At 32.4% G+C, this 144,179-nt stretch overlaps 3 protein-coding genes and 2 long non-coding RNA genes across 6 annotated transcripts; 3 read left to right on the plus strand and 2 right to left on the minus strand.

Annotated features, from left to right (window-relative positions):
* Window positions 1–15,831: 15,831 nt before the first annotated feature.
* On the minus strand, window positions 15,832–16,464 carry LOC139521608 (beta-1,3-galactosyltransferase 5-like). The gene has a single exon (XM_071315086.1). The coding sequence runs from the start codon at window positions 16,462–16,464 to the stop codon at window positions 15,832–15,834; it is 633 nt and encodes a 210-aa protein (XP_071171187.1).
* A 12,619-nt stretch (window positions 16,465–29,083) lies between these two features.
* Window positions 29,084–94,525, plus strand: LOC139521029 (ferric-chelate reductase 1-like). Of its 2 annotated transcripts, none has more exons than XM_071314201.1 (14): window positions 29,084–29,256; window positions 59,285–59,428; window positions 62,801–62,949; window positions 63,993–64,084; window positions 64,438–64,531; window positions 64,844–65,047; window positions 67,032–67,127; window positions 68,009–68,180; window positions 90,020–90,136; window positions 90,774–90,889; window positions 91,201–91,287; window positions 92,110–92,266; window positions 93,565–93,702; window positions 94,185–94,525. In XM_071314201.1, exons 1-14 carry the CDS (start codon window positions 29,196–29,198, stop codon window positions 94,304–94,306), a joined length of 1,749 nt encoding a protein of 582 aa, XP_071170302.1. In that variant the 5' UTR covers window positions 29,084–29,195; the 3' UTR covers window positions 94,307–94,525. The 2 variants fall into 2 exon arrangements, with proteins under 2 accessions (XP_071170302.1, XP_071170303.1); XM_071314202.1 differs by lacking the exon at window positions 29,084–29,256 and adding an exon at window positions 41,176–41,274.
* LOC139521030 (uncharacterized) lies at window positions 69,260–74,067 on the minus strand. Its single transcript, XR_011663986.1, has 3 exons — window positions 73,941–74,067; window positions 71,748–71,946; window positions 69,260–69,792 (listed from the first exon to the last, which is right to left on the minus strand). It is a non-coding gene; the product is annotated as an uncharacterized lncRNA (long non-coding RNA).
* Window positions 83,392–88,362, plus strand: LOC139521031 (uncharacterized). The gene is made up of 3 exons (XR_011663987.1): window positions 83,392–83,550; window positions 86,915–87,002; window positions 87,877–88,362. It is a non-coding gene; the product is annotated as an uncharacterized lncRNA (long non-coding RNA).
* A 13,859-nt stretch (window positions 94,526–108,384) lies between the features above and the next one.
* Window positions 108,385–126,758, plus strand: LOC139521036 (glutaredoxin-3-like). Its single transcript, XM_071314206.1, has 10 exons — window positions 108,385–108,542; window positions 115,768–115,882; window positions 117,294–117,368; window positions 117,733–117,855; window positions 118,599–118,683; window positions 118,993–119,082; window positions 120,291–120,435; window positions 123,153–123,263; window positions 126,054–126,186; window positions 126,660–126,758. The coding sequence occupies exons 1-10, from the start codon at window positions 108,478–108,480 to the stop codon at window positions 126,705–126,707; spliced, it is 990 nt and encodes a 329-aa protein (XP_071170307.1). The 5' UTR covers window positions 108,385–108,477; the 3' UTR covers window positions 126,708–126,758.
* The last annotated feature ends 17,421 nt before the right edge of the window (window positions 126,759–144,179 follow it).

Consider the following 144,179-nt stretch of genomic DNA (forward strand, 5'->3'; position numbering starts at 1 on the left):
GTTACCGAAAGACCATTTTAAGCATTACTAACGATATTGGCATGTGATATGTAAGCAGCAGACTGCATTTTGTAGAATAGTATATTCTTAAATATTATCATAATTTCTCATCATGGATGAGTGTCCAAGTCCTGTGAAATCTGCGTCACCTCCAATGAAGCGCGGTCGCATGTCCGATGATAAATTGGCAACGCTGTTTAATATGTCAAAATATTACACAAGAGACTCTCAGTATGACAACTGATAGAGGTTTTACAACCTTAATGAAGGCTGTAAGGAAAAGACCAGATGATGTGTTTAGGTTGTTTTTGAGTGAGGTCAATACATTAGAGGCATTGTTGGTTTAACAAGGAAGAAGGCTACATTGATAAGAAGGAATCTTACAAGGCATGTGCTTAGTCAGATAACATCGGCAATGAGAGCACGTTCGTGTCTTGTCCAGGTTGATGACCAATGTCACGATGCAGCAAAACCAGCTGCAATGAAAAGGGATGAAAAACATGTACTAGACCTAATTGTTTATATAACAGAAAATATGACAAATCTATTTGACGTTGATACTAGTATCACCCCCGTCAGCTCATTTGCATTTCAACTGGTCTCTTTGCAAGTCACAACATTGAATATTCACTGTTAAAATCAGTTGAAACTGGAAGAACTAAAATGAAGCTATTTGTTGAGTCATCTCTATCAACAGACAATGCAGGTAGCTTTTACCATCCCATCAAAATATCAGGACTGAAGACCTTTGAAGATATAAACCCCAAAGTACAACTAAAATGCAAATCTGGGCAAGTTGTAAAAGGTCATTTGAATCCCAAGCTTGTGTTAAGACGTGCACTATCTATTGTAAATGTAGAGATGACGTATCTGTGGAAACTGACTTGTCCTATCCAATTTGTCCCATTCCCACTGCATTATGTCATGACGTTGGAACTATGAGGAAGACAAATAAGTCTGAGCTTGCCCATGAATTGGAAAATTTAGTAGGATCAGTCCCTTACATTCCTCCATTCGACCACAGTGTTACCGTACTAATAATAGATGGCATGAACTTAGTTCAGTAATTTGATTTTAAAAGGATGTCCACATTCGGAGACTTGATCAAATCTTACATTATGCAGGTACAAACAAGGTTGTTGATTTCTTCGATCGCTATGACACTAAACATTACATTAAATCAGTAGAGCGACATAGACAATCGGCAGCAACAACTACGCCAAAAGTTTATCAAATCGCTGAATGCCGAACTGTTCCAGACTGGACAAAATTTCTATCAGGCAAGAAAATCAATCAAGCTCTGATTACTTTCCTAGGTGATTATCTGAGCAGAAATTTGTCTCATATGTTCAAGGAAGAAAATAATTGGTTCTTGCCGGTGCATTTTTCAATCCAGAAATAGTGCAACAACTCTCTAATGAGCATGTAATCGCTCTCCCAGACTTTTCTGTTCGCACGAAGAAGCAGAAACAAGAATCTTGCTTCATGTTATACACTCTGATAAAATCTTTCAGCAGTTGAATATAAGGGGACGAATCATAATCAAGTGTTCCGATATAGATGTGCTTGTGGTCTGTGTTCATAATTTCAAGGTTCTTGTGTCGACTGAACAAATGTGTTTTTTGACGGGGTCAACTAATTCTCTAAGGGACTGTAGAAGGTACATACCAATCCATGAGTTAAGTAAATCTCCTTCACTTTTACTAGCTAACATTCTCCCTGTAGTTCATGCTTTACCTGGTTGTGAAACCACTACCGCCATATTTATTTTCGGCAAAAAAACTGTATTCAAGTTGATAGGAAAATCTCCGAGTAAGTTTACAAATCTCCAAAACTTTGACACGATTGATTTTTCCTCATCATTGTCAGCAGCCAGAGAGCTTATTTCAAGCATGTTTAACCCAAAAGACAAATTCGCCTCATCATAATTATGTTGACCTAAACAAGTTATGTGTTAAACTTGCAACATGCAAAGACACAAGTTTGTTGCGATTGCCACCAAGCGAACCTGCATTCAAGGAACATGTTTTGCGGTCATGTCTTCAAACGAAAATGTGGATGTCCTCACGTCTCGATCACCCTAATCATTTGTCTCCTTATGAATACGGATGGAAGAAGAGTTCACCTGGCCCGGATCCAGTCTACTTTTTTTGGCATGATGACGTCCGATTTCCTGCAAGATTTACTATTTTCTTGCAATGGGAAATATATATGAAGCACGTCATGTATTTCCCGAGAGCAGCAGATGTCTTCCTCTGAGCTTTGTCCATGTCAGGGTAGTGATACCTGCCAAAATAGATATTGTAAAGAGGACACCGACCTCGAAGATCAAATGAATGACGATGATGAAAATGAAAACGATACCAATGACTAATAGCGAAAGAGCATTTGAGCAATTAAAGGGGCAACATAAAGTTTAATTTGCCTCACTGTTATTCAATGTAAATATGTATATTATTATCAATTTTGTGTTTTTGTAATTACTCTACCAGTTGAAATAAATGGTTGTGTACTTAAATTCCGTATGCGATAAAAATGGTAGTTGAAAATTGTTTTTTAGGAAAGAAAAAAAAAAAAAAAAAAAAAAAAACCTCCCTTGCTTTTGATCTGCGTCCTTGACGTGGTTGGCAAGCTTAAGACAATTAATTCATAATGTATTTATATTTGTCGAACTAACAGGAGACCAAAATAACATAGATTTTTAACTGTCCTGTAAACATAGTAAATGTGCGCAATAAAGCAGTTTTACGTTGTGTTTTAATATAGTTTTATCAATATTTTTTCGGTATAAAATAACATGCTAGGCGAGAAATTATAACTTATAAAACTAGTTATATATGTTATTAATATAAAATCAATAGAATTTGTGTGTTTTCGGTGCAAAATAAATATTACCGAGCGTTTTGCGTCAATACCTGTAAAAATTATGATTTTCACAAAAATCCGCGATTTTTTCATTTTAACCACTTTTTTTTAATTTTTATTTCAGAAACAAAAATTAGATAGACTATAGTTTATTAAATGATATATCATCTTATTTTGCAGATGAATTATTTTTTAAATCTGCATTTTTCGAACAATATCGTCAAATTATGACTTATATTTTCCCCCCTTTTTTTGCCGTTTTTAGAAAATTGTGACCATTTCCCAATTTGACGACCAGGAAATTCTAATAGTACTATTAAAGACCTTTCAAATGATATATCATATAGCCGTGTGTTAGGTAGGTGCATTAAAAACCTCCGAATCCTTGTTTTGGCGCTCGCCTATTAGTAATGTTATGTATTGTTTACTTAAATGTTTGTTGGGTTTTTTTTTAGTACATTTGCGTGTCACTTTAATAACGATCATTTGATTGTTTATATTTTTTTTATAACGATAACAAATATTTTATTCAACTATTTCCTGATATATAAACACCTAAGCAGCCTATGTCGCATATTTAGGTACCCCTGTATTTTTACAGCCTCACTTGACCAGGGGAAAATCAAATGAGTTTAAACTTCCCATAGTTTTACATAACTATATTTAATAACAAATAAATATAGTTATGTAAAACTATTATAAGTTTAAAGTCATTTGAATTTTTTTTTTACATTAATTATTAAAACAAATATAATGACTTTTACAATTAGTTGAAAGCATTGCAATATGATATTCCGCCGGAGACGTAAACCAATAAATAAGGTTAAGGTATTTGTTGTTATTCTGTGGTTAACATGTCGAATTGTACTATTATGTTATCCATTTCAGTATTCTCTGTCCTGAGTGTTCTTAAATTTATTTGTAATGTATTCCTGTCATTTAATGTTGTAATTGTAAATTTATTTTTAATATTACCACTAAGCGCATTGTTAAGCTAGCCATAAAACCTGGTTCATCCCACCGTTTGTTTGGTCAAATAAGGCAGTTGTTATCAAATAGTTGGTTTCTATGCATGTTTCATTGGCGGTTCTTTTTGTTGTTATTCAGTGTGTCTGTTGTTCTGTTGTTTTCCTCTTATAATTGATGTCTTCCCCTCGGTTTTAGTTTGTAGCCCGGATTTGTTTTCTCTCAATCGATTTATCACTTTTGAACAGCGGTATACTACTGTTGCCTTTATTTACGAGATTTGAAATTTGGTAAAACTTCTATAAGATAAAATGCTTCTTAAACCTACGATTCGTGTTTTTAAAAGGGATTGCTTGAATACGGAATTTGAAATAGAATCAAATGTGATATCATTTCAGATTTGATTATTATAATTTCCATCTTTCCAAAATAACTCTATCAAAACAATCTTAATTTTCCTTATTAAAATTTTATATACGATGTCTCTGTATCCTGTTCATGTCCTTTGTTGCATCATTGACGATTCCAATAAGCACACAACATCGAAAAGAAAAGGGAGGCGAAAGATGACGAAGGATCACTCAGACTCGGGAGTCGAAAATAAACTGACAAACACCATGGCTAGAAAAATAAAAAGACAAACAAATCAACAACAGTACTATACAAAACACAATAAAGAAAACTTAAAACTGGGCAACACGAATACCACAAAATACTTCGAATAATCTCAGGTGCTCCAGAATGGGTAAGCAGATCATGCTCCGCACGTGACACTCGTGTTAGTCCGAAACAAGTGATTAGTATAATTCTGTACATCAAGTATAAGTGTGTTGTCTGAACTTGGATATTTCCGAATATTAATATAATCTTACTTCTGTCAAATTTATATGTACCTGTGTGACCAAAATCTAACAGGAATAAACCCTATCCCTGAAATTTCATGGACTACGTTGTATACGATGCTTTTTTTAAATAAGATTCCTCAGTTTATTTACTGATAAGTTCATATAATATTGAAAAAAAGTCAACTGAATGTTATCATACCATTTTTAGGTTAATTTGTTGGTGTTAGAATCAAATTGGCAAGGAAATATTTTTAAAACACGTCCTTCGTGAGTGTATGTTCAAATCTTAAAAAAATAAATGAAAAACCGTTTTTGTATTTGTCTTATAAAATTTAGTTATTACGCAGTATATATCTAAATATAGAGATTCTCTATGGGTACAATTGATAGTATTACATTTACAGTAGCACCCTATATCAAAAGAATAAATTGTTCGTGACAAATATGAATTGCTTTTCTTATTTAACAATCAGCATTCGGTTTAGTCGTAGTGGCTGAAAATGATACGTTTTTTATAATTTGCTATCGCCTAATTTATCACTTGCGTTTTGGGTCGTTGTGTATCTTCTTCCATTCTTTTGTACATCAATTGGATCCGTTGTGTCAATAGGAGAGACATATTGTGCTATTAGATGGTTGTCATTAAGCTATGGATTCGTATGACTATCAGATTTGCTCATTATACTTTTCAACACAAATTAGACAAAAAAACACAAGTTTAGTTTACGGAGAAAACTATAGAACACTAGCGAATATATTCTTTCATTCAACCTTTTAAACATAGATAGTTTTACAACATACTCATTATGGCTAGATTCAACTATCATATTTTGTTTTGCATTGTTAAATGTATAATGGACCAAATGACAAGTTATTTGTCTGGACTTATAATTATCTCTGATTGTTGATGTGTATCCCTTGGTTTTAGTTTGTTGCTCAGATTTGTTATTACTTAATCGAATTATGATTATTGAACAGATATATATATATATATATAATACTGCTGACTTTATATAGCATACCATAAGATCAAATCATACACTAATTCAGAAAGGGTTTTATTTACCAGAATGTTTAGAAATAAATTAATGCTTTTTTCACGATTTAATGTAAAAAACATGTTCACGCATTTGATAAGATTATGCATTGCTAATTTTTTGCTTTTCACGCGTATTTGATATAGCCTTCCAATAGTTTTTGACTCTGTCTCATCGGATGAATCCTTAGTCATTCATAAGCCTGGTATCTTTGATGAGTTTTTGTTTTATTATGTTTGTTTATCTATTTTAATTGGAAACAAGAGGCTAGTTTTATTCAACCTTTTAAACATAGATTGTTTTACAACATACTCATTATGGCTAGATTCAACTATCATATTTTGTTTTGCATTTTTAAATGTATAATGGACCAAATGACAAGTTATTTGTCTTGACTTATAATTATAATTTAATATTTGTCTATTGATTTTTCCTGTTGGATTCTGAAGGCCATTGGACAAAGGACAAAATTTAATGCATGATACTTAGTTTTAGTATAGAATTTTTTTATTTAGTCTTCTCTACGTCAGACGATACTCCTCCTTTGTTTCTTCTTTCAATAAAGAAGAAGTAAATCATTTTTGTATATAATTTAAATACCCAGTATGAAGAAGAACTTTTAGTTTTTCATTTTCGGTTCAATGGATACAATAAAAGAGTATGGAAATAAATAGTTAGATAGACCGATGAGAATCAATGCGTTTAACTGTATTGACTATTTTTGGGGTCATATAGAAAAAGAGGATGTGGTATGATTGTCAATGAGACAACTCTTCACAAGCGACCAAATGACACAGAAATTAACAACTATAAGTCGATGTACGGCATTCACCAATATGCACATGTTGGCATTCTAATTCATTTGTTGAAATCTCAATACCTTTTCAATAAATTACTAGTCGTTAATGTGAAACTATTGTTAAGGGACTCCCGTGAATTTTTTTTTTACCATGGATCTGAGACAGGTAAACAAAAAAATGAAGGTCTTCGAAAACAGATGCTGCAATATGTGTAATTTGTATCCACAATTTCAATGATCGGATCTGTTCTAATTTATATATTCGATAGTGGTTTTTGTTTTGTGTTTAGCCCCACCTACGATAAAAGAGGGGCATTATTTGTTCTGGTCTGTACGTCCGTCTGTTCGTTCGTCCGTTCGTCCGTGTGTCCGTCCGTCTGTCCCGCTTGAGTTTAAATTTGGGTCAAGGTAGTTTTTGGTGAAGCTTAAGTCCAATCAAGTTGAAACTTAGTACATCTGTTGCTTATGATATGATCTTTCGAATGTTGATACCAAATTAGACTTTTGACCCCAAATTTCATGGTCACTGAACATAGAAAATGAAAGTAGGAGTTTCAGGTTAGAGTTTTTGGTAAAAATAGGTTTCTTTTATGAGGTTGATGTCCAATCAACTTGAATTTTTGTACACATGTTCCCTATGTAATTATCTTTCTAATTTTAATGGCAATTAGATTTTTAACCCAATTTCACGGTCCATTGACCATGGAAAATGATAGTGCGAGTGGGGCATCAGTGTACTTTGGACACATTCTTGTTTTAAGTTAACCAAACGAACCAAACACTGTAAAAGATTTTGGAATGACTGGGTTTTAAAAGTATTGATGAACACCAGCTTTAGGTCAACTGTCGTCTGAAAGATGATGGTTTTTTCTACTCACTATAAACATGCCGAAATATTATGGGTGGCACATTGATAATGTTGAAGACGGTCAGATATCAATTTAAAAACGCATTTTGTCAGCAAATGATTTTTTTCCAGGTTTGTGCAATGTATTTGTAGATTATCACAAAACTCATCTGATGTTGAACATTTAAGCAAATTGATGTTTTCGTCGGAACTTACTTAACTTCACAACTAATACATAATGGTTTTGACGTATATATTCTCGGCACTGATTTATATTACTTTATCTTTTGTGGCGATGCTCGGTACTCAAACATCCCGTCAGTATGTTATTGTACTATAGTAATTTTTTGTTTGAATTCTTAACTTTTGTTTTGCTTATGTGCTTTGTCTTTATGCCGTTTTGTTTTAATTTGTTGACTTTTTTGTTCGTTTTTATAGTACTATAACACTATTTTGACCCTATTAGTGACATTTTGGACATTTTTGCCTGTTATGCCTCTTTTTTGATGTGACTGCCATACAAGTGAAATGTTCAACTAACTATAAAACCAGATTTTATTCACCATTTCCTACCTAAGGAAATACTCCTTCAGGAATATGACAGTTGATTTCCATTCGTTTGATGTGTTTGATCATAAGAATTGTTAAAAGCAACATGCCTGTAATGCCTGTAATTGTCAAGTCTCAGTACTTTAGTCAGTTGGTTTAAGAATAGTTGTCTCATTCGCAATCATACGCAACTTATGATTATTATTTTTCTACATGTTTAATAAAATTGCAGAACCTTTAAAAAAATTATTAATGTGTTGTGTTTAAATATGAATAGTAACAAAATATAATGACTGAAAAGGACAAACCAATCATCAGTCTCAAGAAATAAAAAATGTAGAAGAAGACACCTCGAAACAACTCAGGATAATATGTCATTGCAGCTAGTACTATGGAAACGTAGATTTAGATAGTCCTAGTTCAGGGTACAAATTGTACAGATATTTTAAACACAAAAAAAAGTGATTATTTCTGTATTGGCCATCAGACAGCTGAGAACAATATGACGTTTCAGCTAATACTATTGAAACTTAGGTTTTGATATATCCAGTTCAAGGTACAAAATATAGAGATAGTGTAATAAAAAAGTCGACGGAACATATTAGGGTTTGACCTGGTTGTCTTGCTAGCAAGACCTCCCACTTATACTGCTACTCATAAACCCGTGTTCATCCAACCATTTTATCTTAAAATAATCTATACCAAGTCAGGAATATGTCAGTTGTGTTCTACAGTTTTATTCTATAAATATATATTGGCGTTTCCTTTTGTTGTTGGTCAGTGTTTCTGTTGCGTCGTTGTATTTCTCTGATTGTTGATGTGTATCCCTTGGTTTTAGTTTGTTGCTCAGATTTGTTATTACTTAATCGAATTATGATTATTGAACAGTATATTTAATACTGCTGCCTTTATATAGCATACCATAAGATCAATGCTTTTTTCACGATTTAATGTGAAAAACGCATTTGATAAGACTATGCAATTCTAATTGTTTGCTTTTCACGTGTATTTGATTTAGCCTTCCAAACGTTTTGATTCTGTCTCATCGGATGAATCCTTAGTCATTCATAAGCCTGGTATCTTTGATGAGTTTTTTTTTATTATGTTTGTTTATCTATTTCAATTAAAAACAAGAGGCCAGTTTAACTAACATGAATTATATCATGATTTCCCAGACTAATATATCAATCAGTATATATCGAAACCATATATATCATGACCTTGAACAATGCCAATGTATATGTATCAGAAGGCTGTAGGATCATAAGATTTGATAATTGTATGATAATACACAGTGAGTTGTGGTTCAATTGTTGAAAAGCATTATCAATTTATATACCGATATATTATAACGCTGCCTCCCTGGTGTTAGAGTCGGACACCAGAGATAACAGGTTACAAATAAAAGGGATTTCTTTAACTGGTATGGTTTATATTACTATAAGATGTATGGCCCGACGTCTAATTGGAATACCGTCGAACCAACACACTTTACAGATTCGTTAACCTAGAAAAATGTTATATAATTATTATTTATAAATAAAAGACAAAGCATATAAAAGTTGTGATAATTTATTTAACAATCTTAAAATGGCTGTGAAGGCTCTAGCTGTTTCTGGTTTGGAAGTTGGGTTCCTGGTATGGTTGGTCTAACTAATTAAATATATATACACACATATATATAACAATCCAGAGTATAACCACTCTGTAGATTCAGTCGACTAGTTAAAAAAACTACCATTAGCATATAGCTCATTCAGGCTTACAAAGGGTCTCAATAAAAGAACACCTATAAAATTATGTAGCCGGCTTAATTCAACAACATCTATTTAAAATAACCATCTGTATATAAATACTAAAGGTTATTATTGTCACCAAGACATATATCTCTTTGATAATTAAAACTATAGGTATAATTTACCCTCTACATATATTGTCACCAACTATTACCACCCAAACTGAGTCACCGAGATTTACTCCCAGCTTCTCCCAAATTCGTCTCCTTAATTTCCTCCTAATGTCTCCCTAATTGTCTCCTTAATTTCCTCCTAAAGTCTCCTAATTTCCTCCTAATGTCTCCCTAATTGTCTCCTTAATTTCCTCCTAAAGTCTCCTACTTTCCTCCTAATGTCTCCCTAATTGTCTCCTTAATTTCCTCCTAATGTCTCCCTAATTCGTCTCCTAATTTCCTCCTAAATTCTCCGAGATTTCAAGTTTGGTGTTTCATAACATTCAATTCCAAACCACAACAATTACTGCTTTCCGTAGTTGATCATTTTAGTTTTATAAGAATGTCAGCCAATCACAGACTCTCTTACATAAGTCGGACCAATCAGCAACCATCTCTCTGATTAGGGAAATTCCCGAAATGGCAATTCAAAATGTAAACACTGGACATTTTATGTAAATAAAGATGTTTTCCAGCTTAAAATCATTAAGAACTAACATATGTATTCATCATGAAGGTTATTACACCAACAGGATAACTTAGGAACACATGAAAAAGGTTAATATCTCAAATAAACATCAGAACTAAAGGTACCGGCACTCCGGGAACAAACTTGGTCATCGCGAGTAAATTACACTCATAACATCACTTGAAACACAATATAATTAAATCAATTTTAGTGTAATCAGCGTATCGAATACACTCATATGCAAAGCATATCATCTCACAGACATCTCCGTATTATTATTTGTACTTAATAACACAGCATATTCAAAAGGGGGGTTGACGGCATTACATTGCCCCCATCCTTCAGAATTTGGTCCCCAAATAGGTTGACTTGATTTGGTTCCCAGCAATAGGAACTAAAATTGGGTAATATTTGATAATATTCAACAAACATTTAAATAACATTTATCAGGCACATAGTCAGTATATTTACAGTACTTTATGACTTTGATTTTTCAAAACAAAAATCTTATTCCAATTTGGCTGATATTTTACTATATCAGATAAACAGAGTATATAAATACACCACAACTAAATATAGATATAATTTTCTGTAACTAAAACACATAAAGGAGCTTATTCTTGACCAATAATACATGTATTTTACTATCGGGCTGTTTTTGTTTACTTCGTTTCACTCTGGTTTGAGGTTCTTTTCCTTCATTCTCATATTCTGGTTTGTAAGCATAATGAAATGCTTTTCCAACAAAACCATTTTATCATTCAATGCTCCATAAACATTGACCAGTGATTAGGTCACTCGTGAGTCTATCTCTTTTGAGCACTAATGTCGTTCCTGTCTGTTAATGTTTTTTTTTAACCCTTTTTGGTGTTAAATATACTTGTTGCTCTCTTAATACTTTGAACCGGGCTTGCAAACATTGTACAACGTTTCTCTTGCAGACCCGTTCTTGCCAAGCCTTTCTCTATAGACACTGACCAGTAATAAGGTCACTCGTGTGTCTATCTCTTTTGAGCAATCAAACACCACCTCCAGTACTATACGATCTGTGAAATATTTTAGGTGCACGCAGCCTTCTTAGGAAGGTGCTTCGTTGTGTACCTCTCGTTATTTACGGACCAAAATGTACTCTATCTTTTCTGATCAACTCTCCCAAGAAACATACCTTCAGGTTTCATATTTTGACTGGCCAGGCCAAAACATCTACATTTCAGTACTTAACTGAGACAAGTCTTTCTAGCAACATATTTTATTTTAATTTTCTTTATTAAGAGTATAGATAACCATTCTTTTCATAGGGCCTCTCATTAAGATTGCAATCATTTAAAAATCATCCTATCTGTGTGTTGAACAATCGCACAGTACCACATAACCAGAGTTTTAACCAAACTGTCAAATGACTTTCTATGTTTTAATATTAAAATTTCTGAAACTAAAATTACCAATATAGTGCAGTATTTTCACCCAAAATGTTCGTTAGTTTAAAACAAATCCCAACAGAATTTTAGTTAGCGCGACCATAGACTGTGCCGTGAGTAATAGTTTATCTCTGTAGCATTAACTTCTACAATTTCCGCTTCGGAAATTTTACATGAGACATTATCTCTCATTTTAAAACAGGGTATAACCTCATCTTTATAACTAGTAAGCCATCCTTAGTGAAAGGATATCAACATAATATTTATACATAAAACCTATTCCACAAATGGCGACATCTTTTATTTCCGTCCAATAAAAAAAGATCATGTTTAAAATACATGAGTATTTAACTTTATTTCTAAATTTGCTTTTACTTATTAATTCTGAAGAGTTTAACAAAAATCTAATACATTGATTAACTTTATGATTTTTGTTTTGTTTTATATACAATGATCTACAGTGTTTCAGTCTCGACTGTACGAACATTCCGACCTTTCTGTCTATCAGCTATACGTAAAGCTTCAAGTCTAACAGCAATATTCTCTGCTTCATTTATTGAAGTTGGTCCAACCTCTCTCGGATGCGTATATCAGTCTCAGGAATTGCATCGATAAAATAATCGAGGGACAATGTGTCCATAACAAGAGCAGTAGTATCCGGGTAAGCCCTACGTGTAAGTTTCTTTATAGCTTGTGCCAGTTCTGGCAGTGTTTCATTTTTCATTCTTACCCTTGTTTGCAACTCAGCCCTAAAAATTTCTGACCTATTCATCGAACCGAACCGATTTTTCAGAGCATTAACCAAACACTCAAAATCGTGCCGTTCCCGATCAGTGATTTCATTTAATATAGCCCGAGCACTTCCAGATAAACTACTAGCCAAAAGTAAGGCCTTAGTTTTAGGGTCCCAATCATTTATTTCTGCCAATAAATCAAATTGTGTCAAATACTCCTCCAAATCATCCGAACCGTCATAGATTTGTGGTTTTATTTTGCATGAGATATCAGGTTTTGACTGTCTGATATGTGAAATATGACTGTTATTTTTATCAGTCTTATCGTGCCTGACTATGTGTTCCAGACTATTTGCTGTACTTTCAATTCCCCGTCCTAAAATTGGGGTGGACCTACGTTTCATAGCTTGCCCTTCAAATTTTGCAAACATCTGGTTCATATCATTTGAAAAATCGGAAAAACATTTGTCCATCCGGAGTTTCATTTCTGCCCGTGCCTCTGCCATCATTCTCTCCGTTCTTTTAAAAATTTCACAACTTTGTGTCTCTAATAAACTTTCATGCATAGTTGCATCTGCTTCATCAACAATCTCATTGAGATGTGGGCCAAACGTAACAACGTTTGAATCATCCATTCTTATTATAATTTTTGGTTTTATAATTAAATTATGTAATTGTACAAACAATAACAGACTCTATAAATGTATCCCACCGCTGCCACCAAATATAACGCTGCCTCCCTGGTGTTAGAGTCGGACACCAGAGATAACAGGTTACAAATAAAAGGGATTTCTTTAACTGGTATGGTTTATATTACTATAAGATGTATGGCCCGACGTCTAATTGGAATACCGTCGAACCAACACACTTTACAGATTCGTTAACCTAGAAAAATGTTATATAATTATTATTTATAAATAAAAGACAAAGCATATAAAAGTTGTGATAATTTATTTAACAATCTTAAAATGGCTGTGAAGGCTCTAGCTGTTTCTGGTTTGGAAGTTGGGTTCCTGGTATGGTTGGTCTAACTAATTAAATATATATACACACATATATATAACAATCCAGAGTATAACCACTCTGTAGATTCAGTCGACTAGTTAAAAAAACTACCATTAGCATATAGCTCATTCAGGCTTACAAAGGGTCTCAATAAAAGAACACCTATAAAATTATGTAGCCGGCTTAATTCAACAACATCTATTTAAAATAACCATCTGTATATAAATACTAAAGGTTATTATTGTCACCAAGACATATATCTCTTTGATAATTAAAACTATAGGTATAATTTACCCTCTACATATATTGTCACCAACTATTACCACCCAAACTGAGTCACCGAGATTTACTCCCAGCTTCTCCCAAATTCGTCTCCTTAATTTCCTCCTAATGTCTCCCTAATTGTCTCCTTAATTTCCTCCTAAAGTCTCCTAATTTCCTCCTAATGTCTCCCTAATTGTCTCCTTAATTTCCTCCTAAAGTCTCCTAATTTCCTCCTAATGTCTCCCTAATTGTCTCCTTAATTTCCTCCTAATGTCTCCCTAATTCGTCTCCTAATTTCCTCCTAAATTCTCCGAGATTTCAAGTTTGGTGTTTCATAACATTCAATTCCAAACCACAACAATTACTGCTTTCCGTAGTTGATCATTTTAGTTTTATAAGAATGTCAGCCAATCACAGACTCTCTTACATAAGTCGGACCAATCAGCAACCATCTCTCTAATTAGGGAAATTCCCGAAATGGCAATTCAAAATGTAAACACTGGACATTTTATGTAAATAAAGATGTTTTCCAGCTTAAAATCATTAAGAACTAACATATGTATTCATCATGAAGGTTATTACACCAACAGGATAACTTAGGAACACATGAAAAAGGTTAATATCTCAAATAAACATCAGAACTAAAGGTACCGGCACTCCGGGAACAAACTTGGTCATCGCGAGTAAATTACACTCATAACATCACTTGAAACACAATATAATTAAATCAATTTTAGTGTAATCAGCGTATCGAATACACTCATATGCAAAGCATATCATCTCACAGACATCTCCGTATTATTATTTGTACTTAATAACACAGCATATTCAAAAGGGGGGTTGACGGCATTACAATATTATCAGTAACATGGTGTGTTAGGGACATAATACGATACATATGGGGACAGTATATTCCATATGAGCGAGGTGAGATAAATATAAATATATATATGTGGTATGATATGCATAGATAATGATCTCAGCGGTGACGACGATAGCATTGGTGCAATGTCTTCAGTAAGGACTGTCACGGTTTTGACTGAATATTATTCAAGTGTAACCAAAGAGCATGAATTTCATTACAAAGTTGCTTGTCTGTACCGGGACACGAAACCCGGGATCTCTGTGTTACAAGGCAGAGCTAAAGAAGTACTTCTTTAGCTCAACTGCCAACAGCCTACTAAGTATCTACCACATTTACTACATGAAGCAGTCCCGTCAAACAAGTATAACGAGGAGCAATTGTATTTGGCCTATGATAAGTGAAAAACAGTAAATCCTTCCAGGCGAAGATGATTGATAGAGTAATGCATTGATATGATTTAGTCCCTTTCTTAGTATTGTTCTGTCCAATAGGATAATATGTATGCATTTAAATTTTGTTTTAATATTCCCCTTTCTTATGGTCATGATGTTGTCTGTAAGAGTTTTTTTCTTTGGTATGGTTGTTTTATCATCGACTTTAGGGTCCTTATATTTTACCTTTTTTCTTAATTGTCATATTGTCAAAAAGCCAAATTTTATTAGAACTAACATAATGATAGTTAAAGACAAATAAACTTGAAAACTGTCTGGCTCACATAAAACAGGTATATTTGGATAAAACATATATAAATCTTAAATCATAGATATGTATTTAATTGAATATTAGTAATTCCTCCTTTTTCCCTTTCTTCTTCTTTTAATTTTTTCACTCCTTTAATATTTTTTTAATGTATTATTATCTTAAATCTTTTTCTCATCATCCGTTCAATAGAAAAAGTCTAATATTTCCAACTTAAATGTATTCATAATTAAGATAGTTCATATCTTACATGTAGTATATTGTATGCATGTCCTGTGTATGATTTATTTGTTTGAAATAAACAAAAAACAGATTAATGATTAAAAACATTTTTGGCTGAAACCATAAAAATATTTCGTAATTATTCTTGTGGAAGTATGTGGATCGAATATAGTTATTAAAAAGAGAAGAAAGAAACAATTGACATTGATATATAAACAAATATCTAAATATTTAAATTGTTTTGTCGATTAAATTTCTTTTCAACTTTTTCCAAAAATATAATTCTATTTAACCGTAGATCAATTATCAACACTTACTGACATTTTGTAAGTTTTTTGTACATTTTTCCACATAACGTATGAATGATTCGTATTTTTTGAATTATTTATGTAAAACAAATGGCAAGGCTTGTCTTTCAAGCTTGCTCGCAAAGCTTTTATATAATATTTCGGATGGACTATTCTTACACCAGAAATCCACGGTAAAAATCCACCGCCATAAACATCTTCCAGCCAAAAGAAAGGCATTATTGTTGTCGCTTCATACATTTCTTGTATAACGTCAAGGGACATAATGGAAGAAGGTCCGGCACAATAAGGAGGAAACGTTGCAAATGGGTAGTCCGACGGAGATGTATACCATTTATTACGTTTACCACGCCGAGGTCTAGCTTTGGTCAGAAGAAAACATTCTAAAACCTTGGTTTTGTTTTGTTTATTGCTAAGGTAAGGAATAAGAACAGGGATGTTGATGGTAATATCGTCGTCAATTTTGATGACATACGTCACATTGTAACAGAATCTACTCATCCAAAACAAACTAAATACTCGTTTATATGTTAAATTTCTGTAGCTGTCCATAAAATTTCCTTGTATAATGTCTCTGTATTTGACACTTTCCTGTTCAATTTCTTTTTGTTGAGTATCATTCATGGTTTGTCCAAGTACGAAGACATATTTAATAAGTTTATTGTCAAATTTGGAAACAGATCCAAATGTTTTTCTTATAATATGACGTTCGTCGAATTTGTATGTTGCGGAATAAACAAGAACTAACAAAAATACATGTTTTTCAGTACAAGTCGTTCCCGTATTACGTAACGAAGAATATCGATGTTTGTGAATTAGAGGGTCTACCAGTTTGTTGGTTGATACGTTCATATAGAATAATTCAAAATCCGTTGAGATATTTCGTCCGTTGTATGTTATGACCCCCTTGCTTCTGATTAATAACTTCCTCTGTATTGTCAATCTTTTACCAAATTGGGTTTGGATATTTGGTATAATATTTGATGTAATATTCCTTTCCAGTCCTCCTTGAATTCCTGAATAACTGTTAATTAAAATCATTATAAATATTACAAACGAAATTTTCCACAGTACTTTTTTCCTAAATTTCATAACTTTAATTGTTCTCTACGGATTAAAAAATGTAGTAAAATGGGTGAAACCGGACGTCCCAGAATCTACTCATCCAAAACAAACTAAATACTCGTTTATATGTTAAATTTCTGTAGCTGTCCATAAAATTTCCTTGTATAATGTCTCTGTATTTGACACTTTCCTGTTCAATTTCTTTTTGTTGAGTATCATTCATGGTTTGTCCAAGTACGAAGACATATTTAATAAGTTTATTGTCAAATTTGGAAACAGATCCAAATGTTTTTCTTATAATATGACGTTCGTCGAATTTGTATGTTGCGGAATAAACAAGAACTAACAAAAATACATGTTTTTCAGTACAAGTCGTTCCCGTATTACGTAACGAAGAATATCGATGTTTGTGAATTAGAGGGTCTACCAGTTTGTTGGTTGATACGTTCATATAGAATAATTCAAAATCCGTTGAGATATTTCGTCCGTTGTATGTTATGACCCCCTTGCTTCTGATTAATAACTTCCTCTGTATTGTCAATCTTTTACCAAATTGGGTTTGGATATTTGGTATAATATTTGATGTAATATTCCTTTCCAGTCCTCCTTGAATTCCTGAATAACTGTTAATTAAAATCATTATAAATATTACAAACGAAATTTTCCACAGTACTTTTTTCCTAAATTTCATAACTTTAATTGTTCTCTACGGATTAAAAAATGTAGTAAAATGGGTGGAACCGGACGTCCCAGATGTAATGATTGACATGCGTGATCAATATGGTTAAACGTATTATATCAATACCTTTTAATGCATCTCATATTCATAGCTTTGAAAATAAGTTTAAAGATCACTCATCCGGTACCTTGTTGCAACAAAAGGTTTAATTTGTTAATTGCAAATTAGAATGCACTTAAAGAAAGAATTATCTTTGGATGAATGAAGTGGTTATGTATATATATAAATTTTTATATTGTACAGAATGCAAACGGGATAATAAATGTATGGCGCCGATGACATTTCCAGTAACCACAAATTTCACAAACCATTATTAAACACTTCACATCAAATAAATAATACTTATTTATGTCATTTCAAAAAATAAATCTACTTTACGATAAAACTTACCAATTCAGTGTATTAGTTAAACGTTTGGAATCGTGTGGTTAATTCATTGAGTAGTAACGGTAACTTTTTTTTAAAATTATATGCGTTCGCTTCTCAAGTCCATAAATCTCGCAAAGTCTCGTTACAGACAGTTCCCAGTTTATCAGTATCAGTAGTAATCTAAATATGTATTTTTAGGAACAAAATACAAAAACATTACAAAAAAAGTCTGTTATTTCAAGTTTGATCCACTTGTTTTGAAAGTTGTCAGTTTGAAACCGGTGGAAATAAGCATGAGTATAGCAAGCACTCGGTTGTAAATATAGTGTGTGAATTTTTTATTAAAGGTCTTATGTGACTTCAACAAAATAACATAGCCTGTCAAAAACAATCATATAATACTATAAATACTAGTGCAAAGAAACATAACTGCGACAAGTACATTGCACTTTATTAAATTTATAGTAAAATAATATTGTCATTGTCTTTTACATGTAATTTTTTTGTCTTAAAGAATCATATGAAACATGTGTCTTATTAGTTTATATCTCTCAAACTTAACTGCGATAAATATTATGTTACCATGTAAAAAGAAATATACTCTCTATGGATTCATAAAATTTGTAAATGAAGCAAAACTGTAAAGCATCAAAATATCTACATGCAGCAGCTAAGCAAAGCAAAAAAAGCGAAATAAGCAAAATGATTAACTAAATTACAAAACTACATAATACAACTCTTTGCTGACCTCAAGTGATAATTTGAAGGTCACAAGACTTATATGTACATCATATGGCTACATCATCAAATATCAACATGATCAACAACAAGACAAATATGAATTTATATGTTATGTATTCAATGTTTACAATATGATCTCATTAATGAACACATACTAAACATATACAAATCTGTTTCCCTTAGATGCTAAAACTTTTTAAGGTTTTAAAATGAATATGACTGTCATACAAGTGAGAAGTTTAGCTGGAAATAAAACTGGGTTTAATCCACCATTTTACATTAAAAGAAAAGTCAGGAATATGACAGTTGTTATCCATTTGTTTGGTGTGTTTGAGCTTTTGTTTTTTGCCATTTGATTACGGACTTTCCGTTTTGAATTATCATCGGAGTTCAGTATTATTTAACTATTTAACTTCTTATTGTTTAAACACAAGAACACTTTGTCTTTCTACTATTTTCTATTCTCAAAACTACATCTATACATTTATGCTACAAATCTACAACTCTCAGTTTATGGCTACACGTGCTGATCTTATCTATAAAGTCATGAATATGTATTATCTATGTAGGCGTGTCAAAATCGTATCATACGCGATAATGACCAGCCAGTACACACTGTAATGATTTCATTAACCAGTATTAAAAAGATAAACATAACATATGATCAATTATTTGATATATTGATCATTTATCCGACTTTTACTTTTCATTATTTATTAATTGTATTTATCATACATAAAGATCAGTTTCACACTACAGATTCATTTCTCCATTCAATCAGCCAATTAATCAATCAATCAATCAATAAATCCAAATGAATCTTGCCTACAAAGATTTTGTTAAAATTTTTGAAATAATGTGAGAAAAGTGTATTTAACTAAAATGTAAAGTAATAATAAAGATTCTCGAAGATTTAGATACAGCAATATATGTCAAGCAATGCAACAACATCTCAAGAAGTTAGAAATAAGACTGTTCAGTAGGAAACTTTAAAAGAGAATACCAAAAACAATAGAAATTTTCCTCCAAAAAGAAAATGTGACCAATATCACTATCAATAAAGAAATAAAGCCTTAATTAAGATTCTAAATATAGAAAATCTAGGTCACATAGAAAAACAGGCAAACTGGTCAGTATAACAGTACTCAGACTGAACATCGAGTTGACAACCCCATAGTTCTGTTGTAAGAACAATGTGACCTTCTGGCATTGTAAGAAGAAGATTATGCAATTACGTCTGAAATATAGAGCAAAGTATTTTTTAATACGGGGTTCTACTAGTTATAGACATTAAAACTCTTTTTTTTTAGGAATAATCTTTATTCTACTTAACATTTCTGTGTGTACAAGATATGTTTATATTGTGGAATAGTGTGGTTAATTCATTGAGTTGTAACGATAGCTTTTTCTTTTAAAATTGTATGCGTTCGCTTCTTAAGTCCATAAATCTCGAAAAGTCTCGTTACAGACAGTTCCCAGTTTATCAGTATCAGTAGTAATCTAAATATGTATTTTTAAAAACAAAATACAAAAACATTACAAAAAAGTCTGTTATTTCAAGTTTGATCGACTTGTTTTGAAAGTTGTCAGTTTGAAACCAGTGGAAATAAGCATGAGTATAGCAAGCACTCGGTTGTAAATATAGTGTGTGAATTCTTTATTAAGGTCTTATGCGACTTCAACAAAATAACATAGCCTGTCAAAAACAATCATATAATACTATAAATACTAGTGCAAAGAAACATAACTGCGACAAGTACATTGCACTTTATAACATTTATAGTAAAATAATATTGTCATTGTCTTTTACATGTAGTTTTTTTGTCTAAAAGAATCATATGAAAGGTGTGCCTTTTTAGTTTATATCTCTTAAACTTAACTGCAATAAATATGATGTTACCATGTAAAAAGAAATATCCTCTCTATGGATTCATAACATTTGTAAATGAAGCAAAACTGTAAAGCATCAAAATATCTACATGCAGCAGCTAAGCAAAGCAAAAAAAAGCGAAATAAGCAAAATGAATAACTAAATGATAAAACTACATAATACAACTCTTTGCTGACCTCAAGTGATAATTTGAAGGTCACAAGACTTATATATACATCATATGGCTACATCATCAAATATCAACATGATCAACAACAAGACAAATATGACTTTATATGTTATGTATTCAATGTTTACAATATGATCTCACTAATGAACACATACTAAACATACACAAATCTGTTTCCCTTAGATGCTAAAACTTTTAAGGTTTTAAAATGAATATGACTGTCATACAAGTGAGAAGTTTAGCTGGAAATAAAACTGGGTTTAATCCACCATTTTACATTAAAAGAAAAGTCAGGAATATGACAGTTGTTATCCATTTGTTTGGTGTGTTTGAGCTTTTGTTTTTTGCCATTTGATTACGGACTTTCCGTTTTGAATTATCATCGGAGTTCAGTATTATTTAACTATTTAACTTCTTATTGTTTAAACACAAGAACACTTTGTCTTTCTATTTTCTATCATTCTACTGCATTATGATCAATTATTTGATATATTGATCATTTATCCGACTTTTACTTTTCATTATTTATTAATTGTATTTATCATACATAAAGATCAGTTTCACACTACAGATTCATTTCTCCATTCAATCAGCCAATTAATCAATCAATCAATCAATAAATCCAAATAAATCTTGCCTACAAATAATTTGTTAAAATTTTTGACATAATGTGAGAAAAGTGTATATAACTAAAATGTAAAGTAATAATAAAGATTCTCGAAGATTTAGATACAGCAATATATGTCAAACAATGCAACAACATCTCAAGAAGTTAGAAATAAGACTGTTCAGTAGGAAACTTCAAAAGAGAATGCCCAAAACAATAGAAATTTTCCTCCTCAAAGAAAATGTGACCAATATCACTATCAATAAAGAAATAAAGCCTTAATTAAGATTCTAAATATAGAAAATCTAGGTCACATAGAAAAACAGGCAAACTGGTCAGTATAACAGTATTCAGACTGAACATCGAGTTGACAACCCCATGGTTCTGTTGTAAGAACAATGTGACCTTCTGGCATTGTTAGAAGAAGATTATACAATTACCTCTGAAATATAGAGCAAAGTAGTTTTTCAATACGGAGTTCTACTAGTTATTGACATTAAAACTATTTTTTGAGAATAATCTTTATTCTACTAAACATTTCTGTATGTACAAGATATGTTTATCATTTATTTCACGTATTTTATATTTATACAATTTGACTGAAACTGAACAGGCAATTTGTAGACTTTTCATTAGAAATTTCAGGCATTTTATAAAACACCTGTCAACTTCATACATTTTTACAAACTGACAAAGTTTAGAAATTACCTGTAACATAATATATCGAGTGATCTCCCGCGATCCGATTTTTCTTACAGCTATAACATAACGCATATAATGAGTTTTTTTTAAAGCTTGAAGCTTTGCTTCTAAAAATAGTTAAACCGAGCAATACGTATCAAGTTTGAAAACTTATCTGTCTCAGGGTGTTGTTACGATAAGGCTTATTTTGAAATCTTCACCTCTTACCACGGGTGACAAATCTATCAGATTTTTTAATAGATGGAATTATATCATCCACTTAAGTTCCTTGACATTATTGGATCTATTACACACTGAAGTGTCTCATAAACATTTAAATTTACAATCTGATTATAACCATCATTCAACAAATCAAGTGCTCTCCTATCCTGAATTGCTCATCATCAACGACTGCCTCCAAGACATCTTGCGCATTTAATTTATGAAATTGCACGAAAAAACAATTGAATAATATTTTAACGAGACGGCGTACTTTTAGACAGTATGTCAAGAGAGCAGACCGCCTTAATTATAAATCAAACCTGAAAACAAATGCCGGAATCGCATATTCAAAAGAAAAAAACTATACAGAGTGATGCCCCTAACTCAACCCCTCCACTCCACTCTGAAGTAACTATATTATACCAAAGTCAACGTGATATTTTCTTCGAAATAATATTGTATCTGCCCCTGCAGATGCAAAGTTTTATTATAGAATACACAAAGTTGAGCATGGAAGCACATACGTGTATGGTTAAGGACTACTTCTTACACGAATATATTCTCCAAAAGAGCAATTATCTATCAAAATCAAAACCCTGACCACGTTAACACTATCCATATCTTTACAAACATCCAGCAAAGTGAAAACATCCCACCATTCAAACTGTAGGAGATGTTATCCAAAACATGTACAAACAGACAGCAAATTAAAAACATCCTACCATTCAAACTGTTGGAGAAGTTATCCAATACATATTCAAACAGCCAGCAAAGTAAAAACATCCTAGTATTCAAACTGTAGGAGAAGTTATCCGGAAATGATATGCACCTCTTATGCAAGTGTATACTCCAAAAATTACAAAGTTCACCTATCTCCCAAAAGAGCAAATATTAATAAAAATCAAAACCCTGACCACATGCATAACTTCAATATATGTACAAACAGACATCAAAGTGAAAACTTCCTATGACGCAAACTGTAGAAGGAGTTATGCGTAGCAACTATATACCCATAACAGGACGGACGGAAGGACGGACGAAAGGACGGACGGAAGGACAGACGAACGGGGTAATCTTTTAGTTGCGGGGCATCAAAACAGAGTTATAAGAACTCTACAAACCCAGTAGTCAATCTTCCTTCAGTTGCTTTGTCAGAGGCCGACAATAAAGTGTTGTCAAAAGGTCTTAATGTTTGTCCCTCGCCGGTCAAAATTGATACTTTGATATTGGAAGATGACATAGACAAATTAGCAAGATCTCTTAGAATGAAGCAACACTTTTCTAAGGACACCACAACAATGAACACTGATGGGGAAATAAGTAAATTGGTCTAGGGAGGATAGACTTAGGTTGAAAAGTAATGGGGTCAGTAAAGAAATTAAATGCGAATCTACAGATCCATACTTTAGAATCTGATGGCCTGAATGAAAATGACGAGAAAAGATACAAGAAATATAAAGAATAATGCATTATATAGCATAGTCCTGTATATCTCTGTAATATTGACGACGGACGTTGCAAACTTCAACAACATAATTTGGAACTTCCTCCGAATTTTGAATTTATTTATTCGCAGCTAAAGTCAATGTACAATGATTGCCAAAAGTGTCTTATCTGCATCCGATTTCAACTGGATAGTTTTGCGTTTATCATTCTTTTTTCATCGCATTTCTATTTTTTTCAAATCTTGATCAGATGTTACCAAACTAACACAAAAATGACTTAGTATTTTTGTGAATGCATATACTTTCAATGGGTGATTCATTTGTAAAATATATCAAACTAAATTAAAATGACACAAACATATATTTATGGACTAAATATGCAATTCAAATTAAATGCACATAAGTGCTAACATGTTATGTATATCAACAACAGTTAACACATTCTTTCAATGAAGGCTATGATTGGGCAAATTCAATCGGAAGTGAACTTTGATGCTTTTTGTATGCATAACAGTCGTGAATGAAGAACAGCAATGAAAGTGCTGTTCCTTTGATTTCTGTCTTTTTTTTTCAATATTTGCTATACTTGTTATGATTTTTTGTCATGCGTGGATTCCCCAGAGGCGAATTTAGGGACGGGAAATGTCCGGGCCCATTTGTGGAGCATCAATTCATATATGATTAATGCATATACTCTTTACACTTTCCTCTCCAAATGCTGCCTAGTTTAGGGTCTTGTGCCTCCCTTTTCAAAATCCTACATCCACATCAGACCCCATATTCTTTCTTTTCTATAATTCATGGAATCTTACATCTATGGCACAATGGCTTGGCAACTTAGTCTTAATATATATGTTGCAATGTTGAAAATGTGGCTTTAACTTTACAAGGTAGATTGAATAATGTCTTAATGCAACCAGGGTTGTATTTACCTCAGTTTGGTGAATTTTTCAAGTGTTATTCTTATTTAATACTTAGTAGTTTCAATCTACATTATGATTGAGCAACAAAGAAAATATAGTAGAATCAACTAATGCTTCAAAGGAAAGAAGAGAACTCAATTGATAGGAAGTCAGAACATGTGTATCGGGAAAGCGTTATGTCTATTCTTAAATATGACCAGTTCATGTAAGCAAAATGTACCTTAGTATGGAAATCTTGCCTTGCAACAAACCACTTACGAACTTCTCAGAAAGGTGTTGTTGAAATGTTTTTAGATGCAGAAACTTTGGCACTCGTTCAACACGAGTAATCGGATTTAACATCCCACACAGATAAACAGACGCTCCTATTTTTCAAAGGTATTATTGTTTAAACAAGAGAAGTCAATAATCCCTTAGTTCTATAACCCAACCAACTCTCGCTTATTACTTATAATACATATACAATATTAATTTGAACCCACAAAAATAGTATATACCTCTAGTCACTTGGTACAATCCTTAGAGTGTCGGATGTAATACTTCTATTTTTATATCCTAATGTTCAGTTTTCATCTTGAAAGAGGGGCGAAAGATACCAGAAGGACTGTCAAACTCATAAATCTGAAGAGGCAAGATTGTCGTCCGTATATTAGTCTGTTGTGTGTAGCATATCTTTCTGAGTAGTATGGCTGTTTACGGTCTCTATAAAAAAAAATCGAAACATACAGCATGGTATAGTATGTTCTAGTAGGTTCTAGTATAATTTCCAAATAAATTCGAATTTTTCCACTACCTATTTTCTATTGTTTGTGCATCATCACACGAATCCAGACTCTTTTAAAATGTCACAACAAACATTATGATATGTTTAATGCTTCTTTTGTTTGGAACCGCTTCACGCTTTTTTGGCAAACAGACTAACTAAGAATTATTCAAGTCATTACTGACAAAGTCTTATTGTTGCCATGTGCCATGTTATATCAAATTCGTACTCTAGCAGTAACATTTGCTATCTTGTATTATTGAAAGAAAAATATTTGATCAGCTGGATTTTTTTTCATTCGGAATTAACTTATGGAATCATATTGAAACCATTGGTGTTGAATAAATTAAACTGAGTAATCAAATGAATATAATAAGACCATATTGATTATAGATCAGATTTGACCACACGAACATTTATAACTCATCATTTGTTACTCATAAATCGCCGTCCCCAAAGTCACAACCAAATTTTAAAGGAAATTGTAACATTATTAGATTTCTGGTGACAAAACAATAGTCATTGCCACTCGTTAGTTGCAATAGTGAACAGTTTTACAACCTATGTTACACAACATGACCTGTCATAACTCTTACAGACAGAAATCAAGTGAAAGTTTCAAATTTGGAACTCATGATGCATTGCTCGAGTATTCTCCTTTTTCCTGTACAGATAATGTGTTCAAGGGTGGTCCTACGATTACCTCTTGTGTCATACAACAAAGACTCTTTCATCTTGCAATAGTATTAAAACATTTGATTTTTCTACACTTTACACAAGTATTCCCCATTCCAAACTAAAAGACAAATTGAAAGAGTTGGTATTGCTTTGTTTCATAAAAAAGTGGCCAACGTAAATACAAGAATCTTGAATTAGGGAGGGATAAATCCTACTTTGTAAAGAATCACTCTGATTCCAAAACAAGTTCTCTGACATTATCAAGATGATTGATTTTTTTGATTGACAACATATTTGTTACGTTTGGAGAACGTGTTTTTCAACAGACTGTTCCAATGGGAACCAATTTTGCCCTATTCTTTCCGACTTGTTGCTTTATTACATGTATTATGAGGCTGACTTCATACAGGAACGTTTAGGGAGAAAGATAAGAACTTAGTAATATCCTTTAACTTTCAAATTATTTTCCGCTATATAGTTGATGTTCTCTCACTAAATAATTCAAATTTAATTTGTGACTATGTTGAACGCATCTATTCCATCGAACTAGAGATAAAGGATACAACAAATACAGCAAAGTCTGCCTCATATCTTGACTTACATCTAGAAATTGACAATGAGGGTCTGTTGAAAACAAAACTTTACGACAAAAGAAAGGATTCCAGCTTCACAATAGTGAACTTTCCATTTCTATGTAGCAACATTCCAGCAGCGTCTGCATACGGAGTATATATCTACCACTTGATACGATATTTCCGGGCTTGTATTACCTATCATGATTTCCTTGATAAAAGGTTGCTTCTCACAAGGAAGTTATTAAACCAAGAATCAAGAATTACAAATGGTGAAGTTGAAATCATCCCTTCGTAAATTTTACGGACATCATCACGAGTTGGTTGACCGTTATTGAATAACCGTTTCACAGATGATATCAGATACGTTCCTTATGTCGTAATAATCCCGTTTCCTTTTCTTGAATGTGATCTACCGAACTAGACTATTTACCGGTGTTTGTAATAACATGAGCAACACGACGGGTGCCACATGTAGAGCAAGATCTGCTTACCCTTCCGCAGCACCTGATATTATCCCCAGTTTTTTGTGGGGTTCGTGTTGCTTAGTCTTTAGTTTTCTATGTTACTAGAACACACCCGCGAAATCGCGGGCATTCAGAGCGTAGTTTAAAGTATGTAAAGTGTTGTAGGAAGAATTATGTAAAATATTGAATGACTGGAGAATTTCAGCAAAAGTGTCATAGGTTATTGGGGACAGGGAAATGGTTTTTTTTTTATCCCTCCTCCTTTATTTCCAAAATTCCCAATTTTTGGTTTTCTATCAATTTCAATATGAACATACCTTTAGTATATATGTTATGAACATTTAAGAAAGGAGCCTGTAATTCAGTGGTTGTCGTTTGTTTATGTGTTACAAATTAATTTGTTTTTCATTCATTTTTTGTACATAAATAAGGCCGCTAGTTTTCTCGTTTCAATTGTTTTACATCGTCATTTCGGGGCCCTTTAAAGCTGAGTTTACGGTATGGGCTTTGCTTGTTGTTGAAGGCCGTACGGTGACCTATATATATATAGTTGTTAATTTCTGTGTCATTTTGGTCTCTTGTGGAGAGTTGTCTCCACATGGCAATCATACCTCATCTTCTTTCTTTTTGTAATCAATGAATTTTGTAAAAGATTTAATGACTGGAGAATTTCAGTAAAGGTATCAAAAGTTCACATGAATAATTTTAGCGCTTATCTGGATATTATTAACATTCATTGATCTCAGTCTTGTGGACAGTTGTCTCAACATGGCACATCTTCTTTTATTTGTAATCAATGAATTTTGTAAAAGATTTAATGACTGGAGAATTTCAGAATAGGTATCAAAAGTTCACATGAATAATTTTAGCTCTTATCTGGATATTATGAACATTCATTACTATATAAATAAAGTGTATTTACTTTCAATTCTAAGTTTACTAATCGATCCATGGTGGTCATTGATATAGTATACAGACCCTCTATTTAATAAACTCTGTGACCGCCGTGCATAGTAAACTTGAAAATGATAGCAGATAGAATTAAAATACACTTTATTCGTAGCATATGTATGTCCAACGTATACAAAAAAAAAAAACCCGCAAACCGGAAGTATTATCTGACTTATAATTTCGTCCAATGACGGGACAATATCCGGATGCCTTTTTTATCGTTTTTCTCCCAAAATAACTCAATCTGAATAATCATATGAATGGATGACAATTGTTACTATGCACTGTACCTATAAGACACAGGGGCGTATTGATTAATTTATTGTGGAAAGAAGAGAAGCGACACCCAAAATGAGGTCTTCTCGTTTAATAGTATAGATATCTTGTGAACTATTATTTGTCTGCTTGTCTTTTTCTTTTTCAGTCATGGCGTTGTCAGTTGATTTTCGATCTATCAGTTTGACCGATCCTCTGGTGTCATTCGCCCCTCTTTTATATCTGGGCGTTCCATGCAATACTTTTGTATTAAATTAAACGGTCTAATTTCTTTAGATTTTTTACGATTTTTAATGACCTTTCTTATTCAGAAGGACAAGATTTGCCGTCCCTGTGCCTATCATAATAGGCAGTTGACATGATGAAAAATATTTTAATTTCCATGTCTTTTATAAATACATATGGTAAAGTTAATCATGTTAATGCTCTGGTTGATTAAACCATACCTGAAGTAAATTTAGAGATGCATAATTTAATGTTATACATACATGATATATATTATTATATTCTAAAATGTGCAATATAGCTCTTTAAAGTTGGACGAAGAGAGCCTTATTCAATCTTTTTTTAATGAAAACTTTTTCGTTTATATAATAAAAATACTTAAAAATTAGCTTGCAACGTTAAACTACCATGATCAAACAAATATAGATTCCTTGTTATCATCAGTTTACCGTTCACAATTTCTTCTCGTCCAATGATGTTATCTCAAATTTAATACGATAAGAGATATGTGTATATCCCTCAGCTGGCCCTCATCACTACACATACATCCTCGCATACATCAGTTGCTACTATGTCACATATAAAAGAATGTTTAGTAAAATTATATGGAATTATATGCTGTTATCAATTAGGTAAGAAGATTAGTTTATACTGTTTATAAAGAGCAGAATTTAGAACAAAAATAGTGTTTAGAAATACTTCAGTGTTATGAATATGTTGATATTGTTTATGATTACCCTTAGGCTACTTGTAAAACAACGTATTAACGAATTTGTTATTTTTATATTGTCATAATTGTATATATCGCCTACGATCCTCACCGACTCTATGCAGGACCTGCCTATTAACGGTCACTAATGAGTATAGAAATGAACTTTCGGTACACTTCTCAAGTCGTTAACATCCATCTGATTGTTGTTTTTTATAAACCCTGGTATGAATTTTATGTAGAAAACAAGTTTATTGTATAATTAACACCATGGTATTTTAAAAGTTGTAAGCGAGGTTGTAAGCTTACACATAATTATAGAAAAAAACATTAAGAATGTTTCTATAATCGTTCAACTTTTATGAGGGAACAGCCCCCAGATTCCCTGCTTAAAATTTATTTTCACTGGTATAGACCGTTTCAATGCTTCCTAACACCATATCTTACTACTCTGTAGTTCCTTATCATTGATGGAAGAGATAACGGCTACGAAGGCAAATAACTTCAAAGTATTATATATTACCCCTCATATTAAATACTCAATGTAAACTTAATATTTCTAAATTTAATTTAAACTTATATTAATCATGTAGATGGATCATATCAAAAAGGGCGATGTGTCTATCATAAATGTGACATTTTTTATAGAATAAAGCCTGATTAATACTACACATTTAATTTTTTTAGTGGCTATATTGTGTAAATGAATTCCGTTACTTATTACATATTTGTATGATTTTTATTAGTATATTTTATAACTGATATAACTGACGCCACACACATATTGTATTAGTTAAACATGTAACGTATTATTATAACAAGTGAAAAGGAAAATAATATCCTACATGTTTATAATAACTGCAATATATATATATGTTAGGGGCAATCAGTGAAGTTATGCATTACGCTTAAAACCTAGGCAATAAGCTAATGCATGGGCAGTGAGTCTATTGCCTAAATGATGTTAGGCATTAGTCTTAAATCCTAGGATTTACGCTTAAATTCTGAAAGATGTGTTCAGACATTAAGCTTTTAATGCCTAAAATATAAATGCGAGTAAATAACAGACATTTATTCATTTAAATAAAAATACATGCGTTACATAATAACATTATGAGAACTGAAATTTAAAATGTCATTTACCTGATATAGTATCACTAATAAAATATTTTGTTTAAATTAAAACTCATCAAATTATACTTTAGAAAATATGAAAACTTTATAGAAATTTTTGTTAAAATCATTTGTTATCACACGTTCTGGCCACATTAATTTTAACTCGGATATGACTAAAGCTGTGAATTTCCGACCATTGTCACATTCCCTATATGTTTTTGTTTAAGAATTGAATGCTTCTTTTTGTAAATTTATTGGGGTGTAAAAGCGTTGACCGAAGTACATTTTGTATGAAGCGCGGAAGCGCTTCATTCTAAAAATGTGCGCACGGTCAACGCTTTTACAACCCTATGAAGTTACAAAAAGAAGCATTCAATACTTATAATAACATTTTTTTAGCTATGATAAAAAAAAACGAATTTGATATTGTTTTTATTTAATTCACCTGTGCACTTTATTGTGGGACCACGTGCTATCATGAATGAAAAGTATTATTGAGTGATACAATTGCTTACGGAATAACACGTGATGTGCTGTTAGCTAATCAGAATAAAGTATTATAATGAAACATACATCTAATGTAATTATTCCATTATACATTTTTAACATAGTGAAAGAAATATTTTAAAAGCATTACTGGAAATATTAGCATATCCATTATTCAATTATTTAATCATGCGGTTTCCCAAAATACCAAAGAGATCCTTTAAGAAGACATAAATTAAAAAATTTCCCTCATCATTCTCATTGGTTTTAGTTAGTAACCTCTCATAACCTCCAATGTTAAAAATGTCATAAGTTTTTAAATTGTAGTAAACTTTTGTTGCCTTCTTTTCCGATTATTCCAAAATTTAATGTTTGCCAAAAGATTATTGTACTTTTCTCTAGGGTATACGTTCCCCGTTTTCCCTGATTCTAATTTAGACCCCAAAGATTCTAGGAATTTGTCATCATCAATTGACACGTAACCCAGATGAAGAAGTGAAAAAAAAACAAGATGGCCTGGCGGTATTTTAAAAATGTTAACAAAGAAAATTTACTTATCCAATAAAAAAAAAAAATGTAAAAAAAGTGTGAGCAAAAAATTATATTTTAATTTTGTCTAAAAGTGTAAACATTTTCATATAATTATTTTGATTATTGTTTAAAATTAGAATCTCACTCCCTAATTTTTATTTGATACACTTACATTTTTTGAATCTTTTCTTTTTTGTAATACCACAAAATTGTATGAATTGACTCTGTTTTGAATACCAAGGTAAAATAAAAGATCTTTTGTATAATTTGAAAAAAACAAGGGTTGATGTAAATGTTAATATACATGTTGAGAAACTATTTTTATAGAAAGTACAAAAGCTACATTTGTCATTTCTTATAGTAAAAACGGGAAAACACGTCAGAAATCGTTTATACGACGGGTGCCACATGTGGAGCAGGATCTGCTTACCCTTCCGGAGCACCTGAGATCACCCCTAGTTTTTGGTGGGGTTCGTGTTGTTTATTCTTTAGTTTTCTATGTTGTGTCATGTGTACTATTGTTTTTCTGTTTGTCTTTTTCATTTTTAGCCATGGCGTTGTCAGTTTGTTTTAGATTTATGAGTTTGACTGTCCCTTTGGTATCTTTCGTCCCTCTTTTATGAATAAACCCTGGTTTAACCGAGAATGTAAATTTGCGAGACAAAATTATCGTAAATTGAGACGAAAATTAAAAAAAAATCAAACAAAATTTGGAGGGATGGACTTTGGCATAAACTACTGTTAAACAATGTAAATGGGAAAATGTTAAATGTGATTCAAAGTATGTACAAAAATATTAAATCAAATATTATTTTTAATAACAGCAAGTCTGATTATTTTCCGTGTAATAATGGGGTAAGGCAAGGGGAAAATATGTTCCCTTTTTTGTTTGCAGTTTTTTTAAATGACTTGGAAATTTTTTTACAAACAAAAACCTGTAAGGGCCTTTTCGCAGTTACAGAAAAATTAGAACATGAACTTGATGTATTTCTCAATATCATTTTATTATTATATGCTGATGATACTGTTTTGATGTCTGAAACACCACAAGATCTTCAAATACAGTTAGATTTAATTAATGAATACTGTTACTGAACAGTAAAAGTAAATGTATCCAAAACCAAAATATTATGTTTTTCATATGGATGATTACCGGAAAATTTACACTTTGTTTTAGATGATCAAGAAATAGAAATCGTTTTAAAGAGTTTAGTTATTTGGGTATCTTATTGACAAAAACGGGAAATTATGAAACGGCGATTAACTCACAAGTTGAAAAAGGGACAAAAGCGATGTATGAGATACTAAAAAGGGGGAAATTTCCTAGCCTATCAGTTTCTTGCCAGTTAGATCTTTTTGATAGAGTCGTAAAACCTGTTCTTTTATATGGATCTGAAATATGGGGATTCAGCAACTGTGATATTGTCAAAAAGGTTCATCTAAAATTTTGTAAGTTGCTCCTAAATCTGAAATCTTCCACTCCAAACTGTATGATATACGGTGAGCTAGGACGTTTTCCACTCTCTGTTGATGTAAAATGAAGGATGATATCCTACTGGTCTAAATTAATTATGAGAAAGCAGTCAAAGTATTCATGTATTATTTATAAGCAGGGGCGGATGCAGGAATTTTCAAAAGGGGGGTGCTAACCCAGGGCACCCAGGGCAAAGGGGGGGTGCAAAACATATGTCCCGATACAAATGCATTGATCGGCAAAAATAAAGGGGGGTGCGCACCCCCGGAACCCCCCCCCCCTCCCTCCCCTGGATCCGCCACTGATAAGCTACTGTACCACTTGTATTGTACTAAACACATAGATTTTAAATGTTTTATATTAACGTTTAACGTTGCGTCGTTTGTTTTCTCTTATTTTTGAGTGTAAAATGACATTGCGATAAGACGTGTCACGGTACTTGTCTATCCCAAATTCATGTATTTGGTTTTGATGTTATATTTGTTATTCTCGTGGGATTTTGTCTGATGCTTGGTCCGTTTCTGTGTGTGTTAGTTACATTGTAGTGTTGTGTCGTTGTTCTCCTCTTATACTTATGCGTTTCCGTCAGTTTTAGTTTGTTACCCCGATTTTGTTTTTTGTCCATGGATTTATGAGTTTGAACAGCGGTATACTACTGTTGCCTTTATTTATATGTGTTTAAATATATTCGATGAATGTGGATTTTCTTATATCTGGAACACACAGCTCTTTTTAAATGATGTATGGTTGAAATATAATATCAAAGTAAGATTGTGTGACCAATTCAAACAAACATGGAACGAGACTATTCAAAACTGTTTCAAAGCCTTGAATTATCGTATTTTTAAGAATTTATTGTGTTTTGAAGAATATTTTAATATTTTAGACGAAAAAGATTTTTGACATTATGTAAATTTAGAATGTGTAACCATAAACTTCAAGTCGAACTTGGAAGATGGTACATTATAGAAAGGGGAAAAAGAAAGTGTAATTTATGTAAGCTAGATATTGGAGATGAATTTCATTACATTATTAATTGTTCACATTTTAGAGAAGAGAGAAATAAATTTATAAATCGAAATTTTAGTATAACGCCAAATATTATAGTATTTACTGAAATTATGTCGTCTACAAATAGGACAGATCTCATTAATTTATGTAAGTTCATACGAATTATAAATAAGCGAGTGTGTCCTCCTGAATAAGTTCTTTTTGTCTTTGTTGTTGTTGTATATATTGTATAGTTCAAGTTTCAAGTTTATTCCGTAAAACCTTTGTGGATTCAATGGTATAACAGAAAACAATAACAACAAAGTAACCCTCTGTCACAGCGATGGTTAAACAAGAGGCTTTCAAAGAAACATTTATACATGTACCGGATTGTCTTTAACAATGATTAATAGCAAAGCAATAATTTAACGAAGTCATGTTCCCTTTTCTCTTTTAAGTAGAATATCTTGGTTTCTTGTTTATAACACTGTTAATTGTTAGGTATTTCTTCTAGAATCGTCTGCGTTCTTTACTGTTTGGTAGTCAAATCTTGTTTGAATACGTGGAAACCTTTCAAGCTGCGATAATTGAGGTTCATTTGTTGATCTTTCGTATTGTTGTGTTATATTTCTCCGCTGTATAAAACTCAAAACATCATGTACATTTTCGTTTCCAACTCTTTCAGTGTTTGGTTTGTACAAATCACCATCAATGTACAATTTGTTTCTTACCATACGTACTTTTCTTTTTTCTTTTCTTGCCTGTTTTGCAACTGGGTATAAAGGTTTTGTTGTTGTTCGATTTCAAACTGTTCTTTAACTCCGAATTGTGTCTCTTTTAATTTGTGTTCGTGTTTTAGCACAATTCCTTTGTCCTTAATTGATACAAATTTTGCAAATATCAGACGATTACCTCTGTGACCTCTTTTTCCGAATCGATGGACGCATACGAAGTCTACTCTTTTGTCAATTTTCAACTTTTGTTTGATAAAAGAATTAAGTTTATCCTCAGTGTTTTCTTCTGGGTGAAATTGGATGCCAGTAAAGATGAGGTTGGTTTTCATTGAGCGCCACTTTGTATATTTTTTTTTATTGTATATTTATGTTTATGTAGTAAATATATTGTAATATACATGCATGTCTTCTAATTGGTGATGAGAATAAAGATATATATAATAAAAAAAATCTAAAATTTGAAGATCTGTTAAATGAATGTGTATTAATCATGTTAATATTATGAATATAATTAAGAAACTACTTTATTTCAAGAATAAATCACCGAATATACATAAATTCCAGGGTTCACTTATTGCCTAAAATTATGTTCGGCAAAAGGTTGAATAATCATCATCAGCTTCCATGAAATAAGCTTAGGGCCTGAAAATTTCAGGCAATAACTTAATACCTACATTTTAGGCGTTGGCTTATTGCATAGGATTTAAGCTTAGTGCCTAATTTCTCTTTTTGCCGCTAACATATATATATTTATTAAGAAACTACCCCTTTACAACGGGGGCACTTGCAGGCAGGGTACCCACAAATGCGTCTAAGAGCATATACAATGAATAATGTACAACGAAATAAAATACACATAGGACAATATCAAAGTTAAAAAAATAACTCCTTTTTTAAAACAAGTCAACATTCATGTAAAACATAACAACATTATATATTGATATAAAATCTCAACATTAAGAGATCACATCAATTAAGTTGCACACGTAAATCACAGTTAGCTTAATTTTCTAAAATTGAAGATCTGTAACATGTGTAAGTTTACAATACATTTCACTCAACGGTTCATTCAACCTATGGCCACATTTCTAAATTTAGGTATAAAATTGTGTGAAAAAATGTTGGCATAGGTTAAATAATATGTTACAGATTAAGTGTTATTAAAACATAAATTAATTAGGGGCTAATCAATCTACAACCAGTCTAAACCTAGCGTTAAAGTAAACTCACTTTACAATTGCTTTTACAAGTACTAGTGAAAATGTAGGTAATTGTGTGTGTTGATGATCTCTATATCAGAAAGGAATTAGTTTAAAATTAATATAATGAAATAATTGGGGAAAATGGATTTTATATAAAATAGATTCCTTCAAATACAATGACATGAAACTCATGTATTTCATAAATACTGACGCATGTAAAATATATATTTCAAAGGTTCATTATTAATTATAACACATACAGAGAATAAGACACATTTCACTAATATGATTGTCTTAAAAAAGTCACACAATAAGATATGATGCTGCATCTGCATTATCAAATGATGTCATGTTTTTATCCTTGAGTCTCAGGGGCCAGTTTCAGAAGTGGTCCTAAATTTGGATATCTTTAAAAGTTGGTCACAAAGTAATGACTACACGATAGTTTGTTTATATAAATTACACTCAATTTCTATATTAATTTTGCAAATTATCTTATTATTATCTAATAATCAATTCGGATGATGGAGTTCCAAATTAGAGACTTAAAATTTAGCCATAAATCTGGATTGTAATTAAGTATTTGACACCTAATAGGTTTTCTGACTCAGCATAACTGTAAAAAACTTAGAATTGGTATTAAGATTTGAATTTATATTCAGTTTTTGTGCAATACACCATGCTGTTGCCAATTGCCCCCTCCCCCCCCCAAAAAAATAACCCCCTTTTCTTGTTTTTGTGCAATACACTATGCTGTTGAGAATTACCCCTTCCCCCCCCCCAAAAAAAAAAGAAAACCCTCTCAAAATTTTATTTTTCCCTTTTTTGTCCTTAATTCCTCAACAGTTTTAGCCAATCCTAACCATCCCTTTCTGGTATGGAACCTTGTGGTATAATTTCAGAGAGATCAATACACTGTTCCAGTGTGAAGAGTGATATATAAATTACAAGGACTTCAAACTGTGAAGCTAATCAGTTGTTGGTTTTTTTTTCTTTTCTGGTCGTATAATAAATGGTGCACTGTCACACTGAAAAGTTGCTGCCTATAAATGAACCAAAAAAACACTTCTTTTTTTATAATTATTTTAAATTTTATATTGCAAAATGAAATTGATTTTAAAAAAAAGTTTGTGTTGAAGTATATTATATTCGTATATTTTTTTATTTTTTTTTCATATTTTAAATACAACAAAATAATGAAAAAACAATTATCATCAAAATTTGAACAAATGAAATACCTTTTTGTCTCTTTTTTCTCAAGTACTGTAACAGTTATATTTAAGGGTTTAATTTTAGAAATTTAGTCTATTTTTTTCATATTAATTTAATATTTATCTCAACACAATTTTATTAGTATCAAGGGTTTTATTTTACAATTTTTGTCTTTTTAGCTGTTTTTTGGATAATACCATTTTTACTACAACACAATTTTACAAATTATTTATTTTTGTTTCTGAATTTTCAACATGTTCAAAGAGTAATATTTTTAAAATGCTTAAATATACTGAAATACTGACTGTATTTGACCTTTTATTATTGTTATAACAACACCTATTGCATTTTGTTTGTAGGCATAGGTTGAATATATTTTTATCAAATGTTGGCATAGGTTGAAGACACCCACTCAACATCTTTTTACTAAAAGTGTCAACATGTTAACAAACATTTGGATCAACATTATAAAAATATTCACCTAGCAGTATGTTTATTTTTTCGTAGGACGGTAACTCTGTGAAGCAAAAGTCGGGGAAGATACTACTTAGGTACTCATTTATATCGGCAAAATACTTATTTTGTATAGGAGAATATTCAGAACATTCGAGAACGAAATGTTCCACGGACTCCTCAGATTTGCATGAACACATTTGACAAATGGGTCTCGCACATATCCTTCTATACAAAACTTGATTCAAGGGTAAACAATTTGTTCGTGCTAACAATTTTAACCTTGTAGACTTAAAATCGAGCAAATTTGACAAATATTCAATTTTCTATATTGACACTTCTGTACTTGTCTCACCAAGTTTCACATGGTTTCAGAACTAGGTGAGACATGTTTTGCTTCCTAATATGGATTTCAAAGTTGGGTATTTTCCCTCAGTCATTTAAATCACTCGAAACCAGGTGAGACATACACAGAAGTAATAGATATGTATTACATAATAATATATAGAAAATTTAATATTTTAATCAACAACAAAATGATAAAAAATAAAATATCTGTATCATACATAATACCAAAGCGCCTGTGAGTAGAACATGTATAGTGTAGAAGTTTCATGTTTTTCAAATGCTTATTTCAGCGCAGACAAATGACTGAATACACATGTATTTTCTGGTTTATAAATATCTTTATGTTCAAATAAGTCAATCTAAACCGAACATAAACTGTATAAATGTCAATATGTAACGAATAGGGAATAGGGAATAGGTAACGAATAGGTAACGAATAGAGAATAGGGAATAAGTAACGAATAGGGAATAGGGAATAAGTAACCAACTTGACGTCCATTCAATGTCGGATTCACAGCGGTCTGTGTGATTGATTGATTATTCGGTAAGCAACCAACAATTAATCAAACACACTGACCGCTATGGATCAAACTTTTCAACATAGACGATCTACAAAATAAAATAAAAAAACGTATGTAATAACATAATCATTATATATAATAATACGGTTATAATAATTGCAATGAAAAACAAATATGTTTTCAAAAAAGAATAATCAGTGCTCAAATTTATAAATAGATACCTCTTGTTGAAGACCGTACTTTGACCTATTAATGGTTTACAAATAATGACTGGCGGAAAGTTGTCTCATTGGTAGTCATACCACATCTTCTTATGTCTATATACTGTATATTTTTAGTGGTTGCGTACAAAATTATCCTCGCAGTGCTTAAGCCAAGCTTCGAATATAACCTTCACAAGTTTAATAACAAACAACTATATAAACGCTTAAAATTATTAGAAAAATAATCGTGCTATTACTTTAAAAAATCATAAACATTCCTTTGTGTTATAATATTTAACATCCAATGATATTTAAGTAAAAAATAGATAAAACTTGTTTAAAATTAGCAGGCAGACAAAACATGAAAAAGGAATATTGGATTTACTTCAGCGCGGTTAGTAAATGTAGAAATGGACTTGATAAAATAGTGATGCTGCACCAACTCCCTCAGACGAAGTTGACAACAAATGATTCTATGGTTTGTTCAGATCCCATATAGCTCCTCTTGAGTTTATAAATCTATGACTATCACGCTTTCCCTTCTCTTCCTCCTCCTCCTTCGACTCTTAATTCTCCACCGCAGCAGCATCAACATGATCTTAAATTCAGAAATCATTTTTGTCTGACACTTGGACCAATGAGGAATGGTGTAATTTCTCTGTATTTGTTCCGCTTACAGTGTTTTTAAGATATTTTTATAAGATTTGAATTATAGTCAGAGTTACTGTAGGAGCATTTTTTTTATTGAATAACCGTTTCACAGATGATATCAGGTATGTTCCTTATGTCGTAACTACAATCCCGTTTCCTTTTCTTGAATGTGATCTACCGAACTAGACTATTTACCGGTGTTTGTAATAACATGAGCAACACGACGGGTGCCACATGTGGAGCAAGATCTGCTTACCTTTCCGAAGCACCTGATATTATCCCCAGTTTTTTGGTGGGGTTCGTGTTGCTTAGTCTTTAGTTTCCTATGTTATATCTTGTGAGCTATTATTTGTCTGCTTGTCTTTTTCTTTTTTAGTCATGGCGTTGTCAGTTGATTTTCGATCTATAAGTTTGACCGATCCTCTGGTGTCATTCGCTCCTCTTTTATATCTGGGCGTTCCATGCAATACTGTATGAACTTTCGGTACCCTTCTCAAGTCGTTAACATCCATCTGATTGTTGTTTTTTATAAAGCCTGGTATATAAATTTTATGCAGAAAACAAGTTTATTGTATAATTAACACCATGGTATTTTAATGTTGTAAGCTTACACATATTTATAGAAAAAACATTAACTTAAAGAATCTTTCTATAGTCGTTCAACTTTTATGAGGGAACAGCCCCCAGATTCCCTGCTTAAAATTTATTTTCTTTGGTATAGACGTTTCAATGCTTCCTAACACCATATCTTACTACTCTGTAGTTCCTAATTATTGATGGAAGAGATAACGACTACGAGGGCAAATAACTTCAAAGTATTATATATTACCTCTCATATTAAATACTCAATGTAAACTTAATATTATTAAATTTAATTCAAACTTATCTAAATCATGTAGATGGATCAAAAAGTACTGATATAAATGCGAGGAAATAACAGGCATTTAATTTTGTTCATTTAAATAAAAGTACATGTGTTACATAATAACATTATGAGAACTGAAATTTAAACGCATTTGCCTGATATAGTATCACTAATAAAATATTTTGTTTAAATTAAAACTCATCAAATAATACTTTAGAAAATATGAAAACTTTATAGAAATTTTTGTTAAAATCATTTGTTATCACACGTTCTGGCCACATTATTTTAACTCGGATATGACCAAAGCTGTGAATTTCCGACCATTGTCACATTCCCTATATGGTTTTGTTCCATTATACATTTTTAACATAGTGAAATAATTAATCTAAAAGCATTACAGGAAATATCAGCATATGCATTATTCAATTGTTTAATCATGCGGTTTCCCAAAATACCAAAGAGATCCTCTAAGAAGACATAAATTTTAAAATTTCCCTCATCATTCTCATTGGTTTTAGTTAGTAACCTCTCAAAACCTCAAAAAATGGGACTCTTGTAGTTTTGTACTCGAAATTCAATTTTGTACGGACAAAATTGAGTTTTGTTCAACAAAAATGAGTTCAGTTTAGCATACTACAAATTTAAAATTTTGTCATACAAAATTATCTTTCAGTGGACAAAAGTTACTTTGGTCATGACAAAATTCATTTTTGTAACACAGACTTTACTTTTGTTACCTAATTTGAAAATTGGGCGACAAAAGTCAATTTTGTATGCAAATTAGATTAGTTTGGATTCTGTGAACTAATTTGCATACAAAATCAGGGGCATAAGTTTAGTCTTGAAATGCGCATAGATGATTAAAGGGCTACATATCTGACCAGTAGTCAAGTCCCTATGACTGAAATAACAAAATCACACAATATGTACATGTAGGTTAAAAAAAAGAGAGGCGATAAGGGCATTGTATTCTTGTATTAATCGTATATTCATGTATTGTTTTCCGGCCATTTTTTTTCAAATCATTTTCGTATATATTTTTATATTTAAGTCTAGGAGAACATCTGGTAATGCTTTCCCGACGTTAATACCAACTATGTACTTCGGTGTCGGTGAGAAAGGCTTTGTTAAACGAATGATTTTGTCAAGCGTAAGGTAAAGATAAATGTATGCAACTTTCTATGTCTAGTTTCCAGGTTCCCATATCTGTTGTTATTCATACTTGATTGTCCCCTCGGGTTTCTCTAACGCCTTCTTCATTAGACTAGGGAAGATAACAGGATAATCACCATTGCAGAACAACACAAGATACTCTACATCACTAATCCCAATTCAAAGCAATTAAAAAAGAAACAGAGAAAAAAATGATGAAAAACATTCCCCCCAAAAAGTTAGTTTCTTCAAAACCTATCTAGAATCGATGCGAATGTCCATCATTTTAGGCCTTTATAGATTACGTTTTGTTGGTATGTTACTTTCTTATTGATGTTTATTTAACATATCTTTTTCTTTATTTTCTTATCTTTTGGAAAATTAGAAAATGTCAAACGGACTACTGAATCGCATGATCAATAATTTTCATAATACAATACAAACAATGATATATATAAAAAAAATTAAGGAGAACTATTTTTGAAAGTTCTTAAAAAATATGTAGAATAAGAATCTAGTATAATATGTGTTTTAATTAAATACTAATGCATTTTAATGCAAGTGTGGTTGATATAGATAACAAACAAGCAGCCCCAAAAAAGAAAAATAGATATACATGTATGTACATGTATAGTACACAATAAGTATATAAGCTTGCCATTGTTAAAAAAAATTGACTCATCATCTCCTATTATTCATTTCATTTCTTGTAAACATGTGATATAAATACGAAATGACTATGAACAAATATTACCAAAAAAAACAGATGTAAAATTCTTTTTGTTTCCGTATTCCGTTTCCGTTCGGTATTCCGTTCTGTTTTCCGTTTCCGCCGTTTAGCAACACCCGTTTTTAAAAGCGTGTTTATTCATTTAAATGTATTGATAAAAAGGTGAGTCCCGTCCTTTACATGCATTCAGTCATCCTTATTAATAATTTCTTAATATTTCGTTTATCAGTTTATCTAACATGTATGATTTTGTATTTCATTTTGAATACGCATGCATACTACGCGTCACTTTGGCGGATAGTTCAACAATGTTATGCAAATTCTTACGGTATGAAATTAAAAGATTAGTTTTAATCCAATTAAAATCGAAAACAGTACATTTATATTGTTCCTTATAAAATACGATATTTCTCACAAGTATTAATTTATTTTACACATGCAAAAGAAAAAAATCTTCGTCGATGTAACATTTCAATCCGTTTTACACCAACATGCCTTCAATGATCTTCAATGAATTCATTTGAATTTCGTGGTGATCATGATAGTACATTGCAATACTACGTCTTCATTTACGTACACACATGATACGATTTTTTTTTATATATATTTCGCGGACATTTTGCTCCGTTTATGATACGTAACTTCGGAATGACCAAACGCTTGGCTACTGTGTAACGTTCTGTGTGTTCGATTTATAGCATGAAAACACTAAAAGAGGAATGTGCAACCCATTATAAATTATTGTAATTAGTGTAATGGATCAGTATAATGAGATCCTTATTATAAGTAACTACGACATACAATCTACAAAATAAAAATAAAAACTGTATGTATTAACATCATATATAATAATACGGTTATAATTGCAATGAAAAACAAATATGTTTTATAAAAAAATAATCAGTGCTCAAATATAAAAATAGATACTCCTTGTTGAAGACCTTACTTTGACCTATTAATGGTTAACTTTACAAATAGTGACTGGCGGAGAGTTGTATCATTGGTAGTCATACCACATCTTCTTAGATCTATATACTGTATATTTTGATTGGTTGCGTACAAAATTATCCTCGCAGTACTTAAGCCAAGCTTCGAATATAACCTTAACAAAATTCTTATAACAAACAACTATATAAACGCTTAAAATTATTAGAAAAATAATCGTGCTATTACTTTAAAACATCATAAACATTCCTTTGTGTTATAATATTTAACACCCATTGATATTTAAGTAAAAAATAGATAAAACTTGTTTAAAATTAGCAGGCAGACAAAAAATGAAAAGGGAATACTGGATTTACTTCAGCGCGGTTAGCAGACACATCAGATAACTTACTGGTGACACACAAAACAGGTTGTGTATTGGTGTGTTTGCACACAGGATGGTGATATGCGTCTAGTGTGGTGTGGTCATAGACTTAACATCAACCATCAGCTAGTCCACTCTGTGGACGAAAAGAGAGCCGAGTGCGTCAGCCTCTCCTGCTGGTACAAAGCCTCTACACCATCAAGACTCTTGCAATGCCTCCTCGTGGTAATACACGGATACTGGGGTCTAGTATCTCAGGCTAATTTGCAAGGGATCTCAGAGCAGCAAGGGCCTTAGAGATGCAGAGTGCAGGCCCACCGGCGAGTGGACACGCCCATGCTCTCATCAACCTTGCCCCAGCTATGGGTTAAATGCCCCACTGCCTTGTGGGTGACTTGGGAATAGTCAAAGGCTATGGAAGTTAATCCAAACAAAAAATTCGGGTAGATGGAACTCGTTAGCAACAGCAATCGTCTAAGGGATGGAAAACCCCTACAGAACAACCCGACCCTTCACGTAGAAGGTTTAGCTTAGGGCCAACACCCCTAACTTGTAAAAAATATTATGTTACAGAAACGACTACAGAAGAAAACCCTCTTACTCGTCAACGGCTTGAGATAGAGGTAAACACAAAATCAAAACCACAAGGACAACATATGACGCGAAGGCCGATGAAGTTGTTCTCACCTAAGTATCCAACTAAAATTGGGACTTGGAATGTACGAACACTGTTTCAAAGTGGAAAGAGCTTGCAGACAGCCAAAGAAATGGACAGATACAGTATTGAAATTTTAGGACTCAGTGAAGTAAGATGGAATACATCTGGCATGACAACGTTAAACACTGGTCATACCATCATCTACTCTGGTAACAAAAACGCCACTGACACTCATGATAAAGGTGTTGGATTCATGCTTACTAAAAAGGCAAAGCAGTCTCTCTTAGAATGGAACCTTGTGTCTTCTAGAATAATAACTGCCAGGTTTGACACAAAATTTCAGAAAACAACCATAATCCAGGTTTACTCACCAACAAATAATGCAGATGAAGAAGAGAAAGACGACTTTTACAACTCTCTGCAAACCTCTGTGCCAAAACGAGACATCCTCATGATACTAGGAGACCTCAATGCAAAAGTGGGTAAGGACAGGACAGGGAGAGAAAGAGAAATGGGACCAAATGGAATCGGTGAAATGAACGAGAACGGTGAAATCTTTGCTGATTTTTGTGCTGTAAACAGTCTAGTAATAGGCAGTCCACTTTTCCCCCATAAAAACTGCCACAAGGTTACTTGGGTTTCGCCGAATGGAGTGACAGAAAATCAGATAGACCATATTGCTATATCCCAAAGATGGAGGTCATCTCTACAAGATGTGCGAAACAAGAGAGGAGCAGATATAGCATCAGATCACCACCTAATCATTGCAAAGATACAACTAAAACTACTGTCAACAAAAAAAGCAAAATCTAGAAGAAAGAAATTTAATGTTGATCTATTCAAAGACCCTAAAGTTGGTCAAGACTTCCACATTCTGCTGCAAAACAAATTTAGTGTACTTGAAAATCTACATGATGTAGAAACTAGCATCAACACAGCATGGGAAATGACCAGAGATTCTATTGTTCTAGCATGTGAAGAAACTGTCGGCTATCTCCAACAAAACCGCAAGCAATGGATGTCAGAAAATACCTGGAAAATTGTAAACGAAAGAAGACAAGTGAAAGAAAAAGTTCTAACTGCTATAACTAGACAGCAAAAAAAAAACAACAGACACAAGAACAGTATAGCAATAAAGATAAAGAGGTGAAGAAAAGTTGCAAACAAGATAAAAGGAACTTCGTAGAACAACTAGCCAAAGAAGCCGAAGCTGCTTGTAGCAAGGGAGACACCAAAACCCTATACAACATTACAAAGCAATTAAGCGGTAGACCACCAACTTCAAATACACCTATCAAAGATAAGGACAACAATACCCTCACTAAACTGGAAGATCAACTTGAAAGGTGGAAAGAACATTTCGAGCAGGTTCTTAACCGGCCCCCACCTACAGATCCACCTGAATTACAAAATGGTCCAATATTAAACATCAAAACCAGCAAAATAACAAAAACTGAACTTAACAAAGCTATCAAAAGTCTAAAAAATGGAAAAGCAGGCGGCATTGATAACATACCACCAGAAGCTATAAAAGTCTTGGATGATACATATGTCCTTAGCCTGTTACAACTTCTAAATAAGATCTGGGAAGAAGAAGAAATACCAGATGATTGGAGTAAAAAGTAAAAACACAAAAATACTTAACTCCGAGGAAAATTCAAAGAGGAAAATCAAAAATCAAAAGGCAAAATCAAAAGTCCAAACACATCAAACGAATGGATAACAACTGTCATATTCCTGACTTGGTACAGGCATTTTCTAATGTAGAAAATGGTGGATTGAACCTGGTTTTATAGCTAGCTAAACCTCTCACTTGTATGACAGTCGCATCAAATTCCATTACATTGTCAACGATGCATGAACATGAGTAAAGGACTTTTGGTAAAAATCCCTAAGAAAGGTAACAAGTCGCTTTGCAAAAACTGGAGAGGTATCATTTTATTGTCCATACCTAGTAAACTGCTCTGTAGCACACATCCTTAGCAGAATGAAAAATGAAGTCGACAAGATACTTAGAGATGAACAAGCTGACTTTAGACAAGAAAGATCATGTGTAGACCAAATAGCCACATTGAGAATTATTATCGAACAGACAATAGAATGGCAAACGACACTATACCTAAATTTTGTGGATTTCCAGAGAGCTTTTGATAGCATTGACCATCAGTATCTATGGGACATTCTGGCACACTATGGAATCCCGCAAAAGATCATCAAAATGATAAAACTGCTTTACAACCAATTTTCCTGTCAAGTTATACATGGTGGACCTATGACCGAATCATTCCCTGTTACAACTGGGGTACGTCAAGGTTGTCTTTTCTCTCCTCTTCTTTTCCTAATAGTAGTTGACTGGGTTGGTAAATCAGCCTACAAAGATCCAAAAGGCATCGGATGGACCCTCACAACACGTCTTGAAGATCTCGAATTTGCTGATGACATTTGTGCACTATCCCATCGCTTTCAAGATGCACAACATCAGACCAAAAGTCTTGAAACAGTAGCAAAACAAACAGGCCTATACATCAACGCACAGAAAACTAAATCAATGAGGCTAAATACAAACCAGTAAGATTGTCTTAAGATCGACGAATCTACTGTTGAAGATGTTCAACAATTCACCTATCTTGGAAGTATTGTCAGTACATCAGGAGGCACAGATGAAGACATATCGGCAAGAAAAAAGAAAGTTAAACAGGTATTTTCCATGCTTAAACCTGTTTGGAGGAGTAATGCTTTAAGAACTAGCACAAAGTTAAGGATGTTTACCACCAATGTCAAATCTGTACTCTTATACGGATCAGAAACCTGGAGAGAAACAGCTGCATCTATCAAATCTATCCAGACTTTTGTCAATAAATGTTTGAGAAACATCCTCAACATCAGATGGCCAAACAAAATATCCAACAATGAGTTATGGAGAAGAACCAAACAACAGCCAACAACCCAGACAATAAGAGCAAGAAAGTGGAAGTGGATCGGGCATACCCTCAGAAAAAAAGACACACACATTACCAAGCAAGCCCTAGAATGGAACCCCCAAGGACATCGAAAAAGGGGAAGGCCAAAAAAACACCTGGCGCAGGGGACTAACAACCGAGCTGAGTAAAATTGGGATGACCTGGAAAGAAACAAAACGAATAGCCATGGACAAGAAGAAATGGAGAGAAACTGTAGTCGCCCTATGTCCCCCTTGGGACGAAGTGGATTAAGTCAAGTAAGTCACAAAACAGGTTAAACGTTGTTTGTAAACGAAACAACTAAAATTAATAAGTAAATGTAGAAATGGACTTGATAAAAGAGGGATGCTGCACCAACTCCCTCAGACAAAGTTGACAACAAATGATTCGATGGTTTGTTCAGATCCCGCTTTATCCGATAGCTCCTCTAAAGTTTATAGATTTATGACTCTCACGCTTTTCCTTCGCCTCTTAATTCTCCCCTGGAGCAGCATCAACATGATGTTAAATCCAGAAATCACTTTTGTCTGACACTTGGACCAAAGAGGAATGGTGTAATTTCTCTGTATTTGTTCCGCTTACAGTGTTTTTAAGATATTTTTTTTATAAGATTTGAATAATAATCAGAGTTACTGTAGGAGCATTTTTTTTATCCCTTTGAAATAATTATTAGAAGTCTTTTTTTGGACTTATTGGTTTGATTGTGCCCCTCTTTTTTTATTATTCAAAACTGACTTAAACACAAGCTTTGTTGATTTTTTTCTTTCTAAATTATGTCAGTTTAAAAAGTTCATATATAATAAAAGGCGTATTTTAATATATTCTTGCCTTATTTAAGACTTATATAAAATTAAATGCAATTGCAATGTAAAACTTGATGTCACGTAAACATTATAAATTAGATTCGCTGCTACATGTAATACCAGCTTCATGTAAATCTCTTTCGTGTATATACTTTAAATCATAGATCCACCTCGATGTTTTACATATATATATTTTATTTAATTTCATATTTATTAATATTTTAAGTGCTTTCAGTGGTTTTATTTCCCGCGAAGGAGGCAAATCAAGAATTAATGGGTTTGTCTAGTCTAAGATTTTAATGCAAGTCATACTTATCATGTAATTACTTGCGTAATACTTATTATGTAATTACTTATTATGTTGTAATATTAAGAGTCATGTTATGATGACAATGAATTTTTAGATATTGTTTGTAAATATGATATTCTTTTTCTTTGTGAAAGTTGGTTAAAAGACAATAACTTAATAGAAATTGATGGGTTTGCCAAAGTATCATGTGTTAATCGTAAACAAAACATTGGTATTAGATCAGAAGGAGGTGTAGCTATTTTTGTAAAAATTATATAGCTAATGGTATATTTGTAGAAAAAAAGTTTGAATATGGTATAATTATTATTAAACTTGATACATTATTTTTCAATTCATTTGATGATACTTTTATTTGTTTCGCTTATATTCCACATTAGAAATCAAATTTTTACCAAATTTGTGAACATGATTTCCATGATATTATTGAAAACATTGTCCTGGAGTAGAAAAGCAAATTAAAGGTTCAGTTATTGTATGTGGTGATCTTAACAGCTGTACAGGCAAATTATATGATATCTTAGAAACTGATAATTTAGACCGGTTAATATATGGCGTTGAGTCCGATGATATCCCCAGTATTTCTAAAAGGCGCTCTATGGACAACGTTACAAATGTATTTGGACGAAAGTTGCTACAGATATGTTACAATACGGGCCTCACGATTGCGAATGGTCGACTAGGTGACGATTGCGAGTGCAAATTTACGTTTTGTTCATCTAAAAGGTCAAAGTGTTAATGACTATGTTCTTGTGTTTTCAGAAAATTACAATAGTATAGCGGACTTCAATGTTTTGCAATTTAATGCATTTTTCGACCATGCATCGATTTTTTATGATCTTCGGTTTGCGAACAAAAAAATTTCCAAATACACATAACATTATAAAGTGGGACTCGAGTAAAAATCACGAATATAATCAACTTCTTTTAGAACACAGTGAATCACTTTTGACGCTCGTAAATAACTTATACAGCGAAGACGATGTGAACGATGCTGTAAGGCAGATAAGTTGTCTTTTGTATGACAAAGCATTTAAAATATTTGGGAAAACCATGGGTGCATTTCTTTCTATTAAACACAAACGATGCAAACGGCTAAGCGCACACATGTTTTGATCAATCATTTCTTTCAAACATACGTTTGTTAAGTTGACATACACTTTGACAACCCACGGAAAGTTTGGTCAACAGTTAAGCCGCGGAAGAAATCAAAATGTTTGGCTGATAGTGATTTGTTGTTGCGTCACTTTGAACAATTGCTGGGGGAATACCCTCCAGATATATGGGAAGAAGTTTTTGGTCTAATTGAAAATAGCTCGTTTATGGACACTGTTACAATAGACTCTTTAGATAACGAAATCTTGGAAGATGACATTATACGTGCTATAAATAAACTTAAATCTCAAGTCTGCTGGGAATGATTCCATTATCACCGAAATGTTGTCGTCGAATTCAGTTTTCTTCGCTCCTATTTTTAAAGCTCTCTTCAACTATATGTTTGAAAATGGTTTTTTTCCTGACGCGTGGTCTGAAGGCATAGTAATAGTGGTTCCGAAAAGATGTTACTTAACAGACCCGAATTATTATCGACCTATCATTTTAGTGAGTATTTTATCAAAACTGTTTACATCCATATTAACCGAACGATCATTACTTGGCTGGGCTGAGGATGAGGAAAAACTTATAGATAATCAGTTTGGATTTCGACCTGGCCGCTCTACTGTAGACGTTATATTTGTACTTCATGGTATAATGACACATGTTCTACAACATAAATCGAAATTATATTGCGCATTCGTCGATTTTCGGAAAGCATTCGACAAGGTCATCAGAAGAATTCTTTGGTACAAGCTACTAAAGAGTGGAATAAGTACGGAATTTGCTTCAATCATAAAGGCAGTTTATGAAACTGTTCGTTTGAGAATTCGCACTGAGGGTGAATTTTCAGAGGCTTTTGACAATTTTTTGGGAGTGAAACAAGGTGAGCCATTATCACCTCTGTTGTTTCTATTCTTCGTGAATGACATAATTTAAGATATTATTATAGACAAGGATAACGATGTCTTTAATATCAATTGATATCTATTATATTTAATTTTGTTTGCTGTCGATACCGTCCTGTTTGGAATATCCGCCGAAACATTACAAGTCTTACTAGAAAAACTTTCATTTTATTGTAAAAAGTGGAATATATCTGTTAATACCGACAAGACAAAAGTATTCGTTTTTAGAAATGGTTGGCAACCTGTTAATAACCGCTTTTTCTTTGACAACCAGGAGCTGGAAATTGTAAACTCTTATAAATAAATTTGGTGTATTTACTGTATTCTGATTGGTTAAAATTATTAGTTTTATTTTCAATGTTGTCAATTTTTATGGCGACACGCCCACTCTGACGTTGTGTATTCATACGCCAACATGTTAGTACGTTGTCATTGTTAATATAAATAATAGAAAAAGTTCTTTGAGCTCTATTTTTGATAGAAATTTATTTATAATGAATGGCAATAATTTATTTGAATTTATTGAACCATAAAATTAATTTTTGACTCTTCACATTTTACATAATCCGGATTATTCAATGTGAAGAGTCAAAAAATAATTTTATGGTTCAATAAATTCAAAATGAATAATAGCCATTCATTAAATGTATACTTAGGCATGTTACTTCATTTCAATGGAAAGTTCTTGCAATCACAGAAGAGGATTTCTCAGCAAGGAGCAAGGACACTTTCTTCCTTATTCGACACTCTCAAGCGAGTTTATATTGAACATAGTCAAGCATGTTTTTTGGTGGCCTCTATACTTAACAATGCGTCTGAAATTTGGGGATTTCATCGATCCAATTAAATTGAACTCGTTCATAATCGTTTGTGTTGTTTTATATTAAAGCTTGGTAAAAATGTACCAATCGCCTTTTTGTGTGGTGAACTTGGTCATCTACCTATGTTCATTTTAAGAAAACATAGAATTATAAAGTTTTTGTTGCATATACAAGTGTGGACACAGATGAGTGTGGATAGTATGTTTGAATGTTTGACAGTGTTTTATGATAAATGTAGTTCTATGATTTTCCTATATGTGTTAACTGTGTTGCACGATGACAAACAACCGGAGCATTAGGAGTATTGTTTATTTTATATGTAGTTTAGTTTTTATGTTCAAGACAGGCATGGAAGAGACACTAATTGCATTAGTTACCAAATGATTATGATAGAATATGTTCCACATCTTTGATTTTGGATACATTTTATAGCTAGGAGAGCAACACATAATAGGTTCAATTTTTCGTGATTTTTTTAAATTGGGAGATGATATCTGAGAACATGATATAAGGAGCCTGTAATTCAGTGGTTGTCGTTTGTTTATGCGTTACATATTCGTTTTTTCTTTATTTTTTGTACATAAATACGCGTTATTTTTCTCCTTTGAATTGTTTCACATTGTCATTTTGAGACCTTTTATAGCCGACTATGCTGCATTAGCTTTGCTCATTGTTGAAGGGTGTGTGGCGACCTGTAATTGTTAATTTCTATGTCATTTTGGTCTGTTGTGGAGAATTGTCTCATTGGCAATCATATCACATCTTTTTTTATATGTATTTGCTAACTATTTGTATGGTTCTATTTATATATACTGAGTGGCAATGAAAACGCAACACTTGGTTTTTCAAAAATAAAATTTATATTAGAAATCATGATCTTTCAAAATGAATTGTTCTTGAAAATTAACAATTCTAACAATAGATCGATATCAAACAAAAATGTTTCATTGTCATCTTACGGGCGCAATAGATAAACGAAACATTCAATGTTGAATCATCAAATCACAGTCCTAACAAAAAATGTTACAACCCTGTTGTGCAGCGCAATCTCGACAGCGCCGCGGAATTGATCATCCCGGACGTTTAATGTGATCTCGAGGAATGTTATTCCACTTGTCCCGCAAAGCAAACTCAAGCTGACTTTTTGATATTGGTGGTGGTTTTCATCGTCTAAACCATGTCAAATCTGATGCAAAATTTGCTCTATCGGACCTAAATCTGGCGAAACGCATGACTTTTGGCCAAGGCGGGTGCCAAACGTCTATGTAACCACCACTGACGATTTTTGGTACATAATGAATGATTTTTGGTCTACAGAATTCGATGTTTACGCCAGACGGCCATTAAGATGTCGGCTGTGGTGTTCTTTAACTGTTGAATTTCTGCGCAAATGGTGCTTTACTGAAATTGCTTCAGAGGATCTACCTTGACTACCATTGAACTCTCGTGACCTTTGGACATCCATCAGAGTCGATATCGGATATGTTAAAGACCAAATGTATCGGTTTTGCTGAGCGTTTCTTGCTTTTTGAACCCCGGGATGTGGCTTATCATTAACTGATCCATTTTTGTTGAATTTGTGGATGATTTGGGTTATTGTAGAGGCTACAGTCTTCTCGAAATTGTATGCTGTGAAAGGCTTCGTTGGATCATGCCGGAAACTGCATGTCGCTGGTTGTCAGAAAGTCCTGGCATTTACTCAGATGTTTATTGCAGTTTCCTTACAATAAGGGCGGGAAAATTCATGACATTAGCCAAGCTTTAAATGACAAAATCGTGAAAATGGTGCGTATATTGAAAAGCGGTGAACTCGGTTTATGTCCGTTCAAAATAACCCTTACTTCGCATTTGTTCCAAAAATCACCCAACCGTAAAGTTGTCGACAATTGTCTTTAAAGTCATTTTCAACCAACTTTACAAAGTTCTAATATAAAATAAATAAAAATTATCAGACTTTTTTGAAAAACAAAAGTGTTGCGTTTTCATTGGCACTCAGTATATCTTTGTGGTGGCTTGTCAGTATCATTAGTATAACACTTTAAAATGTTGAATTGATCCTCAGATTAGAAGAAATTTATTGGATTTTAGTAATGACAATGCCTAACATGATGCTTGGGCCTGATGAGCTAGAAAGTAAGCTTCTGTGCTGTTTTCTATCAATTCTTTGATAATATCTCCTTCAAAGCTGGTGAAAGCAAAACAAATTTGGTCAATGGACAAATAATGTTTGGTTCAAACAAAAAATAAAATGCTTTTATCTCCCTGTTACTTACATTGTACATAGAAATGATAATACATGGAGACATCCTTGTACATGAGAGTTGTCTGTAAAATCTTTACTTCACAAAGAATGAATTGCATAACAATGAACCGAGCTCAAAGCAAAGCACTTTAATAATACACTTAGACAGAGAGCTCAATCCAGTGATATACTTTGTACTACAGGTCCTTTGTGAACATCCGTCAACCAGAACCATATCTCAATAACATGCCATTCTACATGGTTGGATCAGAAGTCCTGAAAAAGACATGATTTTTTTTTTTATCGTATTTAAAGTATATATGCATAGGTTAAAACTTTCACAAATTTGAGGTATAATCATTCAGTGTCTGGCAACTATCAATCGCTTCATGCACAAACTGATATAGGTTGAGCATGAGTGCCCTCTGTTGGAAATAAAAACATACCTCCACCTAATTTTAGTAAACTGATGAAGAAACATTCAAAACTATAAAATGTAATCCAAGACTTGTCAGTGTCTATATATAGCTATTCACCATCGCCACTGAATCAGTGATATATGTACACATAAATACATGTAAGACTAAAATTAAAGTACATATATAAGACTAAAACTGACATTCAGTCTTTACCTTCATTCCCCAAGTCCTGTTCAAATCTTAATTCATGATAAAATAAAATTACAACCAATGAAATCAAAGGCGAATTAAGAGCCCCCCCCCCTGTCTGGAAAAATATGGTTGATTATTTAGGGGACCACTGGAGCATGATCAGAGTGGAAATATTCCTCTAATAGACTAGCATTTAAATCCCAGTTTTCTAATATGGTAGCTAGGTGGAACCTAAAACTAAAAAATTTGAAAAAAATATTTTAAATATATTTCAAATGCATGTATATGTGATAATATAAATTCTCCAGATTTCACTGTATTTTCCCTTTTGATGTTTTTCAACTACAGCCAGTTTGGTGTGGGTTGATGTTTGATTGTTGTACATGTTATATATCGACATGAGATTTGTTTATATACATACCAGTCTTAGTACCGCCTACTTAACGTTTTTTTTGGTATAATTTTCAATAAGCACTGTTAAAGTGTGTGAATAACGTATAAATGTTAAGTTTAATAAAAGACACAAAAACTGTATTGCTATCAATTCTAAAATGAGTTTTGAGGGTGGTGTGAAGAAGCAAGCTTATTATAATTATATATGCCAATCTCTTATTATATTATTTATTGGCAACCCTTATTACCCTCGTGACACAAGTTCTATTTATTTTTCACTTTTAAGAGGAAAATAAATGACTTAGGGTTAGCGCTAAAATTAGGGTAGGTCATCAGGTAACGGTAAACAAACATATACTATTTTCTTGCCTAAGACTAGTCATTTTGCCACTGAGTTTTGAGGGCAGTGTGAAGAAGAAAGCTTATGCCAATCTCTTATTATATTATGCAAGTGTATTTCAAAAATTTTGAGGAAAATACAGCAAGATTAGAGTTAGTTTAGCATGGGCTTAGTTTATTTATAAACATAATGTAAACTTACCTAAATTTTCACTATTAACTACTGAACAGGATCCGGAACACTAACAATACTATGGTACGAAAATACTTCTAATCTGCAACACCTACTAAGAGACCAAGAAATAAAGAGAAATCAAAAAGTGAAATAAATAAGTTTGATTGCACCTTGAGTGAATAATTCTACATATTCCCAAGAATTCATTTTTTATTGAATCTTGGATTTCTAAATACCTAAATTGACTGGCTGATTAAACATACACATGTATCAATGAACTTTAATAGATCAGGTTTTCAATGATCTTTCACTGTTTTGGTTTCCCTCTTACACCTCAATTGATATCAATAACCCCAAATAAGAGGCCCACAAACCATAAACTGAATACAATTTCATTAAATATCTGGGAATCCACCCCCTTTATAAGTAACGTACCACTCAGAAATATTAATCTTAAATTTATGTAAATGAAAAGTAAGCTCCATAAATAAAATTCAACAATGTGGCTTAAAATTGACCATAGATAGACAAACAATTCACTTACATTCGCATTTGAACTATGTTTTTGTTAATACAAATTAAAAGTAAACGTCATTCAGACAGCTAAGCTAATTTGAGGCGCATTGCAATTCAAATTACAATTGATGGTAGGATGTAAACCTTTTCAAATGTGAATTAAACTAATTCAAATTAGTTAATGTCAATCCAATTCAAATTAGGTGTGAACTCTGTATTATTATCAGGTAGTTTAAAAACTGAAAGATACTTTTAAGGGAAGGGAAAGAAACGGTTGAAACCATGTGTGTTACAAACACTGTTTATTCAAGTCAGAATCCTGGATCTCAAAAGCACTTTCGTAATGTCAAATGAAAACATGAATATGATAGTTATATACAAAACTATTTATTACTAAGTAAACGACATTTATTTTAGTGAAAAATCTGCATTCCAGGTGTAAATTGAGGCAAATAATATCATTGAGTGCATTTTCTTGTCAAGTGACCAGCAGACATTGAAATCTACCTTTTGAATGAAAGGAGAACTCATAAGTTGAAAATGAATGATGTAAATCTAGATTCTAATAATAGCAAAAGGGAGCTCACATTCACAACAGTTAAAGCATTGCTGAGTTAGTGAACAGAGCATTTTTCTCATTAACTTAAATCCACCTATTGGAATGGAAAAAACCCGAATTTTAAGACATAAGTTATAAAATATCTGATAAAAAGCAGTACTAAGCGTGCATGTTACGCTAGAAACATATTCAAAGAATACAGTTTTATAACTTCTTAATGTCATATCCAATATTTATCAAAACCTAAAGGGGAGATACATGTGTACATGCACCTTACTTCCTATTTTTTTCCGTGGATGTCAATACACCTTATCGCTATTTATTCCATACCGGATAAGTTCTAACATTACACAACTTTTTCATCCAGTTGAAGCTATCTGGGGGCCGTTGAAACAATTCACCATGCACAATACTTTTTAATGAAAACCCTTTTAACTTACCGTAAATACTTAAAACAAAATAATTTTTACTTCAATTTAATTTCGAAAAAAGTGGATCATACTATATTAAAGTTTCTTGATAATCGCTTTCTTAAGTTTTTCCTCCCTCAGCTCTCTACTGAAAAACCTCTATTTTCAGCCGCATGACCCAAACAGGAAGTTTTACATGTGACTGGTTTTGCCAGATTGGACTAAATAGCAATAAGGTGTATTTTCTGGGATTGTTGAAAACTTGCATATTCATCACTATCTGATTTTATGGGTATAACAATCCAGACAGACAAATAGCAATAAGGTGTTTAGGAAAACATGACCTACAGCCTCCTTCATATAAGTCAAAAACTTGGGAACTCATACTGAATGGTCAAATATGTTCAATGTAAAAATTGCAGTTAAGATGGTAAAATCACAAATCAGCCGTTAACGAAATGGACTGAAAGTATGACTTTTGCGCAAATTTAAAAGGGAAACAGAGGCGGATTTAGAGGGGGGCCCGGCCCCCCCTTTTTGGGAAAAAATTTGGTTGCTTATATAAGGAATCACTGAAGCGTGACTGGAGCGGGCCCCCTCTTAGGTCAGTCAGTGGGCCCCCACATATGAAAATTCCTGGATCCGTCACTGGGAAATGACGGGGAAGGGGCAAATTAACATTCAAGCAGAGCAAATGCTGTTTAAATTAGTATGCAGGTTTTAAATATAGAGTGAAAGTGGAGTCATCTTTTTAAACTTAAGTTAAATATAACTTATGTAGACTTATCTTCTAATTCAATAAAAAAAAAAACCACACACGACTCAGAACTATGTCTAATTCACTTGGACTACTAATATGCAAACCTAAAAACAAAAAGAAATATATCATAAAATAGTGATTGAAAAATTCACAACACTTTCAAAGGATAATCCAGACACGTGTTACACGGGGAGCATGTTTGTTTACAAATAATAATGTCACGTGATCGCGCACTGACCTCGCATGTTGCATCGCCCTTACAATTCACCAATACATGACCATTTTCATGCAAACATGCAACGTGAATGTGATTGGTTATCAAATAATACAAAAATAATGCATGAACCGTTGAAGAAAAAATTATTTCATCAAATAGATGGATTTTCACTTTCGACACGAATAGGTCGAGTTGACATTTCTGTCATCGGAGATAGTATTGAGATAAATGGGATAAAACGGACCGTCAAAAAGGTCTAGAGAAGCACATCAGTAGAACCTTAACATGAATAAGTAATACTTACAAAAAATTCTCTAATTGATAAACTATATGACTAAAATTTCACGAAAATAACAATAAATAATTTTGTTCTTCGTGCTGAAACTGCTTAAATTGGCGCGAAAAAATATTCTTACTCCTACTGCTTCACGCAAAAAAAAATGTATAGAATTGAATTCGACTACAGTTCAGCATAAAAAAAACGTGAATATGCAAAAGTCTGATAATATGTTAATGAAAAAGTGTGTATAAATTTTCGTAAACGAAGTTACCTGTATACTTCACCAAGAACTACATTTGAGCGCAAAGATCGTATGTGTGATTCGGCTTATGTAACAATCGTCAATCGGAACTACTCGGCTATTCACTTCGTGCAACCAGAAAGGCCGAGTAGTTCCGATTGGTAACAAAGTACAACATGATTAATGGAATTTTTTGCGTTGCTATTAAATCATTGAAACCACGTGATTGAGGCCATCTATTTTTATTGCGGGTTCCACATATCTAAATCGGAATTATAGAAAAAATGGAATTTTGTGAGCAGAATCAAAACAGAAATGATGAACACTGCAACATTTCCATCAAAATAAAAATAGGATGGAGGATCTGTGTATTCACATTATTTGTAAAACTCTCCTTCTTCCTGTGAAGCGTGTGCTTTACATCGAGGCTTATTATGCTAAGCATCGACGCCACAGTACTTCAACCAATCAGACAATGTTTATTTGGGGCATTCTATCTAATTTTACTCAGATTTTGGAATATTTTAATCGAAATTATAGAAAAATGGAACATTGTTAGTACATATAAAATAGAAAAAGATGAATACTTTTAGCTGGAGATAATTTGGATGGGGGTTCTGTGTATTCACATTATTTGCACAACTCTCCTTACTGATGCCATATTTTGGAATTTCCGTGACCTAAATGGTTCGCGAAAATTAATATTTTTATATATAGTATAGTAAATATGTGATAAACCTAATATGGTATATGATATGTACAACCTTCTACGCATTGATGCCTCAAATGGGAAAAGAGGGTTTCACATGTTCGTCATTTATTATTTAGTCTAGGTATGATTTATGTATGGAATGATCAAGATAACACTAATGTTGCATTTGAATATATAAAATGTTGTATAAATGATCAATACTACCAGAACTGGTTTGCTACTTTGAACAATTGTGAAAAATTGTGTTTATATAGAAAATTGAAAAAATGAGTTTTGTTTAGAAGATTACTTAAAGTATGATTTTAATAGTAATATACTGACTAGACTGCGTAGTGGAACATTCAAACTCAATATTGAAGTTGGTCGTTTTGACAATATTGTAAGAGAAAATCGTATATATGTATATGCTGTCATATGAATTGTATTGAAAACGAGTAACATTTTGTTCTTGTATGTCCTGCCTTTAGATCATTGAGACTACAGTTTTTACCAAAACAGTATTGTTCATGGCCAACTAATAAAAAAATGGGACATGGAAATTACGATCACAAATAATCATTGCATAGCAGTTGTAATTATGTGCTTATTATGACCTTGTTGTGTTGTGTTGTTCTGTGTTTGTTTACTGTCATTATTGTAATTGTATATTATGTTATTTTGCTATAGGATTATGTTTGCTTCTGCAATAAAATATATTCATTCATTCATTCATTCAATATTTGATGTGCGTATTTTTTTTTTAATTTTCATTAAATTTTCAAACTTTTCAATGTTAGGTTTAAAGTGTTATCACCAATTTCTATGTTAAGTATTGCAATCTTTTGGAAACTTAAAGCTGTCAAATTTGAATCAGATGAGGTTCTTCAATGTATTGATTAACATTGACTCAGCTATACTGCTATGGGTTTTGTGATTATATTGTAATCACTCTCAATTTTTCTTTTAAAACATTCATTTGATTTGACAGTTTCAGGGTATGCTGCAGGACCACCATTTTCAACATGCCTGACCCTCTTCCCAAAACATGATGGACTAGAAGCACAAACAACAGAACCGCCATATACAATACATATACAGGAAACTTATTACATTCCTGAACAAGATATCCACAGTAAGTCTCTTGGTTTATACTTGATTTTACGGGGAAATAGACACAACAAAACTTACCATGCACGAAAATGTCCATGTGGGTAGCAATCCTGTAAATTTAGAATATAAACCAATAAAACATTCGCATTTGGGCAAGTGGGCAATGATTGTTACAGCAATTAAGAAAGATTGTAAATAGGGTTTACATGTATAAGTATTGGTATTGAAATTTGCGTTAAAAGTAAATATTCGTACATCATGCACATAGATGGGTCATTTTCAAAAAATGTCGAATTTTGAAATTGAAAAATTTATTAAAAGTTACTTATTCAAACAACCCTCTACATAAGCAAATCAAAACAAACAGTACTTTAAGAACAACATATTAAAAGATGCAATCTTAATGATGTCATACAAGAATATCTTGAAACATTTTATGATCGGTGGTACAATATTTTGTCTATCCTGTTACCATTTTCAAAAGAAATTTTGGGTTATTAAGAAAAGGTTTAGATAAAATGTTAAGCTTGTTTTACGTTACCAATTAGATGGTTTTCAAGAGAATAAACTTCTATGTATATTCATTCTGTAAAATAATAGATTATTTGTCAATTTTCTAGGTTGTACTGAAAAATGCATCTAAAAATTGGTTTTCAAAGGTTGTAAAAATTACCATCAGTAATGCAAGTGTAAGATAGCAATTTATATTGTTCGGCCTTTTTTCATCCTTTCAAATAAACCCAACATCAAGTAAATCCCTCGTAAGTTAGTTTACCTTTTCTCTTTATTTCGTTGGTAACAGGAACGTACGTTTCTGATATATCACTATATAAAAGTCTATCCTGTTACCTTTTTGTCTATCCTGTTACCGATATCAGTATTGCACCTGCAAATGCTTAATTGGGAAGATTAAGACGTTATTACCTTGAGATGAGTTCAAACAATGAAATATTTCATTCGTTCTCCTTCTACATGTTTAGATAAAAAAATTAACGACGTTTTTGTCTATAATTGTCTATCCTGTTACTGTAACCATAGCAACCATAGTAACAGGATACAGTGGCGGATCCAAGGGGGGGGGGGGGGGGGGGTTTCCGGGGGTGCGCACCCCCCTTTATTTTTGCCGATCAATGCATTTGTATCGGGACATATGTTTTGCACCCCCCCCCTTTTGCCCTGGGTGCCCTGGGTTAGCACCCCCCCCTTTCGAAAATTCCTGCATCCGCCCCTGGGATAGACATATTAACAGGATAGACAAATTTCTTCGTTTTTGATTGCTGTTGTGAAATAACTACTCCCTTTGGTGAAGTGATTATGGGTTTCTATTGTGAATTTGGTTTCCAACACGTTATTGCACTTTTTACAACCATACAGTTAGTGTGATTAATCAAAATGGTTGGTAACAGCATAGACATGAAAAAAAGTACGCTCTATTTTTTTCACTTAATGTCTTGAAATTTGTTTTCTCTACACTGTCGTTCAAGAATCGAGGCGTTTTAAATGTAAAGATTACTTTGCATTTTTGAAATCAACACTGACTGATTCAATATTCATAGGGAGAATAATTTAACGACTGATTTAAGTAGCGGTAACAGGATAGACATGAACCTCCTGTACGCTGATTGAATTTAGTTTGTAGATAATCTGTTACATACAATGATAAAGAAGCTACGATTTTTCGTTAGAATTATAATTAATGTTCTTAAAAAGTTTCTTTTGCAGATATCAAGGCGATCAGAAAATCGGAAAAAAATCATTTGAAATGTGTTTTTCTGACAATGTACGCACACAAATACCCCCAAAATCGGACTTAAATGCAGTTTAATCTTATCAAAATAGATGTAAGGTGTGTTTATTATTAATGTTCTGAATCACAAATCAGAGAAGCTTTCATTTAAACCATTACAACTGAAATTTCCATTAGAAATTAAAATTTTAGCATGGGTGTACTGAAAATTCGACATTTTTTTTAAATGACCCAGTTGAAGAATTGTTTAATTACCATTGGCAATTAACACATAATGTTTTGCACGAATAATCAAGGTAAACTGTCAAATGTTAAAATAACAAATATGGTAGTTATAACAGGATCTTCAATCACCAAAAAAAATGGAAAACATGCTTTAATGTCATTTTGAAGTAAGACCTTACCACTTACTCATGTAATTCATCAATTAACTACTACATTGCACCGAGGTTTTGTGAGGATTTCATCATTGTGATTGACAGAAAACAATAATGAGGTGTTTTGAAGTCTATATATCATACCAAATTGGTTGTCGTTTATTTTATGCATGGTAGAACTTAAATATGAACTAGTCGCTTGTGTGTTTTTCGCTAATAAAACGCAACATTCTTGCCTGCAGATGATCTACATAGTATACATCGCAAAGCTTCAATAATGCGTAGAATATTGAAACCATAACAAGCAAAGAGCTTTATTTGTTCGTAATTTTCTAGTTTTAGCACTTATATTCAACTTAAAGATGTTAATGTGTTTCATTTGTAACAGTTTAATAGGTTTTTTTTAAATCGCTTGCCGTGATTAACGCATGCTGCAAAACTGCGACAGGCCTATGTGAACGCTTTTCCATCCTAAAAGAAACTGCAGAAAGAAGCATTAATTATTACATATTTTGACAAGATAATGCTACATTGTTGAATAAAACGCACATGTGAAACTTCACTGAAAGATAAGCTCTTACAGTATAGATATCTGGTCACGCTAAGGGCAAATATTGTTATCAGCAACTAGATTATTTTTATAAATAGATATCATGTTTTCTTCAACATCAATCGTATAAATATATATCTTCTAAACACAAAAATAAGTACATAGCAGTAGATTGTGCAAAAATATGGCAAAGGATTTTACTTTTCCTGAAAAAATTAAGATAGAGGGTTCAAATGCAAAGGTTAAGAAAACAGTGAATGTGTCAACACGTCTAAAGTGTATAAAACAGCCAAATAACACCAATGAGGCTTCATTGATTTGTAATTGCCCTAATTTGCTTTAATTCTTTTTTAAACGAAATTGTCTGTCATTTTGGTAATGGTTGATGTTGAAGGACATCGCATGTCAATTTCGTCTCTGTATATTGGCTTTTGTTTTGGCAGGATATAGCTATGATTTTCTGCTCAAAGAATATTATAGATGATCTCAGCTGTATATTTGGGGAAAAAATATTTGGAATTTTGGGTCTTCTATGCTCTCCAACTAAGTAAAAATGTACTTTATTTGATCTTTTTTTTTATTTTTTTGATTCGAGCGTCACTAATGAGTTTTTGTAGACCGTTTTAAAAAGAAATTGCAACCCTGGAACCTAAGACGAGTTTATTATATTTCCATTAAATTTTTGCATTCCAATATTTATACTTTTAACTTTTTATTTAGTAACCGTTAGAGGGAAGAATGATAGAAAGTTTATGGGTTTGCAAATAGCAGTTCATCGTGACAAAGGAGACACAGAGGAACTTATGGGAGAGTTTACCAGTTTTCCATCAGACAAACTGAAAGCGATTAACTGCATAGATGGCAAAAAGGTATTAGAAAATTTATTATAAAATCTATTTATATAGAATAATGATCAAATTTCTTTTGAAAAGATTAATTACTACAGATAATCGTGTTTGTTTGTTGATGTTTAACACTGGTTTCACTTTTCAGTGACTTTGTCTAAATCATCGCGGCAAGGTTGTATTGAGGGATACTTTTGTATACGGTTTGGGTTTTGCTCATTGTTGAAGGCTGTACGGTGCCCTATAGTTAATAACGTCTACGCTATATGGTCTCTGCTAAATAGATGTATCATTGTCAATCAAAGTGCATTTTCTTATTTTTGTTTTTACCTCAGCTGAGTTTTGGGTCTGTATATTTTATATAGCTATACATATACCCAGACTTTCAACGTTCACTCCATAGGCGGATCCAGGGGCGGGCGCTCCCTCCTTCGGTGGGGAAAACTTGTTTGATTATATAGGGAATCACTAAAGTACACAGGCAAAATTTGCTCACATGAATTTCACATCAATCTCACGTGAAATTCACATGAAAAATTTCATGTGAGATTCACCTCGATCGAGCTTAAACATGAAACTCACGTCAAAATTTTCATGTGAATTTCACGTGAATTGAGATTCACATGAATCTGATGTGAAATTTTTCACATGAATTTCACGTGAAAATTTACAACAAAAAAATTTGATATTTTTCATGATTTTAATTAAATTAAAAAATTTAAATGTTATTTGAAATACTCTATTTTAAAAATTCATGTGAATTTCACATGAAAATATTTTACGTGATTTTCATGTGAAATTCACATTAGTTTCACATGAGAATCACATGAAACTCACAAAAATTGTTTTCACGTGAGTTTCACGTATAAGCTCGTTTGAGGTGAAATTGATGTGAATTTCACGTGAGATTCACATGAATTTAAATTCACGTGAAATTGATGTGAGTGAAATTTGCCTGTGTATGCCGGAGGCAGCCAGGCCGCCCAAACCCCTTAGGTCAGTCAGCGGGCCCCCTGTTCACACTAAGACGACATTTTTTTTGTTACTGAATTGCTTCTTATTTACAGAACATGATTGGTCATAAGAACAGCGAGATCGTCAAAGAAACCAATATTACATGGAAAGCGCCATCTGTAAATCAGGGAAATCTAACGATTCAGTAAGTGGAGAGTGTATGAAAAGTTGCTCTCATAGAAACTGTTTAAGAAATTTCCCCCCGACAATTGTTAAACACCGAGTTTTAAAACTTTAACATATAGAAGGAGCATTATAAACTACACTTTCAGCTACGATAAAACACACAGAGATTTTAAAATAGTGCAAAAATACACACCAAACTGATCAAAAATACACTCTTAGAATTAAAAAAAACACACCGAGAAACTAATTTATTAATTTATCATAATATTATTACGCTTCACAAGTCTAATTCTTATATATTATTTCACGTCAAATCAGAAAACGTATACATATATATAGCACCATTCTACATTCTATTTCATATTATTTAAGTTTTTCCATTGTGGAGAATTTTGACAACTTCTGGCAAAATATCCTGAAACCATTGCCATCAAAAGTCGATATTCCTGTTGTTCCTGTAAAGCAGGTAGGCATTTACACGTCGTTAAAGTTTTTATCTATCTTTTCGCAGGGCAACAAACGAAGGTGAACTCAATGACATTTTAGTTTTAGTTTTCATTCCTGTTGTAAACGAATTTGCAAAATATCAATTTATACAAAACTGTATTAATTATATATATTATATGTATACGTGCTCAATAGTTATCTTAGGAAAATCATCATTCTGAATATCTTGTGAACAGTCAAATAAAATTATTTATTTTTAATATTTCAAAGCATTTTATGCTATTCCTCAAATCTCTCTGTAATAAATTGTTTTGTCCCCTTTTCAATTCAGATTAGTAAACACAAGAACATTAATGTGGACTTTGACGAATGTGGTAACAGCTTAGGTTGTATTCTGTATCCTTCCTACTGCACTGGAGATAACTGTTACGCAGGGGCCGCATTTAAAGATGAAGGCAACCGCACAAGGTTCAAAACATTTGTAGGAATTAATGAAGGCTATATATCATTAGGATTTTCGGACGATCGACTAATGGTAAAGCATATTACTTTTGTTTTTATGTTATTGTCAAAGGAAATATTTAGTAAATAAAGGCAACAGTAGAATACCGCTGTTCGAAACTCATAAATCGATAGAGAGAAAAAACAAATCCGGGTTACAAACTAAAACTGAGGGAAACGCATTAAATATAAGAGGAGAACAACGACACAACAGAAACACAACATTAAAACGTAACACACACAGAAACGAACTATAATATAACAATGGCCATTTTCCTGACTTGGTAAAGGACATTTTAAGAAAAAAATGGTGGGTTGAACCTGGTTTTGTGGCATGCCAAACCTCCAGCTTTTATGACAATGTTAAATATAACATTAAAATGACAACATTACATGACAGGACTACAATACAAATAACTGGGAGAAAATATAGGACAGCGAAACACACGAATAATAGCTAACAAAAGGTACCAGGTTTTAAATTTAATACACCAGACGTGCGTTTCGTCTACACAAGACTAACTAGTGACCAGTAAAATGTTAAAAAGATGAAACGATGAGATGCCACCGAATTTGAACATCTAAATGTCAACCTCTAGCAGGCACAAAACAAGAGATGCCACTGAATTTGAACATCTAGATGTCAACCTCTAGCCGGCACAAAACAAGAGATGCCACTGAATTTGAACATCTAGATGTCAACCTTTAGCCGGCACAAAAAAAGAAATGCCACTAAATTTGAACATCTAGATGTCAACCTCTAGCAGGCACAAAAAAAGAAATGCCACTAAATTTGAACATCTAGATGTCAACCTCTAGCCGGCACAAAACAAGAGATGCAACTGAATTTGAACATCTAGATGTCAACCTATAGCAGGCACAAAACAAGAGATGCCACTGAAGTTGAACATCTAGATGTCAACCTCTAGCAGGCACAAAACAAGAAATGCCACTGAATTTGAACATCTAGATGTCAACCTCTAGCCGGCACAAAACAAGAAATGCCACTGAATTTGAACATCTAGATGTCAACCTTTAGCCGGCAAAAAACAAGAGATGCCACTCAATTTGAACATCTAGATGTCAACCTCTAGCAGGTACAAAACAAGATATGCCACTGAATTTGAACATCTAGATGTCAACCTCTAGCAGGCACAAAACAATAGATGCCACTGAATTTGAACATCTAGATATCAACCTTAAGCCGGCACAAAACAAGAGATGCCATTGAATTTGAACATCTAGATGTCAACCTCTAGCCGGCACAAAACAAGAGATGCCACTGAATTTGAACATCTAGATGTCAACCTTTAGCCGACACAAAACAAGAGATGCCACTGAATTTGAACATCTAGATGTCAACCTTCAGCCGGCACAAAACGACGTATAATTTTAGATAAGATCTACTAAATAAAACGACCGGTTGCTTTTGGTTTCAATATTTTATTCCAGTCTCTATAGAAACGAGACGTAACGACAAAACATAAAGTATATAAATACTTGAATTTTAAAACACAAAATGTATAGTGTATTTATTGCAACTGAATTATCGACATAACTTTTTTATTTATTGGTCGGTCATAAGTCACTTAATTTGCATTGATTGATAATTTATCTCTTGCCTGAAAAAATAAAAAATGGTGCATGCATTTCCGATTCGAGACTTTTAAATGTACACATAATTCAAATTTGTGAATAAGAAATAGGCATTTTTTTTTAAACAACAAAGACATCTAGTCTCCATAGTATATCGCAACTGAGATTTATTGATGTTTGCTTAACGTCTTGTGGCAAATATTTCATGTTTGTTCAGGACAATGTCGAGATTGAGAGAACTATTGTCATATTGTGACATGCAAGGTAAAAATTCATGGAAATATGAACAAATGAGGAACAATTGTCTAAGTCTATGTAACAAAAAAATAATAATGAACAGTTTCATCAATAATAGAATGTGAGATAACTAAGAAGCCATGATACAAAACTGACACATTCTATTGTATTTGTTGACCTATTAGGGAGATGACCATACGATATCCTGCACATATAAGGATGACCACTACACTATACAACATGGCTACAATCCATTATATTTCAACTATAGACAGTATAAGGTATGACACTTATTGATAAGATTATTGATATTAAAAGAGACAAAAAAATAGAAAAAAGGAGTAAATGATATGAATTCTTGTGATTTTCCCTTCTTTTCAAAACATAAAAACTAACATATTGTTTGCAAAGGAGTAGGTCCGGTAAGGGCCGATTTTGGCCCCAAATTTCAGTTTCACCGTACGAGATATTTAGGACACTTTTTAAAACACTTAAGTGTCTATTTCAATTGATTCGATTAGTTTATGTTAAAGGTTTTAACTGATTCAGTCATAAAAAACGCTCCGATTGAAGCTTAAATATGAAAAATCTATCAAATATGCCAAAAAACGTCAATTTTCAGATGGTTTTCGTCAAAAATGAAAGTGGCCGCATCCGTGTACATCCTCAACCTTTATATATGTTATGTATTATCATCAAATACAACTTACATTTCAATATTATGAATGAACACGAATGCGGCCACTTTCATTGAAGACGGAAACCGTCTAAAATTTAACTAAAATGCTATAATTGTGAAGATTTCAGTAATTTAGCATGACTTTATGATGCTAGTACACGATATATGTGCATTGTATTGTCAAAAACAGCACATATTTATGTAGCAGAAGCATTCTACTTTCCAAAAAGTAGCTAAAAGATTACATTTTCACAATTTTGCAAAACTGCTCAATTTTGGGGCCAAAAAGGGGTCTAACTGAACCTACTCCTTTTACATAATTTGTATATTAAATATTTTTTCGTGATCATACATTTTTGTTATGAGCATCGATTTTTGTCATGATCTCCTCGAAATAAAAATGTGAATATATCATTTAATGGTACGATTCTTTATTACCCCTTCAAATTAGTCGTTTAGAATATGAATATATAAATATTTCAGAAAGATGAAATTGACGATATGACAGTATCCGTTCAGGATGGGAAACTGTATTGTGAATTTACACGACCGAAGTCTATGAGTGTGGTGAATATGATGAACCCATCAGAACGACTAGAGTTTGATCTTAACAACGACTACTATGTTATGATAGCTTGGGGATATTTACATAGAGGTATATTATATATTAGCACAAACATCAAAGGTGTCACTGTCTCATTGGGAACATTTGCATAGAGGTATAGTATATATTATCTGTCGTTGTCGCACTGACGTCATAGTTGTGCTTTGATAGTAACGCCACTGAATAGGTTACGTTGATATTGGAATGTCGGTAGTCATTGTTTACTGTGATACATGTCTAAATTATCATTCTAAACTGCAGTACGTTGATATTACTGTGAGTGCTGTCAATATTTTGAAATTGGACAAACTAGGATCAAGCCCAACAATGAGATTCGTATTTCGCTGTAGCATTGGTGGGCTATCAGTCCCCATGAGTATCATCTGTCATCATCTAGCGCTTTAGATTTCGTATGTTCAAAACGATCAAGTTTACTCTTTTTCAATTTATTAATAGCGTAATAAGTTTATTTACCGAGCGCCACTGAATCTGAAGACAAATGAGTCTTATAACGAAGCGCATGACGTAGTGCCAAACTTTAAGCCTTTTGGATGAATTTTAAGCCTATGTGGTATACGTACATTGAGATTATCACCATCGCAGTAGTTTGACATCAAATGGCGCTTGGTCGGTTGTGATTTTGAAGCAGAATTATACGCTCAGACAATTTGGAAGTAATACCAAAACAAACTTAGAGGAAAATAACCTATAAACACTGGACACTTTTAATTTGCAAAACACTCATTTGCAAATCCGCCGCCGCCTCAAACAAGAGCTACAATATCATGTATATAACCAAAATGTGCAGAATTACATGGGATTCAATAATTTCATTGGTTTTCTACAGTTACTTTCATATTTATTTTGCAATTTGAATTATAAAAACATGGGATTTTCAATATCCCATGGGACAGGGCAAAATCCCATGGGATTTACCATTATCCCATGGGATTTTGGTTAAATCCCATGGGATTTTTTTTTGTCCCATGGGATTATTGTAGTCCCATGGGATATTTGTTGTCCCATGGGACAAAAAAAATCCCATGGGATTTTTAATATCCCATGGGACAAATTAAAATCCTATGGGATTCTCATTGTAAATATATAGATATAAATAAACAGTAATGTGTATGTTACAATGTTTTCTATTTGGTAGTAAATTATTATAAGATGAATCTTTTTAATTGAATATCTTTTTTTCTTGGGAAATGTTAATTTAGCATATTGTTCTTTAACTGTTCAAAACTAAACTTTTAAACAACAAAGCAGATAATGTAAGTATCAATATATGTTTATTCATGAATTATAGAATACTTTCTTGAAACACAATTATTTGCCATTTGAAATCAATAAAAACTCTATTGTTAGGCTTAACATACTAGTAGCTATTTAAGTAAATCTATTTTTTTCACAATATCCCTCAACACAAAACATTAATAGTTTCTTATCATCCAGCATTGTTTGATGGTATAGTCCACTTTTTGGACATTCAGCACAGAACTTTGACATTATTGTGGTTTCAATATTTTTTTGAATTTAAAAGAACTTCAAATCATTGACTGAGTGATGAAAATAATAACTGATCCAACTTTTGCCTTTGAATTTATTCTGGTCTTGTTTCTATGTTTTCTCCATTTATTCTAGGTGGTGAATTTCAATCCTTCTGAAAAAGAACCAATAAAATCTAAAGTAATGGATTATACAAAATTGTTTTCATACATGTAGCAATAATATGATTTTCAAAAAAAATAGCTATGCGATATGGATTTTACTGATTGTTAAAGGTTGTCCAGTGTCATCAGTTGCTAACGGCCTACATCCTTTGGTCTCTGATGGAGGGTTGTCAAATTAGCAATATACCACATCTTCCTATTCTAATACCATATAACAATCAATTAATTTATTCTTCTTTATAACATTTGGGTATTTTTCCAAGTTATATACATAATATTATTAGTTACATAGTGTGCTAGTGACCTAATACGGTATATATGGGGTCAGTAAATTCCATATGGGGTGAGAGCGAAGCTCGAATCCCCATATGGAATTTACTGACCCCATATATACCGTATTACGTCACTAGCACACTATGTAACGAATTTATCTTACCGACTATCGTAACGGGTGAAATTAAGACTAGTGATTCTCAAAATGAGCAAGTCTTCAATACTGTGAGCACTAAGAAAATACTTCCATTGATCCTACAAAAACAGATGCCAAGAATAACGACTTGTAAGGTTTAAATGAATTAAATTCAATCTTAATCATCAATTTCTTCGTCTGTTGGAACTTTTAAGATTTTTTCTCAGTACCGTTTTGTTTTTTATAAAGGGACATAACACCATTACTAACCGTGTATGAAATAAGCCCCGCCCCCTTCTTACCTAATAAGGAATATAAAGGGACGTAACTCCACTACTAACCGTGTATGAGATAAGCCCCGCCTCCCTACTAACCTAATATCAAATATACACGGTTAGCACGCGGACGCTTTTAACCAATCATATTCCTGGAAATGTATAGGAGGTAAGATAAATATATATACTGCAAATTCGGAATTAATGCGAGTTTTTTTTTATTGCGAAAAATGCAACGGAGTTGTAAACGCAATAATTTAAACTCGCATTATGAAATATTTTATATGGATTAAACAGGATTTTTCTCAAAATCGTAAAATTTAAAATCGCATTTAAGTTTAAAATGACAGAATCGCAATAATAAATGCACGCAATAATTTATGAATTTACAGTATAAAGATCAATGTTAAAACTTTAGACAACTATAATAACATTCCATTATTCACAAGAATTTGCAATATATTATACAAAATGCAGACAACAGAAACAATATTTCTTTAAGCTTTTGAAGTTCAGACAGATTTCAATTTGTGTTTTATTTCAATGAAAAAATACCTTGAACATATTGGAAATTATAACATTGATACAAAAAAAATATGTATGTTTTATCCTTATTTTTTTGTGTTGTTGGCTTGCTGTCTCATTTTAATATACATTTAAACATACATCAATAATCTTCTTCTTTATTAAAAGTAAAAATGGGATATTTTTGATTTTGATATCCCAAAACATTATAGTTCTATCAAACACCAATGTGTTTGATATTAATTTTAAGACATGTATAAATGTTCCAGACCATATCAGTATTCGGATGTTACTTTTACGGTCCAGAACTTACAGTCCCACCATATGTGTACAGTCAGACCATTTAAGTATATTTGTACTGTCTGGTACCAGCTCGACCAAACCTGTGTTTTTATTTTAACTGCAATTAAACTTTTTGTATTAATCTATTAAAGATTTCAGTTATGTTGATCTGTACTGTACATTTGTTTGTAATAAACTTGACCAACTGCTTAAAATTGGGCAAGCGTACAGTCCAAATACTTGTTTGTTCTGGAACATAAACGATTAACAAGCATTTGGCAGGATGTCATGCTAAAATCCCATTAATATTAGTACTAAATTTTGAGTATATACATTTAAATCCACAAGTTACTTACTGAAATTCATGGTGAACACTCACCAAAAACTTACAATTTAGAGGAAAGACTGGAAAGATGAATGCACTAACACTATCAAAACAGAGCATAAAACTTACCGAAAAACAAGATGTTTTACATTTATCCAGGAGCAGGATAATTGAAAAGTTGTTTTTTTCTTTCTCTGCTGTCCATCATATAACCTTTGATTTCATTCATGCAAAATATGAAAATCTGCAAAGGTAAGACCTAGAACCTCAACTTATCCACATTTTGAATTTTGAACTGCATACTTGTCCTTTTCATCTTGCTGACAACCTAAACATAAAAAAATGATAAAAACATAATTCTAGATTGACTTTGTGTTTTTATTTTTGTTGGTACATGTACAAACAATTTTCCCAACTTTAAAACGAAAACATCATCACCAAAGAGGAGGTCATACTAACCTCCGAAATATTTAAACAAACCGAAATTATTTCTTGATTAAGATCTTGTCGTAAATTAATGGCATAGATACTCTTATTTTTGAAAACTTGATGTCTATTGCATACTTATATTCCTTTGTACGAGAGTATGCATATTAAGATGGACTCCATGGACTTTAATGTTAGCATGATTAATTTTACAGTCACTGACAGTTTTTCAGCTCTATTTGTACATTTTGAGAGAATCTTGCAATACTGTATATTCTGATATTCAGAACTTATTGTGAGGTTTTTATTAATACAACTGAAAGCTGTATCTCGTTTTCATTTCTGATACATATTTATGAGCTGAAGACCAGTGCCGAATTTTTCTCACTGCATTGAAGACCCATAGGTGACCTTCGGCCGTTGTCTGCTCTTTGATTGGGTTGTTGTCTCTTTGTCAAATTCCCAGTTTCCACTTCCCATTTTATATCATGTATGCTGATTTTTCTTAAATTACAATATTCAATCATGCAATTTTGTCCATTATTGAAAATACGATAAGCAAAAATAAATGCACAAAAAATTTAACATTGTTATATATGTAAAAGACTTTTTTTAAATTCAAAACAGTTGCCTTCACTGTTAATTTCCTTGTTTGATTTCATATTTTTAAAGCCTTTATAGCTAGCTAGATGGTATGCCGGGGCGGATCCAGCCATTTTAAAAAGGGGGGTTCCCAACCCAAGACAAAGGGAATGATCCTATATTCATTTGATTTGTTTTATTGTCTCATACAAGAATATATATGGTTTGACGGTGGGGATCAGGGATCCTGAAATTTGTTCACCTAACCACTGGATGACAGGGGATCTCAACCATTTAAAAGTTTCTCAAACATGTGGGGGTGGGGGTGAACCCCATGGACTCTCCCTATATTTCCTTTTATTTGTTTTATTGTTCTATACAAGAATATATAAATATGGTTTAGGGGTGGGGATCTTGACCGTTTACAAGTTTTCAAACTAGAGTGGGTGGGACTTCACTTTTATTTTATTTCATTATTAATTTTATTGTCCCCGACAAGAATATATATGGTTTAGGGGTGGGGATCTGGATCATTCACAAGATAATAGCACATTCTCAAATTGAACAGAGTGGTGAAACCCCCAAAGACCTCCTTTTAATTTCATTTGATTTGTTTTATCGTCCCATTCAAGAATATATATGGTTTAGGGATGGGGATCTGGACTGTTTACAAGATAATAGCATATTCTCAAATTGAAAGGGGTGGGGATTACCTCCCATGGACTCACCCTCCCTTCTTTCTTCCCCCCCGAAATACCTTTTAATAAGCCCCAATGCACAGATAGTTCACAGTATTTTCCCTTGATTTACACTAAAGAATATACACTATACAGGTGTAATTTTTTTTTTAAAAGATAATACAACTGAAGACCACCCTGACCACAGTGGTGGATCCAGAATTTTTCATAAGTGGGGCCCACCGACTGCCTAAGAGGGGCCTGCTCCTGCCATGACTCAGTGATTCCATATATAATCAACCAATTCTTTTCCCAAACAGGGGGCCCTGAACTCCTGATCCCCCCTTTTTTTTCCTCATTTCAATCACCCTGATATAAATTTAGTTTTATCACTTACAATAGGAATGGTTTGAATTCCCCAATAATTCTTATATACCATTAATATCAACATATTTCATTTTTGATAAATGAAAGGCAAAAGTTTTCTATGGGTAGAAATGGATAGTGGGAAGCTTTCAGATTCACACCATGCCGGTGGCTGTGTTCAAAGTGCTGGGTTTTTATTACCCTCGTTGTTTGCGGACTAACTATTTAGGCCAGTGGTGGATAATAGTGTGCGTGCATTAATCTTCTATACCTTCTTAATCAATATATTCAAATACTGACGGCAAGTGTGTGTTGTAATGATGTATCAATGTCTTTTTGAAAATCACCGTGCTATTTACATGTGGGATCGAGAATGCAGGGGGAAGGAAACTTGTCAATTATGTTTATTTATAAGCCAAAATAAAATGAGCCGCCGTAAAATTAACCTTGGTTAATAACAGTGCATGTAAGGCTCGTCTCGGAGGGGTGTCTTTTTTTCTGTCTTATTTTTTTAGTTATATTTTTAATAACTTACACTTTTTTCCATTATTCTCTTTCTTTCACTATTCTTTATTCCTTTTTTTTTCTTTGTCCTTTGTTCTCTATTCTGTTAATTCACATCCATACCCTCTTATGTGTATGTGGACTTACTGTAGTTTATTTTTTAGTTCTGGCAGAGATATTAGATACAATATATATGTCTCTGGTTCTGGTATTATACGATAAGTCAATTTCTTTTTCATGCAGTGTCATGAAATATAATGGTTTTATGCATATCAGCCAAGATTGTGCGCAACATTTTAATAAACAATTCAACACTATATACACGTTTAATGTGAATTTTATTAAAATCGATGAAGAACATGAATTTGGCAGCTAGTGCCCCTTAAACAGGTAAAGTTCAATTAACAAATTCTGATCTACTGGCATTCAACACCAAATTACTTACTTGCTGTATTTTGATAAATGTGATTGTATATTGTCAATACCTCAACATCGAGAATACGTCATGTGAGGTGTTGGTCGCTACGTTTGATACGGGGTCAAAGGTTGCGGCTTCGAGACAGAGAAAAACATCCAGGTAAAAAGTGTAGAATTTTGTTTTTGAAAATTTGAGTTGTAAATTTTCCTAAAGAGTACTTAATTCCGTTCATCTAGTTGTAAATTTTCCTAAAAAAAGTACTTATTTCCGTTCATCTATTATGGGTATAAACTAAACTGAACAAGAAAAGTATTAGTAAACAGACAGAAAGTCCGACGTTGAATTAATTATTTTACAATTAATTGTTTAAATATATGAGAGAATGTTTTAGGCGAATTTTTATATGAGAGAATGTTTTAGGCGAATTTTCTTTAATTACAGATAAATGTATTTTAGATCAGGAAATGATTTATTCTTCGGGTACGTCTAAACAACCGCTCAGGACCTGCTGAGTGCACTCAGGACATACAAAGTGCACTCAGGACCCATTACCGTAATCATATCTGCACACATGATGGATGTTTATATTCGTTATACGCTTCTTATTTTAGAGTTAAATTTTGGTAGAAGTTGAAATCGCAGGGGCGGATCCAGCCATTTTAAAAAGGGGGGGGGGGTCCTAACCCAGGGCAAAAAAAAGGGGGGGTTCAACTACATGTCCCCATTCAAATGCATTGATCGGCCAAAAAAAAGGGGGTTCCAACCCCCCCCCCCCCCCGGAACCCCCTCCCCCCTCTGGATCCGCGCCTGAATCGAACTTAGATAGATATGTTAATTCTTATAAGATAATGAGGGCACGTGTCACTGATTACACAACTACTGAGCCATGAATTATCCAATCAACAAAATTGATTGGATTATCTTTATTGTTTTTTAGGAATTGTATTGTTTAGTTCAGTTTTACCTTTAACATGAATTTGCATATAGAAAAAATAAAATATATATCTCATTCGATGTGCTTTTTCAGTTTATTTTTCATGATGACGGGTAAATTAATTTGTTGTGTTTTGCAGTTCACGAATAAAGAAAATTATTTTAGTTTTTTTTCTGTAACAAGTTCGATTTTTGTTTTTCAGTGTGATTCTTTTCTCTCTCTCTATCTAAATCAAGTTTTTAAACAAACACAATGTTGACTGAATATCAAATTTTATTACATTTGTATATCTTTATTCTCAACAAACCATTATACAAGAGAAGACAATTATGTACAATATTCAGTTTAACCTTAACGGAAATCTGTGCACGAAGACTTAGTCGTGGTTTGAACGGATTTCGTGTCAATAAACTGTCTTCGAAATAGTCTTTCTTTGTTAATGTTTGTGTCATTTTGGTCTTTTGTGGATAGTTGTCTCATTAGCAATCATACCACATCTTCTTTTTTTATAATTTCTCGCTACTACAATCTAACTTACATATTTTTTTAGAAATAATTATACCCAAAATATCATAATTTTTATAAAACGGAGACGAAAACGGAGACAAGTTCATTTTCAGAATTTATTTTCGCATTGAAATTCGTTTCAGGCTTGTGAAACTGGACAAAACGACTTTAATTAGAGAAAAAAAACTTAATAAAAACGGATTTCTTAAAATATTCGTATAACTCAAAAATAAAATTCCTGGACAAGTTCGATAAAAATGAGAAATAACATCTAACTACATGTATATGAGTTTGATTGTTTGAAAAGTACGGCTTTTACCGTTTAGAACGCGGATTCCATATACAAAACTTTAATTAATATAAATTCTTTTAAAGTATGAACATTTATTTCCCTTTTCAAACTCGTGCAAAGAATTAATTACTGGTCCAGGACATGATAATAAAATTAAGAATAAAACTTAAAAAATTATGGAACGAAATCTTAATAAAAGACGAAAATCTTAAAACATCGTGATATTCATTCTAGACGTCACAATATTACTTCCCGCATGGTCACACTGTACTAACAACACAATGTATAAAACAACAATAAAGATAATCCAATTAATTTTGTTGATTGGATAATTCATGGCTCAGTAGTTGTGTAATCAGTGACACGTGCCCTTATTATTTTCTAAGAATTACAAATGTAACATATCTATCTAAGTTCGATTTCAAATTCTACCAAATTTAACTCTAAAATAAGAAGCGTATAAAGAATATATGCATCCATCCTGTGTGCGATGACTATAAAGGGTCCTGAGTGCACTTCGTATGTCATGAGTGCAATCAGGAGGTCCTTCAAGCGGTGTTTAGACGTACCGTTATTCTTCTGGAAGCTTCAATTTTTTTTTTATCAATAACTTTTACACAAGGAGACATTTTTGTTTTTTGACAGCATGAACCCCAGTTAATGAGCAAACACAAATTAAGAACGAAAATTGTTTACAATTAAATTTTATAGAAGGAAAAGGGGGGGGGGGGGGGGGGGGGGGGGGTAATAAACAAATTTTATTTACGCTCACATACTTCTAAACAGATTTGCATATGTAAGCTCTCTATAGATAATGTTAAATTATTTCAGGAGTTTTGAAAAAAAGAATATATACAGTTTAATTTCGACTAAAATAGTGATTCTTTTTATAGATTTGGTACCTCAGTTTCGACTCAACATTTCATTTTGAATTGTTCGATGGCAAACTCTTTAGGCGAATATTGTATCTGTTCTTTATTTAATTATGGTGATATTGGCGATAATATTCATTATAACAAGGCCTTGTACAAATCCTTGATTATAGAATGTTTGGCAATTGAAAAAGACGAAAGTAGACAAACCCTAATTATGCAGGGTTTCACAAGTTGATCTCCAAGCGGCCCACATTTAACATATAATAAGATCTATATTTCTCAACGTTTTCAAAATGAAATAACTTGAATTGAAAATTTCCCAACTGTGAAAATTTGTTATTTCTAAACGTCTTTAATTATTATTTCGGAAAAAAAAAAATATTTAGCATATTCATATATTTTCATAATTTTTTCCGAGGAAACCTTTGTTTTTTGCAAAGTTTACTTCTATGTGTTTTTAACCATCACCAGCGACTTATTCTCTGCCATCACCAATTAGTCCTAATTATTAAAGATCAATTGACCAAATTCAAATGATGATTGGTATATCGTATTGAATATGATCATCGGTCATCCGTGACGTATCCCAAATGAATCACTGTTAAATAATTATGACATTCTATGTTTAACAGAAACTAAATTAGATGACCTTGATGAAATACAATGTAATGACTTCATATTTCATCATAAAAATCGAAAGAAATTTATTAACAAATCAGGTGGTTTTGCCCTTGGGTATAAAGGTTATTTGGAAAGTTTTATCAAACCAATTACAACCGACTGTCAATTTGTACTTTGGTTCAGTATCGATAAAAAAGTTTTTGATTCACCGGAAAATGTTATATTTGGTATTGTTTATGTACCACCTGAAAATAGTTCATACTCGTCGGTTGAGGCATTTAATGATATTGAAAGAGAATTTCATAAATTTAATGAAAATACAAACCTGATTTGTTTAGTTGGAGATTTTAATGCTCGAACGGGAAATTTAAGAGATTATATAGAAGATAATGATACAGAAGATTATTTTGTCAATAATGTTATAGATATCACAGAACTTACTGATACTAAAATTTTAGACGAATTGTGTATTCCAAAACATAGAAATAGTCCTGATTTAGTTGTCAATAATTTTGGGAGAAAACTTGTAGATTTTTGTAAAAATAATAATGTATTTATATACAATGGCAGAATTGGAAATGACAAAGCTGGGAAATCAACCAGCAAAAACTTGAGTGTAGTAGATTATGCCTTGAGCACAGCTCATTTATTGAAATTTGTAAAACATTTTGAAGTACTAGAATTTAGCAAACTGTACTCAGATATTCATTCGCCACTCTCACTTGTTTTAGGAGAGATTAGGCCTGAATGTATACATCAAAACGAATGTGATAGAAACATTCCAGTAAGAATTAAACCATGGAAATTTGAGAAATCATTGGATTTTAAAAATAATATTGATCTTTCACGAGTTGAAGCAGTTCTAGAAAATTTAGACATTTTGAATACAAATACGACGGATATTCAGAAAGACAGCGTGAATCAAGTTGTACAAGAAATTTCTAATATACTTTTAGAATCTGCAAAAAATTCTCTTGGTTTAACTTGCGGAAAGCAAAATTTTGAAAATTCTAAAAAGCAACCAAACAAGTTATGGTTTAATTCTGACTGTTATAAAGCTAGAAAAGAGCTTAGGAGAGCTAAGCGACTATATAAACATTATGGTTCAAATGTATTTAAACATAGAGTTAAAATATCTGAAATGTATTATAAAAATATTATGGATGAAAATATAATTAAATTTAATCGTGATATGCGTAAAAAGATGAAATATATGAGAGTAAAAAATTCGAAAGAATTTTGGAAAATCCTTAATCAAGATAGAAAAAGAGAGAAATCAAAAATTTCTCTGGAAACATTATTCCATTTTTTTAAAGATCTGAATAAAAACAAGCATGACAAAAGAGAAGATTTTAGTATACAAAATAACATGGATCCAGAAAACTCCAATGACATTTTAAATGGGAAAATTACTAAAGATGAGATAAAAAAAGCTGTAAAAAATGCCAAAAATAATAAAGCACCAGGAGAAGATAAAATAATTAACGAATATATTTGTTCTTCTTTGGATAGTATGATAGATATTTATGTTCAATTATTTAACTTAGTTTTTGATTCAGGTATTTTGCCTGAAGCATGGCTTATAGGTCACATGATACCAGTATACAAAAACAAAGGAGACAAGATGAATCCTAAAAATTATAGACCTATTACATTGTTATCTTGTTTAGGAAAAGTTTTTACATCCATTTTGAATGATAGATTAAATATTTTTATAGAAGAAAATAAATTATTACATGAAAACCAAGCTGGTTTTAGGCATGGTTACTCAACAAATGATCACATATTTGCATTGTATGCATTATTTGAATTACTCTCTCTCAGAAAGAAAAAGCTACACTGTGCATTTGTCGATTTCGAAAAAGCATTTGACTTTGTTCACCGTAACTCATTATTTTTTAAGCTTGTTCATACAAATATTACTGGCAAATTTTTAAGAATTATACAAAATATGTATGAAAATGTAAAATCATGTATTAAACATAACAATGAAACTTCGGAGATCTTTTTCTCTGAAATTGGAGTAAGACAGGGAGAAAATTTATCGCCTGTATTATTTTCACTATATTTAAATGATTTGCAATCATATTTAGAAACAAAAGATATTAAAGGTTTAGAATCTATCAGCAAAGATGCTGAAAACGAACTTACAGTGTATTTAAAAATATTTTTGCTTTTATATGCAGATGACACCATTTTATTAGCAGAATCGGTTGAAGATCTGCAACTTATGCTTGATAATTTTTCACAATATTGTCTCATGTGGAAACTTAAAGTAAATGTAGAGAAAACTAAAGTTTTAGTTTTTTCAAAAGGGAGGATGTCAAAACACACAAAATTTTATTTGAATAATAATGAGCTTGAAATAGTTAAAGATTATAAATATCTTGGTATATTCTTTTGTAAAAGTGGATCATTCTTGTCTACAAGAAAGTATCTAAAGGAACAGGCAACTAAAGCTATGTTTGGATTATTGAAGAAATGTAGAAGAAATAACTTATCTATTGAATGTCAAATTGATTTGTTTAAAAAATTAGTAGAACCTGTAATATTATATGGATCAGAAATTTGGGGTTTTGAAAATTTAGATGTTCTTGAAAGTATACAGTTGCGATTTTTTAAAATTATATTGCACTTGAAGCAATCCACACCCAACTTTATTGTATATGGTGAGCTAGGAATATTTCCTATATCGATACAAATAAAGATACGTATGATAAATTTCTGGTGTAGACTTGTTAGAGGAAATGAAACAAAATTTTCATCCTTATTATATAAATTGTTACATGTTTACTACACAGATTATGGTTATGAATCTAAATGGTTAAAGTTTATAAAGAATATTTTAGATGATTGTGGTATGTCAAATGTTTGGCATAACCAAACTGTTTTTTCGTCATTATGGATTTCAAAGTGTATTGAACAGAAACTTAAGGATCAATTTATACAATTTTGGTATTCAGAAATGTTCAAGTCTCCTAAGGCATTGTGCTATAGATTATTTAAAACTCATTTTTGTTTTGAAAAATATATCTCAGAGTTATCACCCTATTATATGTACATCCTTTGTAAATTTAGATGTGGTAGTCACAGATTACCGATCGAGACCGGGAGATGGCGCAATTTGCCAAGAAGCGAAAGAGTGTGCTCTCTGTGTGACTCTATGGATATCGGTGATGAATACCACTATATAATGACATGTAGCTACTTTATCAATGAAAGAATAAATCTGCTTCCCCCTTTTTGTCACGAAAATGTTAACATTTATAAGTTTGAACAGCTATTTGCTTCCAACAATGTAATTGTATTAGAAAAACTATGTAAATTTATTAAGAACGTCCAAGAGAAGGTCGTTCCTCCAGGTTAGAACTTCTTAGTATCACTTTATATATGTATATGTAATTCACACATGCTATATAAGTTTGTATATTGTTAATATGTATATGTTCTCTGTAACAATTGTTTTAAGAGAATAAAGTATTCTTATTCTTATTCTTCAAATAACGACGCATGCCGATAGATAGATCATAGTTTATTAATTAGCGTCTCGCAATTTAAATTTCATCAAGGGGACTTAATTAAACCAGTTACTATACAAATCTTCAAAAAAACGATGTACATGTACTTTTTAATATTTTTTAAAACAAATTACGAAAACGTTTAGTGTAAAAATCACCGAATATAAATGTTTCTTTCTTGCAGGTTTTGGCATTTGTAAATAACATTAACGTTTTGGAATTCTAATGCAAAAGACAGTCGATTCAAACTGAAATAACTTCTTTAAAGATGGTTTGATTTTTTCAGAGACACACATATATATATATGTCTCAATACATGTATTATATGTCTCTGATTTTATCAAAACAAAAATAACAAAATTATAAAATATGTTAGTTATCGAATGTATACCCTGAACTCTTACTATATATATATATATGTCCTAAGTTACTTAATGTCCTGTGTGCAACCAGGAGATCCTGAACGGTTTTTAAACGTACCATTATTTTATATGCATATATTCAAAGCTGTTCTTAATTATATGCATACTAGGTATCAGTGGCGGATCCAGGGGGAGGGTTTCGGGGGTTGGAACCTCCCCTTTTTTTTGAACGATCAATGCATTTGAATGTGGACATATGGTTGGAACCACCCCTCCCCCTTTTGTCCTGGGTTGAGACCCCCCTCCTTTTTAAATGGCTGGCTCCGCCGCAGAGGTATATTTATATATATATGTGTGTACCAGCCCCCCTCCTAAATCTTTGAAAACAAATTAATGGTAGATTATATAGGGAATCACGGAAGCATGACTGGACGTGAACACTCTAAGGCAGTCAATGAGTCCCCACTTATGAAAATTTCTGGATCAACCATTGCTTAGTTCTAGTTATCTTAGGTCCTAGTGTGAAATAATGCCAATAGGTCTTTTAAAACACATCTTTATTCATACATGTATATATACGTTTTCTCACGGATTTGTTCATGCAATTTTGGAATTATGTTTACTCAATGCGCAATTACTGAAGTTTATATTTGCTACTTTTCTTCTTAATTTCATATACATTTTTTTTTTAATTTTTTTTCTTCGAAAAATTAGTGGTGTTGAAATAGGGAATGGACACAGATACCTTATCAGATTTAACCAAAGAAATCTTGTATAATGTCATCAATCTGTATTACACGTAGACAGGATGTTCTCTAGAAAACTATACGTTATACACACCCGAGAATACACGCACTGTCGAAATGGAAAATTACTGTATGTTATAGTTACCTGTAATCAGCTTTGCAACACCATGTCATGACAGTTCAAAAAGATTTTCTTCAAATCAAAATGGAATATTCATTTTTTCTGTAAAATTTAAAACTTTAAAAAGTAGACTTTGACAAAATTATGAAATAGAAAGAATTGAACAATTTAAAATCGTATTTTAACAAAGATTTAGATATAATTTTACAACGATCCTTAAAAAATAACCAAACAAACGTTGAATCAAACGATATGAACCTACGCAGTTTTATATTAAAATACTGATACACACCAGTTTGCCATCTCAGTATGCAAGGCAAGGGTGCTTGGTGAGGTGCTGGAACTTGATGTACATGTATCATTAAGTTAATACAGTTCTGTTAGGATTGACTGCCTTTTTACAGAGACTTCAGTTCTATTCTTACTGTTATCAGTTAGTATAGACGGTTCCTGGCTTAGAATGATTCTCTGCTCAGCAAATGGTGCGTAATTAGCATTTGAATCAAATTTCTTGTAGAAGTAAAAAACACAAATTAATGTATTTGACAACTTTATTCAGGAGCACAGAAATAATATATTTTTAGTAGCATTATTATTTTAAAATCTTAAGAGGTTGCTTGCAAATTTAACTCTAAAATGAGAAGTGTATGACGATCTATAACGAATATATACATCCATCATGTGTGCAGATACGACGGAGACTATATAGGGTCTGCCATGAGTGCACTTTGTATGTCCTGCATGTGTGCACCCAGGAGGTCCTCCTGAGCGGTGTTTAGACGTACCGGGAAAATCTTATCTGATTCAGGATCAATTCATCGGTTACACTCCCCTGTCACCAGTGATTCTTTTTTGCTGACATTCTGAAAAAGTATTGTGTAGTCCCTGTGTAAGTGTTGACTCTCAACTTGCACATGTGATTTTTTAACACTCCCCGGACTTCTGCAAAAAACAATTATTCAGTTCACTGATTTAGATGGAAGGTAAACGAACAGAAAGTCACAGGACATTCCGACAAAAAGTCACAGGACATTCCGACAAAAAGTCACAGGACAAAAAGTCAAACACATGTCAAACTCAGGCATAAAGTAACAAAGTTGATAGGACAAAAAGTCACAAACAATTTGTTGACAATTGATTGAATATAAATGAAAAAAGATTTTGAAATATCTTCTTTTTATTACATATATTCATTTTTAATTTTAGGAAATTGTTCATAATATAAAAAAGAAGATGTGGTATGATTGCCAATGAGACAACTGTCCACAAGAGACCAAAATGACACAGACATTAACAACCATAGGTCACCAAACAGCCTTCAACAATGAGCAAAGCCCGAGGTAAAGCCCATACCGCATAGTCAGCTGTAAAAAGCAATCATACTATACCTTTTTTTTATATTTACATGTTAAAAAATGCGTGCAAATGTAATCAAAAGCTGCACACAAACGTAATGATTTTTGTGTGCAAATGTAATGGTAATGTGCGCAAACCTAATGCACTGATTTATTTGTTTTTAATAAATTTTAATTTAAAAGTTGCTACATCATGTTCATGTATAAAACTTCAAGAAAAATACAAAAAGAGTGTTTTCTTGTTCAAAGAAAAATAATCTCAAAACTAAATTGTGACTTTTTGTCCTGTGACAGTGTGTGACTTTTTGACTGTGACTTTCTGTCCTGCATTCAGATTGAATAGGGGAGTTTGGTTGACCCCGCCTCCCTCTATCTGAGACTACTATCTCAGTGATGAGCTTTGTGTTTCATGTACAAATGTATTGTGCTTTAATTTATGTACAAAAAAATTGAAAAACAGATATGTTACACATAAACAAACGACAATCACTGAATTATCGGATCCTGACTTGGAACAGGCACAACCATAACAAATTGGCAGGGTATAAGGAACTTTGAAAATATTTAGTTTTTGTGGTTTGGTCTATTTTCTGGATACTGTAAGCAATAAGGCCCCTTTATTTAGTGAATGAAATAATTGTAAGATGCACTTGGCTGTCTGTCATATTTTATATGAACTTGACCTCATTTTCATGCATGGTTCATTGGTCAATGAAACACTGCATTGTTTTGTCAGTTTATCATATGTTTAAAGTTACAGGTAGATTATATTTGGTAGATATGAAACAATTGTAAGGTGTGCATGTCTGAATGGCAGATTCATATATAAACCATGACCGCATTTTATTGTTCTTTGGTCAATGATAAGTTTTCTTGGTTTTGTCATTTTATCAGGCCACATTTAAAAGAATGTCTGTTTCCCCTCCCCCGGGTCTACCCTTTGTAAACAGACCAGGAAGGCAGGTTTTTTTTAGCTCTTCTGACCTGAAAGGTCAAGTGAGCTTTTCTCATCACTTGGCGTTCGTCGTCTGTCGTCCTGCGTCCGTCGTCCGTAAACTTTTACAAAAATCTTCTCCTCTGAAACTACTTGGCCAAATTCTACCAAACTTGGCCACAATCATCCTTGGGGTATCTAGTTTAAAAAATGTGTGGTGTGACCTGTCAAACCTGTCAAAAACCAAAGCATTTAGAGCAAATCTGACATGGGGTAAAATTGTTGATCAGGTCAAGATCTATCTGCCCTGAAATTTTCAGACGAATCGGACAACCTGTTGATGGGTTGCTGCCTGTGAAATGGTTATTTTAAGGAAATTTTGCAGTTTTTGGTTATTATCTTGAATACTATTATAGACAGAGATAAACTGTAAAAGCAATAATGTTCAGCAAAGTAAGACCTACAAATAAGTCAACATGACCAAAATTGTCAGTCGACCCCTTAAGGAGTTATTGCCCTTTATAGTCAATTTTTAACAACTTTTCATCATTTTTTGTAACTTTTTTAAAAATCTTCTTCTCTGAAACTACTTTGCCAAATTTAAACAAACTTGGCCACAATTATCATTGTGGTTTGTAGTTTAAAAAATGTGTCCGCTGACCCAGCCTACCAAACAAAATGGCCGACATGGCTAAAATTAGAACATAGTGGTAAAATGCAGGTTTTGCTTTATATCTTTGAAACTAAGACATTTAGGGCAAATCTTACAAGATTTAAATGTCCATCAGAATAAGATATATCCCCTCACAAATTTTCAGTTGAATTGGACAACCTGTTGTTGGGTTGCTGCCCTAAAATTGGTGATTTTAAGGTAATTTTGCAGTTTTTGGTTATTATCTTGAATACTATTATAGATAGAGATAAACTGTAGACAGCAATAATGTTCAGCAAAGTAAGATCTACAAATAAGTCAGCATGATCAAAATTGTTAGAGGACCCCTTAAGGAGTTATTGCCCTTTATAGTCAATATTGAACAACTTTTCGTCATTTTTGTAACTTGTATAAAAATCATTTCTAAAACTACTTGGCCAAATTTAACCAAACTTGGCCACAATCATAATACTAGGGTATCTATTTAAAAAAAAAGTGTCTAATGACCCCGCCTACCAACGAAGATGGCCGACATCAGTAAACACATTAACAGGTGAGCGACACAGGCTCTTGAGAGCCTCTAGTTTTTTTTTTAACTGGATGTGATTGTCATAGCATGGTCACATGAATGGTTTGACTTGTCCAGTCCAGGCCACTTATCAGTTGTTTGTGCTCAATTTGAGTGTATTTATTTAGATTATCAATCCTTCTGCTTTCAAGCACTTTCCAAAAATGGAAACAAATTATTTTCAGGAAAAAAATAATTTCGATTTTTTTGTGGAAAATAATTTTTTGACCCGGGCGCTTATTTTTGACCTGTGTGGGGGGAGGGGAAACAAACATATTTTTAATTTTGGCCTTAGATTTTTTAAGCATAGGTCTACTTGTTGTATGGAATGACTACAAGGTATCAAATAAAAAAAGATGTCTGCCTGCCAAGGTTAATTTTACTGTGACCTCATATTCATAGAATAATGATAATATTCATGATATTGAACAGCAAGAATGATGAGTTAGTTGATGTTATATACAAATAAGACAAAATTTTCAGTTGCCTACTAATTATGTAATACATGTAGTAGTTATTTTTGTCATTAAGGGAGCTACCATTTGATTTTTATGGGGGGGCTAGGATGAAATTTGAAAAAAATAGGCAGGACAGGAGTTTTGAGTAAAAAAAAAGGCAGGATGAGACACTTGCAAAAAAAAAAAGTCAGGACGACAATTTAGGTAAAAAAAAGTCAGGATAAACTACAAAAAAAAGGCAGGACCGAACAGAGTGAAAAATAAAAAGGCAGGACAGAGATTACAGCTAAAAAAAAATGCAGGACAAAATTTTTCATCCTAGCCCCCCCATAAAAATCAAATGGTAGCTCCCTAAATGATGTTTACCCTTTTATGTGTAGGGCAAGAACATGAAAGATAAAGGGGAAACTATAAACAGAAGAAATTATCAACAAAATAAGATTTACAGAGGTCAACAAAGCCTAAATGGTAAGTCCACTGTTATAAAAAATTTTGTCCTTGAATAATAATTAAATATTTATTAAAATAAGATGTGGTATGATTAAAGAGAAAACTATCCATCAGAGTTCAATTTAGTGGATGTAAGCATTGTAATTACTTATTAGAGGCCATTGATGACCTGTAAGTAATGAGAAAACCCATACCCTATACATGTTATAGTAATCTATAAAAGTCAACACTAACCAAATTTGAAACAGAGCATCAATTCAAACGTCAAATATACCAGACTAATTTATAAAAACAAAAAATTATGAAAAATAAAAATGACGGGTATGAACCAACATCAACCACTGAACTATGTACAAGCTCCTGATATTAGACAGGTATAATATGGCTGGGTTGATATAAAAATAAGAAACACTTAGCAGTCTGATTTCCAATGAGACATTTCTCCAATAGAGATCAAATGACATTTAAGGAGGCTCTAGGGTATAACAATTTCAGAAAAATGTTTTAATATTTTTTTTTCATAACTCAATTTATTTATATCTTTATCATATGGTACACCAAATCATTCAAAACAATCAATTCGGTTTGGCCCCAGATGACTTTTAAAATGCATATATCATTGAAAAAGCTCCAAATTATCTCCCTTTGGTGCAAAAATGCCATTTTTTGGCATTAAAAATGTAATATCTTATTTAACTCAACGGTGGCCTATATTTTTTATTATAATTTTAAATAAGCTGTACTTTAACTAAACTATTATAAAATTTAAGCGATTTCTGTAATTCAGTACTTGAATATTTAAATGAAAGTTTATCATATTAATCATAAACATGATAAAATAGCCATTTTATTGATCTCTTCACTGATAATTTTTGAGTTTGTGTATTTGTAGGTCAGAAATCTGGATTTTCATGGTCATCATTAACAGATCAATACTGAACGGAAAACTTAAAGCTGATATTTTTCTCCATAGTGCGACTTTTTTATTAATTTGAAATGGAACATGTTTTTTCCTACATTTATTTGAAAGAGGAAATTTCAACATGATGACTATAAACAAAAAGGAGTCATATCATCACGATCATTGATGCACAAGAACTTGATCATATAAATACAACAATGTAATTATCAATTGAAAGATGGAACGAATGAACAAGATATTAGAATGTTGTTGTCCAAATAAACTTGCTTTGTCTTCTCATTTGAATCTCATGTACAGAGGAAGATCTTTGAAGAACAGATTGAAAAAATGTTTTGTCTAAGAATTGCAGGAATATTCTAGTGAATGAAATTATTTATTGACTTCACTCTTATATAGTGGACTGAATAATTGTACATAGCAAGTTGTGAATAAAGAAAGCAAAAACTTTAACAAAAAGTGTTTATATTATAAATTTGCAAATATAAGCATACTATTATGTACACCACAAAGTTATATATTATAATTCAAATCGTTTGCCTATACAAGTATTGCAATGAACCTATAACAAAGAAAATCTTATCTCATGAAAAGAGTGAACTATTCAGTCAGAATATGAAATATTTTTTCAGTTCTATTTTTCATAATAGAATAAACAAGACAAAGATTTCAAAACAATATTTTTTCATTTATTTAGAAATTTCATCATTTTGTTTCAGTGAAAGGACTTTATTCTTTGACTGTAAAATATTATTATTATACATTCCAAAATAAGAATAATCTTTATTGTCATATAAACAAATAAAAAACATGTTTGTGACAAAATTTAAAAAAAATTATATATATGTATATATAAAAAATATAAAAAAAACTCGTATACATTTAAAACATTTTACTACCAAACAGCATTCATTGTAACATACACATAACTTTATATTTATATATATATATATTTATAATTTTAATCCCATAGGATTTTATTTTGTCCCATGGGATATTAAAAATCCCATGGGATAATTATAGTCCCATGGGATTTTTTTTGTCCCATGGGACAACAAATATCCCATGGGACTACAATAATCCCATGGGACCAAAAAAAATCCCATGGGATTTAACCAAAATCCCATGGGATAATGGTAAATCCCATGGGATTTTGCCCTGTCCCATGGGATATTGAAAATCCCATGTTTTTATAATTCAAATTGGAAAATAAATATGAAAGTAACAGTATAAAACCAATGAAATTATTGAATCCCATGTAATTCCGCACATTTTGGTTATATACATGATATTGTAGCTCTTGTTTGAGGCGGCGGCGGATTTGCAAATGAGTGTTTTGCAAATTAAAAGTGTCCAGTGTTTATAAACAATCTTTGACATCCTCACGACTGTGAGTTTTTTTTCTTCGATAAAGGCATTGAGTATTTAATTGATTTTTGTTTCGATGATTTTAATCCTATGAAACTATCTTTGTGTTATATCCGTTAAGAGTTTGCTGTTGAGGGCAAAATTTGTGAAATCTCTGTTGAATTTATTTATAGATTGTTAAACTGTTAAGCGATTTACAGAGGTTGTCATACAGTGTTGGGCTTATTTTGTTGGCCTCTTGGTGTCAACCTTCATGACCCTTTGATGTTGTACTTATTTTGTTGGCCTCTTGGTGTCAACCTTCATGACCCTTTGATGTTGTACTTATTTTGTTGGCCTCTTGGTGTCAACCTTCATGACCCTTTGATGTTGTACTTATTTTGTTGGCCTCTTGGTGTCAACCTTCATGACCCTTTGATGTTGTACTTATTTTGTTGGCCTCTTGGTGTCAACCTTCATGACCCTTTGATGTTGTACTTATTTTGTTGGCCTCTTGGTGTCAACCTTCATGACCCTTTGATGTTGTACTTATTTTGTTGGCCTCTTGGTGTCAACCTTCATGACCCTTTGATGGTTGTACTTATTTTGTTGGCCTCTTGGTGTCAACCTTCATGACCCTTTGATGTTGTACTTATTTTGTTGGCCTCTTGGTGTCAACCTTCATGACCCTTTGATGTTGTACTGCTTTGAATGATAATAATCATATTTATTCTTATGTGTTATTAGGATCTATATGTTCTGTTTGAAGGATCAGTGGCTGTAACTCATCATATTGAATTACCCGTGACAACAGAATCTAAAGTCAACTTTAAATCTACCAATATTTACAGAGGATCTGCATTACCAGGTTTAACCCAAATTCATGGTATAAATATTAATATATATTAATAACTTGCATTTGAGAGTTCTTTACTTAGTCTACATGATAAACACATATTATATTGAATACACTCGAATTAGTGTTTTTTTTTTGTTTTTTTTACAAATAGTTAGTCTCCATTGAATTCGTTCTTTTAAATGTACTATCAACTATCTAATATAAAATATCGTATAAACCAAACATAAGGTTTCAAAAAGTTCCCAGTAATGTAGTAATAAACACAAAAAAACGAAGTGTCACCAATTTTTTGTAAGAGTTAAAAGTGAATTCATTTAGAAAAAAATGTCTTGTTCTATCTAATTTATGTTTTTTTAGATTATGTATACCGGGCTAGTTTGTTTATATTTTTAGATAAGTTGCCAGTCATATAGTTTGATAAATTCTTGGTCGCTTGTGGAATGGGCCACTTTTTTTCTTTTTCTTAAGTGTTAAAATATTTTAGATTTTATATAGAAGAAGTATGAACTACTGTTTTGTGATTGTAAGATCGTATGGATAAAAGAAAGGAAACATTAAATCAGGGGAAATTATTGAAAAATATTTAATAAAAAAACGTAAAGAAAAGACAAAGGGGCAGGCGTCAGTAAATACTAAATAAAGATTATTGTGTATTCTCTTGAAGCGTTATTGATGATAGTAGCTTGGATATTATTTACTGGAGTGGCCACTATTATAGCCAGATATTTCAAATCCAGCTTTGGTGAAAAGATGGCATTTGGAGCAAAAATATGGTTCCAGGTAAGAATTCAAAACAGATCAACCAAGAGGAATAGTGGGGAGAGGTCAGTTTGTGTGCGTAATAGCTAGACTTTTAAGTGAACAATTTTGAATACAGGAATTACTCTATTTTACGAGGAGGAAAATACATCTGAAACGAATATAAAATAGCATTGTCTTATTGAACTTTGTTTTTAAAAAATGAGTCTGGCATTTTTATTTTTATTTTTTGCTTCTTCATAATATAAGTTAAACAATGTCTATAATCCAATCTATTCTTCATGACTTATTTCATTACTATATCCTAATCATTTTCTTTTTATTTGGTCTAGACACACAGAGCAGCAGCCGTTATATCGGCACTTATTACAGCCATTTCGTTTATAATTATTTTTGTCAAAGTCGACGGCTTCACGGAGGTAAATATGATGTTGTTATTCTATTTGATCCCAATCGGAGCTATTGTCATCATTTCGCGTCCGTCTAAAACCACTGGGAATGAATTTGTTCATAACACAGGCACTATCATGTCGTAAATGTACGCTGATAGTGGGTCTTCCCATTTATAGAAACAAGTGCTCGTAAATATACGTTGTTAGTGGGTCTTCCCATGGATAGAAACAAGTGCTCGAAAATATACGTTGTTAGTGGGTCTTCCCATGGACAGATACAAGTGCCTGTGGTTCATAATCTTGAAACATCGACATGAATGTCTTCTAATATAACCAACAAAAATATTATTTGCAAATTAATAACATCCACCATTGAGTGCAAGTGACTAACGTCAGAATTATGTAAACCTTTGGTCACCAAAATATGATAAGTTCTCCCCTAGTAAGATAGAACATTTGATAATCAAGTATGAATTTAACAAAAAATGTAATGCAACATAATTCAATTCAAAACTAACGTTTGCTGATCCAATCTGAAATCTATGTTGGACGTCAGTCCACTACTCATATAACGTTGGATTGCTAATTTCCTCATGAAACAGAAGGACAAGTTTGAACCAAGGATAGCCACCCAGTTTTATATTTATATCTGAATTTATAATTAAAAGATACACGGAATATTAAATAGGGTATTTATAAGTAGTTTTTGTCGATTACTATCTTGCTTTTCAATGATTTCTGAAACATTTAAAGTGATTGTATTAATCTTACGTGTTTTTGTTTGTAGTACATACATGTATGTTGTTTGTTAATCAATGAAAATATTTAAAAGTTATTTTTATCACTTAGGTTGCAGAAGCTCATGCCTATGTTGGTATTGTTTTAATGGCGATTACTACTCTCCAAGTTTTCGGTGGACTTTTGAGACCAGGCCCAGATTCAAAGCTTCGACCGCTATTTAACTGGGGTCATTGGTTAATGGGAAAAACTGCTCACATCTTAGCAGGTTAGTAAACAGTATAACGTGTGAAAAAACCCCAAAAAGTACTACATGGACTGTTGAGGAGTGTGACTCTTTGAATCAACAGGACTATATTTGCATATGCCCAAACACTGAAAAAGTGGTAATATATACACATACAGAAAGACATAATCACCCGAAAACAACAAAACAGAACATAAATCCCAAAACAACACCAAGCCCCACATGTTGCAGCTACTGGTGCTCGAAGATATTGAATATTTATTTTTATGTAATAATTAATAATATATAAACGTATTGTGATCTTTTAATAGCATGCATTTTGAAATCGTGATTAATAATGCCAGTACAATAGTTTTTATAGATGGAATACTACTCTATCACAGTAGTTTTTGGTTTTCTTGATTTCTGTTTAAAACATATGATGATAACTAAGTTTATTCCAGTGATTTCTGTTTAAAACATATGATGATAACTCAGTTTATTCCAGTGATTTCTGTTTGAAACATGTGATGATATTTCAGTTTATTCCAGTGATTTCTGTTTAAAACATATGATGATAACTCAGTTTATTCCAGTGATTTCTGTTTAAAACATATGATGATAACTAAGTTTATTCCAGTGATTTCTGTTTAAAACATATGATGATAACTAAGTTTATTCCAGTGATTTCTGTTTAAAACATATGATGATAACTCAGTTTATTCCAGTGATTTCTGTTTAAAACATATGATGACAACTCAGTTTATTCCAGTGATTTCTGTTTAAAACATATGATGATAACTCAGTTTATTCCAGTGATTTCTGTTTAAAACATATGATGATAACTCAGTTTATTCCAGTGATTTCTGTTTAAAACATATGATGATAACTAAGTTTATTGATAACTCAGTTTATTCCAGTGATTTCTGTTTAAAACATATGATGATAACTCAGTTTATTCTAGTGATTTCTGTTTAAAACATATGATGATAACTCAGTTTATTCCAGTGATTTCTGTTTAAAACATATGATGATAACTCAGTTTATTCCAGTGATTTCTGTTTAAAACATATGATGATAACTCAGTTTATTCCAGTGATTTCTGTTTAAAACATATGATGATAACTCAGTTTATTCCAGTGATTTGTACAAAACAACATAGAACATATGGAAAACTAAAGACTTAGCAACACTAACCCCACTGTCAACCGGTTATAGCTTTGTACTTTTTAGACATTTCTTTTCTTCTATTAAATATGCTTTGTTTTTGCTACCACTGACAATTACCAAAACGAAAGCATAATTATTACTTAATTAATGAATCTTTTATGTCTTTGTAGCCGTATCAATATTTCTAGCTTTTACCATAAAGTTGATACCAAAGACACAGAGTACTTTTGGAGTAGTCATCGCAAGTGTATGGGTGGTTTGTCAGGTTCTATGGGAGCTGTTTTATGAGTTAAGAAGACGAAGAAGAGGTAATTTACAATTATTCTGAACAATTTGTTTTTACAGAAAAACTTCCTTTCAGGGATTTTGAAGAAAATTGTACTTGATGAAATTGTTTTGTAATGCTGATGACTTACATTTAGTTTATATTTCGCTCTCGTTGACAAAATTTTCGCAAACTTCCTGACTTATAAAATTCCATAAAAACTGTTCTTGCTTTTTTATGATACAAGGAGGGTATTGATATACAATTTTAAGATCGTGTTTGTGATTGGTTCGGGTAGTTCGAAAGGAAGGCTTCAGACATTGCCACATCTAGCTTTATACATTTCATAGTTATCCAATATATATAAATACACAATCAAAACATAATCCAATCCTGAAAATAAACAGAACTTCCTTTGGCTTAAATAAAATCATGAAATACACTTTTTTTCATATAAAATACAACTCATGATTAAAAACAAATGCATCTCCACATTGTAAACTGATTTGATTTATTTATTTTTAGAATCACAAGAGAAGAAAGAGAATTCATCTTTACAGAAAGCTGATATGATTTTACTAGTTGTCTATGTTGTCAATATGTTAATTGTGTTAGCTGTCTCCATTATGGCTATTTATTTCTTTTAGACATAATTATACAATTTTGACATAATGTATTCATATGGTATAGTTTATGGAAATCGACAAACTTATACTTGTATGAGTCAAATATTACTGATTCTACATAATACCATTTCGTACTCCAGAAGTTTGAAGATATCTGAAATACTCTATTTTATACTAATGTTTTTATTATGGTATATATATATATATATAACATGACCAATAAAATATTATCTTAACTTAGTTGCCTTTCACAAGAAGTACACATAGGAGGGTCATTATGTATATTTCACGATTGATATGTTTGGTAAAAGTGTATATTCATTGTTAGATTACTGCTCAGTGGATTGAGCTCAGTGTCAAATGTGACAGTGGCAGATCAAGGAAGGAGGGGGTCCGGGGTTGGGTCCTCTTTTTTACACGAACAATGCATTTGCAAGGGGACAAATGGTTGGACGCCTCTTTTTAAAAATGGCTGGATCCGCCCTTGAATATCGTTAAATACTGGATCAGGTATCATTCCACGGACGTATTAACTGTTTCTATCATCGAATCGACCAGTCTCTGCTCTTGTCACCGAGTCGACCAGTCTCTGCTCTTACTGAGTCGAACAGTCTCTGTTATTACCACTGAATGCTGCTAAATATCGAAAGGTTTTTAAGTTTTTTTGGGGTTAACCCATTTACGTACTGAATCTTTCATCAGTTATACCAAATGAATTATATCGCCAAGTGTAATGGTAGCAATCAATAGACTTTTTTGATATTTCAATCTTTTACCACAGAGAGGTATATATATATATGTTTATATATCTATGCTTTTACCAATTGATGTTTAGGCCCGCGTCACACTGTCCCGATTTTTACGCCGATTGCAACACGATAATGGAAATTTTCAAAATCGGGACTGATCGTATCCAGATCGGGCTATTCGTAGTGCCATCTTTAACCATCTTTAACCATCGGCCACTTTTTCTAGCCTTCGGGGACAACTTCGGGAAGGGTTCTAAATTTTTTAACATGTTAAAAAATCCCCGAAGGTGCGTCCGATGTTGCTGGTTCGTATTGAGTTCGGTTCACCATCCTCACCATCGTAATGTCACCGGGAATGCATCTTTGCACATCGTATTGCATTCGTGTTTTCATCGTTTCCATCGGGTAGTTTTGACATTACGATGTCTACACGAATGAATCACGAAGATACCCGAAGGTCTTACGATGGCAACACGACTTCGTGAAAACCTCGTAATCCAGTCGTGTTGCCATCGAATAAAAGTACGAAGGCGACAAGATGGAACTACGACGGCAATAAATCCAGCTAAATGTAAGTTAATTTTCGCGCTAAAATACATTTATTTGAAGTGCCATGCGCGATATGTACTGGTCAGTCTAATACGACAGTTAAGAAAGACGTTCACAAAACATGGAGCTCATATCATATGATTCTATGAGAACAAGAAAGGCGACAGCGTTGTTTCTATTAATTCAAATGGAACAAGAAGAGCAGCTATTACAGGCTCAGGATTTACTTTTACAAGAAAAATATTATTTTTTGTCAATTTTTCATATCAAGTAGCATAATGAAAATCATAAACCCGCCTCGTACACCAACACTGCAGGTACACGTATATAGGGAAACCAACGGTTTCTTCATTATTCTAATTTTTTAGGTATCGTCTGAGTTGTTGTCACACGAATGTTTACTCCATAACCATTTTGTTTTCTATATGTCATATTTTGCCGCATTTGTTGCTTTCCCCACATCCTTCCTTTTGTCTATATTATTATGATATTCTCCTGGAAAGAGCTCTTTTTGAATAAAAGGGATCAACGAACCCATTACCTTACCTTTAAGATAGATCAGTAAACATGGCATAATTATGGGTGATTATTCAGACTAGTGCACACATTTTACAGTTCAAACAAGGCAATGCCGAGCGTGGCATCCCCTCGTATGTAACATATTGGGGACAAATATGGACACTATATTTGTATATGACACATGCAGAAAATGGTAAATTGAATATGCATATACATAAACTATTTTTTTTAGAAATCAACCAAAACATTCAGTAACTGGAAATACCTTTAATATTGTCTTTAGAACCAGCAGGTAAAAAAATGAGCAACCAATATTCTGTGTATTATGTTATTTCAAGGAGAAAAAACAAGTCCATCTGCATGACCTTTGGTCTTGAACGTAAAAAAATGTCAGATCATTACAAGGAGGAACAATATACCAAATGTGGTTAAAATCTTTTGAAGCATATTGGTTTTAGAGTGTCCACAAGGGTGATATTGCCTTGTATTACAACTGCCATTGTGACCTTGACCTTTGAACTTTAAAGTCAATAGCGCTTAAGATATTCTTAACGAGTAACACCATACAAAGTTTTGATCATTTTGGTTCTAGAGTGTCCATAACAATTTCATCTACACGCAACTTACACGTAGAAGCCGAGGGGATAATTAACTAAGTTGTATAAGAATTAGACAAAAAGATCGATTTCCCGCCATGCATGGCAGACTTGTACAGAAACGATATGTTGTCGAAATTCTGTTCGTATCTTTTAGACATCGTATGGCCATCGCACCATCATCGTAATCCATCGTTTAGCCTTCGTAATCCATCGTTTAGCCTTCGTGATCCATCGTGTAGGCTTCGGCTGAGATATGAAGCTTAAATACCCGTCTTCGGTTAACCGTCGTATGTCCATCTTTTGCTATCGTATATAATTTCGGCACCATCGTATAGACTTCGTTATTCATCGTACTTGCTTCGGTCACTTTTTGGTATTCTAACGAGATCGGGACCAACTTCGTACGAACTTACAATTTTCGCATTCGGGTGTCCATCGTATATAAAAATCGGGACAGTGTGACGCGGGCATTAAAGATTTTGGTAATATAAACCCAATTATATTTGTAAGAAATAAATAGCTATTGAATAGTACTACAGTGGAAGCCTAAAGATATTCTGGGGTAAGCATTCCTCAAAGACCGAAATGTCGTCCGAAACATTGAAATCAACCGAAATTCGATAAAATACGCATTTGTTATACTCACGTATTGACCAATCGTCTTGGTAGTTCTTGATGGCTAGAGATTATAGAGGATGCCCTAACGAAAAGCTATTAGATATAACTACACCGTGCCGTGAATAGAACTACAGCGGGAGGGGGAATAATTATAAATGGCTATTGAATAGAACTACAGCGGGAGGGGGAATAATTATAAATAGCTATTGAATAGAACTACAGCGGGAGGGGGAATAATTATAAATAGCTATTTATTAGAACTACAGCGGGTGGGGGAATAATTTCTGCGTTAAGCATTCTTTTATCGTATGTTTTTCTATGTTGAGATGTTACGCTATCGTTTCAGAAAAAGGGAGAAGGTTTGGACCATTAAAACGTTTAATCCCGCTGCAAATGTTTGCACCTGTCCTAAGTCAGGAATCTGAGGTACTGTAACAGTAGTTGTCGTATGTTTATGTAATTTATACGTGTTTCTCGTTTCTCGTTTTTTTATATAGATTAGACCGTTGGTTTTCCCGTTTGAATGGTTTTACACTAGTAATTTTGGGGCCCTTTATAGCTTGTTGTTCGGTGTGAGTCAAGGCTCTGTGTTGAAGGCCGTACATTGACCTATAATGGTTTACTTTTTTAAAATTGTTATTTAGATGGAGAGTTGTCTCGTTGGCACTCACACCACATCTTCCTATATCTATTAAATGCCAAAAATGTCGTCCGAAATATGGAAATCAACCCAAATTCGATACAAATCGCATTGATGTCACTCACTGTCCGATCCGTTGTTTTTGCGTTTCATGATGGCTAGGGATTATAGAAGCTTCCCTAACGAATATCTTTTGGATAGTACCACAACATGAAAGTAAAGAATTTCTGGGTTACGCATTCTTAAAGGCCGAAATATCCGTTACAAGGAAAAAAGTCAAGTTTGATAAATACGCTTCGGGGTCACCCACATCCAACCCATTGCCGTGGCAGTTCTGTATTGCTAGGGATTAAAGAATCTGCTCTTATAAATAGCTATTGAATATTTATACAGCGGGAGTATAAAGAATTTCTGCAGTAAGCATTCTTAAAGGCAGAAAATGTCGTCCGAAACATTGAAATCAACCAAATTTCGATAAAATCATATTGGTGACACTCTCTTACCGACCAATTGTCTTGGTAGTTCTTGGTGACTAGGGATTATAGAAGCTGTCCTAACGAATAGCTATTATATATAACTACACCTAGTTGAAGAGTTTCTATGGTAAACATTTTTAATGACAAAAATGTCCGAAACATGACAATCGACCCGTTGCCTCGGCAATTCTGTATGGCTAGGGATTGCGTACCCTAGAAAAAAGTCACCCACTTTCTAACCCATTATCTAAGCAGTTCTGTATTGCTATGGATTACAGACTCTGCTCCTATACATAGCTATTGTAAAGTACTTAAGCGGGAGGGTAAACAATTTTGAGGTAAGCATTCTTAAAGGTCTAAAATGTCGTCTGAAACATAAGAATCAACCCAAATTCGATAAAATACGCATAAAGGACACTCACTTTCCGACACATTGTCTTCGTAATTATTATTGATGACTAGGAACTATGGACGCTGCCCTAACGAATAACTGTTGGATAGTTCTATAACGTGAGGGTAAATAATTTAAAGGGTACGTAATTTTTAATGCAAAAAAGTCCGTCCGTAACACGAAAAAAAATGTAAAATTTGATAAAATCTGTAACACGAAAAAAAAGTCAAATTTGATAAAATAAGCATTGGGGTCACCAACTTTCCATGCCAATGCCTCGGCAGTTTTGTATGGCTAGGGATTATAGGCATTGTCCTAACGAATAGTTATTGCACAGTTATTCAGCGGAATGGTAAAGAAATTCTGAGGTAAGCATTCTTAAAGGCAGAAAATGTCGTCTGCAACATATGTATAGTACTAGTATACATTTTTGTAAAGAAGCCAACTGAAGCACGCCTCCCGGTGCAGGTGTTTCTCGCTGCATTGAAGACCAATTTGTGACCTCGGTTGTTGTATGCTCTTTGGTCGGGTTGTTGTCTTTTTGACACATTCACCATTTCCATTCTCAATTTTATTTTAAATCAACCCAAATTCGATAAAATACGCATTGGGGACACTACCTTTCCGACACATTGTCTTTGTAGTTTGGATGGCTATGGACTATGGACACAGCTCTAAATAATAGCTATTGGATATCTCTACAGCGGGCGGATACATAATTTCTTCGTAAAGCATTCTTAAATGCTGAAAATATCGTCCGAAACATGGAAATCAACCCAAATTCGATAAAATACGCATTGGTGACACTCACTTTCCGACCCATTGTCTTTGTAGTTCTTGATGGCTAGGGATTATATATAGACGCTACCCTAACAAATAGCTATTGGACAGTACCACAAAGTGATGGTAGCGAATTTACGGGATGAGCATTCGTAAAGGCCGAAAATAACGTCCGTAACACAGACAAAAAGTCAAATTCGATAAAATACGCTTTGGGGTCACCCACTTTCCAACCCATTGCCGTGACAGTTCTGTATGCCGCTAAGGATTTTATAATCTGCTCTAATGAATAGCTATATATTGGATAGATCTACTGCGGAAAGGTGAAGAATTTCTGTGGTTATCATTCTTAAAGGCTGAAAATGTCGTCCGAAACATTGAAATGATTAGCCCAAATTTTATAAATATGCATTGGGGACACTAATTTTCGGACCCATTGTCTTTGTAGTTCTTGATGACTAGGTTTGTAGTATAGACGCTTTCCTAACGAATAGATGTCGGATGGTACTACATCGTGAGAGTAAATAATTTACTGGTTTAACATACTTAAAGGCCGAAAAGTTCGTCCGTAAAATGAAAAAAAGGCAAATTTTATAAAATAAGACTTTGGGTCATCCACTTTCCAACACATTGCCTCGGCCTTTAAAAATGCTTACCCCAGAAAAAACTTTACCATCCCGTTGTAGTACTAGCCAATAGCTTCTCGTTAGGGCATCGTCTTTAATCCCTAGCCATCAAGAACTAGCAAGACAATTTTTATGGATATTCTTAACAGTGTTACCCCTCTTAAAGAAGTTTGTGATTAACAAAGAAAAGAGCATGGATGTCAGCAAACATTTTGATAGAAAATCAGTAGAGAGACAAACTTTTTATCTGATTTTAAGATTTCTAAACCTTGAATCCTGAAGATCTCTAAAAGTTTGGTAAAGTTTTGTTCAAAGATCATGTAAAACTGCAAAATCTGACTTCTACAGCAGTGAAATTGAAGAAAATCAGATATAATGTTAATTCAACCTAAAACTTGTAACAGAGGAATTTGTATAGTAAAGACAAAAGTAACATTCAAAACCAAGGAGTAAACAAAGACTCACAAAACAAAAAGACATTTACATCAACAGTTTTAAATAATAAATAAGAAACAACACGAACTCCACTAAAAACCGGGAGTGAAATCAGGTTCTTAAGTGTATGTGGGAAGAATATCTACAAATTAATAAGGGATTTATTAGCACCAGCCAAACCAGGAACGAAGTCACTGGCCGATTTAACAAAACTAGTGAAAGACCACCGAGATCCAGTACCATCAGAAATCATTCAGAGATTTAAATTTAACAGTAGAACAAGACACAGCGATGAGTCAGTGAGGACATTTATTGCAGCACTAAGAAGTCTGACAGAACACTGTAATTATGGTGACACGTTAAACGCGATGTTACGTGACAGGTTAGTCGTCGGGATAAAGAGTGACCGCATACAGAGGAGGCTGTTAGCAGAGCCGAATTTAACATTTGAAAAGGCATTGGAAATTGCTACCGCTATGGAGACTGCAGAGAAGAATGCACAGGACATCCAAGCGAGTGGGACAAATGGAACCTTTCAGAAACAAATCAATAAAGTTTCAAAATCATATACAAGAAACAACTCTGGAAATTCGAAACAAGGAGATTGTTACCGGTGTGGAGGAAATCACTTAGCCGCTGAATGCAGGTTTAAGGATGCAAAATGCCACAGCTGTAAAAAGAAAGGACATATCGTAAAGAAATGCCGTAGCAAATCTGACAATGGGAAGTTAAGTGAAAATCACAGAGAGTTTAAATCACGTTTTAAACCACGTGCTCATTTCATGGAGCAGGATGAAACTAGCGAAAGTAAAGGTGAAAATGAAGTTTACTCAGTTTTTCATTTTGGAAATAAATCTAATGAGGCATATAAAGTGCAAATCAATGTGAATGAGTGTAAAATAGCCATGGAAATAGATACCGGAGCGTCAGTTTCTATCATGAGCGAGGATACTTACAAGGAATACAAGTCGAAATTCAGAATCGAACCGACAAGTGCTAAACTCCGTACATACATGGGAGAGCAGATTCCTGTAATAGGACGTACAATCGTTGATGTCAACTACAAGAAGGAAAGAGCAAAATTGCCATTACTGATTGTGAAGCGTAAAGGTCCGAATTTACTTGGCAGAGACTGGTTAAACAAACTCCAACTGGATTGGAAGGATATTTTCTCCGTCGTTGGAAGTGATAATCAATCGAGTGATTTGAATGTGATCTTGGAAGCAAATAAGGAGGTTTTCAAAGATGAACTTGGAACTGTAAAAGGCATGAAAGCCAAGATTTATGTCGATGAGAGTGCCGTACCAAAATATTTCAAGGCTCGACCTTTGCCGTATGCGTTGAAGGATAAAGTGGAGAAGGAACTTGAACGTCTTGAGAAGGAGGGTCAGATTCAGCAAGTGAAATTTTCCGACTGGGCCGCTCCGATAGTACCCGTAGTTAAAGAGAACGGATCTATTAGAATTTGTGGTGACTACAAGGTAACCGTTAATGCCGTTTCAAAGTTAGACAATTATCCGATTCCTAAAACAGAGGATTTATACGCAACGCTTGGAGGAGGACAAGAATATACAAAATTGGATTTAAACCAAGCATATCAACAAATTGAACTTGATGAGGACATTAAAAGGTATGTGACTATAAACACGCACAAGGGTTTATTCAGATACAATAGACTTCCTTATGGTGTAGCGTCCAGCCCAGGTATTTTTCAAAGAACACTTGAAAATGTAGTTCAAGGTATAGCCAATGTTTTGGTTCGAGTAGATGATATACTGATAACGGGTAAAACAAAAGAGGAACATCTAAATACTCTTTCTGAGGTTTTGTCTAGATTTAAGAGAATCGGAATTCGGTTAAAGAAACAGAAGTGTGTGTTCATGGCCGAAGAAGTTGTTTATTTGGGATTTAAAATAAACAAACACGGAATCTATCCAGTGGAGAGTAAAGTTGAGGCGATCGATAAAGCACCAAGTCCGACAAACGTGACAGAACTGAAAGCTTATCTTGGAATGCTGAACTATTACAATAGATTCTTAGCGAATTTGTCTCACTTGTTAAAGCCTCTACATGTACTTCTACAGAAAGACACAAAATGGAGTTGGGAAAAAGAACAGGAAAAAGCGTTCATAGAGTCAAAACAGCTGTTGAAATCCGCATCAGTACTTGTACATTTCGATCCGAAAAAGAAATTAATATTAGCATGTGATGCATCACCATATGGATTAGGCGCCGTACTTTCGCATAAAATGGACGACGGCAGCGACAAACCAATAGCTTATACATCTCGAACACTTACATCAGCAGAGAAGAATTATTCCGTTCTTGAGAAGGAGAGTCTAGCCATAATATTTGGTATCAAGAAATTTCATCAATATTTGTATGGACACCCCGTTACAATCATAACCGATCACAAGCCGCTCATGGGTTTATTTCGAGAAGATAAACCTATACCTACAATGGCCGCATCTCGAATTCAAAGGTGGGCACTGACTTTAGCTGCATATGAGTACACGATTGTATACAAAGAAGGAATGAAGAAAATCAAAGAAGGAACTATCCAGGAAAAGTTGAACCGTATTACGCCACAAACAACGACAGGATTGGCACCGTCAGAATTGCTAATGAAAAGGAAACTTAAGTCACGTCTAGATTTAGTTTTCCCAAATATCGAGAAGCGAGTTCAGGAGAGACAACAAAAACAGAAACATTATCACGATAAGAAATCTGTGAACAGACAAATTAATGTAGGACAGGGAGTATTTGCCCGAAATTTCGCAATTGGTTCAAAGATTAAATGGATTCCAGGAGAAGTTATAAAACAATCAGGACCACTTTCATTTCATATTAAATTGCAAGATGAACGTGTCATTCGTAGACATATTGACCACATCAGAGTACGAAACTTCGATTGCACAAACAACGAAAATGAAGAAAAATGTGACAATGACAGTGATTTGTTTGAGCCAGAAATAACTATACCGATTAGTACTCCTGAGACTGAACAACCGCAAATCGAGAAACCGTCAAACATGACTGAACAAATGGAACCACGCTATCCGAAGAGAATAAGAAAAGAACCATCGCATTTAATGGATTTTGTGTTGAAATAAATGGTTGATTTATAAAAAGGCATAATAATCCTCACAACCGTTTGAAGTGCATTAAGTACTTCGCAGTGCATGTGTGTACATATCAATTAGTGTAAGAAATAACAACAAGACCAGTGCGAACATTTTAATTTTTATTTTCATAGTAGGACATTATAGTTTCAGTGCAGACAAACTTAAACGAATGAATCTTTGTGATCTGACATTTTTATTTGTTTTCAAACTGATATTGACTTATCAATCAGTAGCCGTGAAAAGACATTAATTTTCTGTAATTAAGTTAATTTGTTTTTAATTTGTTTTTATCTAAGGCCGGAGAAGTGTTATAAAGTTCACCTCACTTTATTTCCGTATCATCTGTTACAGTAATTATAATTGACAGATCAGCAACTCTCACATGTCTGCACATTCTTAAATAAACATGTAATTAAATAGATCAATTGAAGTTCTTATACACATGTTGTCATTCTATAGTCTGACCATCAAACGATGTACTTGTTAATAAATTAGTTAGAGAAACTGGATTGTATTATTACATAGCAAATATATTACAAAAGTAACATTCAAAACCAAGGAGTAAACAAAGACTCACAAAACAAAAAGACATTTACATCAACAGTTTTAAATAATAAATAAGAAACAACACGAACTCCACTAAAAACCGGGAGTGAAATCAGGTGCTCAATTACATCACAGAAAGAGTGAATTTGAGAAATTTGTTTTTTGATTTTTATACGACCGCAAATTTTGAAAAAATTTTCGTCGTATATTGCTATCACGTTGGCGTCGGCGTCGTCGTCGTCGTCGTCGTCGTCGTCGTCGTCGTCGTCGTCGTCCGGCGTCCGAATACTTTTAGTTTTCGCACTCTAACTTTAGTAAAAGTGAATGGAAATCTATGAAATTTTAACACAAGGTTTATGACCACAAAAGGAAGGTTGGTATTGATTTTGGGAGTTTTGGTCCCAACACTTTAGGAATTAGGGGCCAAAAAGGGCCCAAATAAGCATTTTCTTGGTTTTCGCACTATAACTTTAGTTTAAGTTAATAGAAATCTATGAAATTTTGACACAAGGTTTATGACCACAAAAGAATGGTTGGGATTGATTTTGGGAGTTTTGGTCTCAACAGTTTAGGAATTAGGGGCCAAAAAAGGGCCCAAATAAGCATTATTCTTGGTTTTCGCACAATAACATTAGTTTAAGTAAATAGAAATCAATGAAATTTAAACACAATGTTAATGACTACAAAAGGAAGGTTGGTATTGATTTTGGGAGTTTAAGTCCCAACAGTTTAGGAATTAGGGGCCAAAAAGGGACCCAAATAAGCATTTTTCTTGGTTTTCGCACCATAACGTTAGTATAAGTAAATAGAAATCTATGAAATTTAAACACAAGGTTTATGACCATAAAAGAAAGGTTGGGTTTGATTTTGGGAGTTTTGGTCCCAATATAATAAGGGGCCCAAAGGGTCCAAAATTAAACTTTTGTTTGATTTCATCAAAATTGAATAATTGGGGTTCTTTGATATGCTGAATCTAACTGTCATGACTGTGTATGTAGATTCTTAACTTTTGGTCCCGTTTTCAAATTGGTCTACATTAAGGTCCAAAGGGTCCAAAATTAAACTTAGTTTGATTTTGACAAAAAATGAATCAGTTAGGTTCTTTGATATGCTGAATCTAAAAATGTACTTAGATTCTTGATTATTGGCCCAGTTTTCAAGTTGGTCCAAATCGGGGTCCAAAATTAAACTTTGTTTGATTTCATCAAAAATTGAATAAATGGGGTTCTTTGATATACCAAATCTAACTGTGTATGTAGATTCTTCATTTTTGGTCCTGTTTTCAAATTGGTCTACACTTAAGTCCAAAGGGTCCAAAATTAAACTTAGTCTGATTTTAACAAAAATTGAAATCTTGAAGTTCTTTGATATGCTGAATTCAAAAATGTACTTAGATTTTTATACGACCGCAAAATTTGAAAAATTTTTCGTCGTATATTGCTATCACGTTGGCGTCGGCGTCGTCGTCGTCGTCGTCGTCGTCGTCGTCGTCGTCGTCGTCGTCGTCGTCCGGCGTCCGAATACTTTTAGTTTTCGCACTCTAACTTTAGTAAAAGTGAATGGAAATCTATGAAATTTTAACACAAGGTTTATGACCACAAAAGGAAGGTTGGTATTGATTTTGGGAGTTTTGGTCCCAACATTTTAGGAATTAGGGGCCAAAAAGGGCCCAAATAAGCATTTTCTTGGTTTTCGCACTATAACTTTAGTTTAAGTGAATAGAAATCTATGAAATTTTGACACAAGGTTTATGACCACAAAAGGAAGGTTGGGATTGATTTTGGGGGTTTTGGTTCCAACAGTTTAGGAATTAAGGGCCAAAAAAGGGCCCAAATAAGCATTATCCTTGGTTTTCGCACAATAACTTTAGTATAAGTAAATAGAAATCAATGAAATTTTAGCACAAGGTTTATGACCACAAAAGGAAGGTTGGGATTGATTTTTGGAGTTGAGGTCACAACAGTTTATGAATTAGGGGCCAAAAAGGGGCCCTATTAAGCATTATTTTTGGTTTTTGCACCATAACTTTAGTATAAGTAAATAGAAATCTATGAAATTTAAACACAAGGTTTATGACCATAAAAGGAAGGTTGGGTTTGATTTTGGGAGTTTTGGTCCCAACAGTTTAGGAATAAGGGGCCCAAAGGGTCCAAAATTGAACTTTGTGTGATTTCATCAAAAATTGAATAATTGGGGTTCTTTGATATACCGTATCTAACTATGTATGTAGATTCTTAATTTTTGGTCCCGTTTTCAAATTGGTTTACATTAAGGTCCAAAGGGTCCAAAATTAAACTTAGTTTGATTTTAACAAAAATTGAATCCTTTGGGTTCTTTGATATGCTGAATTTAAAAATGTACTTAGATATTTAATTATTGGCCTAGTTTTCAAGTTGGTCCAAATGGGGGTCCAAAATTAAACTTTGTTTGATTTCTTCAAAAATTGAATAAATGGGTTCTTTGATATGCCAAATCTAACTGTGTATGTTGATTCTTAATTTTTGGTCCAGTTTTCAAATTGGTCTACATTAAGGTCCAAAGGGTCCAAATTAAACTAAGTTTGATTTTAACAAAAATTAAATTCTTGGGCTTATTTGATATGCTTTATCTAAATATGTACTTTGATTTTTGATTATGGGCCCAGTTTTCAAGTTGGTCCAAATCAGGATTCCATATCAAGTATTGTGCAATAGCAAGAAATTTTCAATTGCACAGTATTGCACAATAGCAAGAAATATCTAATTGCACAATATTGTGCAATAGCAATTAATTTTCAATTGGAGTTATCTTTCTTTGTATAGAATAGTAGTTGATAATATATGTTGGAAATTTGCCAGACATGACTATGATGTCATTTTCTATTTTTATTTGCCAATAACTTTATGTAAATAACTTCATTGGAAATTTGCCAATATAAAATGTTGCTGATGAAGCTTTTTTTCCTTATCTTATCTAAAATGTTTTAGATAATGTATGTTGGAAATTTGCCAGACATGACTATGATGTCATTTTCTATTTTTATTTGCCAATAACTTTATGTAAATAACTTCATTGGAAATTTGCCATTATAAAATGTTGCTGATGAAGTTTTTTTTATTGTTTTATACAATAAACAATGTATATTCACTTTTACTACCAACCAATCTTTACCATTCAGTGATAACAAGCACTTTATTTTACATTTTAATATTTTATGATGTATTTAAAAGAGTAGTTATTGTTGCAAACTCCATTAGAAATTTGAATTGATATCAGTTTTGGAAAAAGGGAAACGGGGATGTGAAAAAAGGGGGGGGGGTTAAATTTTTCTCATTTCAGATTTCATAAATAAAAAGAAAATTTCTTCAAACATTTTTTTGAGAGGATTAATATTCAACAGCATAGTCAATTGCTCAAAGGCAAAAAAAAACTTTTAAGTTCATTAGACCACATTCATTCTGTGTCAGAAACCTATGCTGTGTCAACTATTTAATTTTAGATTTAAATAAGAAGAAATCTTTAATTGATTTGTAAAATCTTGACATTTGTTTTGTGTAAAAAAAACCATGTAATGTCAAAAATTTGATCACAATCCAAATTCAGAGCTGTATCACGCTTGAATGTTTTGTCCATACTTGCCCCAACTGGTCAGGGTTCGACCTCTGCGGTCGTATAAAGCTGCGCCCTGCGGAGCACCTGGTTACTTTTTGATTTATAATTTTTAGTAAACATGTAAATCATTTTATTGTCTATACAGTAAACTATGTCTAATGATATACTTGTGTCATTTTAATTTATTGTATCATCTATGCATGTCTTGTATCTATCAAACTCATGCCCTTTATCATGATTAAATATAGGTCATATGGTGCAGGAGTAAAAAAAAAACGCGTTACTGTTTTTTTAAGATTTACGAATTTAAATTGTTACAGTTTATAAGATTAATCAAAATTGTCATATGATAAATTCGTACTGGAATGGAAGTCATTTATTTGGCGTTCTTTACTTGACTTTTTTTTTACAGTAACGTTTGGTAATTTGCTAAATTTAAATTGTTACTTCCCTTTATTTGTCCTTGTTCCCAGTAATAAATATTCCTACACTGCTAACTCAAACCTGTATCATTATATCAGGGTACCAGATCATTATTACAGAGGAAAATGGCAAAAGTTCGGGAAACATCTTCAGTCAAAGAATTTAATGAATTACTCGATAATTCAGACAGGTACACTTATAAACTATGATCTGACACAGTATATTAATGAAACTTAAGAATTACATAATGAAAGAAATATTAAAATGCACTGCTGTTCAATGGTAGTCCAAATAATTATGACGTCTGGCAAAGCTATTTTAATTTTTTAAATCTGCATTAAGGTTCATCATAACCTTTTGGCTAAAATGGCCGTATTTACACCCCAAATTTTACTCTGAGTACAGACTAACATATACACCTGCAACAGTTTTAAGGGATGGCAGGAACTAGATATATAAATTTTAAATGCATTTTATGTTTCAGAAAATTATAAACTTTTCTAAATTTTGCTATCCATTTTTTTTCGTTCCTGCAGAAGGTGCAAAAATTAACTAAGTAGGGAAAACGATTGAGAAGCTCCCCTCATATAATCAATGTTGTGAGTAGTATTGATTTAAATGGACAATAGATGGACACTAGACACCTGTAAACAATAGGTGATTTAACAGGTTTAAACTGTGTAACTGAGTGGACCGTATCAAATGAAACTCTGGTGTTTGTTTATTTTGCTATCTTCTGCAGACTGGAAAAAAATGAACATCAAAATCCAGGTAAGTTTTTAATTATCTGAAACGTAGACTTCATATAAGGCCACACCAATTTGATCCCTTGTTCGACGGACCCGCCCGCACCTATTTTTTTCAAAACAGAATTTTTTTATTTTTTTTATATTCCCGCTTCCCGCATCCGGAATTGTAATCATGTCCATTTCCCGCACCGTTTTTTTGTGTAAATATTATAAAAAGATATCAACATTTGTTAAATCACAGTCTAACTTGTATATAACGATTTTAAACATAAAAGCACCCCAACACACTGTGTAAATATCTGTGAGAATATTTGTTTCAGAATGAAACCTGGAGTGCTCCGATAAAAAGTTATAACAGCGGGTATTTCCGTGAGGAACAAAAAATTGGTTTCTTTCCCCCTTACTTATATTCCCTATCAAAACATGTTCGTGGTTAGAATAAAGTACAAAGAACTTCTGAAGGATTTTCCTTCAACTGCAATTATATTGTATGCTGGCGAAACAAAACTATCCATAGCCGCTGCATGTTTATGCACCTGTCCTGATTGATTCAGGAGCATGTTCAGCAGTTATCGTTTGTTGATGTTGTTCATTGGTATTTTCCCGTTTGGATATATAAATTAGATCGTTGGTTTTCCTGTTCGAATTGTGTACGCTAATAATTTTGGAGTCCTTTAAAGCTTGCTGTTTGGTCTGTATCAAAGCCCTGTGTAAAAGGCTGCACTTTGACCTGTGTTTGTTATTATCAGGTTGAGAAAAACCCTCCCTAGCTCAGACAAGGGGTCATTCAATCTAATTAAAAACCGATCTCTCATCGCTCCTGTTTCTGATATGTCGCGTGGGAGATCTAACGAAACCCGCTTTGAGGTCACATGTGAGTGACCTCGTAGGTGTGTCTTTTTCGACCAATGAAATTGAGTCTTCCACGATCTTGGAAGTTTAACGTAAGGCAAAGGGATGTAACTCATTTTATTTACGACGAAATCGTCAGTCAAAATAATTCATAAACTTGTTTGATTGGCTTATTAATAGGTCGTCAACTCATTTGCATATCTTTATAAATTCATAACTTTTAGTTCACTCACATGTGACCTCAAAGCCGGTTTCGTTAGATCTCCCACGCGACATATCAGAAACAGGAGCATTGAGAGATCGGTTTTTAATTAGATTGGGGGTCATTTTACTGATGTAGAAAAGAAAATAGAAATACCAAGGATTTGTATAGTTCTTCTATACAAAACCTTTGAACACTTAGAATTTTGTACTCAAAAAGAGGAGAGTTACATCATATTTTAAATAAATTTTTCTAAAAGAGGGGTCCACTTATTTTGAATAATATTAAACTGTTGAAGGAAATGTGTTAACATGGTTAAAGTCCAGGAATATTACTAAATTCTTGGACATGTTTTGACCATTTAATACCAGATAGATATATAGTTCTATGAGAAAATATGAGCCCTTTTGTACAAACAAATATATTATTACTTATATTGATCCCTCAAAAAACATGTAAAAGGGATATTTATAACATTAAGGGGTTGCCCCCAAACTGATTATGATTTGGATGGAGAATTGTCTCATTGTCAGTCACACATACATAGACCAGATTTAATTATTTCTTGGTGAACAGGGAAAAAATACTTCAGAAATCAAAGAAATGTCAAAGTACAAGTGATAAATCAAGTTTTAATATTGTCAAAACCTATTATTTTATGTTTACAAAAAAAAAATATAATCGCTCGCCTTCACTTTTCAAGCTTCGCCTCAAAAATTTGCAAATTAAATATTTTTTTATTAAAATTTTCAAATCGCTCGCTCGCCCCAAATTTTGGAGTCCAAAAATCCGTAGAACAAGAAATTAAATTGGTGTGGCCTAACTTTTATATATCTAGTTCCTGCCATGCCTTAAAACTTTCCTGGATGTACCAGTTTGTCTGTACTCGTAGTAATTTTTGAGGTGTAAACACGGCCATATTTTTCAATTCCGTATGATGAACCTTAAATGGCGAAAATTGAAACCTATATAAATTCATATGTTCATGTTAAGTGTTTCAGCTGCGCACACCTAAATAAGTATTTTTTGATAAGTTTAATATATTATACATAAATATATTATTATGAGAAATCATATACATGTACGACAATCCAAGATGAGGGGTCAGTAGAAGCCTTTGGCTTATGTAACGACCCGAAGATAAATTTAAGGTATGAAGGTATATAATGAATGATTGATACATTGATTATATTGATAGGGAGGTCAGGCTCAGCCAAAATATGAAGTATAGACCCAGCTAACACATAATATTTTCATAATATTATTGACTAGTTATATATATGTTTTTCAAAAATATTTACCAAAAAATATTTTAAAGACATTTTTTTTACATCAGAAATTATGCATTAATGATATTTTAACAATAATATTTCGTCCCAATGTTTGATTGCTAATATAAACACATTTTTTGTAAATATTTTTTTATAATGAATAATAAATATTTTTTGCTGATGTTTTTAAAACGTTAAATAGACAGTTTTATAAATGAGAACAATTGTATGTCGAGGAGATATTTCTTTGCAATATTCAATCAATATCTGATGGACATTTTTATATAACATTTTATATATATATTTTTTAGATGTGTAAAAGAAATATTTATAAAACATTTTTGATATACATCTATGTAAAGCATAGGTTTGATGTATAATAGAATATCTTTTTGATGTAACATCAATATACTTTTCTTGTCCTAATCCAAAATACAAAAATGGTAATATCTAATGAATATTTCAATAACATCATAACAATATATTTTTTCGATTTTATTTAGAAAATATTAGTTAAAGACTGTTTCATAATAGTTTTCGGATAATATGTTTAATAGATATTTGTAAGATGTATGCTAGAAATGTTCTCCAAATGTTTGTCAGTGATATTTGAGTGAAGCACATGTTTGATATGAAAAAAGAAATATTTTATAAACATTTTTACATTGTATTTTTAGTGGAAGAAGACGTCAAGTCTTCTGAAGACTTAAGGGGCTGACCATTGGCTTTGAGTCTCCGTATGCCGCATTCATTTCGTGTATTACAATTTCAAAACAACTTAGATTCCTGACACCGATTTTTACACATGATTGGGCATCTGAATCATTTAATTTGTAAATTATGATTGTAAAACAATCACTATTGTAAATATGACCCTTTTATTTATGTAAATTATTAGATTTCATCTCATCCACATGAACGTAATTTGTTTACTTGTAACAGGATGTTTTAACTGTAGATATTTGTATTACGCATGCGTGAATTTGGTATCGGTACAACTCGCCCTGTTTACAAGTTCGCCCTTGAAGTTACGAATTTGCAATCCTGCAGACAAGAAGATTTTATTTTTATATAAATAAAAAGGATATATAAAGTGTTATCTTTATTCATTCAATCATTGGTTTCCTTTGTCATGTGAATTAGATGCCCTTCGTAACATACATGTGAACCTCCCGTTTAGGAGAAAAAACTCCCGTGTATGAAATTTTTCAGACGCCATATTTGATCATTTCTCACTACTACATCTACATGGGTAATCCGTAAAGAGTCGGTTGACTCATCACACGAATGTATTAAAATTAAAGTTGTGTCATCCAAAATGTGCTCTTTTAAAATCATATGTACAGGTGCCAGTGCAGATAAAAACATGTGTGTGCTGATTTACGGATATCTGTGTGCTATGAGGTTGGTTTTGAATGCCTCATAGTCATCAATGTCCAATAAGCTAGGCGGTAGTTCATTCCAGTTTGTGATGGTTCTTACGAAGAAGCTATGTTTTCTTTGTTCAGAACTTGATCCTAATCTGACAAATCGTCGTTGATGGAACTGACGTGTCATTCTTGCTGGTGTCATCAAGTATTCTGGAATTGGAATAGCAAATTATTAGCTAATGTTATCAAAACGATGTGTATTGGGAATATTGAAATACTTTTTTGTTACTTCCCTTTGTTTTATCCTGTTTTCAGTTATTTTGCTTTTAAAAATGTAAATGGTAAAAAGACTATAAATGATTAATATTTTAATCAAATAATCATAAAAGGATGTTGATTAAATGAATTTAAATGATTTTGGACAAATAAAAAAATTAAAATTTATAAATTATTTTATTAATTTAGACCTCCTTTCAAGGATTAAATTGAAGTTTATATATTAAATTTGTTTATAACTGGTTAGAAGTCAACATACAATATGTGCAACTAGGCTAATAGTCTAGCTTCTGCTAGCTTCATGTATAATTTTTCTACCGATTTAATAAATAACTAGAATTATGCAAACAGACTTAAGGAAAAGGCATGTAAGTCATGTAAGTTCATACAAATATGACACTTTTTCTAGACAATCCAGATCTTGCAAAATACATCGCTAAAAATTGTAACCTTTAATTTTGTTGTTGTGCAGTAAAAAACCCATATGGGAACTTTCAAAAGTTGGCAGGTATGTAACAAGTCTTACTATTTTTATGCTCCATTTATGGGCAATATGTTTTCTAGTCTGTCCGTCCGTCCTGCTTCTGGTTATAAAGTTTATGGTCGAGGTAGTTTTTGATGAAGTTGAAATCCAATCAACTTGAAACTTAGTACACATGTGTTCCTCTTGATATGATCTTCTTAATTACTGCCAAATTAAAGATTTTACCTAATTTTCATAGTCAACTGAACATAGAAAATGATTGTACGGATGGGAAATCCATGTACTTATGACCTTTTCTTGTTTGAAGAAAAAAAACAACATTTTAACGATAATGGAACAAAGCAGCCTGGGTAAGTGGGGCTGCTTTTATGGTAATTCAAGTTACCTTTTATTCACCTTCTTCCACTTCAGAGCTATCAGCTCTTTGATTAATTGATATTTGTAAGATGTACGACAAATGTTTTTCTTATGTTTGTTAGTGATATTTGTGTGAAGTCCATGATGTTTGATATGAAAAAGAAAATATTTTTTATAAAAATTTTTAATCAGATTAACACTGATGATGAATTAATTCGAATGTCTCCTCATTTTTGATAGAAAAGTCTTAACAATTCTAATCTAACTTAAATGAAAATTCAAATCAAGTCAAAAGAAAAATTATCTAGCGAATAACGATTGTGTTCTAAGAGCATTGAGGACCCAGTAAAAAATCAAAATGATAAAGTCATACCAAATAGGACTACGATAATCTGTGCCTAGAACTAAAAAATTCTTTGTATTTTGCCTAATTCAAAGTTTTTTAAACAGTGTTTATAAAAAAATATCATTGATATTTCATGCTAATAAAGAAATATAAGCCAACATTGTGCCAACAATATGCCAACGTATTAGGTACTTATCTCCCCCCTTTATACCACATACTTGAAAATAATACTATTCCAATGTTCTAACAAAAAATGTGCTCTGCCTTCTCTTTATCTAACATTTTCAAATCTGTGTAGTCATTTAAATGTATTTACCTAAATGATTGAATAATTTTATGCACAAACAAAAAATATTTAAAACCAGCCCAAAACAACAAATACAATTTGAATATACTTTCATTTTTTTCATTTTCTTGTATATCAACACATCATTGACACGAGTGAATTTTCTTATTCTCCAATTGATAGTTATTAATCTACTGAATATATATATTATAATATCAACCAGTAGAATTTATGAATTGACTTATAATCATTCAATTCAATGCCTCAACTTTTTATTAAAATGAGAATAAGGTTGACAGACTGTATTTAAAAAAAAACATTAGGTAGACATCAATGAAACATATCCTAGACATTAGAAGAATATTTTGTCCAGATGTTTGAAAGATGTTTGGATATTTTCAATTGAAACTGAATTATATCAAAATTATGTTATTTCAATATAAAATCAAGATATTTAAAAATAATGCTCTTTAAACATTCAGAACAAATATTTCCAGAAAATATGCTATTCACATGAGTACAACCAGACATATCACGTCAAAAATATGTTTTTGAATGATATTTTGGTGATATTTTGCAATATATTTTAAAAATATCAATAAAATGTTTTTGTGCTACCTGGGGGGGGGGGGGGGGGGGGGGGGGGGGAGTAAGTGCATAAAATTACATTATTCTGAAAGAGCACAAAAAAAGAAATTCATTGGTGCCAAATTTTGGAAGTCGGTCAAGCAGTTCAAAAGTTATGAACGTTTAGATTATTATTATATTTTGGGCTACATGTATTTGTCAGGCCAAATATATCAAACGGGTTAGGAACTGCAAGCAATCTATCTGCATAATTGCAATGAGGCTCTTTTATGCTTTGATTTTTTACCCTTTGGAACATCAATATTAAGGAAACTACAATATCTCAAACTGAAGTTGGGTAAAGTCTGATATTTTTGCCGTTGCAAGAATCATTACATTACGATAATCGCATTGGCAACCTCCCTACTAATGATTTGCTATATAAATTTCAGAAAAAAATCCTTTTGGGTCACTTGGTCATATTGGTAAATAGACTGAGATTACTCTGACATCCTACAGCTGTTCTGCCAGACAAGCTGTAGAAATTCTCTCCATCATGTTCATAATGTTACTTTGGACTTATTTTATATTTTAGTTTTCATGATATTTTATAAATAGACTTTATACTTGATATGAATTCTTTTTAAACTTGTAGCCAGCTGGTTGTTGTTCATTTCTCAGCTGTATGGGCTCCACAGTGTAAACAGATGAACGAGGTTCTAGAGGAACTTTCCAAAGAAACAGAATTTGTCAATGTTGTATTCATGAAGGTACACAACTTTATTTACTTCTAAATAATGTTTTCCACTGCTATCACCATACAAGTATACTATTGCTTCCCTTAACAATGCTTAATTAAGGTTTTAGGCATTTTATCATGTTTAATTTGAATTTATTGCCTATAAATTTTATCATGTTTAATTTGAATTTATTGCCTATAAATTTTATCATGTTTAATTTGAATTTATTGCCATATAAACTGTATACAGATGGTGTCAATTTTAATTTTGGTGTATTTGAAGTTTATCTCAAACATGTGGAATACCCTATAAGCTATCACTTGGTGTCCATCGTCTGTTGTTTGCCTATTTAACTTTGACAAAAATCATCTCCTACATGTCCTATAAAACTACTGAGCCAATATGAACCAAACTTGGCCACAATTATCTTTGGGGTAACATGTTATAAGTGTTATAATATTATAAATTGCTAACATTATCTAGATCCAGATTTTATATCTACATGAACTTAGTCTTCATTTTGTTGAAATTGTTTGATTAGAGTTATTGCTCTTGTAACACATTTTTAAAACCGTTTTTATTGTACAGATAAAGTGAAATGCAAACAAACAAAATATAGGAATGTTCTGAATGGTTTAAAGTACATTTAATTACTTTTGCTTACATAGTTTCTTATTTTCCTGGTTGGTGCCAAGTAAGGTTTTCAGTGGGAGCCATTACATTTGTAGTTTGTTAGTTCCAATATTTACCAAAAGGAATGAGAATAGCTATATATACATATTGAATAGATTATGTTTATTATTGCTAGCCTCTACGTCTTTTAATCTCTGGCATGTCTGTTGTCTCATTGTTAATCACATCACATCTTCTTCATTTTTATAGGTTCAAAGATTTTTTTTACCAATTTAGGCCTAAATTCAAACATATTGTATACTGGCAGATTTTCTGATTTAATTGTTGAATATATGTACTAAACAATTAATGTAAATATGATCAGTCAAACAGCTATGACATTCTTAAAAATTGCAAACATATGCAGAATCTTGACTATTTGACTTTTAGATGCTTGGAAATACAAATGTAATAATCATATGTACACATGTAGAGTATAACCATTGCCTTCAAATATTTGAGTATATTTTGTAGTCCCTGACAATCGATTATTTTGGGCAATGATTTTGCTCTATATAATTATATATTAAACAACAGCTAGTATATCATGTATATATTAAGTGACATGGACTGTACAAATCACAAATTGAACTCATATGCCATGTATGCTGTGAAAGGATAAAACTTTTTGATTATTCTTTTTACTATTAACATAAATCGTACTGATGGTTAAATCATGCTGATTTATGAATTAGTGAAAGGACCACAATTATCAGTAAACAGAACATGTAAGATGTTTGTTTGTGATATCCTACTTTGATTTTATCAGGTTGAAGCAGAGGATATTCCAGAATTGTCAGAGAAATATCAGATAGCAGCAGTGCCAACATTTATTTTCCTTAAGGTAGGTTTTTACATGTATATATAGATAGATTTTATAACTCGTCCCCATTGACAAAAAATGATTGAGAAAAAATATTTATGTACTCTAGATTGCTACATTTTCAAACTGGACTAAGCTAGTGCTTGTAGTGTTTGGCTGGAATACAAACACCTAATATTTAATATTTTGAAAATGGATGTTTCACTTTTGTAGTTTAAAAGTACATTGTTACAAGTTCATGATGTTTTGTAAGTCCATTGTAAATTACATCTATCATGTCTATAAGCCACCAATTACTCATCTTTTACATGTCTTAAAAAGGATGGATGGATTTTTATACTATGGACAAAATTTGTAAATAAATGTTCACTCTATTTGTTTACAGAAGAAGCAGGTGGTAGACAGGATAGATGGTGCTAATGCTGCAGAACTAACAAAGAAAGTCAAACTATTGTCATCACCAACAGCTGGTGTTATTACACAACAAACAGCGACACCTCCCAAACAGGTAATAGAAGTGCAACTCATTTCACCTTACAGTATATAGCAATAACTAAATGTATATGATACATGTAGGAATTGCAGACAGTTCATTAATCACAAAATACTATATTATTTAAATTTGTTATATCTGTCAATCAACAATTACTTATACAACGTACAAGAAACAAAAGTTTTTTGTTTATTCACTTGGCGACTAGCATGCAACAGATAAGGTCAACAGTTGTAATGATTTTGAAAATTAGTAACCATTTCTAAACTTGTAATTTTACCTCTCGATGTCAATATACATGATATATTTTATATAGAATCCCTGTATTGCTATAAAGTAATTCTGAACTTAAAAGCAAATAGAACTTTAAAAATCCAGATGAACTTTTCATGCTATCTCATCTTAATTTTTTCTTTGTTATTATTTTCTTCTTTTAATTTATAATCATTTTTGTGAACATTTGGAATTGCTTTAATTACAAAGTTACCATGATAACAAACAATATTCATCTTGGAATATATTGTTCCTTTTTTACAAATTTCTAAATGATTGTTTCAAACATATAAAAACTTGGTACTGCAGTCAAACTGTTATAAAATATATTTTAAATTCTTCATATAACTCAGATAAAAATAGTTGGTAAACAGTATCTTTACATGTATTTTATGAATGTGATTATACAATAGTTATCATTCCTAAGTAGGCTTATTTACTATATTTATGAATTTGTTAATTAATTTTTTTTATATATATTTTAGGATCTTGACACCAGGTTAAAGAATTTGCTGAACTCTGCTCCTGTTCTGTTGTTTATGAAAGGATCGCCTGACGAACCAAAATGTGGTTAGTGACTTCTCAAAAGGAATTCTGGTTCATTCTTACAACTTCACAAAATCTCCCAATTCTGTAAATTTCAGACCTTTTATTGCGAACGTAATGAAACTTTTCAACTGATTCATCTCCTATTGGTCAATTTTTTAAAACTTTGGCAGTTCTATTGTCCCATTCAATAAATACAATAGCTTCTGTTCTTTGTGTAGTTTATTAACTGTAAAAGTTGATTTGTTCTTAGAGAAGTCCATCACTCATTGATTCATTTACCTGAGGAAAAAAAATAACTTCTAAAAAGATGAAAATACTATATTGTTACAGGTTTTAGTCGTACTATAACACAGATTTTGAATGACAGAGGTATTAAGTACAGTACGTTTGATATATTACAAGATGAAGAAGTCAGACAAGGTATGTTATTGGTCAATACAAACTTCTAACATTTGTGAATACATGTAACACAGCAGGATAAGTAAGCTATGCTTTAAAAGATGGTTGAAAAATACCAAAATCATAAGCCCAAAACAAATTGACAAAGCCATGGAAAAAACACAAAACTACAAACAGCACACAAAACACAATAAGTAAAACTAAGGAATATGCAATAAGATCCCAGCGAAAACTATTAAACAAGAAATTGTTTCATTATTTTTGGACTGGCCTGAAACAAGGCCCCATTTATGGGCATTAGGTTTTCTGGTCTTTGCGTCCCTCAGTCCTTTCGCTCGTCTGTCCAGTTTGTCAGTCTGTCCCGCTTTAGGTTTAAGTTTTTGGTTGAGGTAGTTTTTGACAGTGATGACGTCCAATCAACTTAAAACTTAGTACACATGTTCCCTATGATATGATCCTTCTAATTTTAATGCCAAATTAGAGATTTTCCCCAATTTTCACGGTCCACTGAACATAAAAAATGATAGTGAGGATGGGGCATCAGTGTACTTAGGACACATTCTTGTTTTAACTCTGTACTGCATGTTTGTAGTTTAATACATTCAGCATGGTTTTAAAAGGTATTGAATTAATCTGTGTGAACCTAAGAATATATTTTTGAAAATGGTTGACTTGAATAGATAAATGATTTTGAAGAAATATGTCCATTAGCTTATAATTATGATTTTATCCTTAATAAACAACATTAAACATGTTAACAGTGATGTATATATAGTATAGGTGTTACCTGTTTGATTTGATAATCGATATTAAAATTGCTTTTTGTGAAGTATTGCTTTTTATTTTTGACTGTAACAAAAAAATATATTGTTGAGAGGTAAATGCATGTAGTGTAAAAAATGATTCAGTCATGACTTGAAAAAAATTCAGATTATTAAAAATTAGTACGATAAAGTGACAGAATGAGCAAGTTACAATTAGAATTGTTATTATAGACTGTATTATAAATTATTCTATGTCAATCTGATTCAAATACATATCATGTGTCTATGCTTAGCATACAAGGACCTGACAATGCTAGCTACCTTCTACTTTCTGTTATGTATGGATCTGTATTTCGGATTGATGCTTTATGCATGATATTTGCCTGAATTAAAAAAAGATAGAGTCAAGGCCATTGGTTTTGTACTGACACATTTATATGATAAAATTTTGTTTTAAAAATTCAGGTTTAAAGAAATTTTCTAATTGGCCTACATATCCTCAATTATATGCTAATGGAGAGTTACTTGGAGGGTTGGATATCGTTAAAGAATTGGTAGAGTCTGGAGAATTAGAATCACAACTTCCTCAGCAAGAAAAATTAGAAGACAGGTACTGTAGACACAATTTCTATTGTTTATAATATAAATAGCATATACTTAATACTAAAAAATTTAACAGGAATAATCAAAACCGTACAATATAACAAACATCAACCACCAAGGCCCAACTCTTCAGATGGATGATAGTCCGTCGAAAGGGGACGATAAATGGCTGAACCATTTTAGGAGAGAGCCATATCTCTTGCACGTTAAAGACACCCTTGTAGATTTCGAAAAAGAGTAGGCTAATGCCGCTACAAGGCAGCACTCGCACACACAAAGTGGAAAGGGATTAATATAAGTTGCAAAACTTGTTTCCCAATCCACTATAAATAAATACGTTTAAACTAACTCTTTAGAAATAGTTTCTGTTCTTCACTTCAAAGTCACAGTGAGACTATCACATGGTCTATGAATTGAAATCTTAATTGACGCTACAAATAATTCTTATCATACCAATAATAAATGCTAACACCTTGATAGGAGTTATAAATGTCAAGAACTGTTTTCTCTTTTATAATGAGGCGTATATGTATAAAGATATCCATAAAAATATGAATACAATATAAAGTTAAAAATAATTTTAACTAAGATCAACAAATATTACTTAATTTAGTAAGAGTTATTCAGGTGAAGGAATTTTATTGACATATTTTGATAAATCTGGATAATTCTGAGGGAGTATTGTGATTAAGTAAGTAATAACATTGTAAGGAATATAGCCTATGTCAATTGTTTTTGTTAAGTTTATGTGCAGTTTATGTGCTCACCAAAAAAGAGGCACCTCATTTGACCCTATTTTCATAGTAATTGATTCATATTATTAAAGGAAATTTGATCAGTTTCCACATTAATTATTTAGTGAGTAATGCTACTAATAGTTTGTAATTCAATTGAAATGCTCCCTTGTGAATTTATTCTTGAATTTTGATGATATTTCGATTTCTTTCTCATAGAATTTAAACATATTATTCATACATGTACATATTGAATTACACAACTTGTACATTTCATCATGCCTGTAATGGCTGAATGATGTAGAATCAATTAAAATTCAAGTGATCCCCTATTTATATACCTCTTACTCTTAATATACTACTCCTACATCCCTTGTTTTCCTTGTAGGACATCATTACACATATGATAGTTTTAATAATAATTTTATTTTAAGGATGATTATGTTAATGTATTTTCAAAAACAATTTATTGGACATAATTATTTATATTGATGTTAAAATAAAGTGAACACAATTTAAAATCTTTATTATTGAAACTTACATTATGGGCATAATTTTGTGAACATACATGATTTTAGGACTCAGTCTTCCCTTTAAATAGTTTGAGTTCAATTATCCTATTAGCATGCACAGGTCAAATGTCATATCATGGACTTGGATTTGGGGATGCTTTTTTCTTTTGTTCAGAAACAGGTTGGACATTATTAGAAATTTCACATTTGTAAACTTATTGTATTAAGAATTAACTATAAATATTTAATATGAGAAATATTTAGATAATTAAATTCAAAATTTAATTTGGAAAAAGAGTAAACTCTCTTGTAATTATCCTTAGTTGGGATTCACTTTTTTTGTTAGTTTCAGGTTTTCAGTGGGTTTTTGTCGAGCCTGCAACTTTTGTTGCAGAAAGCTCGATATAGGGATAGTGATCCGGCGACGGCGGCTACGGCGGCGGCGTTAGCTCACTTCTTAAAAGCTTTATATTTTAGAAGGTAGAAGACCTGGATACTTCATACTTTGTATATAGATGCTTCATGTTACGAAGTTTCCGTCAGTCACATGTCCAATGTCCTTGACCTCATTTTCATGGTTCAGTGACCACTTGAAAAAAAGGTTCAAATTTTTTGTAATGTTGAATTCTCTCTTATTATAAGTAATAGGATAACTATATTTGATATGTGCATACCTTGAAAGGTCCTCATGTCTGTCAGACAGTTTTCACTTGACCTCGACCTTATTTCATGGATCAGTGAACAAGGTTAAGTTTTGGTGGTCAAGTCCATATCTCAGATACTATAAGCAATAGGGCTAGTATATTCGGTGTATGGAAGGACTGTAAGGTGTACATGTCTAACTGGCAGGTGTCATCTGACCTTGACCTCATTTTCATGGTTCAGTGGTTATAGTTAAATTTTTGTGTTTTGGTCTGTTTTTCTCATACTATATGCAATAGGTCTACTATATTTGTTGTATGGAATGATTGTAAGGTGTACATATCTAGCGGGCAGATGTCATGTGACCCTGACCTCATTTTCATGGTTCAGTGGTCAAAGTTAAGTTTTTGAGTTTTGGGCTTTTTATCTAATACTATATGCCATAGGTCAACTATATTTGGTGTATGGAAATATATTATGATCTTTATGTCAGTCACGCAGGTTTTATTTAACCCTGACCTCATTTTCACGGTTCATTGCACAGTGTTAAGTTTTTGTGTTTTGGTCTATTTTTCTTAAACTATAAGTAATGGGTCAACTATATGTTGTATAGAAGCATTGTTAGCTGTACATGTCTGCCTGGCATGTTTCATCTGACCTTGACCTCATTTTCAAGGTTCATTGGTCTTTGTTTAGTTATCTTGGTTAATGTTAAGTTTATGTGACAGTTGTAATAAAGCTTAGCTTTATACCTAGGACTATCAACATAATATTAATGATTAGTATAGAAGGCGAGACATTTCAGCGTGTGCACTCTTGTTTTTTTCTTTTTGCAGGCTTAAGAAACTGATAAAAAGGTCTAATGTGATGTTATTTATGAAAGGAGATCCTGAGACACCTAGATGTGGTTTTAGTAAACAGACAATTGGAATACTATCTGAAATTGGGTATGATAATAGAAAAGATAAAAAAATAATTTAACTTGGAGTTAAATAATATTGTTATGATTTAGTTTTTGTATGACAGTTTCAATCTGAACGCCCACTCCTGACAATTTAAGCTGATCTTTAATTAACACAGCTTGCATAATTTTAAAGCAGTAATATTGTATGGTTTGTCTTCTTCCCTAACCTACGTGACATTCAAAATAGAAGAAATTTGTAAATGCCTGTGAATGTAAACAAAAGTTTACATGACTATGTTAGAAATTAATTAAACATATATCACCTTACCTCAGCACCCATTACATGACCATAACCCCATATAATAACAGAGATACTGTACATTATCATATACTTAGACTAAATAACATATGATTTTTACTGTATGATAATAGCATTAAATGAATGTAAATTCCATATTTTTCTAATTGGTGCTTAGCAGGCTGATATGAAAAGTTTATCACATGCTTCGATTGTTATCACATGCCTTTCTGTAATGTTATCGCATGGCATTCCGGTGATGCTTGACAAATTCCGGAAAATACATCTCAATGCTACATTTTCTATGAAAAACACTACAAAGTAGTGTACAAAACAATAGACCACTTTTGAGTTCATCCGTCACCGGAAAAAACTTGTCAATTATACGCTCCTTTATGATGTCATTTACCAGATAGAGGGGGTCGCCTGTATCCCTGCACTATTTACGTTCATCAAGTGTCTTAGTGATCGTCATTTTGCAGGATAAACTAGAAATACTGGTTGTTCTGTAGGTACTTAATGACAATTCCCTAATGTCAGCAATTCTGATTGTCAATTTTGAGAATTCAATTTGCCGAATTCGTACAATATAGAATTATAGTTTTCCACCACTCACTCAACATTGGAATGGAAGTGACGACGCACCTAAATGCAGAAATGACGTTCACTAAAACCAGAGTTTTTGATGGAAATGCATCGAACTCGAAAGTTGTCTATAATTTGGATACTGTAAAGTATATCGTGTAAAATAATTTAAAAAAAAATCAAACAAAATAATTATAAAAAAAAAGCATTTTAAAAAGTTTTAAACAATATTTAGAAAGTCATTTAAAAAAAGTGGATTTTCCAAACAGTGTTTATAATGTAGATTTTTGTCAATTCGTGCATATCAAAATATTTTTCTTCTTTGTTGAGTCATATGATAGAAAGTTTTCATATCAAATGTACTAAATTTGGGGTCTGACGTCCGTGAAGTTTTCACTCTTAGAACTTCTATTTGTGAACCATGTAAAAGGATCAATTATATATGAATCTGTTATTTTTCTCCACTGTTGAAGCATATGATAAAAAGATCATAACATGTCATTTTTCATATCGCATGTATTATCAGCCCTCGGTCAATATCAGCCCTCGAGCCATGCGACTCTTGGGCTGATGTTGAACCTAGGGCTGATAAAACATGCGATATGAAAAATGCCATGTAATAATCTGATATTACTATGACCCCATCTAAACACAGAGTTGCACAACTCTGTTCTCATATAATTTTGAGATGAAAGGAAATGGAACAATGTCTTTGAGATACATTGCAAAATTTATATCTAAAACAGATTTTACAGTTACTCTTGATTCATTTATTTTCATTGGTACCAATTTTTTCGTGGATTGAGGAAAACTTGTATATTCATTGATATTTACTTTTGTGGTTTTGGCAAAGCCAACACTCTTTCAGTTGAAAATTTGTATTTTGTTGAACATTTAAATTTGTGGTTCCCCTGTACCTAAAATATCCACAAAAATTGGTATCGAACGAATATTAATGAATCCACAGTTAAATGGATTGACAGAGGTACTCTGTTTAAAGATTAAGAAATTAGGAGACTAAAGACAGTCTTTGTTGAATAATACAGTTATATCAACAATATGTTATATAAGTTGGAAAAACAGGAATAATATTTGTATGCATAACTATTGTTGAACGGATATGTATAGATAAGAAGTTTATGTAGAACAATAAGAATTTCAGAATTTGAAGCCTTTTGGTTATTTTTTTTTAAACATACCCAACACCTTGTCATTGATTAAGAATATCCTGATCAATAGACATTCAAACGTTAGTGTGATATTATTTGTATTTTGGCGCCTGATGTTATGAACAATGATATTACTCACAGCCCTTTTTAATCTGACATGATTTATTGCCCCTACCAATAAATATTAAGCTGTTAAAGTCAAAGGTATTTTAAATGGACAAGTTCAAATGATTATGTATATTACGGCTGTAACTTGATAAGTTTAAACTAAAAATACATTGCAGAATTAACAAAATATATATGTGTCAACTACAGTTATTTCAGGTCCCTATGTTAGAAATATAAAAATTATAAATAAGTTACATGTATATAACAAAAATGTATTGAATAAAATTGTATTATTAGTTTTGTAGAGTGAATAATGTTATGTGTCTATTTTTAGGCCTTATGTTTCTCAGTTTGTGCGTCTGTTCTTCATACGTCTGTCCCACTTCAGGTTTAAGTTTTTGGTCAAGGTAGTTTTTGATAAATTTAAAGTCCAATCAACTTGAAACTTAGTACACATTCCCTATGCTATAATCTTTCTAATTTTAATGCCAAATTAGAGTTTGGACCCCAATTTCAAGGGCCACTGAACATAGAAAATGATAGTGTGAGTGGGGCCTTTTTGTACCACAGACACATTCTTGTTGAATAATGTTATGTGTCTTTTTATGTACAGTGAATAATGCTATGCTATTATTTTTGTAGAATGAATAAAGTTATGTATCTATTTTTGTAGAGTGCCATATGATACATTTGATATTTTATCTGATGAAGATGTTCGTCAAGGTCTGAAGAAATTCTCTAACTGGCCAACATATCCACAAATCTATGTAAAAGGGGAGCTGATTGGTGGATTAGATATTATTAAAGTTTGTTGATTGTATATTAAAAAATAATATAGAGATGTGTATAAAATTAGATTGGAATAGGATTGCCACATTGAGTTTTCTGATCTGATAAAATAGTTCTCAAAAACCAAAGAAAAGTTTGATTTTGTTTTAACAAACTATTAGTAATTTCATGTTAAAATGCTATCTCTCAACAGGACAAAGTCTGCATCTGTCAGATGCTTCTGATAGAAATCACCCTAATGCAAGATTTTTATTGGATTTGGAACATTCATATACTAAATAAAAGAGGATTTTTTGGTCTATTTTGTAAAGTTCTTATATCAACTGAATAAAATTACCTTATTAAACATACCTAGTGTAATTACTTTAATAACCATGGGTAAACATCAGTTCAACATAATATGATTTTGATTAGATAAATTCATCCTCCAAGGAAATTGATTTTACTGCAGAATAATATTGTTTCAATAAAATATTTTATTTATTTGCAGGAATTAAAAGAATCAGGAGAATTAGAAACAACCTTGAAAGGAGAATGACTTTTGTGATTTTATAAGAATAAGATATTGTATTAAACACACATAAATAAACTTATTGTTGTGGATAGTAGTATAATAAACAGCTTATATATAATTATGGGGAATGCAATATTGGTCAAAATGAAATGACATGAATTATTTATGTACATCAAATGGTGTTGCTTCTGTCAGATTTGTATTGAATAAAAAGTAAAATCACAAAAATACTGAACTCAGAGGAAAATTCAAAACAGAAAGTTTCTAATCAAATTGCAAAATTAATAAGGCAAATATGCTCAGAATGTATCAAATGCATATTCTCACCAAAATAATCAGATCATACCCCAGCATAGTTATTGCCTTTCAATAGTGTATTTTGGCAAATTTTCAAGTTTTGGCTTTCATCGCAAAAATTATATCTGATAGGTATATTTAAAATATAGGAGGATGTGGAATGATTTGAGATTAGAAAACTCTCTTCCAGAGATCAAATGAAGAAGGAAGAAACTGTTAGACAAAAAATGACCAGAAATACAAGATTTACAAACATGCTAACACAATCTAAACAATTAGCTGACCCTTTAATGAGTTATAGACTTAGAGGACAATTTTTGTGTCAGCATCTACTTTTCCAAAATCTTCTCTCTAAAACAACTAAACAAATATCAGCCAGACTTTATCATAAGGGTATCTTGTATTAAGTTTGTGTTTTTTATTCTGGTCGATCAAAGAACATAGTTTAGGTTTATGGTTTGTCAACACACATGGCTAGAAATACCTGTAAAAAGCAATGTTATTTCATATTCAAAGCAGGTAGAAACTGTGGACAACAAACGTGATCAAAAACTTCAAAATTACTAATATTACCTGCGTTCAGATGACTCTTAGATAATTGATAGCCCAAAATTAAATTTTTTGAATAAAAATAATATTTTTTGCCAATTAATATGGGGACGGAGTCCCCAATAACAGTAGAAAATTCAATAAAAAAAAAAAATTCGGGAAAATTTCCCGAATTTTTCATTGTACTAATGAACTCAAAATCGTTCAATTTTTTTTATGTCATGTTTTGAAATCCCGGACCTGCGCAGAAATGTACAATATACTTCCTTTTTCCGGTCTCGTTTGTATGAAACTTTGAGTAAAATATATATTTATCAGTCTAGTATAAAATAGGAAGGAACGCGCAATACTTATTTCATTTTTAATAATTCCTTGATATGAAAAAACGTTACCTAATGATAGCGTTTCTTGTTTACATTGCATATGACGTCATAATTTAAATAACGTCACAACTAAAATCCCTAACAACAGAACCAAAATCGGAAACGTTACTGTATTTCCGTGTCTTTTTTTTTGGACAAATAATTGAGTTACAAAATAATAATTCATACAGACTTCGTCCCCATTTACAGGTAATGCCTGCCTCATATTAGCGAAAGGTATGATAGGTAGATAGGTAAAAAGTGTGAACAACAGAATTTCTGCCATACAAGATCTACAAATTTCCTTAACAACCAAAACTATTAGCTCACAAGGAAGCTATTAAACCAAGAGTTCTAAAGGGTGAAGTTGAATCATCCCTTCGTAAATTTTACGGACGCCATCATGAGTTGGTTGACCGTTACGGAATAACCATTTCACAGATGATATCGGATATGTTCCTTACGTCGTAACTACAATCCCCTTCCCTTTCACGACGGGTGCCACATGTGGAGCAGGATCTGCTTACCCTTCTGGAGCACCTGAGATCACCCCTAGTTTTTGGTTGGGTTTGTGCTGCTTATTCTTCTGTTTTCTATGTTGTGTCATGTGAACTTTTGTTTGTCTGTTTGTCTTTTTCATTTTTAGATGTGGCGTTGTAAGTTTATTTTCGATTTATGAGTTTGACTGTCCCTCTGGTATCTTTCGTCCTTCTCTTAGACAATTGAATGACCAATAAAGGAGTTATTGCACTGAAATGATATTTTTTTCAGTACACTATGTGTTTTTCACAATTTTCTCGAACATTAAAGTAGATTGGTTGAAATTGTAAACAGCATAAATGATTGGTAAGACAGGATCTATAATTCCAATATGATTCAAACAATTAGATGATGGGATTCCATTGAAAGGAGTTATTGCCATCAAATGAAGATTTTTCAAAATGTTCATGTTTAAGCAAATTAGCTAGAAAAGTTTGATAAGCAATAGAAGATAAAAAAAAGTTGGGAACTTGTTTAAATTCTCTACACATAGATTACTTCTATTGTATTTTCTCTATCGCTGGAGTGGACATAACACTAGTGAGAAGTGACCAGCAATCACTCACTTATGTGAGTTCGTTGTCTAGTGGTTAAGACCGATGGCTACAGTGCTGAAGGTTCCGAGTTCGATTCTCACTCGGGGTGCTAAACATATCAGTACTTCAGAAGGGTAATTTTCATCCTCTCACACACATCTCTGGTACCCATACCGGAGTTTAAACTAGAATTGGTACTTAACGGGCCTCGGTTGGTCAAAGTTGTCCCCTACTTTGACTTGGAGATCAATCTTCTGATATCTCTCTGGTTTGTCTGTTTCCACCGAGTGGCCCGGTGGTTCTCTCCGAGTAATTCGGCTTCATCCACGATAATAACAGACTTCCCGGTGTCCTACACGCTCCCACGGGGATTGTTCTGGTGGTGGGATTATATTGTAAAGGACGCATCTCCATTAATCCTTAGGGAGTGTACATGGATCCGCTGTACCCTTGCAGTCAATCAAGGGGTGCGTCTAAATTGGCGGAATCTCGAAGTACATACATACATACTCAGGGTTCACAATGTTCATCTTTAATTTTATATCTCGAGATTTCTAAGAAATCCTCTAGATAATTTCAATAAACTAAAATGATGGTTTTGTTAATTATGATAATAAATTATTCACCTTTTATGGTCTATAAGCAATTTGAATCACATAAAATAAATTCTGCTTATAAATTTAATGACGATGACTCATGCTTTAGGCTCCGTGTTGAAGACCACACTTTGACATATAATGATTTGCCGTTACAAATTGTGAAACTGATGGGTATTTGACTCATTGGCACTCATCACATCTTCTTATACTAGCATATCTACCTGACGATATCACTATCCTATAGATTAACAACTTTTGGTTATATTTATAATTTAGAATCTTCATTGAAGGTGGATCACGAATGCACAGTTATTTAATTATATTGATGTGCCATTGTATGCAAGAGTGACATTCCTTTGTGGTATTTGCCGATTCGAAAAAAAAAGTTATGCGAGTATTGTCTCCCTTTAACAGGTTCATTATTTTATAATTAAGTATAGGTTTCTGATATAATTTTGAATAAATACAAAATTTATCAATTCAATATATTTCAGTTTTTGTTATTGTTGTATCAAAAACATTGATGTACGAATATAATTTCATAAATATGAAACGTTTAAAATGATTACATACCAATATAAAGAACCGTTCATCATTTTTGAAAAAGACTATAAATGAAAATCGAATAATTTATCCCCCCTTCATGATAGAGTGATTGAGAAATTAACCAGAGTAATTATCTAATATTAATAACAGAGAGGGACTGGCAAGCAAGCAATTTTCAATTGTAGCTTATTTAACGTTAAAACAATTTTTCACTCTAAACGAATTTTACTTTATACAAATATAAGGACTTTGTAAACTAAATTTGCAAATTTTATTAGATATTATGAATTTTTATTACAATAGATTAATATGCTACTTATACCCATTTAACAAGTAAATCCCTTTGTATATATCTAAATATAATTGGGAATCACATGTATTAGCCAAATCTTTCTGATTTGTTTTTAGCAAAATATAGATAAAATAAAATGAAGATACTACATGATGGTTAGTTATAGTGAAATAATATGTGAATTTGAACAGATGCTGTTACGACAGTACTAAACAATATACTGTTTTGACATGTGTCTAAAGGAACTCCGACTCGTATGAAGTAAAGAGAGGCACACAGTTTCCTGGTTCCCATACGTAGGGAGACAATTTGTTCAAAAGGTATACATCTACCTCTAAATCCAACCGATATCTTTCAATAAAAAACTCCAGCATAATGATCACTAAAAAAAGTCCTTATTGGTGTAGCATGTTTAACCTTTTTTGTCCACTATTAACACAATATGTATGATATGCCAAAATCAATAATGTATAGTGCATGCTACCATTTTTATATTGGAAAGCATTGTGTATTATTTCTTTTCGGTGACTTTCCAATGTGACACGGGGGATGGTGGTATAAAGGGTCGAAAGGTTTTGGTAGAATTTATTTCAGAGTGAGATAAGATAATCCTGATTTCTTTTTGTAATTTTTAGAATCCGCATATGATTAATATACCACTAGTACTATGTACGAGAGTAATCAGTTTCATTGCATTTTGGAATACTTTCTGTCACTGCAGACAGAATTTCTGTCAATCTAATGGACAACTCATTTGCAGAACATACAGATAGGCCAGCAATATACCGTTGATTTAAGTTATACGGAATTAAGTGAAATTGAAGTATCAAGATATGCCCTTCCATTTGCTGTTTAAGGAAAATATACTCATTATAGATACCAGACTTGAAATTTTTAACTTGTAATTCGCCAAAATGTCATCATTGTCAGATCAACAACCTTGATATAACAATTATATTAAACAGAACTTTCAATACATTGAAATAATCAAATAGTGCCAAAGTCCTAACTCCACTACTAACCGTGCATTGAAATAAGCCCCGCCTTCCTCCTATCCTAAAATAGAATATACACGGTCTCCATGTGGACGCTCTTAACCAATCATATTCCTAGAAATGTATAGGAGGTAAGATAATGTACTATAATGCACGTGCGTGCGTGTCTATTTGAAGTATTTGTATATATGTTTCATCCAACTGCATGACCATCGGTACTGATTCACTACTGTTAAAGTATGACTTTGTTTTTAGCATTGATTAAAGAGAAATATTGAAATTATCATTTGATATTGAACATCTATGTAGTTCAATTTTGTAACGTGAAAAAATAAACATCAGCATCGCTCATATATTTTCGTCTTGCTAGACAATAATTCGACTTCAGTTGGTTCCATCTAAATGCAATGTTTAAATTGACACTGCAGTTGTAGGTGGTTTGTTCATATGCCCAGCGTGTTCAGTTATCAAGAAAAAGTTGAAAAGTAAAACAATAGAGTTAACAGGACGAACAATTGCGTTGCTTTGCCCACACAAACCATTCCTATACATGTAAATAGGTGAGTTTACACATTAAAAAAAAAAATGGGGACAACATTATACAGACCCCGAAAAAATTCTATGTGACGTATTTGCATTGGTGTTAATATCGAATCACATGACGATCGTTAGTCTCGAGGGTCATTTAGATGACGTCGAAGATATTATTTCATTACGATTTCATGCATTGTTTACTAGAGATTTTTTGTGATGCTGGTTGAAATTTAAATCCTAATTTATTAACCAATTTAAAGATTTTAATCAATTAAGTGGGGAGGAACTTAACAACTAAGGATTCCTTTAACCTACTACATAAACATGTGATTGCGTCAAATATTTGATGTACATACGTCCATATGTAATGATTTATTTATCATTTACTCACTCTTTTGTCTCCATCAGGAGACATAAAGATATAATACGCAATTGATAACGAGGCAAAAGGTCGATAATCTATATAACATGTTTATTAAACATCTAAGGATGAAGATAGAACTGATTTTATGTCACAATCGTATTTTGAAATTAAGAGAACAATTGGTCAAATTATTATACTAGTTAATAGATAATAACAATCAAATCCAAGGAGTAAACCAAAAGACATTTTCATCAACAGTTACAAATAATAAATAAGAAACAACACGAACTCCTCTAAAAACCGGGAGTGAAATCGGGTGCTCCGGAAGGGTAAGACAAGTGTCATAAGAAATAATGTTGTCCTTACATCATGTGTCATTGTGTCATTTCGGATATACTACCAGTATCAGTGTTTGCCTTTGATTTTTTTATGGGTTTTTACCTTTTGTGAAATTTTTGTTGGTAGCTAATTATTTAAGATGCAAAGCCCCGTCCTGATGGAGGAACTTTTAAAGAAAAACCGCACATGATATCAAAACTTTCAAAATGAGAAGGAACACAATAGCAGAATTTAAAAATTTCAGAAATCATATGCAAGCAGATCTTAAAAACTTGGCAATGACAATTAATACAGCATATGAAAGCAGGATTTTTGAAATGAGAAGGCACATAATAACAGATCTTTTCAAGCTAAAAGGCACATGGAAATAAAAAGACACATGATAGCAGACTGTTCAAGGTTAAATGGCACATGCTAGCAATTTGATTTATAATGAGAGAGCACATGATCGCAAATCTTTTGAAACGAGAATGCACGTGATAACAGATCTTTACAACGAGACTGCACTTGATACAGATCCTGGTAATTTAGAAAGGTCACGATAGCAGAACTTTTAAAAATAAAAGGCCGATGATAGCAACACTGTTTAAATAGGGCAACGCATGCTATCAGATCTGTTGAAATGAGAATGTACATGATAACAGATCTTTTAAAATGAAAGGACACAGTCATGATAAAAATATTTAAGAACGAGACTGCGCATGATCGCAGATTTTTAAAACTGAGAAGATTAAACTGCATATGATAGCAGCTAGAGCTTTCCAAATAGAAGTCACACATGAAAGCAGATCATTAAAAAAGGAGTACGAAAGATTTTTTTAAACAAAAAGGTACTTGGTAGCCGTCATTTTAAAATCAGACAACGCATGCAAATTACTTTTTTAGATGACATGAAAGCAGACCTTTTGAATTGAAAAGGTACACGATAGCAGATATTTAGAATGCTGTCAGATCTTGATAAATGATACGACACATTTACAGGCTTATTTATGTATAACCCTCCAATGTTATTGAAAATTGAAAAATAAAATGTTTTATTCCATTATAGATTAGATTTTTTTTCAGCTTCAGAATAAAAGTTTTTTTTATTATGTAGATTTGACAGTAAAGTTTCAGAGATCACAATAAATATTTTCTCCTTGTAGCCATAATCCTATCCTAATTGTCTCGTTGATCACATCACCGTATGCTACTTATAACCGGGTGTTTTGTACATGGCAGGAGTAACACGGTAGGTACCATGAGTTGAGCAGAACTGTTTTTGACTTGTCAGGACTAAGATTGTAGGTATCCTTTGTGGAGCAGCACTGCTATTTATATGTCAGGAGTAACACGCAGGGTATCACTAGGGAAGCATTTCACCCTACCATGTACCCTGAATTCCTCCTGCATCTTTGTGTGGTACTTGATCTGTAATTGGTTTTTAGTTTTTTTCAACTGTTTTCTAGTTTTTACGATGATTTTTTTTAGATTATGGTTTTGTCTATCTTTCGCTGACGAATGATTAAGAACGATTGCCCTCTTTGCAATTCCCAACACTAAAAGACATGGCATCTTCTTTGATACCCATACATACATGTTATATATCATATCATTGCAGATTTCTTTTTTCTTTATACCAATATACAGATGTTATATGTCATTGGAAATGTCTTTACTAACATATACATTTTATATATCATTAGAGATTTATATTCCTAGATAACATACATTTTTTTATACTTTATAATCTATACTATTAAACGAGAAGACCTCATTTTGTGTGTCGCTTCTCTTCTTTCCACAATAAATTAATCAACACGCTTCTGTGTCCTATAGGTACATTGTCATCCATTCATATGATTATTCAGATTGAGTTATTATGGGAGAAAAACGAGAAAAAAGGCATCCGGATATTGTCCTCTCATTGGACGAAATTTTAAGTCAGATTAGACTTCCGGTTTGCGTTTTTCTGTATACTTTGAACGAATAAAGTGTATTTTCAGAATTCTATCTGCTATCATTTTCAAGTTTACTATCCACGGCGGTCAAAGAGTTTATTAAATAGAGAGGGTCTGTATACTATATCAATGACCACCATGGATCGATTAGTAAACTTAGAATTGAAAGTAAATACACTTCATTTATATAGTAATGAATGTTCATAATACAGACATGTGAACTTTTGATACCTTTTCTGAAATTCTCCAGTCATTAAATCTTTTACAAAACAGTGGCGGATCCAGAAATTTTGTAAAAAAAGGGGAGGGGGGGGGGGGGCGCTGAGGCTGACCTGAAAGGGGGGGCGCTTGCTCCAGTCACGCTTCAGTGATTCCCTATAGAATCAATCAAAAATGAAAAGGGTGCGGGCAAAACAATTCAATCAAAAAAACTAGCAGCCTTATTTATGTACAAACAATGAACGAAAAACAAATATGTAACACATAAACAAACGACAACTACTGAATTACAGGCTCCTTTCTTAAATGTTCATAACATAGTAAATGTATGTTCATATTGAAATTGATAGAAAACCAAAAATTGGGATTTTTGGAAATTAACGAAGGAGGGATAAACAAAAATACATTTTCCTGTCCCCAATAACCTATGATACTTTTGCTGAAATTCTCCAGTCATTCAATATTTTACAAAATTCTTCCAACAACACTTAGCATACTTTAAACTACGCTCTGAATGCCCGCGATTTCGCGGGTGTATTCTAGTAGTATTTAATCTTAAAAATGGTTTTAATTTTGTAATGGGGAATACTGTTATGTGAAAGGCTTTACACACAAAAATGATAAGACTACATTGCTTGAAGCTAAAACTACACAAATAGAACGCAATAAATATAACAAACCCAGGTGATGGTTTACTAACCACATAACACATACTTTGGGTAAAATTACCGTATTAGCATTTGTAATCATTATAAATCCTAGATAAAGGGACATAATATTTGAAACAATGAAATGAACACAATTGCGACCTCGCATCGATTTCTTGAATTAAGGGTAGATTGACACAGGTAATTGTGGGTAATGATTCCCAACAGTCATTTTGTGATATTAAAAATAGATATTATCTGTTGAAAATGACTCCCAATCGTCTTCCAGAACATAGAAATTTTCTGGTAATATTGACTAACATCACTTAACACTTGATACTTTTAGGTTAATTTATATAAATAATTATTAAATTTCGATTTTAGCTTGAAGCTATCTCTTGATGGGACATTGAAATCTTTGGTTGACATTTAATAGGACAAATACCACTAAAAATCAAAACGTATTTAATCACAATATATAGATATAGGAAGGTGTGGTGTGAGTGCCAATGAGACAACTCTTCATCCAAATAACAATTTTAAAAAAGTAAACCATTATAGGTCAATGTACGGCCTTCAACACGGAGCCTTGGCTCACACCGAACAACAAGCTATAAAGGGCCCCAAATTACTAGTGTAAAACCATTCAAACGGGAAAACCAACGGTCTAATCTATATATAAAAAAAACGAGCAACGAGAAACACGTATAAATTACATAAACAAACGACAACTACTGTACATCAGATTGTATAATACCGATTTGTTTCCTCACTAACCCCGTTTCAGGAGCAAGTTTCATCGAGATGTGGAGTATATAGAATGAAATTCAAAACAGTGTGGCTGTGGCCATTGATTGACACATTAAATTCATCCATTGACTGGGACAATTTACGCGAACGTTTGTCTGTAACGACCACTGTTCACGACGTACCTACGATAGACATTTAAACTGTGGGGTCACCAAAGGTTTCTTAACGCCTTTAATTATAAAAGAATTCGAAAAAATTAATCAGGAATAACCTTTATGTTTTGATTTATATAATTGGTATAAATCAAAACATCGTGTTATTTCTGATTAATTTTTCGAATTACTTTATTAAGGTGTTGATCTCAGAACCTTTGGTGACTCAATAGTTTAAGTGTCTTTAAAAAGTACATAGTGAGCAGTGGTCGTTACATACAAACGTTCACCTAAATTGTCCCAGCCAATGGATGAATTTAATGTATCAATCAATAGCCACAGCCACATTGTTTTGAATTTCATTCTAAACTCATCATAGATACCAGGACTAAATTTATTATATACGCCAGACGCGCGTTTCGTGTACAAAAGACTCATCAGTGACGCTACAACTGTATAAATACAGATTTGGTTCCTCATGAACCCTATTTCTGGAGCAAGTTTCATCGAGATGTGGAGTAAATGTAATGAGCAAACAACGCTCTTGACCCGAGTCGAATTGGGTCAAGGATTGTCCGAATAAATATTGTTTAAACGATGTTTTGTTGTCGGTTAAGGAATAAATGTATATGAATCAAAGAAGGCCTCTCTGTTATTCAGGGAACCATTTATACCCCCTGTGAACTATCAGTATAAAAAAGAAGATGTGGTATGATTGTCAATGAGACAACTCTCCACAAAAGACCAAAATGACACAGAAATTAACAACTATAGGTAACCTTACGGCTTTCAACAATGATCAATACCCGTACCGCATAGTCAAAAATAAAAGACCCCGAAATGACAATGTAAAACAATTCAAACGAGAAAACTAACTTATGTTCATAAGAATGAAAAACTATTTACAGAGTTCATCAGTGAATATAAGAGATAACCGCCTACGTCAATGCAAGAGCAATGTCTTCATTTCGTTTTTAAATTGAGACTTCAGAAGTTCATCAAAGAAGACAATCCAGAAATAGTTAGATCAAGAACAGCAGTAGAAAATAGCTCGTTGAAAATGAATAAATATATATACATAATTAAGTAAATGTCAGACAAACCATCACCATTTTTATATGAGGCTTAGAAACTGGAGAATGAAGAAGCTTATTCGGCCCTTCAACACTTTCGTGTCGAATACAAGAGAATTATTATATTTTTCTGAATAACACTCATACTCAACCTAACGGTGGCTACAATTAAAGCTATAAAACTGTCAATACACGTATAATTTTTTTATAAACATGCCCCATATTGTGAATACAAGTGATATCTAGTGCAACGTCAATTTGAATAACAAAGTAATATCTAGTGCAACGTCAACTATATGTCGCTGCACTAGATATCACTTTATTATTCAATTTTGGTTAACAGAAACAACCGGAAGTGTACAAACTGTTGTATGTTTATTTCAATTTAATTTGTTTTGTAGATTATTCCATTTTTTCCCGTTTTAATACTAAGTCTCTCGCTATCCTATTATACAAATAAGTTACTGTCATTTTACGTGATAACTCAAATAAGAGAAAAGATGGTTAAAGAAAAAAAATACATACATCTTCATTGTGTAATGAATCTAATTTACTGCAGCTGCGTCAATTAGAATCTGTATGAATTACGGGTTATTAAGGGACTGTCTGTTGTCTTTTTTACTTCCGCTCTCAAAATAGTAATATCCAACAATTAGTTTTTTTTATTATCATTGGTCTTATTTTTGCAATCACGAATACGTTCCTGAGTTGTCATGAAATTGAATTACGTAGCTTGATATTACTCTGTCACTAAAAGTATTTTTGTTATTCCACTTTTTTTTATATGCCATCTCGTTTTCATATATATTAATTGATCCCGCCCCTCAAGTTATGGTTTATTAAGTTTGAAACTTTTGCTAAGTTTACATATTAAGTTGTGTAATACGGTCAGTATATAACGAAACACTGATGGTAGTTAAATTATGATCATATGCAGTTGAATGAGCATATATGCCTCTCTGATAATATTTGTAGCATATTGTCCTGTTCCCTCATTATGGTGCATTACTTTTGAAAATTTTGCATTTATTACATGATAAGTTTGGGGTTAGGTCAGTTTCAATTGATTTATCTTATGAAAGTCAATGGCATTTGGTATCCAGTTGTATTATCATTGCAAAATGTAATTTGCACATAGTTTATTTGGTCCGACTTATCAGTGTAAACATCCTTAAGCTATCTACTGTCTGCCTCTCTTTTATAAAAACAAATTGTGTAAGTATTAACCGATCCGGTATTTTGCGAATTTGTTAACGTATTTGTTCAAATCAAACTAACTAAGAACACCCAATTTCGTCCTTTAGGTAGCAATACACAGTTAGGAAAAAAACTTAAAATTGACACTCATAATTTTTAAACACCCCCTTTCCCCTCCTGTCTAACAAAGAAGGCTTTATATGTGTGTTATGCATGTATATACTTGTAGAAAGAGAATCTTCCATAGATTTGATTTCTAATGGTCATAAGGGTGAAATATAATCCCTTTTGGGTGTAACCATGGCAACAATCTGCATTTCTTAGATACAAAATATAGCAAAAAAGGGGGGTGAACATGTCACAAAAGTCTCAAAAATTTGGTCTAAAGGAAAATTTCAATGAATTACAGTGATACCTTTCCTGAATCCATAGGTTTATATCTATCAAGTGGTCCAAAAAAAATCATATGTCTTCCTGCTCGTTTTTCCATAAAATTGAATTGAAAAGATCGAGCGCAAAATCTTTGTTGATAAACACTACAATAATTTATGGACCTATGAACGGTACGGATAGGAAAATACGGACTGTCAATCATTGAAATGGCCTATAAAACATGTTAAAATCAATCTAAATGTTCATATAAACCCACTAAGAAGGCTATATTATTCTTCAATTACCTAAAAATCAATTTTATTGTACAAAAACTTTCATATTTAAAAAATTCACAGGGGCCATAATGCGAAACTAAACTTCTAACTGTGTATTGCTACCTTAACTTTTAAAAAAATCAATAAACAAAAAATCCTGTATAATGATATGATTTCCGTGCTACATTTGTTAATGGGACAACCGCCATCAGAAAGGTTAGAAATCATAATATAGACAACGTTTAGGAGCATTACATTAAAACGACAAAAACAGGAATCGTCTCAGTAAGTGTGCAAACATTTTATTTATTGGACGTTGTATTGGTTATTGTTGATAGAACGACAGTGAACCAGAACTCCAAAGTTCCTGTAATTCAACTAAAAACAAAATATATGTTGGCGGAGTATTGATTCCCAGAGGGTATCACCAGAGTTTTGATTTGAGTAATCATTGATATGTTCATAATTATAAATTAACTGTTTACAAAATACTGTTAAGCAAAAATACATCTTAAACTTTGCATTCTTTAAATACAAAGTTTTTTTTTACCTCCTCAGGATTCGATTACCTAAGTAAATTTGCCAAAACTTTTAGGAATTTTTGGTCCGCAATGCTTTTCAATTTAGTACTTTCTTTAGTCTTTTAAAAAAAAATATTCGACCTTCACTGATGAGTCTTTTGTAGAAAAAACACGGGTTGAGCATAAATATGAAATTTCAATCATGGTATGTATGATGAGTTAACATTTTGTGATTTCGCAGACCGTGTCATTTCTCTCCTTTTAACTATTTTTTAGCTTTTGTTTATGAGTTTAATCTGTCTCCATCTCGCACGAGGAAGACATAAGTAAATTCTACAGAACAGACATATAGTAACAATCAAATCATTGAGATAGATACAGGTGCGACTTATTTCTTTCAGAGACATTACGTTGAATGTGTTTGTTCGATTTTATTTTTACCCAACCTTTATTAAAACAATACAATCATTAGACACGTATAATATCTATAAAATTGCTAAGTTATATGTCAAACTAATAAATTCAGGTTTTATTAGCATTTTGAAAGCCATTTAATCATTCCCTGAAAAAAATAATAATGTCTTCGGATCACATAACCCTTTATTATTTGTCTGTTGATCCAATTAAATTACCAATGTGTCATAACGTCTACTTATACTTTCTTCTCATAAATGATTTCCTTCTGACTCCCTCAATACATTAAACGCCTCATTTTCTCGTTTATATATGATAATAATACGCTATAAAAAAACTATTCCATAAAACATATAGCAAAGTTTCATATTTTGTGTTTTGTTTTACTTTTAATAGTTGTATAACTGGCATAATGATATCCACAGAAAATGTAATTTTATATAGAAATGATAAAAATTGTAAAACATAGGCAATCCTAGTTCTCTGAAAAGAATGTAGTAAAGCACTGCTCATTAATTTGATTGATAATCATTATTATAATAGTGAACAAGTCTGAAAATTAAATGGTATTTGAGTGGACACTCAGTACCTTAACTTTGTATATATCCAGAATTATTCAAGAAACATTTAAGCTAAACAACTGCAAATTCAGACTTAGATACTCCTCCTGCTGGAAAGAAAGAAAATCTGTGCCTATTAATAAAGGCAACAGTAGTATACCGCTGTTTGAAACTCATAAATCGATAGAGAAAAAAAATCCGTTTTTACAAACTAAAACTGAGGGAAACACATCAAATATAAGAGGAGAACAACGACAGAAAAGAAACACTAAAATGAAACAGACAGAGAAACGAGCTATAGTATAACAATGGCCATGTTCCTGACTTGTCGCAGGATATTTTATAAGATGGTTGAACATAAATCAAATGTTGAACATCCCTTTTAGGATTAATATGCCAACTCTTCTTTCTTTGCATATGCTTGTCATGTGAAAGGTTAAGTAAGCTAAACAGGTTTAATCCACCATTTTCTACATAATAAAATGGCTTTTCCAAGTCATGATTGTGACAGTTGTTTTCCATTCGTTTGATGTGTTTGAACTTTTTATTTTGCCGTTTGATTAAGGACTTTTCTTTAATAATTTACTTGGAGTTCGGTATTTTTGTTATATAACATGTTTCTTTGTTTAACATTTAGCTTCCTAATCGAATGCCCATGAAAAGAATATCGACTGTCTAAGAAACTTGTTTAAAGGGTCTTAAGGCAGATCTTCAAATACATATATATACTTTTTCAACGGAGATAGTTTCAAATGAAAAGAACTCGATTTGTACTTATATATTAGTAACGAAACTACATTGTACCTGTATGAATGGTTAACTTTATTTTTATGAAGCAGTATTAAAAGGGGGGGGGGAACCCAGAGTTCTTCGATTCACACTTCTGTTGTCTTCGAGTAAATATGTTTGCGGATTAAAAAGAAATAACAAGGTACTGAACTTACATTATTAAAACGGGAATTAATGTCAAAATGAAGAGATAAATGCCAGTGAGAGACACATTTGATACTTTTGACACCATAACTCATTTCATTTGTTAAAGTAAATTGTATAAAGACTGGAAGAAAAAGGTACAAATCTTAACAAAGATACCAGGATTAAATTGTATACGTCAGACGCACGTTAGGACTACAAAAGACGTATCAGTGACTCTCGAATGAAAAAAGTTATAAAGGCGAAATAAGGGCAAAATAAAGCATAAAGTTGAAGAGCATTCAGGACCACAAATTTCGAAAGGTTTATTTAAATATAGCTTAGGTAATTTATTCTTGCTGAATGTAGCTGCGGTAATCTTTTCTTAGATTTGCTAAATGCAGCTACGGTATCTTACCTCCTATACATTTCTAGGGATATGATTGGTTAAAAGTGTACTCGTGGAGACCGTGTATATTCCATATTACGTTAGTAGGGAGGCGGGGTTTATTTCAATACACGGTTAGTAGTGGAGTAACGGATTTAGCACTGTTTGATTATTTAAAAGTATTGAAAGTTCTGTTTAATATTGTTATATCAAGGTTGTTGATAATAAAAAGTTATTGTTTGCATTAGTTTATTTTATTGCAGACCAATTGAAGAAGGTTCTTAGGGAGCTATCATTTGATTTTTATGGGGGGGGGGGGGGGGAGGGGCTAGGATGAAATTTGAAAAAAATAGGCAGGACAGGAGTTTTGAGTTAAAAAAAAAGGCAGGATGAGCAACTTGGTAAAAAAAAAGGCAGGATGACAATTTGTGTAAAAAAAGTCAGGATAAAATAGTAAAAAAAAAGGCAGGACCGAAAGAGTAAAAAAAAAAAAGGCAGGACAGAGATTACAACTAAAAAAAAAGCAGGACAACATTTTTCATCCTAGCCCCCCCCCCCCCCCCCCCCCCCCCCCCATAAAAATCAAATGGTAGCTTCCTTAAAATTAGACCTTGAACACTTTAATATCGAAATAAGAAGATGTGTTCTGATAGAAAATGAGACAACTCTAGTCTAAATTCAACAAATAGTCGGAACGACAAATTCGTTACATGGTGTGCTAGTGACCTAATATGATATAAACGGGGTCAGTAAATTCCATATGGGATTTACTGATCCCGTATATAACATATTAGGTCACTAACACACTATGTAACTAATAATATCACTTCTTGGGATTGCTTAATGCAGCTACGGTAATCTATTAAGTGAAAAAAAATAAAAGCTAATCAGGCTTGATTGTATTTTTTCATAAATTAGAGAAGGATTACATATTTTAGAATAAGAAAGCATAATATATATAGGGATTTTTTTTATCAGGACACTAAAATGATGAACCTGTTTGACAAAGATCATCGGACGAGTAGTCAAAAATGTATGTGCACATGTCAATTATGTGTATCACTGAAAACAATTTTTTTGAAAATGGAGATAGGAATTAGTGGATATCGATTTTCAATAAAACTCTTGTTTCGTTATATAACCCTTGACATTATATTACATGTCATAATCAAACGTAACGTTACACGAGAGACAAAAGATACTAGTTGGAATATTCAAACTTATCAGTTAAAACAAATTAACAATGATACGGGAAAAAACGAAGAACGTTTGAAGACACATAAAGTACACAAAACAAATTTCGGAACAAATCAAACTACAAAGTGCCATGAAGTTTGAACGAAAATCAAAAACGATTTCAAATAATGAATTATATAATTAAACTTCTAATTGAATATGATGACCTTAAAATGAATAGGGAAAAGAACCAGAGGCTACTTGGGGCCTGAATCGATCACCTGGTAAACATCAAAATGATAAGCAACCGTGACAGCAATATTTCACACACTGAGGAAGTCAGATTGTAAAAAGTAAAATTAAAAAAAAAATACAAACCCAAAGGAAAATTCAAAACGGACAGCCCTTATCCAGTTGCAAAAGTCAAAGCTCAAACACAAAAAAACGAATGCATAACAACTGTCTTATTCCTTACTCGGTACAGGCATGTTCCTAGAATCTATACTTCAAGACCATCGTGCATTATTTGTGTAACTGTCCTTGATCCAAATTCATTTTGAAAATATCAAAAAGATAATTATGGTCTTCCTAATCGTTTTATCTCTTTACAGCTTTCTGCAACGACTTCATACAGTTTTAGCATAGCATGCATAATAGGTGAACAAAAATTTTATATTTATGGTTCTAGTTTTCAAAGTTGTATATATATCTATATGAAATAACTCGAATTATGAGTCGATTGAAGATTTCAGCCATTTTGATTTATAGTTTCAAGATAATCATAAATAATTGTAAAACTGTTCTTTAAACTGACATTTCAGGGACAAAAAGATTGCCAATTATATTAACCGTACCAGCTTTGCTCGAACTGCTTTAATGTTTTGAAACATGAAACAAAAGAATCCATTAAGAGCATAACGAGGATAGTTCTTCGAAGAAAAACCATA

The sequence above is a fragment of the Mytilus edulis genome, chromosome 4 (genome assembly GCF_963676685.1).
Source record: "Mytilus edulis chromosome 4, xbMytEdul2.2, whole genome shotgun sequence".
NCBI classification, from domain to species: Eukaryota; Metazoa; Mollusca; class Bivalvia; order Mytilida; family Mytilidae; genus Mytilus; species Mytilus edulis.

Coding starts and splice junctions, on each gene's coding strand:
- LOC139521608 (XM_071315086.1), bottom strand. CDS start 16,464: ATGAATGATACTCAACAAAAAGAAATTGAACAGGAAAGTGTCAAATAC.
- LOC139521029 (XM_071314201.1), top strand. CDS start 29,196: ATGTCACATATAAAAGAATGTTTAGTAAAATTATATGGAATTATATGC. Junction 67,128..68,008: donor TCAACTATAGACAGTATAAG/GTATGACACTTA, acceptor TAAATATTTCAG/AAAGATGAAATTGACGATAT. Junction 93,703..94,184: donor GTTAAGAAGACGAAGAAGAG/GTAATTTACAAT, acceptor ATTTATTTTTAG/AATCACAAGAGAAGAAAGAG.
- LOC139521036 (XM_071314206.1), top strand. CDS start 108,478: ATGGCAAAAGTTCGGGAAACATCTTCAGTCAAAGAATTTAATGAATTA. Junction 108,543..115,767: donor TTACTCGATAATTCAGACAG/GTACACTTATAA, acceptor TTAAACTTGTAG/CCAGCTGGTTGTTGTTCATT. Junction 117,369..117,732: donor CAACATTTATTTTCCTTAAG/GTAGGTTTTTAC, acceptor ATTTGTTTACAG/AAGAAGCAGGTGGTAGACAG.